The sequence below is a fragment of the Talpa europaea genome, assembly GCF_964194135.1.
Source record: "Talpa europaea genome assembly, chromosome: 8".
Classification (NCBI taxonomy): Eukaryota; Metazoa; Chordata; class Mammalia; order Eulipotyphla; family Talpidae; genus Talpa; species Talpa europaea.
The window spans coordinates 107,034,915-107,179,093 of NC_140075.1; the positions used below are offsets into that span (position 1 = coordinate 107,034,915).

The window sequence follows — 144,179 nt, forward strand, 5'->3', positions numbered from 1 at the left end:
TAATTAACTGTTTCAACCTGTATTTCAATTGTAAAGCTTAACCATTAAGAGGCAGTCTGATAGGTAAAAGGAGAATGCCAAAGTCTAGATTTTTGTGAACCAACAAAGAAGTGGGGTTTTTTATACTGTATCATTTTTATTGAGGTAACATGGGTTTACAACACTGTATGTGATTCAGAGGTACAGGTTCACACCTTTTCAAATGTTACTGCTCAGAGATGCTTGATTTTAACAACCACAGAGAGAAGGTTGGTTTGGTCAGGAAGTGTTCAGACTGGATTTTGATCCTCCTTTGGGGACACCAAAGCTGACCTGTGAGACTTTCACCCTCGTACAGAAGGTGCTCTGGACTTCACCCACACGGAACAGACTTTCACATGGCTCTAGAAAGTACTCATATGGAATTATATATCTAAGAAAGTAAGATAATCTGGAAACTAACAACTCCATAGTTATAGTTATTAGAAGTGCTAGGTTAGAACTTACTCTGGGAAGTGCAAGTCTTCTGAGAGAAACAGCTCCCTGATTTGGGGTGCCTATTCATTTTGTCCCTTCCCACTTAGGAAGGTCTCCGACAACTTCCAGAAGACATCTGTGAAGTAGCAACAGTCTGGGCCATTATCATGCATGAACAGAGTAACCTATTAAAAGACTAAGGAAGCTGGACCTTCTGGTGGTGCAGGGGTTAAAGTCTCAGCACTATCAAGCCATCTCCAGTCACTGCAACCAGAATTTGATCCCCAGCCAGGGAGCTAACCTACATGGCTCAGCAGAATTCTCCTGTCTCACCCTGGTGAATCCTCTTACCCGCTCCCCACACACACACCTCTGGCCTACACCCCAGTTCTATACCCCAGTTCTTGTATGCATAAATAAAAATCTTTTTTAAAAAAGACAGGAAACTTTCTCAAAGAGGGATAAAAATGAACAAATCCTGAACGAGAAGTTATTTCTACTTGCAATGTTATCAATGCATCAATACTATAAACATTTGCTGATTATCTGCTAGGTTCAAGACAAGATCTAGAGACCCAAAGATGAGTAATTGCGATTTTTTTTCCCCCTTTAAAGGAAGAAAGTAATGATTCAAATAAGAAATTATAGCCATTTTAAATAAGGGCTTTGGTGCTGCGACACAAAGGTAAATGCTTTGATTAGTCTACTTCTTCAGAGATATAAATTATTTAATGAGATCTCTGGAGAATTGATAACTTCAGACTTGCAGCATTTTGTGTATTTGTTGTTTTAATTGTTTTTCTGGATGACTGCTTAATTAGTCACTTGTAGGGAGCAGCCAGAAAGCACACCCATGCTGAGCTTTTTAAGTGGTGGTTTTGGCAGCACCTCTATTTCAGGAAGAGACTCATTTTTGTAAGAATAAGAAAATCTAATTAACAGTGGCTTAAACATATCAGGTATTTGTCTTGCATAACAAGACGATTGAAAGTACTTCCAGGGCTGCCAAAGAAACCCAAAATTGCCATCAGATATCAATTTTCCATCTTTTTCTATGTCATCCTCAGCACGTGGGCCTCATCCTCATGCCAACTACCACCTGGTTGCCCGATGACCTGCCATATTACTGGGCATTGAGTTTTTTTTTTTTTTATTCTTGCATACAAGAACTGGGGTGTAGGACAGAGGTGTGGGGGGGGGCGGTGGTAAGAGGATTCACCAGAGACAGAGTGGGGAGCAGAATAGGGGGATCCACTGAAATATACTGCTGAGGGGAGCAGCGGGTGAGACGAAAGATCTGCTGTGCTATGTGGGTCAGCTCCGTGGCCGGAGATGCAACTCAGGCCTTAGGGGTGATAGCACTGAGACTTAACCCCTGGGCCACCAAGGAGGCCCCCAATCATCAGGTCTGAGTTCCAGAAAGGGCTATGGAAGATGGGGAAGAGGAGATGCTAGCAGATTTCTATTTCTACATCATTGGCAATGCCATCACACCACCACTGCTGACTCCAAGGAAGACTAGAAAATCAATGTCTGGTTTTTGTTGTTTAAACAGTCTTTCTCAGATGACAGAAAAGAGAAAGTGATTAGAAATGAAAGGTTATGTTAGCATGTGGCCCCCAAACTTGTGTGCTCTAAGAAGTTCCTGCCATCCACTGCATAAAGGCAGAGGAAATAGACTTTTAGTGTAATGGATCTTAAATAGGATTAGTGTGTGTAGAAAAACATGAAAGAATAATAGCTTCCTGATGAAACACCCAAAATTACCCATCCCCTTGTGGGCAAATGCCCAGCCAAAAGGTATGGTCCAAAGCAGGACCCATGAGGGCTGAAAGTTATCACAATCTAAGCTGTCTTCTAGTGGGGAATTATAGGAAAGGGGTTCTGAAGCAGGTTCCAGAAAACTAGAACAATAGGAGACACCACATCAAGATAATTACGCTGTCAGCCTCTCCACATGTGTTCTTCCATGTGTCCTTCCCAGCAATACCAGGATGTAAGTTGGGACCCAGAAGCAAGAGCACTCCCCAAGCCCACCTGCCTTCCTTGTCACATAGCTTCACCTGTCTGCTTAGCTTCACTCACAGTTCCCAGTAGCCAAGGCAGCTCCATGTAAGTGGGAAGGGGGCACTTGGTATCTCCCCTAACAATTAGTCAATCAAGAATATCTGCCTCTCCTCTCAACTAGAGAAACTTAGCCCATTCTTTGTCACATTTTTCTTTTTTAAGGAAGCAATGCAAAAAAGGAAGTTGCAAGTAGCATACTGTTAATCTGTATATTTTTTCCATGATCTAATAAACTTTCTGTTAAAGATTTATTTATGCATACAAGAACTGGGGTACAGGTCAGAGGTGTGGGAGGTGAGAGGATCCACCAGAGACAGAGCAGGGAACAGAATAGGCAGATAGACCAAAGTACACTGCTGAGGGGAGCAGCAGGCAAGCCAGGAGAGTCTGCTGTGCCATGTAGGTAGCTCCCTGGCTGGGGATCAAACTCGCGCTACCGAGGCTGCAGACAACTTCACAGTGCTGTGCTCAATCCCTTGCGCCAACAGGGAGGCCCCACAAACTTTTTTTTTAATGCAGTAGCTACAGGTAGAACTTCACTCGGAAATACCAACCTGTGAGAGACTAGGCTAAATGGTGCTCCTGCCCTCCCTTTGCTCACCAAAAACCTCCATGGTAAGCCCTGATATAAACAATGATGATGGTGGTTCTGGAGGTCTTCCCTTATCAGTGTTGTTAGGAAAAAATTCACCAAGAGTCTTTTCCACAAAAACCAGAAGAAAGGAATCTAAAATCAAAGGACAGTGGAAGTTCCTGAAAGAAGAAAGAAATGCACACGTTATAAAGGAATATCATTTAATGTTTACAAAGTTAGAAAGTATGGCCCTAAAATATTTGGGAAGATTATGACATAACTGTTGTTTTTTTTAAAGAGTTATTTATTTATGCATGCAAGAACTGGGGTATAGGCCAGAAGTGTGGGGGGGTGAGAGGATTCACCAGAGACAGAGTGGGGAACAGAACAGGCAGATTGACTGAAATACACTGCTGAGGGGAGCAGCAGGCGAGACAGGAGAGGTCTGCTGTGCCACGTGGATAGCTCTTTGGCCGGGGATGGAACTTGTGCTGCAGAGGCTGCGGATAGCTTCACAGTGCTGAGACTTAACCCCTTGAGCCACCAGGGAGGCCCGACAAAACCGTTGTTTTAAAGAAAGTCACATTTTGTTTTATGCTGTTCCCAACGAGTGTCTTTATTGTATTCATCTTGAACTGTGTGGCCTCGTCCAATACCCATGAACTACATGTGGCCACTGAGGTCTTGCTATGTCTCTGGTCCCAGTTCATGTATGTTATAAGGGTAAAATACATGTTAAATTCAAAGACTTAGTAAGCAACAAAAATGTAAGATAGCTCATTATTAATTTTTTTAAATTTAATATGTATTGGAAAGATAATATTTTGAACGTAGGGAGTTGCATAAGACATATTACAATTATTCTCATGTTCCTTTTTAAGTTTTTTATGTGACTACTAGAAATTTTTAAATTATGTGGTTTATACAATAAACCACAATTAGCCACCTTCTATAATAAACCTTCTATAATAAACCTTCTATAATATTTCTATTATAGAAGGATGACATTGTATGAAAATTTTTCTGTGACAGATGTTGCTGATGCCCCACCCCAGATCTCCTTAGCTTAGTTCTGAGTTTACCAGCAGCCTCCAAGGACAGTTAGCAAGCCTGTCAACAGTTCCAATTCCCTCCTGGAGGAGAAGTCTCTCTTCTACTCTGCCTAAGATCCTTCTCTGCTACCAGAGGACCTTGGTCAGGGCAGCTTAGAAATACCCAAGATGCAATGCTCCCAGGAGCAAGCCTCACCCCATCAAAGAAAGGGAACATATGCCCTCCAAAGGACCATCTTGAAGTATGTTCTACAACATCTCTTATTAGGGTCTCCAGCAGGACTGAGGCCAGCTGCTCATTATCACAGATTTTACTGACTCTTCTTCCTTTCTTTCCTTACCTACCCTCACTCAGCTTTCCTTGATCACCTTCCAGGTAAATTTCCTGTCCCAGGGTGTCTCAGAGCTGCTTCAGGGGGCCCAAACAGAGAGCACACCTCAAACATTTCAGTCCTTCTTTTCAGGACCCACACCAAGTGTCCTTTGACTTTATAACTCATGTTCAGTTTTTCTTCCTGGGCTATTATCAGACAAATGTCTTTAATTACTATTGCTTTCCATCAATTCCTTTACAATTCTATTGTCAATGGCTTTAAGAAACAACAAAAAAGGTTCCGTTCTAATTAAACAAAGAGTGGATCATTTGAAAGAGTTTGTGGATTCTTTTCCACTCCAAGTAATTTGCTTACATTTAAACTGTGCTTATGTGGTGTTGTTTTAATTATCAAGTCATCAAGGACATCGATGTGGCCCTTTGAAACATTTTCCTCCACTTTGGTTCAGTGACAGTTTCTCTTATCCGACAGAAGACTCCACAGGACTGTTCAATACATTTCTCATCTTTGAGTAAAAGGCACATGCAGCAGAGGCAGCAAAGTTGGGGTGGGAGGAGACATCCTCTATTCCCTGGACTCTATAAACAAGGATCAGACAGTAAGTGCAGCTACAGGGTTCTCTGGATGCCCTGTGTAGGAAAAGTAAATATCAGGCTTTTCTGCCCTCCCACCATTAGGACTGATGATGGAACCCTGCGGTCCTGAATGCACACCTGATGGCGGGCACCTGGAGTGGGGTGTGGGCATACGTAGGTGGGTTCACCTGAGCTGAGATACTGGGCTCATAAGGATGGCATCACAGGGGTGCCAGCAGAGCGAGATAGCAGAATGAAAGAGCAAAAGAGAGACAGGACCAGAACAAGCCAAAGGCCATGAGAGAACGTTGGAAAGCCCAGAAAGAGTGAGGACTCGCCGGGGGCTAGGAGGCCTGCCAGCATCCTGGCCCCCTGGTGCCCCTACCTGCCGTATACCTGGTAAATCCCAATAAAAGCCTGCAAAAGCCACCAAGGGCTCCAGGACTCCTCCTTACCCCATCTGCTCAATCACAGAAAACCTGCCCTGTGCCATCCTGCCATTATACCTGACATGCAGCACAGCCTTTAATGTCTGATCCTAAGCCTGCCTTGACAATGTGTGTGGCTAAAATAAATAAATAAATACATTTTAAAAGTCTTTAGAGTTAAAGGGTAGGTCTCCCTAACATGTACAGAATAGGTTGTCCCAAGACATGTCTGGCATTGGGATTATTTTGAGCTAAGTCAATCAAGGCCCTGCAAGGTCAAGAGCAGACATCCCCTCAACTACCTAGAAGAAATCAAAATTGAGGGTATTATCTAGATTAAGGATATCTCCAAGAATGAACTTTCTTTCCGAGAAATCTGTCTGCATGGCTGAGCCTCTGGTCCTGTCCTCATGAGAGTCTTTCTCTCTCCTTGAAGCCCCAGGCTCAAGTCCACACCTTAGCTCAGAATAAAAGCCCTCACCTTGATCCCATTTACTTTAGCATTGACATCCTGGTAGAATCTTCATGTGTAATTAAAATTCTTCTTTTCTCCTGCTAACCGTCTGATGTTAACTTGATTGCTCAATCAGCCCTAGAAGGACCCAAGAGATAAATTTCATCTCTTGTCCTATAGCCTCCAACAGATCCAAGTTAAAATCCTGTCTTCCAGTGACTGATGTTGGACAAGCAGATGGATAGGAGCCACCAATACAAGACTGTTTAAAATTCAGACTTTGGTGACAAAGAGTCTTACCTGTGAAATAAATAAATTCTGTCTCTACCACTTACTACCATTCAAATCACTCATTTTTTCTGAGCCTCAATTTCCCTACGTGTAGACTGAGCCTGGGGATTAGCAGAGTGAGCAAAAGGGACAGGTTTAGATGCTTACATTGTTTTCAGATAAAATGTGTGTGTGTACACTATATATTGGCTTTAAAAAAATCTACATTTTTAATATACTTTTCTTTATTCTTCAGTCTTTTGTGTGCTAGCAGCCTTCATAGATCCTGGACCTCTCTTACCCCAGACCACAATGAAAATAAAAATTCCTACATGTCCAGCAGTTCTTTTCATCAATTCCAGGAGCATTAGAAAACATAAGACTTCTTTTAAGCCAACCATCTTTTCTTCTGTTAATTTCTTTGTTAAAAAAGATTTATTTTATTTATGCATACAAGAGCTGGGGTATAGGCCAGAGGTGTGGGGGGTGAGAGGATTCACCAGAGACAGATTGGGGAGCAGAACAGGTGGACTGACTGAAATACACTTGCTGTGGGGAGCAGCGGGCAAGACAGGAGAGGTCTGCTGTTCGATCCTTGGCCAGGGATTGAACTCGTGCTCCAGTGGCAGCAAATAGCTTCATGGTGCTGAGACTTAACCTCTTGACACCACCAGGGAGGCTCTCCTCTGTTAATTTCATCTGAGAAGCTCCACATTCAATTCTCCCTTGGCCTTTCCCTTTGCAAATATCTCTGTGGAAGGTCCTGACATTCCCTTCCAAAGGATCAGACCCCAGACTCTCCAGCCTTGTTGGATAATGTATCTAGCAAAGTCGCCAACTTAGAGAACTCAGTTATTGCTAGGTTTTCACCTCTTCTACCTTATATGTTTCTTCTGGTCTGCAATCTCACAAAGCCAGGACTTTATTCAGTGTTTAATTCGAAATAATAATTGAGGGGCCTCCCCTGGTGGCACAGTGGTTGAGCACTGGGCTGCGAAGCTTCCCACAGCCTCTGCAGCGCCGGTTCAATCCCCGGCCGCCAGCGAGGGTCCCACATGGTGCGCAGACCTCTCCTGCCGCCCGCTGCTCTCCCCTCAGCAGTGTACTTCGGTCCTTCTGTCTGCTCTGCTCCCCGCTCTGGCTCTGGTGAATTCTCTCACCCTCCCGTGCTTCTGACTGTACCCAGTGCTTGTATAAATAAATAAATAAATCTTTAAAAGGAAAAAAAAAAAAATAATAATTGAGTTCCTATGAAGTACAGAGCACTTGATAAATTCTAAAATAAGGAAGGAGGAGAGCTACAATCAAGTTTAAAACGTAGCCTGTCTTACAGGAATTTACCATCTAGTTGAATCTAGTGCAATGAAATGTATTAGGGCCTCAGTGAAAAATGTGTTAAATGAATAAAAGAACTGGGATACAGGCCAGAGGCATGGGAGGGTGAGAGGATTCACCAGAGACAGAGCGGGGAGAAGAAAAGGCAGATGGACCGAAAACACTGCTGAGGGGAGCAGTGGGCGTGATAGGAAAGGTCTGCCACACCACATGGGTATCTCCCTGGCCGGCCAGGAATTGCATCTGTGCTGGAGAGGCTGTGGACAGCTTCACGGCACTGCGCTCAACCCATTGAACCCCCAGGGAGGCCCTAAAAGATTATTGTCAGAGTTTTGATGAGGTTTAAGATGCTATTGTCAGGGGCACCTAGGAGTGCTCAAGTTCCCCCTTAGTCAGCCTCCCAAGGGGACAATGACAAATAGGAAATGAAGAGCTGTGTTAGTGTTAATTACCTGAAATTATGTTTTAAACTCATGTGAAGGGTAGGTTGATAACCTAGTGGGTACATATGTTCTACTTGAAACTACCTTGGCTATCTTCCTAAATCCAAACTCACATTTGGGGACTGTACCAGCCTCAGGGTACAAGCCTTGTAAATGCTCACTGAGCCCTCCAGGAGAGGAGGAAGAGAGCGTGAGAAGAGCTGGCTGCCTGTTCAAGTACTTATGTTCCTGATTTCACCAGCAGAGGCCATACTATATGTGAGAACATTTTTTTTTTCATTTTTTTATTTTATATATTTTTTACATCATTTTTCATTTTGGCACAATGTATGCATTTTCATCTTGGTTATAGTCCCCAAACAATTCCCACCCCCCTTGTTTTGATCCCACTCCCTCCTCCCCCCCTGTAGTGTGTCTCTGGTTTACAGTTGCTTGTTGATTTTGATTTTTACTTTATTATAATTAGTCTTTATCCTGGTCCCTTATTTAGGTTTTCTGAATTCCTGCTATGAGCGAGACCATCTGGTATTTTTCTTTTTCTTTCTGGCTTATTTAGCTTATAGCAGCACTGTTTACAATAGCTAAGCTATGGAAACAACCCAAATGCCCAAAAATAGATGACTGGATCAAGAAGATGTGGTACATATACACAATGGAATATTACTCAGCAATCAAAAAATATATATGTGAGAACTTCCAACACAGTTGTACTAACCACTAGTAAAGATGGCCTATTAATGCTGGTAAGTTTACTTTTCCACTGCCTACACTGATATGAAGCAGTGTCTTATTAATTGATAAAAATGGCATACAGAAAAAGCTATAAAGTTCAAGGAAGTGTGAATTCACTTTGGGCCAGAATAATGAAAGCTGTAACAGGGTATTATATGACAGAGTTGTTCTTGCCTTAAACATAGAAAAATCCTTCCTCATCAAGTGAGACCAGAGACAAATGTTCTTCCTTTCCTTCCCCTGAACCTCCTAGGTATTCTCACAAGAGAGCTTGTTGTGTATTGCTTCTCAGCCCCTACAATCCTAAGAGAAGCTTGCTCGATGAACAACTCAATTCTGCAGTCAATTACCAGCAAGTTCATGAGCCAATCCTCTTTAAAACATACATAGGAGAGAAGATCTACTTGTTTAATGCTATTCCTTCCACAACTTCTTTCTGGGTATTTTCCATAATTGAATTGTCTACAAACAAAACGAGGATTACTGCATCTAATAGTATATGGCATTTCGTAGACACTTTTGAATGAAACGTAACAAAGCACTTTGAACAAATGTTCATTAACTATGTGGGTCTGTCGGAGGGCAGCACACTCAGCATTTATTAAAGGAAAGGATTCGTACAATTTAGACATGTCCAAGTGTTAAGAAACTCTTGCTTACAAAGTGTTTGAAAAGTGTCATCTTTTGACAAAAATTTTTTTTAATTTTTCTCTTTCTGTTTCACGTATATAATGTATGCATATAAAAAACGTTATATTTTACATTAGCTAGAGGAAATATTTTTAAAATCCTGAGACACCAACCTTTTTTTCTCTCCCATTCTATCACCTCTGCACCTTTCTGCTCCTTAACCGAGGTCTGTGGACCTGACATGCTTTATTCTTTCATGGACTGGAAACAAAGATAATTGTAATTCAAGCTGTGGACCTATTTTTTTCCAGTCGTTCTGTTTTTCTTTTTATACCTAAGTCACACCATCAAGAGTCCTTCGACTTGAAAATCTGGCCAGAGTGGCAACAGTAAAGTCATGAAATCAAAAAAGAAAAATTATCTGTATTTAGCATGTATTTGCATCTGTTGCTATTTTCTGCTGTCCTATTATATTGTCCCTTGATTCCAAAAGAAATATGGTATACATAAGAAATGGAGAGAAGGGGCATTGAGTCATCAGAAAACTCTGTTGCTCCAGATGGCTCCAGATGGTTCCAACATTCAATTCCCACCTATGGAATTTGGAAAATTACCCAGAGCATATTTATTGCTCTGTATTTTTTTATATTCAAAAGGACCTTGAAGAGTTTTGGTCTTTGGATATCTAAAGCATTATATTTTTATGGTCCTCAAGGCTGACCTACCAATAGTAGGAAACCTTTTGCCAGGAATATATTGAATAAGATTTTACTATAGGAAAGCATCTTAAGCTAGCAATTGACAAATATGGGGACTCGAGACTTCTAAATGTTTGCCCCAATATTTGATTTATCAGCTGGTACAGTGTAACTCCACAGTAGACACTTAAAGTGGGCAGCTTGAGCAGCTACCCACATGATTTAAGAAAAATAATCTAGTGTGTATGGAAGTGGGGGAGGGGGCCAAGCTGTTTAACCTCAATAATCCAGATCATTTATAGAGAGCAGTCTGCTAGGGGATAACGCAACCCCCTTATTTAGTTACTGCCATGATATGCCAAATAGACAGAAAAAATCAAAAGGCCATGAGATGCTAGATTCTAAGAGTCAGAGACAAATGAACTAAGGCACCTATTCTCCACAAAACTAGAATCTAATGGACAATCTGAAGAGGCAGGAACGGAGGGAGGGCGGGAAGAAGTAGAGAGAGTAATGAAAAAGGGAGTAGCAGGGAGAAGAGATAGGTTCTGTCTAGGGTTTCAGAAAATGACAGATGATATTTAAGCAGGCTCTAGAAAGCTGTGTCAGCTTTCATACAAGGTGATAAGTACATCTCAGTTATGAGAACACTTGGGCAAGATATTCGCATTTTCTGTCCTATAAAATAGAGTTTGCAGTCTGAATCTACTTTTGGAGTAATAAGATGAAAGACTGCTTCTTGAAAACAAAGGAAATGCATTTTATCAATTGCCTTTTTAAAATAATCTTGATCAGTTGTTCTCAAAATGTGATTTCTATACTAGCAATATGAACATCATATTGAGAGCTCATCAAATATGAGAATTTGTTAGAAATTCAGATTCTTACCCCACCCCTGCACTGGCTCAGAAACTCTGGGGCTCAGGCAGAGTTTTAAGATACTCTATAGGGGGTGTTCATGCTTTTAGGGGTGCAGGATACACAGAGCAAGAAGCTTCAAATCATCTTGTGATCCGCATCTTGCCAGGGGAAATAATTAAAACTTTCCTAAATGTCTAAACACATACAGCATCAAGGACAGTCTTGAAAGAAAATTTTTTCAGTGAATAAATGAAAGAGATAAATGAAAATAACCAAGATTTTTTTCATGAAGCTAATTTTTATTATTTATTGGATAATTTTAAAGGCCCTTATTAAAATTTTATTGTTACATCTTTATTCTTTTTATGAAACAATAGTAAACAGATTTTTTTTTCATGTAAACTCAATTGGAAAAATAGATTACAATCCTGTGTTGGCCCTCAAAAAGAATTTTTAAGGTGTTCGTCCAAAAATTCAGACATCTGTAAACTACTAAAAATTAACAGGATATGCAGATACTCGTGAGAAAACAGCCACTGTTACGTATTTTTTTGAGTCAATAGTGTTTTACTAAGAGTTTTGTGCATCTGCGCTCCAAAAATGTCCAAATTAAGTCTGAGGCCCAAAAGTATATAAATATAATAAATGTCCACCATCTCTAATGTTTTTTATTCTAGGATCACCATTTTCATTATGAACTGTCATTTGGAAGATTTCTTGTTTGTGATGATATATATGTGATGATATATATATATATATATATGTATTTGTTTGGTAGCTTTTTAAGATCCCCAAGCACCTTACTTGGAGAATAGAAAGGGTGAGTAGAGACAGTATCATAAATAAACTATTATTATTTTTAATGTACATTCGTCATCCTCATGCACTAATGCACAATATTATTTATTAGTTTAATCACTGTTGTGAGAATTGTTATTACTATTTTATAGTGTAAAACTGAAAATGGAAAATGAAAACAGGAAAGAGAAAAATACATTCTATCTTGGGGACATGTAAGATTTACTATACCTAATCTCTACATAGACAAACTATATTTATTTCTATTACAATACCTTATTCATCGATGTATTAAATTGCCTCATACCCCAGTAACTAGTGGAGCATTAGTGACCACTGAAACACAAACCTCATTTCTTCCCATCATGTCCCACATCCTTCCCTTCATTACCATCTTACTATAACCATTCAAGACCCAGGTTTCAAAAGCTCAAGCCTCAGATTACCACAGGGCAGAGCAGACCATTTCTGCAGGCCTGGCTGGTTCCAGAGTATCTGGAGATTAAAAATTGCTGAGTGCATCCACTCATATCCCCAGCCAAGATCTTGATCTGTTGAGATGCGCCAGCTGGGTTGTGAATTCAACCTTCTCTGGAAATCAACAGTTCTTACAATTAAAAACAGAGTCTGATCTTTAGCTTGTCCTATTCCCCTCATTGCGAGAGAAAAGAATACTTATATCTACCAAGGAGAATGTCTAGCTTTCACTAGTCAATGACCCTGAATTGGCCATTGATCATCCTCAGTCATTCCATGGTGCATCAATGGCCCCTGCTAGAGATTTACAGTTAGGAGAACTTAAAATTAACACATCCCCTACATCATCCCTATGCTGGAGCTATTGACTCTGTGTGTCTCCTCTCCCTGACTTCTCAATTCCACTCACCACTGGTGAAAGTTCTAGTGATTGTGTAACACATATCAAGGGCTAGCCTTACCCCACCTGGCACCAGCAATGGCATTTTCATTGCCAGCAGCTTTCTCAGAATCAGCTTCTTAGAACCGCTTCTGTCTCACCTGGCTAGGTCAGTTTCCCTAGGAAACAGGTGCTGAGACAATAGATTTCCAAGCAGAAAGGACACTGGGGAGTGTTCTCCCAAAGCATGCAAGCAAGGGAAAGTGTCCCTAAACTGGGACAGAGAGCTTGGCCCATCGCATGAAAACTCCAACCAACGCTGGGGTGGCTTTTAAGAGTTGTCCCACCATGAAGCAGGAGGATCAGTCCTTTGTAGCCCAACATCAACCAGTCATTGAGCAGGGGCACACACAACACCAGGCAGCTCCCTTCCCAGGGAGGACTCACCTATGAGCTCTCAGCAGGCAGCCTTCCTGTGGCTGGGAGGACAGGTGCTAGTTTCTAAAGGGGGTATCTGAGGATGGAGAACCAGGATGATGCAAACGATGATACAAATTAATTCTGGCCTGTGCTTCCCAGCCTGCATCTGTTGATGTATCCAGCCTCACCTGCCACAGCACCTCTACGTAGGCTTCTTCAGCCAAATGGTCTCCCAGGTGTGCCCTAAACAACTCACACACCTTATAGCTGCTCAGCCTTGGGTCACAGTGTGCTGCCTGTCAGGGGTACCTTGCTCCCCCCGCCTTTCTCAATGTTTCTCATCTGACCCAAACCCCAATTTCCAGGAAGTCTCATCAGTGATTCCACCCAACATTGTGCTCCTCCTGTGATCCTGCACTGATCACATGACAGAGAGAGTACCCTGAGGGGTCACTACTTTATATGCATTTTCCCTGACTTCAACCAGACCTCAGGTCCTTGCTAGGATGCAAATGTGAACAGTCAGTAAGTAGGTCTCTGAGCCTCAGTTTCCCCACTTGGATTAAACCTAGAACGTATCTGCTTATGTGAATGAATATCTGAGAACCTACTATGTGACAGCCCTCACAACTGTTCCTTTTTCAAGACCTAAGAGGTACAGAGTCACATCATATATGAAGTCCTTAGCTTAGCATATAAAAACCAGAGGCAGCCAGGACAAATGCTACAGCTTCACCGGATGGAAAAGGAAGAAGGTGATGGAGAGGAAGATTGGGGAGGAATCGGTCTGGAGGTAAGACAAGTGTGACCCCCCCACTTCCATACATGCCTTCCTGCCCTGTGACTCACTTGCCTTTAACAGTGATACCATATGTCTGTGGTTACTAGTGTTGGGTAAAGAAAATATCAGGCTTTTCTGCCCTTCCGCCATCAGGATAGATGATGGATCCTTGTCCTGAATGCATGCCTGATGGCGGACACCTGGAATAGGGTGTGGGCATAGGTAGATGGGATTCAGCTGAGCTAAGACTGTGCCTTTAAGGGCGGCGTCACGGGGGGACGCCAGCAGCCCCAGCCAGCAGCAGTAGAAGCCGAAGCCAAAGCAGAAGCCGAGAAGCAGCAGAACGAACGCCAGAGAGTCCAGATAGAGTGAAGACTTGCTGGGGGCTGGGAGGCTGGTAGGCCTCCCAGCCCCCCAGCCAGCACCCCTGCCTGCCATATGCCTGGTGAACCCCAAATAAAAAACCTGCAAAACTACTGAGGACTCTGACTCCTCCTTTACCCGGTCTGCATGGGATCAGAAAACCTGCACTGTGCCCAGTCCTGCCCCTTATACTAGTTTCTACCCAATTCTCCTGAATCCCCAAGAATGCTCTTATCCCTCTCTCCAAATACAAAAAGAAATTTTGGCAAAAGAGCAAAAATAGCCCCCCCAAAAAAAAAATCTAAATCAGTAGGAGGGGAAAAAGTAACTTTGAGAGTTTGCCTTTAAACCTGTGTCAATTCCTTTAAGAGTTTAGGACCTCGAAGCAATGACCAGTCTTTATTCCTAATTGACTTTAAACATCCAGCAGCTTCACAGGTGTCTGTCTCCTCGACTTAAAGATTCTGCCCTGAGAATGAACTTCTGCAGGGCTGGGATAAATAAACTTCCCTCTTCTATGAGATCATGTCTCCTTTTCGTGAAGTATCTTTGTTCCATGCTCCTGGAATTTCTAAATGTGTGCTTTCTCGATTTTGTAAATGGGAAGACCATAGAGAAAGAAAAAGAAGGGAAGGGCTGAAGATAAAAACGTGGCCAACCATGTATGTCTCCTGCTGCTGTCAGCAGCTTGGCCAGGGGCTCATATCCAAAGAAAGCACAAACTTCCTAGACACAAGCCTTAATCCCTATATAAAGGGGTCATGGGGGGCCAGCCAGATCTGTCTGACTTCAGGCTAAAACCTGGTCTAAGAAGGTGGACCTCACTGCTTGGAACTCTGCACTATTCATCACCGAGCCTCTGATTTGCAGGGTTTTGTAATGAACTGCTTTAAGTCAAACCTCCCAAGCAAACACACAGACTCACCTTTGTTGCTGATGCCTCCAGCTACCCTGATCTCGCCTGGCCTGTAGCCCCTCACTTCTGTGTCCAGGGGCACCCCAGACACCAACTCTGGCTCTGTTCCCCAATATGATGCTCTCTGGAGCCCATGGACACATCCTAGTGAATGATGATGCTTCTGAAACAGGACAATGTGCTGAAAGATAGCAACACTTCACCACGAGGACACACAGGCTCCTGGAATTATAGTATCCTCATGTATGAGCCATGGGCTATGCCAGGGGGGGTTCAGGACCTACTCTTTCCCCCCAGTTTGTTTCTGAACTTCTGCACTCTCCATAAACCAACCCTCCATTCAGACTCCCCTGTCACAGCATCCCTACTGACAAGTGATATGTGCCCAAGCAAGCCTTCATCTCTCTGGGTCTCAGTGTCTTTACCTATAAGGTGAGGATACTGGACGATCAGCTCTGAGTCCACAAAACAGCAATGGGCCTCAAACATGTTGTAGGGTAAGTGATGGGCAGGCTTTTCTGCCCTCCCGCCATTGGGATTAATGATGGATCCCAGTGGTCCTGAATGCATGCCTATGGCAGGCACCTGGAGTGGGGTGTGGGCATATGTAAGTGGGTACCCTGGACTGAGAGGCTGGCCTTTAAGGGCGTCATCATGGGGAACCAGAGGAATAGAATGGAAGAGCAACAGAATGAGAGAATCGGAGAGCCCGGAAAGAGTAAAGATTCAACGGAGGTTAGAGAGCCTGCCAGCCTCACGGCCCCCCCGGCACCCCTGCCTGCTGGTGTACCTGGCAAAATCCCAATAAAAGCCTGAAAAAACACTGAGGACACTAGGACCCCCCTTTATCCACCTGCATAGGATCATAGAGATCCTGCTCTGTGCCTGCCTGCTGCTACACACATGCTCTTCTCTTCCATCCTAGTGGGCTGTCATCTAGAGCATTCCACTCTCTCTTAGAATAGTTTGATTTGTGTTGAATTTTTAGGGCCACCAGTGAACTCCATGTGGGGGTTGCTAATTGGTCAAGTTCGAAATAAAGAGAGGTCTTAAGAGGAAGGCACACTCCTTTCAGGTAATAGTTAATCATTGGTCATTCCAGAGAAGAGGAAGGCATTTGCCTGCTCACCAACATCTCCAGTAGAAATGATCTTCATGGAACCATTCACTGCTCTTTATACATATACTATCCAACTAAGTTGACACTGGAGTCTCTTTCCTAGAGAAGACTGCAGGTAGAAGAGTACTTCATACTTCTTAGATTTTTCTCATGGCTTTGTGTTGGAACACCACTGTCTTGGAGACCCACACAGGGTCAGACCAGTGTGGTTAGGGCTTAGCCATACTCGTTTTTAGTTTGACCTATTATTGTTTGGGCATCATCTTTTCCTATTCACATAGCAAAATCTGCTCTTGTTTCTGGTATAAAACTTCCATTGTTTCGCAAGTTTTCATCGACATATTTCCCTCAGTGCAAATGCTTAATAAGTAGAAAAAAATTCCATTACAAGGTCAATGAAAAAATTAACACCTATGTGATTTCCCAGACTTTACTAGGTGTTATGCTTCAAGGGGAAAATTGAGTCATGGCATAATTGAGTATATGCAATGATGAATAGGTCTGACTGTTCTCTTGAAAGTTCTGTGATTCTCCAAGTGCCTCAAAAGAGACTTACAGTGGCCAGACACTGTCACTTTTCTCCTCGACCACCCAAGAGTGGCTGTGTGCCATGCAAATCCCATCATCCTACAGCTTATTATGACAGACATTGCAGCCCATTCTGACTGGCCAGTCCTTCTATCAACCTGTCCTTGAATTTCTTAGGCAGCCCATAAATGAGAACTGCGTGATTGCTATTCAATTGGCATAAAGTTGAGATATTCTCCACTTACCTTCATTTTTTTCCTCTCTACAACTTTTTTGAAAATTAAAAAGAAATACAGAAAAGTACAAAGAAAAAAATCTAATAGTCATCCATTTTCCACCTAGCCAAAATTAACCATTCTTATTCTGTTCTGTCATGTGGATTTCCACTATTTTTTTTTTAATTATTGAGGTAACATTGCCTTACAACCCTCTATATGACTCAGGACACCTTGTCAGATGTACATCACCCACACCACACCCACCACCAGAGCACCTGTATCTCTTTATCATAGACCATCAGGCCCTCTTCCTGCTTTATTCCCTACCTTCCCCTCAAGTAACCACATTTATGAAGTCATTTTTCTAGACTGTGTTTTGATTCAGTTTTGTCATCTCCTTGTTTTGTTTTTCTATATTCCACATGAGTAAAATCATCTCAGATTTGTCCTTTGCCCTCTGGCTTATATCACCCTTAGTGTAATCCCCCTCCAGTTCCATCCATGTTGTCACAAATGACAAGAGTTTATCTTTTTTGTAGTTGAATAGAGTCCATTGTGTATATATACCACATCTTCTTAATTCACTCCTCTGTTCTTGGGCACTTAGGTTTAGTCCCCATAACTTGGTTATTGTAAATAGTGCTGCAATTAACATTCTTCTCTTTGTTTTTTTTTAATTACTCAGTTTGCTAAAAATGGTATAGGCCTATGATAAAAATGTAGAAAATCACAAAGCCAAGTTGAAAAAAAGAAGTAATTATCTCACAGCCTGTAATAGCTGTTCATATTAAGTTCTAATGATGACACATCTTTCTATGCAGAAAGAAGAAAAAATAAACAGAAAGAGGTGGGGAAAATCATTTATTAAAATGAGATTATTTTTATATATGCATTTGCCATTAAAAAGACTTCATTTCAAATTTACTTTTATGAAATAAAAGAAACTACAGTGAAATAGAAGAACAGCAAGTAAGTGCTTCCTTGCTTTTTAAAAAGATATTTTTAAAGATGCCTCTGAAGTTAAGAAATGAGTTTATTAAAACATCAGAAGATCAGTCTTCAAAGCTACTATTGAACATTTGAAAGCTGCTATTGAACGTTTCCTCTTCATTCTCTGCTACCTGCTATAAAAGAGTAAGATTTTCATATCTGCTTCATTCCCTCTTTTTCTCTCCCTACTTTTCAGATGGTTGTTATCTTATTTTTACATCATACGTGTTAATAGCATTCATATTTTGCTCTTCACCCTTAATTTTAGAGTTGTTTAATATTAATTCTACATTTATAGGAATTTAGCATTCACCACCAGTACTTACTGGGACTTTTACATCCTGTTATTCTATATTTTGATTCATACCTCAAGTGTCTGACTTTTACTTGTAACAAACAACTTGTAATTGTTTTCCAGAAAGTTCTTACTTTTGGAACTTTACAAAGTTCTTAAGTTCTTTCATGCCTCAAACTCCCTTTATGCCTGAATATCTTTGTAGATTTAAAAAAGGCCAAGGTTAAATGTTTCCCTATAGGGATTCTAGAGCTCTGGTGCCATTGCCTTCTGCTGCCTTTTTTTTTTTAATAAAGATTTATTTATTTATGCACACAAGAACTGGGGTGTAGACCAGAGGTGCTGGGGGGGGACAGTGAGAGGATCCACCAGAGACAGAGTGGGAAACAGAACAGGCAGATCTACTAAAAAACACTGTTGAGGGAAGTAGCAGGGAGACAGGAGAGATATGCTGTGCCTTGTGGATTGCTCCTTGGCCAGCCGAGAATCGAACTCTTGCTGCAGTGGTTGAGGATAGCTTGATAGCTTTCTTTAACCCCTGGGCCACCGGGGAGGCTCTGCTTTCTGCTTTTAATTATTGTTCTGGAGAGTCCGAGAGCACCATGGGTTTTTCTTTTCTTGTAGAAGACTTGCTTTTTCTCTCTTGATTTCTAAGGAATTATTTGAAGCTCAGCATTCTAACTAAAACATATCTTAATGCTGAGCTTGCTGCTTCTGATCTTCCTAGAACATAGTATTGCCTTTGGATTTACAGAATTAGTTTTATCTTTCCTTCAGAAAACAGTTTTTCATGATTTCCTTCAATAATTCTTTTGAGACACCCCATACTTTCATGTTGAAATTTTCTGCATTTTTACAGCAATTAGCTTCAATTCAACTGCTTTAATTTTTGTGTTTTAATTACTTTTACCAAGGTAGTTTCAAGACTTTCTTCTATGTAAAAAATTCAAATTTTAACCATGTCTAAATTTTGTTCTTGGTTAGCAACAAAAGTTCTTTGCTAAAATCATTACCATTTTTTAGGTGACATCGTTTCTATAGTGATATCATTTCTTTCTTGAATTTAATTCCATAGCACTTCCATAACTCTGATTTCACTCTAGATTTCTATTATTTTTGGGTTCTTGACTAATCATATTTGTTCTCTTAAAAAGTGAAATTTTTCTTTGACATAAAGCTGTTGCAAGGAATTTGTTCAAGTTATGTTTTCTTCTAAAATATAGTTCTTGCCTGCTCACTTTGATTTGCAGTAGATTTATTGTTTCTCTTGCTGTCGTGTGAGCATTGCTGCCATGTGTTTTGCTGCCATGTGCTTTCGATACTTTGCTATTGTTAAACAGCACTGAGTCCATCTGGTCTGGTTCAGCAGGCTGAGTTCTTGGTTCTCTTCCCTCGTATCTAAAACCAGTTTAAAATCCTGTCCAAGTTGAGGATTTTTGCGTCAGTGTTCATTAGAGAGATTGGCCTGTCGTTTTCTCTTTTTGTGTTGTCCTTGTTTGGTTTTGGTATTAGTGTAATGCTGGCTTCAAAAAACATATTTGGTAGTTTTCCTTCCTAATCTTTTGAAAGACTTTATGTAAGCTGGGGACTAGTTCATTTCTGAATGTTTGGTAGAATTCATTTGTGAATTGTTTTTGCAATGATATAAAAGATACAAATTAAAAATATATGTTTAAAAAGACAAAATCCTGTCCAAGTTACCAATGGGAGAACTCACCTGAGATGCTGGATAAGGCAGATTTGGCTGGAAAGCCTTTTCTTGCTCACTCCTCTGCTACTTTGACATCTGCTTTCTGCAAAGGGTCAGCCTTACCTATTGCAAATAGTGATGGGGGTGTCCCATTACCATTGCTCAGTGACCTTGAACTTCCACTGGTTTATCCAATCCCATGCCCAACCATTAAGCTCCCTTGTCTCACCTCTTTCTTTCAGTATCCATTCTACTATCCCTCAGACAAACAATAAATAAATAAATAAATATATTTTTATTATATATATATATATATATGGTCATTTTGTGTAATTTTCTTCCTTTCAAATTGGGACAATTGAGAATTTTCAGAATTTTATTTTCTCATCAGTCTGGCATTTGGAAAGTGCCGCTGAGGCTGGGTTCTACTCTGTTCCAGTATCTTCTGTGTTTTTCCATAGAAGCAAATTTTTAAAACTTATTATACATTAAGTTTCTCCTTCCATTGCTGTTTATGAATTTTTAGGGGTTTTTGCAATGTTTCCTTATTTCATCAGATTTTGGGGAGAAGGGTGCAGTCTGATTCTGCCAAGTGAATCTCCATTTTCTCTAGATGATGTTAAATTGTACTACATGTTCCCACACGTGGTGGGAAGATAAGGTGCCACATGAGGTGGCAAGAAACTTCAGCACAGTAGTCCTTCCCACACAGGAGTGCACATGAGGGAAGTAAGGGATAGCCCCCACTCACATGGTAACCACTGGCTGAGCAGCTGCTCTGTGGCGTGCCCCATGCCAGACGCTGCAACATAGGCATGAGGAGAACCAGGCGGCCTCTGCATCCTCTCAGAATGTACAGCTTTGTGAGGCAGACAAACATGAATCCAGAAAGCGCACAGATAACACTGCATTTAACTGCCCTCAGCTTTGTGGGAAAACTTTTGCTACACGTAAAAGAATGAAACAAGACTACCACCACACACCAAACACAAAGATCAACTCAAAATGGATAAAAGACCTGCATGTAAGATCTGAAACCATACAATATATAGAAGGAAACAGGCAAAACACTCCATGTTGTACGCCTCAGAAACATCTTTGAGGACTCAGTCCCAAAAACAAAGAAAATAAAGGAAAAGATAAACAACTGGTATTATATCAAACTAAAAAGCTTCTGTAAAGCAAAAGAGACAGTAAGCAAGATGAAGAGACACCCCAAGATTGGAGAGAAAATATTTGCACTCCACACGATGGATAAGGGACTAATATCAAAGATCTAAAAAGAGCTTACACAACTCAACAAAAGCAAAATAAAGAATCCAGTCAAAAAGTGGGCAGGAAAGCTAAAAAGACATTTCTCCAAAGAGGAAATGTAGTTGGCCAACATGCACATGAAAAAATGCTCAACTCTTATAATCGGGGAAATGCAAATCAAAAACCACAATGAGATAACACCTCACACCAATAAGAATGACTAACATTAAAAAACTAACAACAACAAATGCTGGTGAGGATGTGGAGAAAAGGGAATACTTTTACATTGCTGGTGGAAGTGCAAATTGGTCCAACCACTATGGAAAGCTGTGTGGAGGACACTCAAATTGTTATAGGACAGGGAGAGGGGCAGCCCAAACTCCACAAACCTGCCTGTTCTAAATGGGTTCTACCATCCTCCGCATCAACACAAAACATATGAGACTTTAAGGGAACCTGGAACCTCCCCCTTTCCTGGGGACCACCCTGTTACAAAATTACTAAAAAATGGATCTACCATATTATCCAGCAATTTCACTCCTAGGAGTCTTTCCAAAGGACAAAAAACATTAATTCACTCCTATGTTCATTGCAACACTATTTACAATAGGTAAGATATGGAAACAACTCCAATGCCCAAAAATAGATGACTGCATCAAGAAGATGTGGTACATATACACAATGGAATACTATTCAGTAATCAGAAAAGATAAATTTTGCCATTTGCAGCAACATGGATAGAGCTGGAAAGGATTATGCTCAGTGAGATAAATCAGAAGAAAAAAGAAAAATATCGCAGTTTCACTTATAGGAGGAACATAGGAAACCATACAAGGAATCAGAAAAAAGAAAAAAGCAAACCTAACAGTCAATCTATAAATCAGAGACATTTAGCAGGGGTCAGGGAGGAAGAGGGATCAAAACAGGAGGGAAGAGCACATGAGTCTATGGTGACGGTTCACAGGTGCCTTGGTGGTGGCAACTTTATGGGAACAACACCAGAGGAAAAATCAAACATTGCACAAAAATGAACAATGATGTCATAATACATAAGTAAAAATTAAAAAAAAATAAATGATCTCAGCTTTGTAAGATGAAAAGCATACTGTGGACTGGATGATGGAAACAGTAGCACAAATATGTGGATGTCCTTGAAGCTCCTAACTCTGTGCTTAAACATAGTAAAGAAGTAGGACAAGAAAATACACTAGGCCCTGTGGTAAATGAATGCTACCTCAGTTAAAAAAAAAATAGTTAAAAGGGCAAATTTTATGTTAGGTGCATTTTACCACAATTTTTAAAAATGAGCGCAAGTCATATGAGAGGGAGATGACTAAGTGCTGGGAAAGTGTAGATGAGGATAGGTCAGAAGACCCTTCCCTGAGGAAGAAATGATTGAGCTGACATCCAAAGGAACTATAGGAGGGAAGTTATTATAGGGATAACCTTGAAACCACTGCAATTTATAAAAAAGATAAATCATTCATAAATGTTGGTACTTTATTATTGGTATGGCAGGATAATATATTTGAAATATTAGCTGATATTTCCCCTGTTTTACTTTCACCTTTCCACCCTTCTCCTTACACCTCCCCTCACCCTACCCCAGGGCTCCAGGCAGCTAAGTTTGCTGGTGCTAGTTTTGTAGGAATAGGGGAGCGGAGAGACACAGCAAGGAGAAAAACCAAACAAACTTTATGATTCATTCTGGATGTTGATGTTACCAAAAGACTAGAAATTTAGGTGAAACAAAGAGATGTTCAGGTTTCTGGAGAAAAAATATGAATGAAAGAACCAGCCTCCCACCCACTCTGATGTAAAAGAATTTCCCAATCATGGGATAGAAAGCCTCTGGGCAAACAATGAGATCAAAGGAGTAAGGAATGCTGAGGAAAAGGCAGTTTGGGGTCAAGTGCAGAAAGGCATTCAACCCACAGGCAGGTGTGGGATGAAGCAGCTGAAAGCAGGAGAGCCTTCCTGTTCTTGGGGAAGAGCCTTGGAATGAGGCAGCGATATGCAGATAGGAAGTGCTGCCTGGTGTTTGGGGGCAGCTAGAAGGTCCAGGGCAGTCTCATAGAGTGTGACAGAGCAATCACTGTCCCCTAAAGGCCCAGGAGGTAGTTGAGCCTGCTGATGAATCTGAAATTGTTGGGAGAGTGATGGTGTCTCCTTGGCAACCTGAGTGAACTGATAACCAAGGACCAGATGAGTAATGGGCTTCTCAGCAGATATCTATGGCCTAGATGACATCAAGGGCTCAAAGGCATTCCCCTGCAGGATTCCAGCACCTCCACCTCACCCTCTGTCCCTGCTGCAGCACCCATCTCAGATTAGACCATGAATCAACTAAGATGAAGTTTCTGCCATCTTCACAAAGGGAGGGATCAAATAAAATAAAAATTGGAATGACTCATAGGAAGATAAAGTAACTAGTTTTTTTTTTTTTCAAAGATTTATTTATACATATGAGAACTGGGGTACAGGACAGAGGTGCGGGGGTGGGGGTGGGGTGAGAGGATTCACCCAAAGACAGAGTGGGAAACAGAACAAGCCAACTGACTGAACTACACTGCTGAGGGAAGCAGCTCAGTGGGCAAGGCAGGAGAGGTCTGCTGCACCATGTGGGTTGCTCCCTGGCTGGCCAGGGATTGAACTCGTGCTGCAGAGGTTGCTGCAGAGGTTGCAGATAGCTTCGCAGTGCTGTGCTTAACCCCTTGTGCTGTTATAGGACAGGGAGAGGGGCAGCCCAAACCCCGCAAACCTGCCTATTCTAAATGGGTTCTACCATCCACCGCATTGACACAAAACATATGAGACTTTAATGGGAAGGAACTTTAATACAATTAGGAAACAATACAGGAAAGGCAAATAATCTAGTTTCTAAATCAAGCACCCAAAGCTACCCATCCCCTCGTAGGTAAAAGTCCATCCATATGGGATTGGCCCAGAATAAGGCCCCAAAGCCTGCCACAAGTCCAAAGCATCTCCCAGTGGGGACCCACAGAAAAGGGTCAGAAACAACCAGACAAGCCCGGAAAGAAAAGAGCAAAATCAACATCAAGATAAAAGCTGCCATGGTCCCCTCCCCACGGGTCTCACCCACATCTGTGTTACCCAGTCCACGACCAAAAGACAAGTGCAGTTTCTTCACATGTCTCTAGGCTCCACGTGCCTCCTCCTGCTTCCTTCCTGCTTTATCCTGCTTCCTTCCTTCCTCAGTCTCTTCTGCAGCTTCTCTTCCTGCTCAGCTCCACCCTTCCTTGGGTGGGGCAGGGAACTTGGAACCCCCCCTTTCCTGGGGACCACCCTGTTACAGTGCCACCAGGAAGGCCCTAAAATAACTAATTTTTGCTCCCTGATTTCCAGAGTGAGGTTTGTAATAATAGCAAATTCTCCTTACATACTCTTTCTACAGGTCATATCACTGGGGGGTTGGGGGAGCTATGAAGGCTTAGATTTTTCCCTGCTGGGACATCACATTGGCAAGTCCAGCCCATCTACTATGGCTGAACCACTCTAGAATGGGGCTTTACAACAGTGCCAGGCCCTGCCCTATTTTTTCAGCAAAGCTGCTTCTTTTCTGTTACTTCCCATTTAGGAACTTGATAAATCTAATATATGGCTTAATGACAGTGATGATTTCTTCATGTGTCTATTTTTTAACCTCCTGCCGAATGCTCAGCTCCTAGAATAGTGCCTGCTACCTAGCAGATTCTCAACAAATATTTGTGGAATGAAAGATTGTATCTTTGTTCCTCTATCTAGTTGAATGTCTTCTACAGTGCAAAGAATTTACACCAACTTCAAATGGCTGCCGGGAGACCTAAGTTGAACAGATTGGCCAACTTGCCATGCGATTCTGGATGTACCCAAAGACAGCTTGATGCTTTTAGATAACTTAGTCTAATTTTTAAAACTCAAAAATGCACACCCAGCTGAGTCCTAATTGCAAAAATATTTTCAACATCTGGAATGTAGAATACTTAATGGATTGTTCCTATCCATACCCAGTTGAAGAGAAGCCTGGAGGTTAGAACCTGCCACAGTTAAAATATTATACTAAGCTGTTTAGGCCTTTCAATGTTGCGTTAAACTCACAGTTCCAGGGTAACGCTGTGCTGAATGCTGAGAGCCATCTGTGTCAGGAGAAGGGCAGGCTCTGCACAGTGTGGTTATACTTCCCTCTCGTGGTGAAAAGCCACCCACAGCCTCTGACACATTCCAGAGAAAAACCTCCAATCCTACCACTAATGATAAATGTGCAGGGACCACATTCTGTGACAGCAGTTTGACAGATTTTCTTTCTGTTACTCTTCACAGCAACCTTACTTCCAAGGATGTAACTCATATCTCCCATCGTAACAGATGGGGAAACTCAGTCTCAGAGAAGTGAGCCTGCCCAGATTCACTCTAAAGGTAGTAAGTAAAAGAACTGGTGCAAAGCCAGGTAGCTGTGTCTGATTGCAAAGTCCATACACTCTCCCCTCTGCTGTATAGATTATTATTAACAATAGTGACTTGTTCATATCTGTGTCACCAGTGTCCTGCACACAGTAGATACTAAGTGTGGATTCCCCAGCACCCCCTTGTACTCAGATGTAGTCTTTTTTTTTTTTTTATATATTTTTTTTTAATAGAGGCATGCTTTATTTATTTATTTATTTATTTGTTTGTTTGTTTTGTTTATACATGCACTGGGTACAGTCAGAAGCGCGGGAGGGTGAGAGAATTCACCAGAGCCAGAGCAGGGTGCAGAGCAGGCAGAAGGACCGAAGTACACTGCTGAGGGGAGCAGCGGGCGGCAGGAGAGGCCCGCGCGCCATGTGGGACCCTCCTCCAGTGGCCGGGGAGCAGCCGGGGATCGAACCAGCGCCGCAGAGGCTGCGGGCAGCTTCGCAACCCAGCGCTCAACCGCTGCGCCACCGGGGAGGCCCTCAGATGTAGTCTTGATGCCCAGAGTTGCTGCTGGTCAAGCTAAAATGTAGAGTCAGGCAGGGGGCCTCTCACCAGTACAAAAGTCTTGGTATGAGGATATCTGCTGAAAACAGCAGGCAGACATTCTGGTCAGATTAGCATAAGCAGCTAGACCATCTTGACAGGAAATTAAGTGTAAACAGGGACTAGAGATTGGATGTTTTGATCAGCCACAACAATGGAGACCCCCAGGCACAGCCCCTATTCACTTCCCCCCTAGCTTGTGCCAGACAATTATGCATCCCCAATCCACATCCCCATCATGCACATTCTTCCATGCATTCCTCCAAGTACTTGCCTACCTTCTCTGAATCTGATACCAAATAAATGTGATACTGGCTGGGGGTAGGGGGATAGGGAATGGCACCACGTCTCCAAAGATGTGAGGCCCTTTTGGTCTCTCTCTCTCTCTCTCTCTCTCTCTCTCTCTCTCTCTCTCTCTCTCTCTCTCTCTCTCTCTCTCTCTCCTTGGTCTTTGAGTTATTGCTTCTCCATCCCACACCACTCCCAAAGCTGTCACTCCTCAAGGTGACAACTAAGTATTTGTTGAATGAATGAATGACAAGAGTAGCAGTTGTAGCTTTGCAACAGCAGCTTATTTATATATGCTGTATTGACATATATACAGTAATGCAGCATTTACACATGGGGATACTTTACCTCCTTCAGAGGATGTGTGATTAGGTGATGTCATCCTGGTGCAAACGTCATAGAGTGTGATTACTCAAACATGTAATTACACACCTAGGCTGTGTGCTAACCTACCGGGACCACTGGCACATATGTGGTCCACCTTGACCAAAACTCCTCAAGCAATAATCACTGCATCTCATGAGATAAACGCTTGCCATGCATACCTACCATCTGATTATGCCTAGTCTCATGAAGGTAAGCCTGATTCTAATACATGTTTTAGCCTGTTATTTAAACAACCTTTAAGCACCCTCTTTTTATGGAGCTGCACGCACTCATCATCAACATGATTTATGATGACCTACTATGTGTTGAACACAGTTCACACTCCCACGAGGCTTGCGCCGAGTCAGCTTGCTGCTTTTCCCTCCACTTCTTTAAAAGCAAGACCTGGCGCACATTCCTGCATCTATTTGCTGTATGGTGTTTGAGAGTGTGGTTGATTTTAGCATTCTAGATTACCTCAGTTACTTAGTAGCATGTGGGTAATAGCTTAAAAAACAGGAAGAAAGGGCAGAAGTGGGAGCATTGTGTTGTGTGTTTTAACTGCACTCATTAAAAACAGCCCTGGAAAATTATGTTTGTAAATCTGAACCTCAGGTCATTTTTGTAACTGTCAAGGGACCCTCCTTCCTAAGTCATGAGCCTGTGGCATGACTCAGGATTAAAGCATGAAGACCCCAAAGTCATCACTATTTCCCAGCTGGATGAGCCACTCCACATTCAAACATGAGCAAGGAGAGGGAAAGTTAAGGGAAGAGCAGTTTGGGTATCTACCCAAAAGATATTCTATTAATTCAGAAATGAAAATATTTGAGTATATGTTATTGAATCAAGGTTCGCATGGTGAGCAATGCAAGTCATTAAATTTCTATTTGTAAATCAACAAGGAAACTGAATAATCCCTAAGATCCCTTTCATCTCCAAAACACCCTGATTAAAATGAGAGGAAAATTGCCTTTCTGTTTTATTATCAAGATCAAAGAACGAAGGTTAAACATACCCCACTGTGTTCTGAAATCTCTATCTTCTCGTTGTTACTGCAAATGTATTCACTCAATCAGCAAATATCTGCTGGATAATACATGGGTTCCAACTTAAACTAGCTTTGGGCTTGGGTTTGAAATGGAAGGAAAACTTGCTTCACAGCCTCCTGTCAGCCCCAGACTTTTGATGATGTCCCTGTCTTTCTCTGGCTGAGGGCGTCACAGTGTTATAGGGCAGCCCCGATATTGAACGGGTTGCCTGGCTGTGGGTCCTCACCCACACACTTAAAAGGACTTATTAATACTCCACTACAGGCACACACAAAAGGTTAATAAAAGGTTTATTTACAAGGGAAAAGGAAATAAAGAAAATGTACAACTCAGGGAGAAAATAGGGAAATAAAGTCTTTAATGCGTCCTACCCGATCCGATGACCTGGAAACCCAAAGGCACTCTCAGAGCTGGCCGGATGCTGGGAGCTGGCGGAGAGCCAAAATGGGGGACCCCTCCAAAGCCCACGTATCTAGCTTTATACCAACCTGGCTGCTTAACCCCACCCTCAGGTCCCAGCCACCTTCCCTTTGGTGGTGATGGGATTTGGAGTTCCCAGTGTCTTTGGCTTTGGCATGGGGTGGGGGTGGAGTCCACAAAGCCTGTATGGAATTAGCTTTAGGACATCCTTTTCCCCCTAATAACAGTAAATAAGCTGCCCTCCAGGGACTAAAGGCTCCCAAAGTGTGGCAGACTGAGAATGAAGAGTAAGCTTAGGTGGTGAGTTAAGCCCTAACGGGGACATTGCTGCCTGAGAAGTGACCTTGAGAATGGAACCAGCAGGGCCATCACCTGCAGCCTCAGCTGATCAATTCCAGGATGCACTGACCTTCCCCTTTCAAAGATGAGGACTCTAAAGTCAAACCCTCCCTTTCCGCATTGTCACCACAGATAGCAAATGATACTGAATGCTGGCCTCCGTTTCGCTCAGCCTATAAAAGGAAACAGTTTGAGGGAAAGGAAAGTGGTTTAATTTGTCGACAAATGAGGAGGGCAGCAGACCTGCATCTGAAAGACAACCGTCCTGCTCTTCGGCAGAGGGCAGGGGTGTTTATACAAAGAAGTAAAACGAAAGGGAGATGGAAGGAGTCCAGGCAAGGCCTTTTGATGCAAGCATATGGAGATTGCAGGTGGATGCCAGCTTGCTTTGTTAACACTGATGTTTAACTTCCTTAGATGTTTGACTTCCTTATTATCCTCTTAGGGATGTCCTTCCTTTTCCTTAGAATGCAAGAAGACAAACCTGTCAAACAAGGGGCTAATTGCAAGAAATGCGGGAAAAACAAACTTGTTAATGCTTATCAGGGAAACTGGTCATAAAGAAGGCAAACTTGTCAAATAAGGGGGAAATTGCAAGAGATGGAGAAAGACAAACTTGTTAATTCTTATCTGAGAAACCAGTCATTTGTAACTGTATCACAAAGACCAAGAGAGCCTGTGGTGGTGGGAAGCAGGAACACACCAAACAAACTGATCAGCCTAGGAAGGTCCAAAGTCATCCCCATGGGTGTCAGGGGAACTGGAGATTCACTTTTCCCCGCCAATGGGTACAAGTGGGTAGGGGGAGTTGAGGGCACCCTTAGGAGTTACTGTTGTCCAGCATGTCACACATACAGATCTTCACTTACCATGCAGGTACAGCCTGATAAACCTGTGGTGAATTGAAGACATTTAACACACCTAATCTACTGAACATTATAGCGTAGTGTGCTATACTGAACATTCTCAGAACACTTCCATTAGCCTACTGTGGGGTCAGCCTCCCCAAAAGTGTCAGCTAGGTTTTTCTCAATAGGTCCTCCCTGTACCTTGGTGTGGGAACTGAGCCTTGGAAGATCTGTTACCTTTACTTTAATAATACAAATTGCTGGGGGCCTCCCTGGTGGCACAGGGGTTAAAGTCTCAGCTCTATCAAGCTGTTGCTAGCCACTGCAGCATGAGTTTGATCCACAGCCAGGGAGGTGACCCACATGGCACAGCAGACCTCTCCTGGATCACCTGCTGCTCCCCTCAGTAGTGTATTTCAGTCAGTTTGTTCTGTTCTCCACTCTGTCTCTGGTGAATCTGTAACAGGGTGGTCCCCAGGAAAGGGGGAGTTTCCCTGCCCCTCCCAAGGAAGGGTGGAGCTGAGCAGAAAGAGGAAAAGCTGAAGAAGAGACTGAGGAAGGAAGCAGGATGGAGCCAGGAGACCTGGAGGAGGCGCATGGAGCCTAGAGACACGTGAAGAAACTGCACTTGTCTTTCGGTCGTGGACTGGGTGACACAGATGTGGGTGAGACCCGTGGAGAGGTGACCATGGCAGCTTTTATCTTGATGTTGATTTTGCTCTTTTCCTTCCGGGCTTGTTTGGTTGTTTGTGATCCTTTTCTGTGGGTCCCCACTGGAAGATGCTTTAGACTTGTGGCAGGCCTTGGGGCCTTGCTCTGGGCCAATCCCATATGGATGGACTTTTACCCACGAGGGGACGGATAACTTTGGGTGCTTCATTTAGAAACTAGACTCTTTGCCTTACCTGTATTGTTTCCTAGTTTTATTAAAGTTCCTTCCCATTAAAGTCTCATATGTTTTGTGTTGATGCGGCAGATGGCAGAACCCATTTAAAATAGGCAGGTTTGCGGGGTTTGGGCTGACCCTCTCCCTGCCCTATAACAAATCCTCTCCCCACCCCCACCACCCCCCCCCCCCCCGCTGCCCACCTCTGGCCTATACCCCAGTTCTTGTATGTATAAATTAAAAAACCTTGAAAAAATAATAATAATACAGATTGCTTTTGTAGTGATAACAGTGAGGACCCTGCCGCTTAGGAAAAATCTTCTGTTCTTCTGTCCTAAATCTTTCACCCCTGTCTAATCAAAGAAGAAATTGCTGTTCTCCTTTTATGACCTAGAAGAATGTAGTTTTGGGGGGTCTCATCCAGGTGTAGGTTTATCAGTGTCCCTTCTATCTAGGAATCTCACCTTAATGCTCAGAGTTAGGATGAGGTCACCCCCTCCTTGTCTATCTTGTGAAGCTGCCCCCTCTCTGTCCTTGACACCCCCAGCCCCAAAACACAGGATGAATATTCCTGCTTCATTGTTCTTTAGAATTTACAACCATGAAAGTTCTCCATATGTGTGTTATTATGTTGATGGTTTTTCCTTCCCTCACAGTTGGACAAAAATCATCAAAAAAAAAAAGGCTATTTTGTCATCAAGTGTTGCCCATCTCATGTGATGCATTGAACACTGTGCTGACAGCGGAAGACAGAAGCACTGCTAACTCTCGCAGTGGCTGGGTGACAGGGGATGGGGCTTGCTGCCTTTGCCCAGCGCCATGAGAGCGAGGTGCCGCTCACAGCTCGGCTGGGAAAAGACAGCATTCAAAACTGAAGTTCAAAAAAGTGTAAGTGAGGGACTGTCTGCGCCACGTAGAATATAGAGATTCCATATCTTGGTGTCTCCAGAGCTCACGCTGGAATCTCAGACGCTGTGGTTAGATGCTGGCTGCATGTTACAGCATCAGCAGAGTGTGAGTCCCGGCAGGGGTGCCCCTTTTCTAAAACAAGGGGATGAGATTAGATGATAAAGGACCAATCTTACTATACACTTTCCTTTTAAAAAGTGCATATAAACTGCCCTTCTAGTTCTCCCCTGGGTGTTCAAAATCAAATGCTTGAGAAGCTGCAGATGTGCAAACACGTTTCCACCTTCCTGCCAAATGGCCCATAAAATTGCGCAAGATGCATGAAGTTTACTTAGCTATCACCTACATCTTCAAGGATCACTCTGTCCCTATGGTTGTATTTATTAGTTCTACTATTATTATTCTTTGTAAAAATGGAATGAAAGATAAACTAGATAGAGGCAGGACTGATTGGGATCCCCGTGTGGACAAAAGAACCCACTTGACAGCCTGAGCCCCCTTAACACACCTGCCTCATGAGAGACATTTTGGGTTTCAGGCCTAGATATCTTTTTTTAAAAAAAGATTTATTTATCTATATAAGAACCGGGGTACAGGCCAGATGTGCGGGAGGGTGAGAGGATTCACCAGAGACAGAGTGGGGAACAGAACAGGCAGACTGACGAAATACACTGCTGAGGGGAACAGCGGGCGAGACAGGAGAGGTCTGCCTCGCCTCGTGGGATTCTCGCCTGCTGGCAGGGATTGAACCAGCGCTGCAGAGGCTACAGACAGCTTCACAGCATGGCGCTCACCACCTGCGCCATGAGGGAGGCCCTGGAGACATCTTCTTTTAAAGTAAACCCTACTAAGCGTCCATGCCAAGCTCCACATAGCCTGGAATTCTAACCCCTGTTTCTTAAGATTCAAACACATAAAATGCTCTCCTGCAGGCAGCTGGTCTTCAGGCCTAACTGGTAAATCTTTGTTTACATTCTTTCTAGCGAAGGCTATTTACTCGACTCCCAAGATGTGAGTTTGCTCTGCTAGCAGAAGCACTAAGGTGTGTTACCCCAATTTCATTAGAGGTAATGGTGCTCTTATTTTTTTGCCTTGTACCATATGCCAGTCAGGCCTCCTCACATCTCCCAAGACTTCCTCCCTCTAATTACCTTCCACAGACAGGACTGGCTGGTTCACCTCCACCTGTTTCCTCTGGGCCAGCCACGTTGTCCCTTCCCAGCTTAGTCTCTAACTCACTCAGCGCATTACTCTGCTTTGTTGACTTAGCTCCAATATTAAGTTTCCACTCTGAACATTCATTCTGCGCTATCCCCATTTATTTCAGATTCTTATCCTTCTCTCAGTTCAAGCCCACAGCAACCTCACCTAACTCCCAAAATCTCCTGCTGCCAACTGATTGGGTTCTTTAACCCATTCAACACGAAGTCCAGGAACCACACTTCAGTCAAAGTTTAAACGTCAGAAGAATTTTCTTTCTTGGCCAAGAAATGGGGAAGAGAGCGCACACTGTAAAGCTCTCTGCCCCCTGCCCCAAGGGACTTACATGGTATAATGCTAAGGAGTGGGGAGACTAAGTGTCTGCATCAGCAGGATTTCAGAGAAATCGAGAGAGCTTTCCAGCGGAACTATATTCACCCCCAGTTTTTCTTCAAAGTTTGGTCTTGACTGGATCTGTCATGGTTCTAGTGGCTGTGCTTTTTACTTTGGTGATGAGGCTGTGGCCTAACCTTTGTCTTACTTCCACCTCCACATTGGTGTGAACCAATCTCACCTGGTTTCCTTGGTTTAGTTTACAAAAAGATAAGCAGTAACTAAGCAGGGATAAGCAGAGCAAGGGGTTGGTGAAACTTTAAAAAAAGAGTGAAAATTAGGGTCTCCATTAAAGCAGAGATTCTAGCATGCCTACTTGTCGATGTCAGAGGTAAATGCTGATTTAGAAAGAGACAAAAAGTTAATTTTTCCTCTTAAAGAGCTTAAATGGAGCAGATTCTACAATGGTATCAATATTCCCCCAAATTCACGTGTTCAAATCCTAACCCATAACTTGATGGTATTAGATGTGGGTGGTTACATCACAAGAGCAGGGTCCCCATGATGGGATGAACACCCTTATCCAAGAGGCCCAAGGAGGCTCCCTGTCCCGTTCTGCCACATGAGGACACAAGGAGTCTGCAACCTACAAAGCAGACGATTCTCACCAGAATACAAGTGCTGGAAGCCTGATCTTGAACTTGCAGCCTCCAGACATGTGAGCAGTAAATATCTGATGTTTATAAGCCACCCAACCCTATTGTATTTTGTTGTAGCAAAACAGAGGAAGGCAGATTCATGCCCCCCAAAAAGCATCACTTCCCAGCAGTGCCAGCCAGCCGTTGCTCTTTAGTCTCTTCCTATTCCAATTCACAACTCTGAAGAGTCTCACAAAGTTCATGTTTACAGAAGGTGCACTAATGGTGAAAAGGCTTTTTGCCTTGTTAAGCTGCTCACACTGCTCTTAAACGCATAGCAGGCATTAAGCTTGATACTGATTCTTCACGTTGACAACCTGGTAGATGTTGAATACTGGACTGCAGGTTGTTTTACTTTTACAAAATCTTTAATATACTTTAATTAAATTTTCAGAAAAAAATAAAAAGGTTTCGACTCATTTTTTAAATGTTATATTCATAATTGTAATTTATAGCTGCCTTTAATTTTAATATATGCTTTTGAATATTTCAAAAGAAAAATAACTTGGAAATACATATTAAGATTTCATATAATTTTAAAATTTACTTTCACTTATATTTGGGATGTATATCTTAATTATATAACTTGAATTCCATTGTTTGTTACTTTAGATCATTAAGATCACAATAGAGGGCCTTCCCGGTGGTGCAGCTGATTGGGCACAGGGCTGAGAAGCTGTCCGCAGCCTCTGCAGCACTGGTTCAATTCCCAGCCGGCAAGGGAGATACCCACATGGCAATGCAGACCGCTCCTGTCTCGTCTGCTGCTCCCCTCAGTAGTGTTTTCGGTCTGTCTGCCTGTTTTGCTCCCCGCTCTGTCTCTGGTGCATTCTCTCACCCTCTGGTGCCCCTGGCCTGTACCCCAGTTCTTGTATAAAAAAATAAATCTTGGGCCTCCCCGGTGGCGCAGTGTTTGAGCGCTGGGCTTCAAAGCTGCCCGCAGCCTCTGCAGAGCCAATTCGATCCCTGGCCGTGGGTGAAGGTCCCACACGGCGCACAGACCTCTCCTGCCATGCCCGCTGCTCCCCTCAGCAGTGTACTTTGTCAGTCTGCCTGTTCTGTTCCATGCTCTGGCTCTGGTGAATTCTCTCACCCTCCTGACTTCTGACTATATCCAGTGCAACTTCTGACTGTACCCAGTGCTTGTATAAATAAATAAATAAATATAATAAATAAATAAATAAATAAATAAATAAATCTTTAAAAAAAAAATATATCTTAAAAAAAATCACAATAAAAATAAAACATATGAAAGTGGGTCTCTAAAAGAAAATTAGTCCTTCTAAGAAGCACATGACTTAAATATTTTAAACTAGAAACAAAGAAAAAGGGCAAATTCCTGTCAAGGATGATACATATGCAATCCCTGACCAAGATATTATATATTCTCTATTTAATGAAGATTTAATTGCTATTTAAAAATGAAAATTAGCCAATTATTCTTATCAATTTACAATCTGGACAAGTCAGATAAATTCCTGCAACCTCATCTTCTTTGCCAAATGAAAATACAATTATACATCACAAAACATAATTTGCTCACTGAAAAAGCATGAATGCAATTACTAAAGCTCAAAAAAAATGAGTAAAAAGCAACCAATGGTATTCAACAAAAATGAGTAAATGCCAATTGAGACCCTGTTATGTTCTTAAAAGGATGACATCATGTATCTAAAATTTGCCAAGCATAACGATGCCTCTTTTTGTATCACTAAAAGCACAGTATTTATAGGCAATAATGAAAAATGACTAGGTCTACTACAAATGACTTCAAATTTTGATGTTAAAATGTACACAAACATAACCCAAATAAACAATGAAACAAATGGTCACTCTCAACATTAGAAAATTCAAAATGGGCCTCCCTGGTGGAGCAACAGCACAGCACCGTGAAGCTTTCCGCAGCCTCTACAGCATGAGTTCAATCCCTGGCCGGCCAGGGAGCTATCCACAGGACGCAGCAGACATCTCCTGTCTTGCCCGCTGCTCCCCTCAACAGTGTATTTCGGTAGATCTGCCCCACTCTATCTCCGGTGAATCCTCTCAACCCCTGCACCTCTGGCCTGCACCCCCATTCTTGTATGCATAAATAAATCAATCTTTAAAAAAAAAAAGAAATTTCAAAATGAAGTCACAAATTTCTTGAATAACAAGATGACGAAAGAAAACACCATAAAATTTACTAAGTTATTATTGTGCCATGCGACTAGATTAACCGGGGTCAAAATTTACATTAAAAAAACGTTCACAGCTCACTGCTCACCTGTGTCTATGCAGGTGTCTCTCTTTCCTTTTTCTCTTTGACTTAATATACTTGCACATATTGTAAATGAACATAAAATTAAATTATGTTCATTGCATGCATTGTTGGACTATCAGGATAGTAAAACAAATCAAAAATCATTGGTACTTCACTGGCTTTTCATCAATGGTTAAAAGATGTGAAATATTTCCATTTTTGGCATTGACTAAAGAGATTGATGAGAATGATTAATTATGTGCCTCATCTCATTAATATGGTTGGTCAACAGAAAGGTGGTTAAACCAGAATTTTAACCAAAAATTCAGCATCATGTTTTTGTGCTCAAGGTTGGACTTTATTGTTGGAAAAAATAGGCTCAATTTCATCAGTGGTGATGCTGTTCTTTGAAACAACTTGGAGATGAAAAACAGTATTTTCTGGATGTGCCAAGAAAGGTGAACAATTGTGAATGAAACATGAAATTTAACCCTTCATCACAATTAGACACACAATGAAATTCAAAGTACAAAAATTGGATACCATTTAGACAAGAGCTGAGAAGCACTAGGAAAGTTCAGCAAAATGATATTGCCCAAATTAAGAGTAGCCAGTCATCAAAAAAGAAATTAATTTTGAATTTGAGCTATGTATACTTGAGATGATTCATTGATTACTATTTTTTTTAAAGATATATTTATTTATTTATACAGGCACTGGGTACAGACAGAAGCGCGGGAGGGTGAGAGAATTCACCAGAGCCAGAGGGGAGAGCAGAGCAGGCAGACTGATGAAGTAACACTGCTGAGGGGCACAGCGGGCGGCCAGAGAGGTCTGCGCGCCATGTGGGACCCTCGCCCAACGGCCAGGGATAGAACCGGCACTGCAGAGGCTGCTGGCAGCTTCGCAACCCAGGGCTCAACTGCTGAGCCACAGGGGAGGCCCTCAGTGATTACTATTAATATTTAAGTAATAACAAAATGAAAACGTTCTGAGTTTGATTTTTCACTTTAAAAGCTGTAAACTGCATATATTTTTTTATTCTAGGAAATTTTTTCTGAATTGTAAGAATATGCAGCAAACATAATGTTCTCATAAAATAAAAAGAAATTAGAAAAAGGAAATAAAGTTTTGATTACTGTGAAAGAAAATTGGTGTATAAATATTTCCAAAACAAATATTAGGAAAGCCATATTATGGCAAATCATAGATCAAGATGTATTCTTAATTGAAAGAGAATGATTATCCAACTGCTGTTTCTAAGTTCTTTTTATAATATCTCAGCATTGAAAAATTTGAAAGACTATCCATGAATGACTAGATATTGCTTCAAGAAACAATTTAAGCTCATTTTAAAAAGAGCAATTTTATGATGAATTAAAATGTGTAATAAATTCTAATAAAAATAATTTGTCACATGGAACCCTATTATTATGTCAGAACATATTACATAATATTTGTTATATAATATTTGGTTTCCTGTTTTGAGAATTTTATTGGCCATTCACACTATTGTAGCTTCAGTAAAGTATTTCCCAAATTGAAATTAAAAATCATCTAATTCCAATGACTCAAGAAAACATAACTTGACACCACTGTCAATGGAACAGAAATTTTGTGAAATATCTTGCTTCAACAACACAATTAGAAATACTGCTGAAATTAAGGCAAGAAAAATAAAAATTTGGGAATAAATGTGTAATTTGTAAATTAAATACCTACTGATTGACCCAAGCATGACCATCAACAGAGCACCCAGGCATATGTAATAGTAGTTAAATTTAGCTGTCTTTAATATTAGCCAAATTGTAGTTACAGGAGACTGTAGCTTCGCACTTTTTTTTTTTATAAAAATGCATTTGCTTTGGCAGAAGGATGGAACATAATTCGAAGTTTGTTTGCTTCAGTCATAACTTTTTGTTTGTTAGAAACATGGCAGAGCCTCCCTGGTGGTGCAAGGGGTTAAGACACAACCTATGAAACTATCAGCAGCCTCTGCAGCAAGAGTTTGATCCCCAGCCAAGGAACAACAGACCTGTCTTGCCTGCTGCTCCCTTCAGCAGTGTATTTCAGACTATCTGCCTGTTCTCTTCCCTGTTGTCTCTAGTGAATCCTCTCACCCTCCAGCACCTCTGGTCTACATCCCAGTTCTTGTATGCAAAATAAATAAATCTTTAAAAAAAAGAAAAAATGGCCTCCCTGGTGGCGCAGGCAACAGCGCCACACTGTGAAGATTTCCGCAGCCTCTGCAGCGTAGGTTCGATCCCAGCCAGCCAGCGAGAATCCCACATGGTGGGGCAGACCGCTCCTGTCTCACCTGCTGCTCCCCTCAGCAGTGTATTTCATCAGTCTGCCTGTTCTGTTCCCCACTCTGTCTCTGGTGAATCCTCTCACCTTCCCGTGCATCTGGTCTGTACCCCAGCACTTGTATAAATAAAAAATGAATCTTTAAAAAGAAAAGAAAGAGAAAAAAGAAACATGACATATTGGTTTCCATTGTCCTCAGGCCCTGAGACCTGAAATACTAGGGAGGGGCCCTTGCAAGGCAATATTCTCAGATGCATGAAAACAAGTACAAAAAATTTTGGGAGATTTAATTGGCTTCATTAAATGACTCATGAGTTGATCTCATCCAATTTAGCAAATGCAAAGGGCCTACAGAGTGACACAAAATAGGTTTTTTTTTAAATATTTTATTTTATTTTATATATTTTTTACATCATTTTTCTTTTTTGCACAATATATGCATTTTCATCTTGGTTATAGTCCCCACACAATTCCCACCCCCTTATTTTGACTCTAATCCCTCTTCCCCTCCCACCCCGCCAAGTAGGTTTTTATGTGCATGTCACTAAGAACCATAAAACCTGGGAACCTCAAGCCTATTTCCCTGGGAGTGATTCTGACTCACCCAGGGAAGGAGGGGAGTCCCTCCACCCTCGGCCGCCACCAGGGGGCGCATGAGGCCAGCAAGAGCAGCCGGCAGAGCCTTCTGCAGTTTGAGGAGGCTCCTGGGAGGGCGCTGGCTGCCTCACAGAGGACAGACACTTAGTTTAGTCTTCTAGGGGTTAAGTTTTCTTCACAGCTGTACCAGGGGACATTTCACATACACGAAAAGTTAAAATTACATATGGCATTCCTGGTTCCTGACCTCTGCTGCAGCTCAGCAATAGCCCTGACCTCCCCCTGCAGACCTGTCTCCCACAGTGGTTCTGTGACCCAGAAGATTCTATGACTTCAGCCAAGTACTTTTATGGCTGCCCACCCTCCCAGTTCCCAGCAAAACCAGCTCCACTTTCTCTCTTTGGATACATAAGAGTATTCAGGGGACCCCATGTGGCCGCTCCTGTGATTAGACAAGCCATGGCTGCATTTCCACAGCTTCCCTGTGCCTGGGGAAAGGAGGACAATCCATGGGGTCAACATCTGTTGCAGGCTGAATGTTGATGGCCCCCTTGAAATCCATGTGCTGAAACCCTTGGGAGGCAGTTAGGATTAGATGAAGTCATGAGGGTGGAGTTCTCCCTCACCGGAACCCTGGCCTCAGGCTCTCAGCCGCCAGGACTGTGAGAAATAAGTTTCTGTTGAAGCCACCCAGCTTAGAGCTATTTTGTTAGAGCAGCTCAAACAGATTAAGACAATGTCTCAAAAGGCCCAGGCAGAAGGTGAGGCACAAAATTTCTTTATTCACAAACCCTGCAGTTTAAGGAGGAAAGTTCCCTCCTGTCCTGGATATGCTTCATGTCTGCTCCCAGAACACACACACGCACACACACACACACACACTTCCCAGAACACACACACACACACACACACACTTCCCAGGACACACACACACACACACTTCCCAGGACACACACACTTGCCAGGACACACACACACACATCAGGACACACACCCCCAACACACACACAGCAGGACACACATACACACACACACTTACCAGGACACACACACACACCAGGACAAGTCACTTCCTCCCTTCTTCTCCTCCTTGTAGTTCATCAACTGCTCTGTAGATCAGGGATCCTTTTACCTATTTCTCTCCTTGCTGTTCCTGGGATAGGAAAACACATTCTTTTCTCTTTGTGCCACATCGAAATTCATCACCGCCCCACTTTAGAGTGATACAGATCAGGAACCCAGCATCTTTGTGGCACACTGTCAATTGTCCCATAGCGGTACTCTGTCCTTTGGCCACAAAGACTGGGGAGGAGGACGGCTACTCCTGGCAGCTGGGCTGCAGCACATCAATCAATGCTGTAAAAGACTATCCCCACCACGCTGACTTTGAAGAAAAAAAGATAGAAAAAGAAAATGGCTTTATGCTAATGAGGCATGGTAAGAGCTGAGAGTCGCCATACTTTATTTTTTATTTATATATATTTTACATCACTGTTCGTTTTTAAACAATTTTTTCTTCCCCCCCTCAGGTGTAGTCCCCACAGAGTTCTTTCCCCAAGGCACCCGTGCACCATCACCTCAGTCCCTTGGGCTCCTCCCTCCCTCCCTCTGATCCCTCTCCCTCCTCCTCCCCTGCAGGATGTCTCTGATTTATGATTGTCTGTTTTTGTTTTGTTGTGTTTTGTACTGTTATTATTTTTTTTACACTGATGTCTTATTTGGTTCCCCTATATTCCTGCTGTAAGTCGGATATTTTTCTTTTTCTTTCTGGCTTATTTCCCTGAGCATCATCCCTTCCAGCGCCATCCATGTTGCTGCAAATTGCATGTGTTTATCTTTTTTGAATGCTGAGTAATATTCCATGGTGTATATGTATCACATCTTCTTGATCCGGTCATCTATTTTTGGGCATTTGGGTTGTTTCCATAGCTTAGCTATTATAAACAGTGCTGCTATAAACATAGGGGTGCAGGTGGTCTTTTGAATCAATGTTTTTGTGACCTTTGGGTAATAGCTGAAGGCACAGTTTCTTAAATGTTTCAAGTATGGCAACTCCACAGCAATTCCACTCCTAGGGAGTCGCCATACTTGAAACATTTAAGACTCTGTGCCTTCAGTTATAGATCTGAGGCTTGTGACAGGGGAGGGGAAAGGAGAGAGGCCAAAGCAGGGGAGGGAAACGCACAAGGCACTATGGTAACGGTTCATGAGTGATGTGTGGGTGGGAGATTTATGGGTACTACACCTGAGGGGAGAAATCAAATATTGTACAAAAATGAACAACAATGTAAGAAGAGAAAATTTTTAAAAAGAAACTGTGCCTTATTTTATACTCAGATACTGGTTTGTGTCAAGTGGCAGGGTAGAATTGTTGTGAGTTGAGGGCTGTCATGGAGCTGACTTTTTGGATGCAAGGACAAAGAGGTTCAAATATAGGCCCGCAAGGGAAGGTGATATTTACAAGATATAGAGGCTCTCTCTTCAGCGGGCTGCGGGCTTGTATGTAGCTGGGTCCGAAGGGGCAAGACCTATGCTACTCAGTGCTGCTCTACAACCCATGGAAAATAAGGAGGTGACTGGTGTAAAGCAATGACTAGACTCCAGCCCGGTACAGCAGTCACAGAGGTTCACTATGCAAAACTCCCTTCAAAAGAACTTGTCAGAAGAGGCTCCCCTAGACCACCTTGAATTCATATGGAAATTGCTCCCAGCCTAGTCCCAGCACTGGCTGAGCACATGGGTGACATGACTCAGCCATTCTGTTCAACCAGGAACCCATCAGCCTTTGCTCCAGACACCCCTCAGCTGAGACTTTTTCTAGGCCCTCTGCAGTCCTACCTAATCCCTCCGCACTGCTCTCCCCTCACAGCTGTCAGACCTGTATCATAGTCTGAGAGTTCCCCCATGGCCCCAGTAAATCTCTGGTATATCGAATTCCATCTACATCTGCTTCTCAAAGACACTAATTGCCACACTCAGTGATTATAATTCTCAATTCAAAATAAGCAATAAACCAAATAAAATCCATCAAAGCCCTATTTATAACTTGAGGGAGTTGTGGGGAGAAATGAAAACAGCTTAATTCCGCAACCTCAAGATAGTAGCTAAAAATAGAACCACTCAATAGCAAACCATAGAGTCATTAAAATTATTTATGCATTTATTTGTATAAACAAAGTCACAGGTGGTAAGCCATACTCACAAATTTCTCTAGCTCCTCCCCTTCCAATTTTATCTCCTGATGAACTGTGAGCTCCCTCCCAAGCTCCTTCCTGGCATGAAGGTGACAGAGAAGTTCGGATGGGCATTTAAGTCCTTCTATCCTCCCTGACTTGGATCCTAACATCCTGGTGTTCTGGTTTTACCCTGCTGTGTGAATCAGCACTCAATCAGGGAGGCAGATATCAAATATGGATGCATATACAGATGCATATATCTATATACTTGTATATATTACATATATTTGTTATGGAGATTTGATCTTACAGAATTGTGGGAGTTGATGAAATGCTGTCTCTGCATCTGGTATTAGAACTTGGAGTCCATAAGGCAGACAGGCAGCAAGAGAAGATGTAAAGCAGGAGGGAAGGACTTGCTGGAAGCCACCAGAATGAGCTGAAGTTATGAGGACTGACTAAACCCATGTTAGTCCTTGTAACCTCTGACCTTGACCATTGTTAATGGGCTGTTTTTCTTCAAATTCACATCCTGAAGTCCTAACCCCCATGTGATAGTTAATTTTAGGAATCCACTTGATTGGGTCATGGGGTGCCCAGTGTAAACAATATTTCTGGGTGTGTCTGTGAGGGTGTTTCTGCATGAGATTAGTACTTTAATTCATGCATTGAACCCAGGCTTCACCCCCGAATGAAATTTGGATACTAAGAGATAAGGTAAAAAAATGTTCACCACCTTGTTACAAACATGAGTACTAGGCGGGAAGGCTACTGTGTTTGTTGTCCCAAGTTCACACAGCGACTTGGACCAGCTGTGTGGCAGCTGGGGCAGAGCTGAGTGACCAGATGCAGTTGTATCACAAGAAGGCAGGTGGGCTCAGGTAGGGCCTTGTTTCTCCAGCCTTGACTTGGAGGCTGACAATGGCCACCATTATCTTGATGTGACATCTCCTTTTGTGCCAGCTCTTTGGGACCTGCATTTCCCTTTTCACTCTATCCCCCACCCCCCGGAGGTGTCTTAGACTTGTCACAAGCTTTTGAGCCTCAGCAGCCCTGTTTCAGACTGACCCTGTTTGACTAGGCATCTGCCCACAAGGGAATGGCAATTTGAGGTGTTTTATTGGAAAACTATTATTTGGAATATCCTTTCTTCTCACTGTATATACGCACACTAATCTATTAAACATCCTTCATAAAAGAGTCTGTTTCCTGGACCTCTCTGGTGAAGCAAGGGGTTGTAAGTCTCAGCACTATCAAGCTATCAGCAGGCACTGCAACACAAGTTTGATCCCTGGCCAGGGAGCTGACCCACATGGCACAGCAGACCTCTCCTGTCTCCCCAGCCGCTCCCCTCAGCAGTGTACTTCAATAGATCTGCCTGTTCTGTTCCCCACTCTATCACCCCCCACACCTCTGGCCTACACCCCAGTTCTTGTAGGTATAAATAAATTTTTTTAAAAAATTTAAATAAAGAGTCTGCTTCCTTTTTCTTTACGTGATGGGTGAGTGGATAGTAGGGCCCTATTTTAGAGGCTGCACCCTTTAAGTTTGGGTGTGCTTTGGTAGTACACTAACATGAATACACTTATAGATGCATACTGAAAAAAATGGAAGCACATAACTTAAAATTTTATTAGGCCTTTGTTCTGAATATTACAATTTGATTTGCTTTCCTTTTTTGTTTGCATTTTCTACTCTTTTTTTCCCCACTGAAAGACATTTTTAATAAAGAAAAAATGTCTTTAAGGGGGATAAATAAGATATAAAACTGAGCCTCCTGGTGGCGCAGCGGTTGAGCTCTGGGCTGCAAACTTGCCTGCAGCCTCGGCAGTGCCAGTTCGATCCCCGGCCAGCCGGAGAGGGTCCCACATGGTGCGCAGACCTCTCCTGCTGTGCCTGATGCTCCCCTCAGCAGTGTCCTCCATCTGTCTGGCTGTTCTCCCTGCTCTGGCTCTGGTGAATTCTCTCGCCCTCCCGTGCTTTTGACTATACCCAGTGCTTGTATAAATAAATAAATCTTTAAAAAAAAAAAAAGACATAAAACCCCTTACAAAATAATGCCAAATGAATTTAAAAATCAAACTTACTTGTAGATGCTATATGACTCTATTTTTAAAGTTAAAAAAAAAATAAACAACCCAAAGGCATAGGGAGCTGCAATAACAACAAAAAGCCAGGAAGAAATATGCAATATGATGTTTCATTCAGGAAATCAAACAAGAGGCTCTCCCCTGTTGATGCTTTTCCTAATTTTTCAAGATGAACACAAGGTACAAGCCATGAGCAAGCCCATGGCCTAGAGCATGGCAAAGACCTTGGAATCAGATGGATGTCACTCCCATGATTAGGTTACTTTCTAAGGCAAAGTGAAGAGATTTTTACAAAGATAAGGCCTCTGACTTTGAGTTCTCCCAAAAGGAGATTATCCTATGAGGACCTGACCCTCTCAAGCAAACCCTTTCTTTTCTTTTTCTTTTTCTTTTTAAGATTTATTTATTTATGCATACAAGAGCTGGGGTGTAGGCAAGAGACATTGGCAGGGGCTTAGGCAGTGGTGAGAGGATTCACCAGAGACAGAGTGGGGAACAGAACAGGCAGATCAACTGAAATATACTGCTGAGGGGAGCAGTAGGAGAGACAGGAGAGGTCTGCTGAGACATGTGGGTAGCTCCCTGACTAGGAATCGAACTCATGCTGCTGCAGTGGCTGTGAATAGCTTCATAGTGCTGAGACTTAACCCCTTGTGCCATGAGGGAGGCCCTCAGACAAGCCCTTCCAAAGGAGGTTTACAGTCCAAAGATTTGAAGCAGCAGATGCTCCTGCTGGCCTTAACGAAGCAATATGTCTACTACCAGGAGTTTTATCATTGCAAGGACTTGAATTCTGCCAATGTCTACATGAGCATGGAAGAGAACGTGGGTCTCTGGGATACCTATATTGCAGCCTATGGAGACCCTGAGCAGGGGACCCAGTTAAGGCAGCCAGGACTCCTGACCCCTCAAAACTATGAGGTGATAAATATAGTTTCTAGCTCTTAAATATTAGCAAACTAGGAAATTAATAACACCTACTAGGTTTACACTATGGGAAAAGAATTTTGATAAGATAAGTAAACTTTAGACTGGAAACCAACACATCTGAGTCACCACCATTAACCAGCTAAATAATATTAAACAAGTGACTCCTTAAGTCGGGAGGTTTTTTAATTATGTAATATGAGAAATAAATGCTTAAAATTCTATGATTCTAAACGTTGCCACAATAAACTCCCAGTTACTGTGTTTTTCCTCCCCTTCTTATAATGGAGCCTTATGTTGCCAAAGATAAGTAGCCCATTAGTTAGGTTGTCAAAATCTTTTCATAATAAAGAGGTTCTGTTTATAGCAGTGTTTATTGTGCAAGACACGGCACTTGCCTTTCGACAACCCAATTATAATTTTGGAGTAAAATATGTAGCAAAGTGCTTAAGATCAAACACACACAAACTAAAATAGCACAAAGGGATATTTTGTGAAAAGGGATAAAGTCCAACAAAAGAAGGATTAAAATGGATGTTTGCTTCTTTAAATTTAGAATTGGGTCTCAAAGAGGGAGATTCTCAAAACATAAGGCCAAGCAGTGAAGTTAGAGGAAAGATACAGGAAAGCATCCACAGCAGGAGGGATGTGATGTGGACCTTGTGTCCACCCACAGATTCACACATGTGATGTGGACCTTGTGTCCACCCACAGATTCACCCCTGGTGTATTTGGAGAAAGAGTCATTGGGAGGTGAAGAGGTTTAGATGAGGTCAGGGAAATGAGAGCTTTTTTGAGAAGAGATACCAGAACCAGGGAGCTCACTTGCTCTCTTCTCCTGCCACGTGAGGACACGGCAAGAAGCAGCCATCTGCCAGGGACTACCAACCACAGCCAGGCCGTGCTGGCAGCCTGATCTCAGACTTCCAGTCTTCAGAACCGTGGAAATACATTTCTGTTGTTTAAGCAGCCCAGTCTGCAGTATTTTCTTAGGCAGCCTCAGGGGACTGATACATGTGCACTAGGAAGAAAAAATATGATTGGAGTTGTAGAGAGGAGGGGGGTTAGATGCTGGGTGCCAGGACCTCCCTAGTGGCTGAGGGGTTAAGTCTAAGCACTACCACAGCAACGGCCTCTCCACAGTAGCCTGAATTTGATCCTTGGCCAGGGAACTGGCCTACATAGTGCAGCAGATCTCCCCTGTCTCACCCACTGCTCCCCTCAGCAGTGTATTTCAGTGGATCTGCCTGTTCTGCATCCCATTCTGTCTCTGGTGAATCCTCTTACCCCCCCACACCTCTGGCCTACACCCCATTTCTTCTATGCAAAAATAACTAAATACTTTTTAAAAATAAATTTAAAAAGTCAACAAGGACAACCAAAGAAGTTCTCCCTGTGACATGTGCCCCTCTACTCTAATTATCTTACACACATGGAATGGAAATCAAACTGCCCCACCCCACCTGGCCGTTTATGCGTTTATGCTGGGTAAAGTTTGCCATAATGAAAAAGTCCTAATTTTTGGACTTCTGCTGTCAGCAGGCTTTCCTATTTTATTGTTTTTCTTTTTCATGACAGGTCTGAGAGGTAAGCCAAGGTTAATGATCCTGCTTTTGTGGATTAAGAAATTGAGCCTCAATATGTTACACAACTTGCCAAAGTTTCCATGGCTGAGCTGGCAGGTAGCATACTTGCCAATGGGACCGAGGCCTATTCTCTAACATGACTTCCTTCCTTCCTTTCTTATTTGGTAACATGTGAAACTACTCATTTAAGAAGTATATTTTAAATATATTTTTCAAATAAGGTCTATATTAGTTTTTTACTGATGTTATAGAATTACCTCAAAGTGTAGTGCTTTAAAACGACATTCTTACAGTACTGGATGTCAGAAGTCCAAAAATGAGCCTTATAAGGCTAAAATCAAGATTTTAGCAGAGCTGTACTCCTTCTAGAAGCTCTAGGGAATGCATTCCTTATCTTTTCCATCTCTGAGAGGCTGTCTGTATTGCTTGGCTCCTGATTCCTTTCAGCAATGGCATCACTCCAACCTCTGCTCCACCATCACCTCTTCTCTTTCTTGACTTTGGCTCCTGCATCACTCTTAGGGACACCATGATGACATTTGGGACCCATATGGATAATCAAAAAAAAAATTTCCCCATCTCTGGTTCCCAACTTAATCACATCAGCAAATTCCCTTTGGCCAAGTCAGGTAACATATCCATAGGTTTGGAAGTTAGGACATGAATACCTTATGAGGGGAAGACATTATCTGGCCTGCAAGGTATCATTTACATACAAAAGAATCAGATATTGGGCCTCCCTGGTGGCACAAGTGGTTAAGATGCAACCTATGAAGATGTTTGCAGCCTCTGCAGCTCAAGTTCAATCCCCGGCCAGAGAGCTACCCACATGGCGCAGCAGACCTCTCCTTTTTTGCTCACTGCTCCCCTCAGCAGTGTGCTTGTCAATCTGCCTATTCTGTTCCCCACTCTGTCTCTGGTGAATCCTCTCACCTACCACACCTCTGGCTTGTACCCCAGATCTTGTATGCATAAATAAATAAATCTTTAAAATAAAAATCAGATATCCCAAGGGCACAGTTGAGAGTTTTGTCACATGTGTATACTCATGTGGCCCACATGCTCATCAGACTACAGAAGATGTCCATTACCCAAAAGTTCCCTTTTGGCCCTTTCCAGTCAATTTTCCCTCTGCCCAATCTAACCCCAAGCAACTGCTGTTCTGAAATTTACTTCTTGGACTCCACCTGAATGGAATCATAATGTACATTATCTTTTTGCCTGGTTTCTTTCATTTAGCATAATATTTTTAAGGTTCATCTGTGAGGTGCACAGTTACTACTCTTTTTACTCCTTTTTACTACTGAGTAAGATTCCATTACATGAACATACAACAGTTGTTTATTTGTCCACCAGAAGGTGGACATTTTAAGTTGTTTCAATTTTTTTGTTATTATCAACATAGCTGCTATGTACATTTTTGCATAGGACATTTTGTGGACAGGATACTTTGTGGGAGAGTTCATCTCTCCTAAGTGAATACTTAATAATAAAAATGTTTGGTTATGGGGTAAAAAATATGTTTAAATGTATCAGAGATACTGTGAAACAATTGTACTCAGTTGTTGGATACTTCTGCAGTCCAATCTGTTGTATATGAGAGTTCAAATTGTTCCACATCCTCATCAACATATGATAATGTCAGACTTTTCCATTTTAGCCATTCTACTGGGACTAAGTGATATTTCCTTGAGATTTTAATGCATATTTTCTTGATAACTATTGATACTGAACACCTTTTCATGTGCTTGCTTTATACTTGTGTATTTTCTTTGTGAGGGTCTATTAAAATCTGTCTCATTTTTGGCATGTTTATTATTGAGGATTTTATATGTTATACAATATATATTATATTTATATTATTCACATTTAATTTATATTTATTTTATATTTATGTATATATTATATAGTTTTGATTTTAATAATATATTCATTATATTTTTATTGTTAAGTTCTTCACACAGTTTTGACACAAGTTCTCTATATACTGCAAATATTTTCTCTGTGGCTCATTCTTTCATTTCCTCAGAGCATTTATTGTATAGAAAGAGATATAAATGAATATAGAAATGGTTATAGATGTGCATTGTAAGTGTGATTATGCACACACACGTATATCCACAGATGCATATATATATGTATATATATATATATATATATATATATATATATGCATACACACATTTCCCAGCTCTATCTGCTAAGAGATTTTAGAAGCATTAGCACCCCAGTAAAAATAAGTACTTCTAGAACTAAATACCATTCTCCACTGAAAGGAAGCAGAGCTCCTTGGAAAAATGGATGGCCAGGGAAAGTAAAAAAAAAAAGTAATAGTACAAAAGTGTAAAGATGTACTGAAAGAATGATGGTGGGACACATCGGAAAGATACAGGAATCAGGACAAATCTGGGATAATCTGAACATCAAAATAATAATAATAATAATAAAGATTATAACCTCTTGAATAAAGACTATATAAGTCTACCCCAGTGTAAATCAATCCATTAAATTAATAAATACATAAGAAGAGAAGAGTGCCTACACTAAAAAGCTAATAATAAATGTAGAAGGAATGATAGAATTAGAAAACCACCATTTGGCAACTATCATAGTTGTTAAAAACTGATTCAGACAAGAATCATTAACATACATGATAAAACGAGTGGGTGAATGTTTGAGGACTAGTGAGGTATTTACATAATCTCAAACTATCCTCCACATGATGCATATTAATAGCAAAGGTAAACACAGTGGGAACACTTCCTTAACATTGTGATCAAAAATATTGCCAGGATTTAGACTAACCAACAGGAGCTCCTGTCAGGAGCTAAATGCACAGAGAAGAATTCAACATAACATCTTTAAATGTATATAACCTGAATCTAACATGAATCACAACTGAAATTAGTACATATTCTATGAAATAACTGGCTTATACAACGTTAACTAAATTACTGAAAAGCACCAATGTCAAGAGATCCAGGAAAACACACACACACACACTCCAGGAACCAGGAACTGCCCCAGGTTATTGGGCTGTAAAAAACTACATATGCTTCATAATCTTGGATTTTCTATTGTTAGAAAGAACATCTTTGTGGCAAATGGGTGCAATCTGACCGAAGATTAAATGATAACATTAAGTTTATGACTTTGATTGTAATTCTGTGGTTATGCTTAAGAATTTCTTGTTTTAGGAAACGCATGCTAACATAATTAGGGATAAAGGGACATCATGTCTGTGATTTTTCTCAATTTTTTAAATCACATACACGTGTACCTATGTGTACATAATTTTTCATGTACCAATGAAATATGTATTTATTTATATATGTGTGTAACACATTTATTCTTTGTCAATACATTCCTTTAAAATGTGCTTACATAAAGTCAACGTGGCATAAACGGGAGCCCATGGAAGATCAGGAAGTTGTTAAAATTTCTATTTTTTATGATAAATGTGCTAAGCTTATTTCTACGTGATTGCATTTACACAAAATATTATCTGAATTTTTAAGGTCCTTTTTTGAAGATCCTTCTCTTGATAATGGCTGTTTTGCACTAGTATATGAAATTCCTCTAAATCAAACTTTGGAGTACAACAATTTTAGTTGGTGCTCCAAGCTGTTTATCTCTACCTTATACAGTTCACTTGATCAATTTCTTCTTGAAATTTAGTTTTAATCTAGGCTTTCTCCAAACTGGCATTTAACAAATCCATGAAAAAAACTGGGTCAAAATATGTCTGTCCATTTAACTGGGGTATAAAGTATAAAGGTGGCCTGACTTTTCCTTTATCTGATATGAATCAATACTGCTCAGAAAGAATATATACTGCCAAAGAAACATCACTTCAAGATGAAACTTGGTAGGGTCTCCCTGTTGGCGCAAGGGGTTAAGACACAACCTATAAAGCTCTCCGCAGCCTCTGCAGCATGAGGAGTTCATCCCCCAGCCGGCCACAGAGCACCCACATGGTGCAGCAGACCTCTCCTGACTCGCCCGCTGCTCCCCTCAGCAGTGTACTTCGGTCAATCTGCCTGTTCTGTTCCCCACTGTCTCTGGTGAATCCTCTCACCCCTCAACCCACATCTCTGGCCTGTATCCCAGATCTTGTATAAATAAATAAATAACTCTTTAAAGAAAAAAGATGAAACTTGGTAAATAGAGAATGCACACACACACACACACACACACCCTATCACCTCCCCACTCATTCTATGAGCTCCAAAGTTTAGATACATCAAATACACTAAGTCTCCATCTGAGATGTATAATCTAACCTTTATGAGACTCATTATCATCATGGAAAGTGACATGAACACTAAAATTTATTTATTGGAATTATTATGTACCTACCATTATATAAGTGAAATTATAAGGGATACAATTGAAAGGAAGTCACGAAATGACTATAGGTGGTCAGTTAGGAACAGGGTGCCCCAAGTCCCTAAGTCCAGTTATTAGCCTAATTGAGAAACATTTGGTTGGAACAAAAAGGGCACCCCCCCATACCCCAAAGCACTAGGTCCATTTATCAGTCTGATTGGAGAACAATTGCAGACCAGGAGTGTGCCCCTCTCTGACCCAGTAAAGAATGGAATGCTCAGAACACCAACACAATAACACAATGCTAAAGCAATGGATCAAGCTAGTTTCGGGAAGGTAGGCCAGGTAACGCGGGCAAACTCAATGAGCCTCTGTAGCCTTGGAGATCCCTGGAGGCTCAGCCAATCAGCAAGAGACACAATGCAGAGCTACCCAACAACCAAGTCCCCACTCTTTGTACACTGTACCTATATAAGCATCCACTTTTCACCACCTTAATGACCACCCACTTGGGACCCCTCTCCACTTGAAGAGCTTGCCCATCCTTCCTCTTGTCTATCAATTGGCTACCCATTCAGAACTCCTCTCAATTCAGAGAGCTTTCCTATCCTTCTTCCTAACAATAAATCTCTTGCTTTTCTGTTACTTTGGTCTGGACATTGAATTCTTTCCTCACTGAAGAGAACTGAGAAAGAGCCCACCTGGGGTCCTCAGGCTCCAGATCTGCTCCCAAAACCCCAATTCACAGTGAGGTATAAAGTCACTCTCCCCTTTCTCACAGAACTCAGAACGTACATGAGTTGATGCCATGTACATTTTTTTAAAGATTTATTTATTGGGTCTCCCTGGTGGCGCAGGCGGTTGAGCTCTGCACTGTGAAGCTGTCCGCAGCCTCTCAGCGTGGGTTCAATCCCTGCCAGTGGGCGAGAATCCCACATGGTGAAACAGACCTCTCCTGTCTCGCTCGCTGCTCCCCAATAAATAAATAAGATTTATTTATTTATATAAGAACTGGGTACAGGCCAGATGCGTGGGAGGGTGAAAGGATTCACCAGAGACAGAGCAGGGAACAAAACAGGCAGACCAACCGAAATACACTGCTGAGGGGAGCAGTGGGCAAGACAGAAGAGGTCTGCCGTGCCATGTGGGTATCTCCCTGGCTGGCCAGGATTGATCCTGTGCTTCAGAAGCTGCAGACAGCTTCACAGAGCTGCGCTCAACCACCTGCACCGCCAGGGAGGCCCTGATGCCAGGTTTTATCTTACCTATGGTGCAAGGATCTATGTTCTTATTTAATCATGAAAAAGAATCAGAAGAATAAAGGTTTTAATATACCACATTTACATCAAAGAAGGTATATTCTTCCCTAAGCCCTGAGGGAGAAATATCAGGCTTCTTGCCGCTCCCTAATCCTGCCCTGGCAGACACACTGACGCAGGGCTGGCAGCTTGTGCACATGCCAACTCAAATACATATGGAAGAAAAGCACAGAAAAGATATACTTGACTAAAGTTAGTGACAATCCCTCCATTCTCAGAGTTATTATCTTACCATCCTTAAGAGAAAAGAAAAGTAAATCTAGGTTTTCAATACATTCTGGAGGTTCTCAGTATTTACTGATTGCTTGATGAATTTCAATACAATAAGTTCACATCAATGTCATCTGTATAAAAAAGTACTTATTATCTACTTCCTTTGGGTCCTATGCTGTGTTGTGATGCAGAGCAAACACATTTTCTGCAACTTGGAAACTATGACAATGACCTAGAACACTGATAAGGACTAAATGGACAGAGTACAAACAGCTGAATAAATATTAAAGCAGTCTGTGAATTAATTAATAATAGTAGTATCTCGTACAGGTGGAGTGAGTACATAATTTAACAGGGCAGTTGGCAGGAAACCCTGAGGAATGTATGCTCAAGCAGGATAAGGCCACAGAGAATTCACAAACTTTTCACTTATTAATCCTCAAGCAATGTAGCAAGTAGATAAAATAAACCTGACTTTCCTATACCATATTCTAGACCTGCTTTGGATTGGCATTTCCTAAGAAAGTCAAGGTCCTGTGAGCATTCTCACATAAAGTACTCATTGCTGGCTAAAGATAATAATTTTAGCATCTCTAAACCCTTTTCAAATTAAGGCGAAAAATTAATTTTATTAGTTTCAATAAAAAACTAAATTTTTAGTTTGCTTTGCCCCAAGCAAGTAATCAAGAAGAAATAATAATGTTTGTAGATCATTCTGTAATAAAGACAACGTTCCCCTGATTATCTGTTTTGAATTTCCGAACAGATTTGGTGAAGACAGTATTGTTAATATACCCATTTTACAGATGATGTACAGAGGAGTGAAGTAAATTTCCTATATAATAGATTTGTAAATACTTCTTAATATTTCTCTGTAAGATACTTTAATATTAAACCTATAGTAGATAGCAAGTTTGTTGAAAATGTAGGTATTTAGTATCTATGAAGCAATAAATAATTATGTATTGCTGATAAGTGGCAAGCCTAATGTATATACTGACACATTCTATCATTGTCTCTGACCTCAGCAAGTTTACAATCTATTTAGAAGGCAAGACTATGAACGTTTTATAGATACCTAATATCATGCAGACTAATAAGGATTGATCTGATCAGAAAAGATGAAATGCAAGTAAAATGGGGAAAGATGGGCCTCCCCGGTGGCGCAGCGGTTGAGCGCTGGGTTGCGAAGCTGCCCGCAGCCTCTGCAGCGCCGGTTCGATCCCCAGCTGCTCCCCGGCCACCGGAGGAGGGTCCCACATGGCGTGCAGACCTCTCCTGCCGCCCGCTGCTCCCCTCAGCAGTGTACTTCGGTCCTTCTGCCTGCTCTGCTCCCCGCTCTGGCTCTGGTGAATTCTCTCACCCTCCCGAGCTTCTGACTGTATCCAGTGCTTGTATAAATAAATAAATAAATAAATATTTTTTTAAAAATGAGGAAAGATGCCAGCACTAGGATGTTGGTCTGCTAATCCTAAGCAGCTTTTTTGGTCACCATTTTTGTTACTTACAGTTCTGCATTCCTTCACAAGGTCAGAACTGCCTGGTCACTCAATTATAGGAGCCTAACCCTAAAAGATGCCTTTCAGATCAATCAAGAGCGGAAAGCTTGATCACCCTCTAAAGGGTATGCATCAAGAGGTATGACCCGGAACAAGGGGGAAGGGGAGGCAGTTGACTGATGTATAACAAGAGACCCCAGAAACTGATCAGTGGAATGCCTTGTTGATAAGATTGAAATCATGGCTGGGGATCTAAGGCTTGATTTCAATCACAACACTGAGTCATCAGCAGATGAGAAGTGCCTGGGGGGCAGACTCATGACCCCTGAAACTACAGATGACATGCACATTTTCTAGTTTCACCCCTCCCTTTTATCTTTGTCCTCCTTTACCACATAACTGAGGCTGTATGATTATTCTAAGAATAAAAAGGCCAGGATCTTGCTCTTTCAGCAACACCATGCATTGCACAGCTTGCTCCACGATCCCCATTTGTCAGCGCGGTGTTGTCAATGCAACACTGGGGCTAAAAAGAAGCTGTGGCAGTGAAAAGAGAGCACAGGGACCCAGGAGAAGGCAAGATTGTGCTAATGTGGAGAACAGGAAAGCAATGAAAAAGAAGTGGGAATTTGTCCATGTAGCACCTGGCACAGGACATTAAATATAAACATCACTATGTAAAGAAAAGGATGGAAAAAAGAGCCTTCGCTAAGCAGTGAACTTTCTTCAAGTTTATCAATTAGACAATCACTGCTCCTTCTGTGGGAGGCTGAAGTTTCTTCTCCAGCACTTCCCCAAGTAAGTAGAACTGCCAGGACAAGTTTCTATATTGTCAGATGTCTAATATTTTTTGATTCAATGAAAAAGACAGTCACTGAAGATTTTTGAGTAAGTATGGGGAAGCAATGGTTAAGAAAAATTAATCTTGTCCTGATATTTTGCCTAAAGTTAGAGGGAAAAGAGGGTGAGGTTGGTGGATGTGGCTAATTCTCAGGTGCATCTGCCAGGTAAGAGAAAACGAAGGTCAGTAGGGAAGTTTCCAGTGAGAAAGAGAACACCGGTCACATAAAAGAGTAAATATGGTTCAAATTATTAGGCTCTTATGCTCAACATGGACAGAAGAACTTACTAAAAACAGAACATACCAGATTTTGCCCTATGATTTAAAATCAGAGGAACTCCAAGGAAACATTGTGCATGACAGAAATAGAGATGAGTACCAAGGAGGCAGTATTAATAGTTGACAAAATATACCTTTTGTGTGTGTGTGAACATGAGTTTTCCTTTATCTCCTCCAGTGTGAATGGGGAACAGTAGGTTTTTAAATCCTCTTTCTGAAAGTGAAGACTCTCTATGAAAGAAGAAGGAAAACAAATGTGCAGATGGATCAAGATATACAGCCAATGCAGACTTTTCCAAAATCCTGAATTTAGGCTGTCTCAGTCCCAGATCTAAGACTTGACTGTGGGTGGGAAAGCAAACAACACACTTTGATGAAAAGGCAGGATAACAGCCACTGCCCTGTTATCCAGACGGAGCCGGCTTCCCTGGTACTTAATGCACAAGACTAGCCCATTTCTGCAAGGCAATGACTGTCACCTTTACCTCCAAACACACAAACTTGGACTCCTGAACCTAGTTAACAAAGACAACAATGGAACTTACAAAAATAGAAGGATGAGGACAAGGGTTTGAAAGAGTTTCTGCAAAGGCTGTTGGCACATTTTCCAGCAGATAATTATCTGGTGGCCCTAGAGAAAAAGAATCCTGGCATTGAAATGATCTGCACTGGGTGGAGTTTATTGTCTTCTGTATTGTCGGGAAAGGAGCACAGGTAGTGAGTTGCATCCTGGTTTCATTATGCAAGGTACTGTTTTATGAACGTTAAAAAAAAAATCTCAAATCGGTCTAGCTGTTGTCGATTTCTCAGTGTTCATATCACTATATCCAATTCAAATTGCCTAAATAAGACTACGAGGACTAGGAGCTGACACATGACAAGCTCTTAACCTTATGTGTTTCTTAATATTTATTTTAGCTCAAAAACAAAACAAAAAAAAAAAAACCTTGTGGCTACGTGGCCTCGAGCCCAGGTGTTCACTGAGTTATTTTAACTTCACCAACCAGCAGCTCTTGTAAATCTCGCCTCCCAAGAGGACACGCCCAGCGAGGGCCCGTGAAGTGCATTATGGGAATTGTAGTCCGGGGGTGACTTTGTAGTCTCCGAGTCCCTCACGCTCTGATTCCGGAATGGTTGAACTTCGGAGCTACCAATTAGCTGGGGCCATGTCGGTGAGGCCGTGGTCCAACCGGAAAAGCCAGTGTGTGAATCTCGCGTAATGATTGGCCAATAGTTGACCTCGGGGGCGGAGCAACAAGGTGGGCGGGAAGACGACGGCGATTGGGCGAGGGGCGCACGGCGGCGGCTGGGGATTGGCTGCGCGCTGGGGCAGGGAGGCCTGGGAAGGGGCGGAGGCCGGAGACCAGAGCAGGAAGAGCTGTGGCGAGGCGGCGTCGGCGGCTGAGTCGGTGGCGGCACCGGCTAAAGCGGCAGCTTAGGGGGTGGCGGCGGCGGGGAGAGCAGGATGCTGGACCGGGTCGGGCTGCTGCTGCTGCTCTGTGTGGTGCTGCTGGGCTCGCCCTTGGCGTCCTCTGGTCAGTATCCACCCCTTGGGCTGGAGGCCCGGAACCACCGCCCCCCACGGCCTCTGTCGCTGGGCAGGGCCGGGGGTGGGGCGCGATCGGGGACCCCGCGGAGTGCGGCCCCCCCAGGCACTGGCCTGTCGCTCGCTGGCAGTCTTGGGGCTGCGGCCGGCCTGCTCCGGAGGGGCGCTTGGGAAGGAGAGAGGGAGGAAAAGGAGGAGCGGTCGCCCCGCCGACACCTCTCCCCGCTTAGCAAACTTTCCAGGACTCCCCTCGAATAAGGAGCTGACCCCTTGGGAACGTGACCCCAGAGCTGGAGTGGACCCACCGTGACACAGGAGCCCTCTCGGAGCTTCCTCGACTCGCAGCTTGCGTGCTGCCTGGGTCTGAACCCTGCAGTGGGAATTTGTAAGTTAAGATCTTGACAGCCCTGGACCGTCCCTGGCCCGTCACGACCTGGATGTTGACAGGGGTTTGAGGGGTTCGCGTGGCCCCTGAGCTAAACCCTGGCCTCTGCCGGTTTAAAAAAAATGAAGATTTGTGATGTGATGGCACCCACTTCTTACCTTCCTTTTAAGAAATACTTGAGAAAGTCACGTTTACCTTTGTCACTTTTTTTTAAGATTTGTTTATACGCACAAGAACTGGGGTACAGGCCAGAGTTTTGGGGGGGTGAGGAGACTCACCAGAAACAGAGTGGGGAACAAAACAGGTAGATCGACAGAAATACACTGCTGAGGGGAGCCACGGGCGAGGCAGGAGAGGTCTGCTGCTCCATGTGGGTCACCTCCCTGGCCTGGGATCGAACTTGTGCTGCAGTGGCTGCGGTGAGCCTCATAGGTTGTGTCTTAATCCCTTGTGCCACGTTTGTTGACGATTTGATAATTTTTGCGAAGACCTTCTTGCCTATAAATTTAAACCGAATAGCACCTACTTTGAACTTTGTATTTAGATGAAGGAAACCCTGTGCCTCTGAATTGATTTTCTGATTAGTGGCTCTATACACTGGTTCTGAAAATTGTTTTTCTTTATGTCTGAAAGCTTCTATTTTGAGAGTGTTTCTAAGTGTTGGTAAAAAAAAAAAACAATTGGTCCAATAAAGGTTTTGGATTTTAATCAATTTCAGTTACAAGACAGCTGTCTGTGGCTTTAAATTTTTTTGGAACAAGGCAGAGTATAAATGTCAACTCTCTTTTCCAGCAGAAAATTTCCCAGATGGTTATTTAAATCCCCAAATTATCTGTCCTAGTTGTAAGTCAATGCCATAACGTCATACTGCTTCTAAATTAGGAGATCTGAACCTAAAATTCTTTCCATAATGTGGTTTGAGATATCTTTTCAAAAGCAACAAGCATATGTGTCTTACTTTGATGCCAACATTATGCTTTTAGGTCTGCAGTTCCCCCCACCCCCACCCCTTTTAGTGAATGGTTTGTTCTCATGATCAGACTTTAAATGGCCAGACTTTAAATTTCTATGTAATTCTTGAAGAACTCTTTGCAGTTATTTGATCAAAAGAGGTGAGTACTTGGTGGACCTTTGCATCAGGACCTGCCTCAGAATTCCTCTTGAAGATTTGATTAAAATGCAGTTTTAAGTCCTGAACAGGTTGGGGTAGCTCTAGTTTGAGAGGCTCCACAAGTGAGTCTTAACACTAACGTTTGAGATTTATTAAGAACATGGAACCTACCCCTCTGAATTCAGTTTTCAAAATTTAAAGAAAATTAAAGTTCGCAAACATTTTTAGCATCTTCCTTTGACTAGATTTTAGGTATTTTGATTTCCACGTCAGTGGAGATGATACTTGGAGATGTCTTTTAATCAGAAGTTGAGATTCTGAGGATGTTGTAATAGAAGACTATCGCTGCTAAAGTGATAAATCTTAGGGTCATATGGATGTAAACAAAGGATTAGGTACAAGAAATAACTGCTCTGATACCCATCATAGTTAAACTATGTCCAAACATTTTCTCTGGTGGAGGCGAAACCCTTACTTAGCTAGAACTAAAACTATATAGATATATGTGCTAACAGGTAGTGAAAGTAGTACTGTGCTCACATGAAGTTCAGATATAACTTGACATTTATGTGAGATAAAATTTTATAAACTAAGTACGTGAATTTTCAGTTGGCTCTTTTCTTCATTAAATTGCTTCATTAATGTGCTGTCAGACTCATTTTTAAAGCTTAGACTTAAAGATTTGCTCTTATTACAAATATTTTATTATAACTTTGTGTTAGTGGAAGCTTGAATATTAGCAGTTACCGGGTTGAGTTTCATTGGCAAAGAGACTACAATAAGCCAATAAAGAGAATTTTGACCTGGTAGTAGTTATAATCTAGTATCTGGTTGTAGAGACATGTAAAATATACTTTTATTAGAAATGTGGTTTTTTTCCTGTGACTAAAGAAAGATTTTTAAAGGATTTCTCCTTTTTCTCAACATAACTAAGTGCAAAAAAGACTAACTTTTTCACTTAGAAATACTTGTTTTCTTATTTTGGTGTAAGAATAGGCAGATGATTTACTTTTTTCCCTTTGTGCCAAACAATGTTGCAGAGTCTTTTAAATTAGGTCCACTGCTAGGTATTTCAGGTAATAATTATATTAATACCATATATTCAAAAAGTACATTTCAGACTGTAGGGGATGTTTGATTTCATTGTTCTTTTGTTCCCAAAACGGTATTGTGAGTCAACAGCAGATGGTATTATCCTCTTTTGACAAATTGAGAAAATGGAGGGTGAGCAAGCTTGTGATAATGGATGTTGTGTATAAAATTAGTATGTCATGAAGCCAGGCTTGGGATCTGGTTCTCCACGCCTCAGGCTTGGAGCAGTTAGAATCAAGAGTATCATAGGATCTGCACACGTTCGATGGCAAAGCAGAAGACAGAATGTCTGGCCTTTCTTCACCAAACTTTTTAGACTTTTTCTTGGAACATAGATCAGTCTGTTTAATTTGTATAAGAATTGGGAAAATGAGAGTAATGATGACTTTTCCCAGAAAAGATGGTTCTTTTCCGTTTTTTTAGCGGATACTGTAAAAATAAAAACTGGTCTTTTCAAAGGAAGGTGCTTGATTACTGAAGTAATAGAAGCCATTATGTTTCAGAAGTGATATTCTTGAGAAGTCTGTAACTCTTCATGAAATCCCTTTGTGTTTTTTTCTTGTTTGATAGCTGTGTTCTGATAAAATCATTAGTCTTTGCTTTTTACTAGTCATTGCTTTTTACTTATGCATCACTTTAACGTCTTTAGTCCTTACCTGACTACTTCTTTAAAAGTATTATATGAATGGATATATCAGTTTGGAAAAGAAAATAGCTGTGCTTTAAAGACTAACATACACAGCAGGCTTTCCCAGTTTAGTAAATGAGAAAGAATTCTCTTATCAGTAACCTTGTACAGGTGCCTAGTTTGTGAAGATAGGATTGAGAAAGCAAGCATGATGCAATTCACATGAAATAACTCTGATGTCACAAGTTCTCCTGTCTCTTGGAGTTTAGAAACACTTTTTGCTACTCTGATGCCTAACAGCTTGTGGTAATCTCAAAGCTGCATATTTTAAAATTTATTTATAGTTGTCTGTTATTTACCATATCAGCTAATCTTAAATTTCAACATTTGTATACATATACAGTACACATTCACTCATTTATTATCAGCTCTTGATATATAACCTAGTTAAGATTTGTGATTAAATATATTTACACATACAATTTTTATATAAAATAGAGATGAATATTTTCCATTATCCAAAGATTTGCTGAGAATGGTATTTCAACCATATATTAGAAGTTGGGTTTTGGGTGGTACTTGTGAAGAGGTTAGTAGGAAGAGTTGTAAATTGACATCACTACCTAAATGTTTAGTTCGGGCACTGGTATACACTCTACCTTCCTTATGCCCACTCAGGAGACATAACCCCTATTTGGAAGATCATCTGAAAGTAGTAAATGTGAATAACACTTCAATTCAAATTTTATTTGAATTGACAGCACTTTCATATATGGCAAACCTCACTTAGCAGACTGATTGTTTCAAATATTCCAAAGGAATTAATACTGTAAACTAGAGTTCTGTGCATGATGATTTGGTCATACTTCTTAAGGTTAGCTGGATACTTTGATAATATAAGTTGTTATACTTTGAGAACTGCAAGTTATGAATAATGTTAAGAATATAACCATATGAAGTAAACACGATTGGCAACTATTACACTAAATTTTCTAGTAAAAAGCCACACGGTTTTATAGCATTTTGTCTACTGGTTAATTTCTCACATAGCTTATGGGACATGGAATAATTAAGCTCACTCTTGAATAAAATAAGGTAATTTTAAGAGTAAGAAGGAAACAGAGAGATTATTGAACAGTTTTTCTTTAAAACTGGCCAGATCACAAAGCTCAAACATGTTTGGTCAGTGGGTTGTTGAATGTGTTAATAGTAAAAGCAGGAAAAAGAATACCTAATAGCCGGAAGAGAATAGCTAGAAAACAAAAAGAATAACATAAGGAAAATTAAATAGGACAGAATCAAAGAAGCTGAAAGGAATTGGCAGAAAGGTATAAGTAGTTGGTGAAATCATGGTTTATTGAATTACAAAGCTGTTGATTTCTTAATAAATACATTTCACGTGAATGATTATGTGCTAGTACAATGCTGCCTTTTACCTGTATCTGGTTATCTCTTCAGTAAAGTAGAACACAGAGCCTACATAACTTCATCTGGCAACTTTGTCAAATAATAATCCTTCGCTTCCATCTTTAGTAGTCTTGATGAACAATGAAATGCTAACCAGTACTAAAATAAACTAGTATAATTCCAGATTCTGAGCAGAGAGAAAGAATAGGTTGGATCCTGAACCAGAGAAGCAGAGATGTAATTTTATAAATTTAGTAACTCTTCCTCAGTTGTGGACTAAATATATACAGAGGAATTGGATGCTGTAGGGCAGGACAGGCCACGGAGCAGGTTTTCTATGATCCCATGCAGACCGGGTAAAGGAGGAGAGAGTCCTAGAGACCTCGGTGGATTTTCAGGCTTTTATTGGGATTTACCCGGTACATGGCAGGTAGGGATGCTGGGGGGCAAGTCCACTTTTTCTGGTCTCTCCGGCGTTCTCTCTGTTTCTCTGCTTTTGGCTTCTCTGCTTCTCGGCTTCTGCTGGCGTCACCGTGATGCTGCCCTTATAAACTCAGTCTCTCAGCCCAGGTGTACCCACTTCAGGTGCCCGCCATCAGGCATGCATTCAGGACCACAGGGTTTCCTCATCTATCCTAATGGCGGGAGGGCAGAAAAGCCTGATACTTTTACCTTACCCTACAGATGCTCTCTGAAGAAGTATCATTTTTACTGTTGGTGGTGATGGGTCTTCTTCCTACTTGTGTAACACGTGAGGCTAATGTATTTCCTGGAGAAAGAGAAAAACTATCCTCAAACCCCTATTCTTCCTTGACTTAACCTTTTCTGAACAGCGGCTAAATACAACCAATTTTTTTTTTTTTAGGTAATTCTAGTTTTTTTAATCCAGTGTCTAATTATTATTTGTTGTACTTACCGAATGCTTTATTTAATAATAACTGTGATTTCCCAACAAAAAAGATAACTAAATTGTCTCAAAATTCCTTTATAGATGAAGAAAGCAGCCAGGATGAATCCTTAGATTCCAAGGTGTGTACTGAAATTTGCATTGACCAGTATTTAATGCCCAGTTTAAAAGCATGAGTTATGTATCTTGGAAAGCATATGAAATTTACATCCTTTGAGCAACAGAATTGGATTTTAAAAAGATAGCTACTATCAATATTAGTTCTAGTTCTTCTGGGGAAAAAAAAATCACTATCTACGGGGAGAGAGAATAGTAAGTATTTTCATCATAATTGTTATTTATTAGATTTGATTTCAACTTGAATGTGCTGTCTGAACTATGTGTGTATTTGTATGTGTGTAAGAACCTCAGGAGGTGACATTTGTACTGCCTGATGAGAGATTGACTTCATTTTTAGTTTTGAAAACATAACCCCTGCTCTTTGTTTCCACTTATATCAGTTTCTAAAACAAAACAAAGATATGTGGAGTTCATCCACTTAAACTAGTTGATAGATTGAATAAGGCTGATTATTGGTATCCAAGGAGACCAAGCTGTGTTGATCCCCTGATCCCTAGATTAGAGGAAATATAGATAAGAAACAGGAAGTTAGAGACAGGGCTGTCATAAGAGAAATAGAAGAGGTTGGGAGCATGTAGACCCTAAGCCAGACTTTGGGCATGAAGGGAGATTTCCTAGAGGAAATTACATTTCAGGTGAAATTCAAAGAAACAGTCAGGATTGGGCAGGTAATGGAGGCATGTGATGAATGTGTTCCAATGTCTGTGGAGTTGAGCAAGTATGGTACAGCTAAAAGAGATATTCTAGATTAGTAAAAGAAATGATGAAATTATGTTGGAGGGAGTCTTGGTACTATTGAATATGAAATGCTTTTTATTCTCAGACCGCTTTGCCATCTGATGAATCGGTAAAGGATCACAGCACAGCAGGCAGAGTAGTTGCTGGTCAGATATTCCTTGATTCAGAAGAATCAGAATTGGAATCACCTATTCAAGAAGAAGAGGACAGCCTCAGGAATCAAGAAGAGCAGAGTGTCCCAGAAGAAATTAGCTTTCTAGAATCTCCAAACCCTGAAAATAAGGACTATGAAGAACCAACGAAAGTACGGAAATCAGGTAGTCTAAACGTTTTCTTTGCTTTTGCTTGTTTTAGGATGCAAATGACTGAAATTTTAAAACAAACATAGAAAGATGTTCAAATTGTCCAGTTTTATTAATTATTGACCATGTATAGAGTTTAGTTCAAAGGATTTTCTAGATTTTAATGTACCAGGGTTACTCGTTTAACAAATTTGACCCAAATTATGTAAGTGGAATTCAAAAGCAAAATAGAATTTGGATTATATTAATATCTTAACATTCTTAGCATTATATTAATATCTTATAGATACTGAACTTCAGTATCTAATAATCTGTCAGAGTATTACACAGAATAGAAACTCATGGGAGGAATTGTCTAACATGCTTCTTTGGTTCTTTTTAGAATTGTATTAGGATTTTCACTACAATAGCCTTTTTAGTCCTCCTAGGTAATTTGATTCAGCTATTTATCCCTCTCCAATTGAAACTTAGCTAACCTTTAATCCTCTGCTAACTTAACCTTCTTACCAACCTGTACTTTTAAATTTAAAATTTGATCTCACAATAGAGTGCTAAATACCTGTGCTTTAAAAAATTAATTATTCATGTGTCACCAGGTACTGGCCTTTATTATTACAAAGGAATAATGTTAAAAATTGTGTTATTAAACCACTCTTGGGAATTGATCAGGTTTGAACTTTTAAAAATATAATTTTTATTATAAATACTTTGTCCTCATAATAGAAAATCCTATTTTTAAATTTCTTTAATCTTAGCTAGAAATAACAGCTGTTTATATAATGAAGATACAATTAGGCTTTTTTCTAGGTGTATGAATACTTTTAAGAAGATTGAATTAAATCAAAATGTACATACTATTTTATAGCCTGCATTTTGCACAGAACAGTTTATCATGAACATTTTTCCATATAATTAATGGCTTTAAGCAATTTTGTATGTGAATGTGACATAGAAATGGTTTGTTTAGTGTTTTGTTCTAGATTTAGTGTTTTGTTCAGAGATTTCATTGTGCACATCTGTGAAAATTTCCTTAGAATTCTTATAAATAAATGTAAAATTTTAAGACTTTTTAAAATGAATGTAAAATTTTAAGACATTTGATACATACTTCTAAATTGTTTTTCAGAAAAATTCACTTTACTTCTTTTGAAACTACTCCTTTTATGTATATCAGCCAATTATATATTACCACTTTCAAATTTTGCCCAAATAATGTGATTTACTCCTGTTTGTTTTCGATTAGGGAGATTTCCAAAACCACACAAAAGAACATTACTTCGGCCCCAACCTACCATCACCAGCTTCAAAACGATCAGCCTTCTTGTTTTAGCTTTATCATCACATACACATTTACTCCTTATTTTCCTTTTCCAGAATATTTCAAATCAAATTCCACATTGCTTTGCCTATGTGTATGCTATCTCTAAAAGTAAGAATTTATTGCAGCAAAACCAGGTTATACAGTTTTCCTAATTCTTTCAAATCTCTTTTTTAGATTGGGTTGTTTGAATTTGTATCTAAACTAAGATCTTATGTTTCTCTTCATCCGTAACATTTCCCCTCCTTAGTTTTTACGTGTCATTTATTTGTTAATGAAATAATGTCCTTTTTGCTATACAATTTCCCACATTCTGTATCTGCTAGTCATATCCTTGTAATGTTGTTTAAATTGTTTTGCTCTTTGCTGTACATTCTATAAACTGGAAGTTAGTACTAGAGGGGGTAGATTTAGTTCTGTTTGAGAATATTTTATATATTACATTACATTGGAAGGCATATTTTGCCTGATTGTTCTACTCTCGTGATTGATCAGTGAGGCTGGGTGGTGACAGCCTGACCCAGCCCTTTGAAAGATCCTCATTGGCCTTTTGTTTAGAAATTGTGGCAACCATTTTGTTTGTTGTCTGGATCCATTATTTCATTAGGCATTAATTACAAAGTGGTGACTTTGTAATTTATCAATGCCCTTGCATTTGTTATCTGGATTCTTTTATAAAGAGCTTTTCTGCATCAACTATTTGATTACTGAAGTATCATCCATACAGGGAGAGGATGATAAATGCTAGATTCTTTCCTTGAAATATTTTCAAGTGATGATGTGGTGCCCTAGCAACCTCCAGAGAAGACTGATGAGTATGTTTTGTTTGCTTGTTTCTTTGCTTTGCTTTTTGCTTTTGAGCATCATTACAAATCCATGGGTTTTCATATATTTATGCTTCACTCTTTTGTAATTACTCTTTTTTCATTACTCACATTAACCCATTTTGGCCATTAAGTTTATTCCTTTGTTCTTTTAACTAACCATAGCTGACTTTTAAACCTTTTTAGGTTTATATAATATATATACCTATATCTCATATATATATATATATATATATATGAGATATAGGTATATGTTAGATAGATATATAAATATATATAACTTTTTTTCTTTTAAGGCAGGATAGTATGTCCCAAACTCATGTTAGCATTTCCTGAAATGAATCTCAGCTATTTCTCCAAGAAACCTAGATTCCTTTTAGTGGGAAATTTTATATAGATACCATAGTCTAGGCACCAGGGATATGCATTGCAACTGTGTTGTCATTACTAATAGGTCTTTTTGATGAATAAGGTTAGGAAATGTTTCATTCAAACTGATATTTCTAGTTCAAATTAAATATTAAATGAGATAACACAAAGGTGAGATAACACAGAGGTGAGATAACACAAAGAATAGGATTGGCAAGTTGAACGCCCAAGAATCAGAGATCTTACCCAGTGTCAAGCTTGACTAATATATTCAAGACACAATTAGCACAAGACACAGTCTGTGGAGAAGTCCTTAACTGTCAAAGCTGCTCCCAGATCCTTTCTTGCCTCCTAGCATGTGCTCTGACCCAGAATTTAACATACGAGGCCACTAAGTGATGTATATGGATTGTCACTTCCACTAAAAGGAGCCATTTTAAATATGAAATGTCTTCAGTTTATTCTGTGATAGCTACATACCTTGTATGATACTGAAAGTCACGCCTCATAAATATACTGCACACTACGGTTAGCAGTCTAGACATACCAAGTCTGTCCTGATACAGGATTCCATAAGTAGGTGCTCTCTGGGTAGTAAAGCCTTTAGATGCCAGACAGGTTCTTGTTATGTTTCTCTTATCGCTTTTCTATTTCCTGGGCAGCAAAAAGGGCCCGTGTTGCAGTTCTGTTGCTCGCCCTTTTCACCCACCAAAATCTTTATTTCTTTTCCTTTTATATTTGTGTCTCCTTTCCCCAAGTCTGAAAAACTTGATACCTAATGATATTGTTTATATTCCTTTATTCTATTGGGTTGTCTGCAAAGTCATGACTCATCTTTCCATAAATACATCATGACTTTTCTGACAACCCAATGTATGTATATATAATATATGCATATATTATGCATTAGTTGCAAAATAACATTACCAACCTTAACTACTAACAATGGGATGGCTGAATCCAGTTTAAGATTTCTTTTTTTTTTTAATTTATTTATTTATTTATGCATACAAGAGCTAGGGTACAGGCCAGAGATGTGGGAAATGAAAGGATTTCACCAGAGACAGAGCAGGGATCATAACAGGCAGACTGATGAAATATACTGCTGAGGGGAGCAGCAGGCAGCAGGAGAGGTCTGCATGCCATGTGGTTTCTCCCTGGCCAGCCGGGGATCGAACTCATGCTGCAGAGGCTGTGGATTGCTTCATAGTGTGGTGCTTAACCCCCTGCGCCACCAGGGAGGCCCAGTTTAAGATTTCTTTATGGTTCTTTTGTTCTTAATATAGATTTTACTAGGGATTTATAATAATATGGTGTTTTAAAATCACATGTATAATTCTCTGTGGCTACTCCAACAAATTTTATAAAAATTTGAATTCATTTGCTTGGGTTTATTTTCTTTTTTAAAAAAAGATTTTTATTTATACAAGAGCCGAGGTACAGGCCAGTTGCGTGGCAGGGTGAGAGGATTCACCAGAGAGAGAGCGGGGAACAGAACAGGCAGACTGATGAAATACACTGCTGAGGGGAGCAGTGGGCGAGACAGGAGAGGTCTGTTCGCCATGTGGGTTGCTCCAAGGCTGGTGGGGATCGAACCGGTGCTGCAGAGGCTGCAGACAGCTTCACAGCGCTGCACTCAACTGCCTGCGCCACCAGGGAGGCCCCAGTTTATTTTCATTTTTTAATAATTACTTCGTTTTTTCCTTTTCATTTATACTTTTTAATATTAATACTTGAAAAGGCTTACATGCTTATATAAAATGTAGCATAAATTACATATAAATTACTTTGCATATGTGGTTCCAACTACATTGTAACCATTACTTCTATATTTTATCAACTTCTCATTCATATCAGCAGCACCATGTTGATCTTCCTAAAACCCACACTTAGTCTTATAACTCCCCTATTTATAATCCTTCATTATCTCCCTGTTTGTCTGCAAGATGAAGTTCACAGCCCTTTAATATGATGCACATATGATGTCCCATATGCCTGCTGGTTTCTATAACTTCATCTTCCCCAGTTCCCCACCAAAGCACCCTTTTTTTTTGGCATCTCTTAACCCATAATGGTTCTTCAAATACATCATGCAGTTTATGCCTCTGGATCTTTGCACAAACTCTCCTCACTCGGAGTATCATCCTTACCTCCTTTGCCCAAAACCATCTATCAAATATAAATACTTAAAGATAAGTTTCTCTTTTCTGAGCAGTTTCTAAACTACCCAAGAATAGTTGAAGAGTCTTAGAACTAAGACCTTCCTCTCTGGGCTTCCTGCTTACCCTTGACCCCCTATGGTCAGTTTCCTAACAGCAGCCAGACTGATCCTCCTTCCTGTTTAGAAGACTCCAATGGCTTCCTGTCACAGTAAAATCAAAACAACCTTCATGATCAAGATCCTCGTGTCTCTGATTTTATCTTTTGGCACTCTCATTTACGTGATTCCAGCCACTCTCACCTTCTTGGCTGTCTCTTGAGCATTTCACCCTTATTGTGTTAGGGATCCCCAAGACCACCACCCCAGGCTTGATGATCCCCTAGGGAGACTGACAGGGCTCAGCATATAATTTTACTTACAGCTGTGATTTGTTGCAGCAAAAGAATATAAAGTAAAATCAATGAAGGAAAAGATATATGCTTATGAAGTCTGGTAGAAACCAGGTACAAAGCTTGCAAGGGTCCTGTCCCCAGGGAATCAGTCTCTCCCGCATGTACGTACTCCCTCCCTCTCCCCCTCCCCCCACACACACACTTACACACTCTCGCTTCTGCTCCTTCATGCTCTCTCACTCAGACATTTCACACACACGCTTAATATGCTTAATTCCCCCAGCAACAAGTCGCAGCAACACACATGAAATGTTGTCCACTAGGGAAACTCATTAGAGAACTAATCCCTGGAGTTCTTAATGGAGGCTAGTGGTATAGCCATAGGCACTCTGTGCTTAGCACATGCCAAAATTTCAGACTCTTAGAAAGAAAGCAGGTGTTCAGCATAAACCATGTTGTTTTTACAGTTGGGTTGAGCCACTCTGAATGGTTAAGGTGTATCCTCCCAAAATCTCAGTTCGCAGGTATGGGCTGACTTTGTAAGCAGGTCTTCTCAAGGATAGAAGTTCAGGCCTATTGTATTAATTCTCCTTGTACAGTCTGTACAATCTGTACCTGGTCATTCAGTTATCTTTACAACAGAGTTATTATTAATAAAACCCAGACAGAGGGAGACCAACCTCCAGTATTGATTTCAGTTATGCTCTTCACAGGTTCTGGGCTTAGTCAGTTAACAAATCCTATTAATCTTAAAGGTCTTAGAAAGCCAGGCTTCCTCCTTAAGTTTCCGTATTAATCTTTTTTTTATCTGACCTGAAGTATTCATGCAGGCTCGGCACAGCTCTCGCCAGTAAGTTGAAGCTGATTTGAAAGCCTTCCAGTGCTGAGGCAGTGCAGTGATAGCAAGGGCCCACCTGGCAACCTAGAAACAGTTTTCAGTCATTGAGGTGCCCCAAGCAAGACACCCGCTAGTCAGATGGTGTGATGTGGCTTCTCATCATGAGAGTCTGGTTATAGTCTTTGGTTTCAGAGGGATTTGCAGTCAATTCCAGTGGTTTTGTTGTCTCTTACCTCGCAAGTGTGGACAACATCTGGAAGTTTCTAACATAGAAAGTGCAGGGACTTGACTACTTCTGCTTCCTCAGTTAGTCCTATCAGGTATGATTATGGGCTCAGCCGTCTGAATTCAAAGCACTCTCGACAACTTGCCAAAGTTTGTCAAGAGTTCTTCAGGAAGAGAGAGAAGCTTCTAGAAATAGCATTGGCAAAGTAAAGATCATTAATGCCCTCTCTCCTTCATTGCACTTCCCATCCTCTATCTAGACCTTTTGTCTGGGAGGGTTGTGTGCAAGAGGGGTAAAACGTCTTCACAAAATAACATTTTTACACAACCAAACCAGAAAGGTATCATGTTCAGGAATTAGGAGAAAATCCTGAATTTTCAAAAATTGTAATTGGTTTGCATTACCTCACACCCATTTCACCCTGATTTGTATACAGTGAGCAACTTAGAAAAGTTACCCCCTTTCTGAAGATGGCTGCACTGAATAGTCACATTGTCCTGAGGTGTGTGCAGCAGAGGAAAGGTGAAGGACACAGTCAGGTGACCCGCTGTCGTTACTAATCAGGAGAGACAGATACACGGAGTCAGCAGCAGTGAGAGACCTCCAGAAAGGCTGGAGGTGAGCCCACCTGACCATTAGAGTGAGAAGGTCATAGTCCCTTTGATGCCTGCTCTCCCGAGTTGGAGCTTCAAGCAATCATCACAGATTAAGAATGCAGTTGGCTCTATCAGAAATATGTCGCCCTTTAACAGCTTGATTTGTGATGGTCCCATCAAAAAACAAGCCCTTTCCTGTGGACATTTGCCCAACACAGTGCAGCAAGGCATCCATTACTTCTTTGTAGTTGAGCGTGTCCCACGTACCGAGCTTGCAGAGTCTGAATTCTGTTTATCACACCTGTGGCTGCTTTTGGTGGCGTGCAGCTGATGCTGCAAGCCTGTACTAGACAGCCTAGAATCAAGTCCAGGCAGCCTAGAATCAAGTTCTGTGGATTCAGAATTTTTAAAAACCAGAGACTTCCTCAGCAGCAAAGGTGAGATCGGACAGGACCAAAGTCCAGCTATCCTGAGCCCTTTTTGTCTTGTCAGTCAAGTTCACATCACAACCCCCTCGCAAACACACAGCACATATCAGGCTGAAAATCTCCATCTGTGGAACACCTCTCTTACTGTCTCCTTATTTCCAGAGACTCCAATAAGGAAAAATCCATATCTTTCATAGCAAAAAATTATCAGTTACAGAGACTTGTTCAGTTTCCAGTACTAGAATTTAAATTTCAACACACTAACTGGCTACATAGAGCAAGGAAGCTATGTCCCATTAACATTTCTTTTTTTTTTTTTTTAGGTTTTTTTTTTTTTTAAATAATAAATTTTATTTTTATATTCCCCATACAATTGCAGCCCCCCCCATTCTGACCCCAATCCCTCCCCTCCCACCCCCGCCCCCCTAAAAGTGTCTCTGGTTCATAGTTTTTTGTTGATTTTGATTTTCACTTTCTTATAGTTATTCATTTTTGTCCCATTAACATTTCTTTTTTACTGCAGTTCCCCTGATCAGCGTGATTCCTTTGACATGATGGGATAAGAAATCTCACATATTGTATCAGTATTTACCATCTATCCATATGAAATAGCCACCTAATACAAAGCCACTTTAAAATTTTTTCATTTTTTTCTTTCTCATTGCAAATTCCCTCAGACTCCTAGTGGTCAGTTCAGTGGCACTGTTAACATCACACCTGCCGGGTAAGGTGCAGGCTGGAATGCTGGGGAAGAGAGGAGCATGGGCGAGGAAAAATAATGCTGGAGTCTCTCCTCCCTCCTTTTTTACCTCCGGCTTATCTAAAATTTTGCTCCATTCTTGGCACCTGGTTTAACCTCTCCTTCTACTCTGACTCAGGGAAGAGAGCAGTGAAAACTTTTTAATATTTTGGAGCTACTCATCTTGGAAATTCAGGGCTCTTTCTTCTCTCATGTAGAGAGAGAATAAAAACCAAAGGCTAGCATGGCCAAAAGCAGCTGGTGAATCTATCAAGCCCACTCTCCTGGTTTTGGAGCTAGGATCTTCAAATTCCGCAAGTAACTTTGACTTCTCACAATAAAAAGCAGCTCAGTGGCTGCCACATACCATGTGTAATTCCATACCCATCTGGTTACCAAAGGTTCATAATACCCTTTTCCCAAACAATGCTCTCACCATAATTTAGTGCATCAGGGTTGTTCTGTTGAATTCCATTAGTGAATTCTAATGCCAGCTGATGGCTAAGACCTTTCCCAGGTTTGATGGCTTGCTAGGAGGATGACAGTAATCAGCATATATTATATCAGCATATAATTGAACTCACAGCTATGATTTATTACAGCAAAAAGATACAAAGTGAAATTGGCAGGGGCAAAGTCCGAAGGAAACAAGGTACAAGTTTTCACGGGCCCAGGGGAATCAGGCAGGACCACTTAATTCCCCAGCAACAAATTGGTATGACACATGTGCAATATTACCTACAGGGGGAGCTCAGTTGAGACCTAGTGTCTGGAATTTTTCTGGGATAGTAGTCATGTAATCACTCTGCTTAGCATGGGTATATCAAAATTATATACTCCTAGAAGGAAAGGAGATGTTCCACATAAACCACATTTTTTGTACAAATAGTTACAGCACAGTGAGTCACTTTTATTGGTTGAGGGAGTCACTTTTATTGGTATGCACCCTCCCCAAATCCAAGTTTCCATATGCCAGCCAAAGGCCCACCTTTTAGAAGCAAACAGTCGTGCCTGTTGCATTAACTGTTTCCTGTTTATTATTTTTTGAAAATGAATAATTAAATAGCCACCAGGAAGAAAATGATTTCATAGTAGTATTTCCTATTATAGACTACTCAGTCATTTTATTTACTTATTTTTAGATTTATTTTTTATATAAACAATAGCTGGGGTACAGGCCAGAGGTGTGGGAGGTTGAAAGGATTCACCAGAGACAGAGTGGGGAGCAGAACAGTCAGATTGACCAAAGTACACTGCTGAGGGGAGCAGTGGGTGAGATAGGAGAGGTCTGCTTCTTCATGTGGGTTGCTCCCTGGTTGGCCAGGAATCGAGCCCTCGCTGCAGAGGCTGTGGACAGCTTCACAGCATTGCTCTCAATATGCTGCGCCACCGGGGAGGCCCTACTCAGTCATTTTAAAAGGAGCATGTTTTGCTGCAAATAACAGAAAATCCATCAAACAGTGCCAGAAGTAAATGTTCACATAACCTGATCTCCATGATTAGGCAATTCAGGGTTTAAACCATCAAGGGTGCTGACTTCTCTTCTGTTCAGCCTCTTTAGTAAATTGACTTTATCCTCATGTTTTGTTCCATGTGGTCAAACCTGTTAGTGATTGCAACCCAGGTCCTAGGTCTTCAGGAAGCAGTGGTGCCTGCACCAGAAGAGCAGGAGTCTCCCCAGAAGTCACTAGTAGAATTACTAAAACTATCATTTGGTCACCCCTAGCTCTAGAGAAAGGGAAGAGGATAAGAATGAATAGTAAGCCAATTGCCACCTAGAAGAATGTCAATGCTAAGTGAAAATATCACATTGGGCCTCCCCGGTGGCGCAGCGGTTGAGCTCTGGGTTGCGAAGCTGCCCGCAGCCTCTGCGGCGCCAGTTCGATCCCCGGTTGCTCCCCAGCTACCAGAGGAGGGTCCCACATGGTGCGCAGACCTCTCCTGCCGCCCGCTGCTCCCCTCAGCAGTGTACTTCGGTCCTTCTGCCTGCTCTGCTTCCCGCTCTGGCTCTGGTGAATTCTCTCACCCTCCCGCGCTTCTGACTATCCCCAGTGCATGTATAAACAAAACAAACAAACAAATAAATAAATAAATAAAACATGCCTCTATTAAAAAAAAAGAAAATATCACATTGTAAATCATTCACTTAGTACAATCCTGTATTTGTTAGAATTCTCTAGAGAAACAGAACCAAAGGCTGTGTGGCAGGAGAATTCCTTTAGCTCTTGGGAGGAGAGGGGGTGTCAATCTTTGTTCTACTAAGATCTTCAGCTGATTAGATGAGGCCCACCTATATTATGGAGAGTAATCTCCTTTACTCAAAATCCGTTCATTTAAATATTAGTCTCATTAGTCTCTGGTTTTCTTGAGGTGATAACTTTTCAGGCAGTTAACTTTTTTGGTCTTGTTTTGGTTTTCTTATTAAAAATGATGGGGAAGTGTGAGTGTTTGTCTTCCCAGGGTATCTCATTCAGCCTAAAGCAACTTCTAGTCCCTTTTACATTTTTCTGTCTTCCATTCTTTTCATCACTGTTCAAACATGTTATAATATCTTACATTTTAAGAACTAAAGCCTCCCAGCCTCAAATCAGTCTCCAGCAACCAACCATGTCTCTCTTCCTTTATTCTTGGGAAGAGTTGGCTGTATTCATTCACTTTTCACTTCTTATCAATTCTCTAATCCAGCTCCAGAGAGGCCCCACCTCCTCTAACTCTAAATACTCTGCTCCATTCACGTTCTAATTGCTGGATACCTGCTCAGTTCTTGGTCCTCATCTTTCTGACCCCTCACCAGTACTGTTTCCATTTTACATAAATGTTTTCTTCACTTGGCTGCTGGTTCCTTAGAATCTGCCTGATACTGAAACAGAAGCTTGCACCAGAACTCAACCTTTGCTCCTGTGCTCTGTCTACATTACTGTCTCGTGACCTTTGATTCCAGCCATGTTGATGCCTGGACTTTCCCTATTATGAATTCATCAGAGTTGATAAAGCCAGTTTCCTATTAATAGACCTTTGATTTTTTTGGTTCCAAGTTTTTAATATTATAATCTGTGTAGATACTCTCTCGTATATATCATTTCTGTAAGTATCCTACAAGTGAAAAAAATGGGATCTAATGATAGGATCTTTCGAATTCTAGTAGATATTACTTAAATGACCTCCTTTAAGACGTTTTATGAATATATCTTCTTCCCATCGATCCCTATTTACTAGTACTCTGGCCAGCACTGAATGATTTCAGACTTGGGCTTGTTCCTGTTGTTTTGTTTATCTTTTCTAGTTTTCTTGAATGATTTAAATGAACTTTGCAAGAGCAATTTTCTACTAGATTAAATATAAAGCAGGCGATTCATTATTTTACACTCTTATATACCATATGTTAAATATCTTACTCTCAAGGTGTAAATAGATTATAATCCTGTGTTATTATTGTGGAGTCAAAATAGTATTCCTTATCCAGGAAATGGGAGTTTTTACATATAGTTGCACAGTTGATTTATTTCCCCTTTCATTTAAATGTCAGGTTTGATTCCTGGTTATCATTAACTTATATTGCATAATCAAATCAGCTTTATTATGCCAGAGCCATGATTACCATTGCTTTAAAACTGGTGATTGGTTTTGTGACTGACTTTTTTCAAATGATATCTTTGAAATTCTTGTAGAATTTCTCCATGGGAAAAAGATTAACTGAAGTTAACACTATTGTGAGGAATTTTTACTTGCGATAATTGCCTTTAAACTAGAAAGTCCCAGTCAGTAACTTTTGGAAGACTTTAAAACAAGTTTAAAAGGCAGTAGCAGTTTCCATATTGTGATTTTGCTTGGAAAAAATAATTGATAGAGGTTTTTCTAGTTACTTAATAATAACTGGAAAACTGATCAAAATTCAGTTTTCACTAGCTTAATGAAAATGGGTTCTTCCTGCTTAAGTTAGTGCTCAATCAGGTTTTTGTTTTCAAAAACCTTGTGATTCATTCTAATTTTTCTTCTCCATGGTTCCAGCTCATGAAAGAGAATTCATTCATAAATTTGAACCACTTACAAAGTTTGTTTCAGCAAATTAAAACTCTTAATGATAAGCTTTGTTTTATAAATAAAAATCTCTATGATAGGAAATATTGATTCTTTTAAACCATTGTATATTATTTAATTTGAAATTCAAGTTTACACACGGCAGATAATGTATTATTAATTTACAGATAATTTATCTCTAAAGCCAGTTTGTATGTAGCAGCAATGATAGGAGTGCCTCTTTCAAATCCTTGTCAAAATGACCCCTCTGAGGTTGTTGCTAAAAGTTGCTTTGCTGGTACAGTGCATTAAAGGTCATTTTTAAAAAACATGGACAGATATTTGCCTCTGTTCAGTATTGACCAAGGTAATGAATGATGTTTACCTAGTAGTAAACCTACTGAAAATATTTTTAGGAAAATGTTCTTAGGAAATAGGATATCTTAGGGTGTATTCTTTTTTGCACTGGAAAGGAGCATATACTTATTAGCCTTTCAGAGCAGGCGTGCCATTAATAGTAATAGCATTTCCCATCTCTTGAATTCTTTATTTCCTTACATAGCAATTATATGTGTTATTTCGGTTCAATTTGTGAATAATTCTAAGCAACAGGAACTGGTGGATTTGAATCAGATGTTCTGATTCCAGTACCTGTTAAGCTCTGATGTCTAATTAAATTCTCCATGTAAAAGCAACCAGTGCACATGAACATGTATTCACACTGAAACCATGAATGGTTCTAGGTTCAGCCCTGGGCCTGTGGGCCTCTAATGTACTTCTTACTCATTCTTGCTTGTACTTCTTGGCTTCAAGTATGTCAGTAAACTGGAGAAATTTCTCTTTGGCTATAACTAAAGAGATGTTTTGTTTTTAATAGCTACTTTGTAGCAGGATCAAAGCTTAATTTGTCTCTCTCCTGATCTGTTTCATCCCTACCCAGAAATCTACTCCTCTTTCTTAGTAAGGGCAGCCATCTACTCATTTACAGAAGCCTAATACCTTGGAAACTTTCTTGACTCTTCTCTCATCTGCACATCTAGTCAGTCAGTAAGTAGTATCATACCTACTTTCTTAGCAGCACTTGAGTACATCTACTTCTTGCACACCATTGTTCCCTCCAGGCCATCGCTACCTCTTAAATAGACTACCATCACAACTTTTAAACTAGTCACCTGACATCCTGACTGCTTCCTTCCATTCCATTGTCCATTCTCACTAAAATGTAAGTTTAGCTCCGGCTTAAAACTCTTAAGTGAGTTTCCATTATTCTCAGGATAAAGTCCAAACTCTAATGACATGTGGCAAGACCTCCCTAGTCTGGATTCTTTGTGCTTCTTTATCCTCTTTTCCACTTTATCATTAGTGCTACATGTTCTGCTTTGCTGAACTCCTTTTTAATTTTCTTTATTGTGCCATATTCTTTTATTTGATTCTTTACACAAATACTTCTCCCCACCCCACCCTGCAACCTTTCATCCACTCCTCTTTCTGCATATGCTCAAGGTTTAGTTTGAATCTCAGTTTCTGACAGGGGATACTTTCCATAGCATGGATCATACTTCTGTTTAACTCTAACACATAAGGCAGTGATTTCTGTATATCAGAGACCACCATTCCATCTCACTTCCAGTATCTGGCATAATTTTAGCCCTGAAGAGATACTTGAAACGAAGAAAAATTAAAGATAAGTTCTCTACCCTTAACAAGCTCAAAGTCTAGTGGGAGCTAGAGGATGGTAAAGAAAAGACCTTAGTACGTTTGATAAGTAAGCTGTTGTGCTGTAGGATCGCAGAGGAGCAAGTGAGTGATTAACTTTTCCTGGGGGAAAAGTGCTATATAACTTTTCCCTGTATTTTATTAAGGAAATTGACTTTCATCAATTAAATAGGAAAAAGTAGTGCTGAGCAATGAAACTGATTCAGATGCATTTGCCTCATTTTTTACTCACTAGCCAGGCAGGAGTTTTACAGTAGACTTAACATTATAAAGTTATTATATCTCAAGACTCTTAGAAATTCTTACCTAGTTACAGATGGTGGCCAGTCTTGCCATGTTGATTCATCCTCAAATCAGCCTTCAAAAAATCATTCCTAGCCCTTTTATATTCCCCATTGAAAATTATTTAATCTTCATCTTCACAGTTTAATAGTTGATATTGATAGTGTTATATCCATAAATACTAACTACAGCTGCTCGTGTTTAGATTTTTTTTTTTAATCTTTCAAGCTTTGACCGCCATTGAAGGCACAGCACATGGGGAGCCTTGCCACTTCCCTTTTCTCTTCCTGGATAAGGAATATGATGAATGTACATCCGATGGGCGAGAAGATGGCAGACTGTGGTGTGCTACAACCTATGACTACAAGACAGATGAAAAGTGGGGCTTTTGCGAAAGTAAGTATAGGTCAGTGGGGGCCTGTCGTCATTGCTTTCTGTCTGGGGCATAATTTTTAAAACCTTTTTCTGGCCATTCTTTTCTCACCGAGGTCAGAAATGGTGAATGTTGAAAACTGGTTATGGTTTTAATGAATGCACTTATTAAGAGCAGGAAGCATGGCATTTACTTACTTAATTTCAGGCTGTGACTCAGGCAGCTTACACATTCATGCCTCATTTAGAGATGGTTTTCCATTGGTATGCACAGATTGTTCTGTAAACCCTCAGGCAGGCTGCTAAATTAATTAAAACATTGGCAATCAAAGAAACAGAACAGTATAGTGAAAATTAATAGTGGCTAGAAGAAAAATGGTACTTTATTAAAACACTGAGTGAAATATGCTATGGTAATGTAACATTTGGCCAATATAATATACTTAGCAGCTCCAAATGTTAATGTTAGTATAATGGGGCAGACCTCAAGAGGCAAGTTATGTTTTCAGGAAAAACTTTCTAGCTATAAAAGAACAACAGAAAATCTTGACTATATCTCCTCCTTGAGCATACCAAATACTTTTTTTAGAATGTCTTTGATAGAATATTAGGGTATTCCTAGGAAATAACAACAAATATAGTCCATTTTGAATGTACTCCAGTTTAGTAATCAGACTTTGTTTTTATATTACAAGAAGACTCACTTCTGTGAGTCCTAACAAAACATTCAAAAACCTTTTGAGTTCTAGATTTCTGATAAAATGCTATATTATAGTACCAAAATACTGCTTGAGAAACCTATAGTAATTGTATGATCTCTAATATAATGTCAATGCATAGAGGGAAAAAAGTAGAGAATTTGAATATTAAATCTCTATTTAATAATTTTTTTTTTTTTTTTACTAATTTGTGTATAGTTAATCAAATATTGCCTCCTTACAGAAATCTATAGCATTTCAAATGCAGCTCTGGTGTTCTTTGGCTACAACACTGTTTTTTCTGACTGTTACTTTATAATGTCCTTCTGATTTTAATTGACCTTAGCATATAGTCAAAAGCTCCCTCAGAAATTTTGCTAGAATTATATAAAAAGTTTTAGAATTACTAGCTCAAAAGTATCCTTGATATTGCTTCTTCTAAAAGAAAATTATTTTAATGTCTTTTTTTTTTTTTTTTTTGAAGTGTTAGCTTTTGTCAGATAAAAACTACAATTAAATCATGGGTCTTTAGGATCAGATTTGGAAATAGTGAAAGATCATTAATTATGTTTAGATGACTAACCAAAAGAAAGTATACATACTGATGTTTGATAAATAATTGGTGTGGAATTAAAACACACTTAAATGTATCTGATATTTTGGTTTTAGCTGAAGAAGAGGCTGCAAAAAGACGGCAAATGCAGGAAGCAGAAATGATGTTCCAGACTGGCATGAAAATCCTCAATGGAAGCAATAAGAAAAGCCAAAAAAGAGAGTAGGTGGCACTGCCAGGACCATTCTTCCCCCAAGAGAGGTCATTTCTGAGATAAATAGCGAAAGACTTTTTCCAAATGTGCTGTGAAATCTAGGATTTCTTAAGTTACAAGAAAACTTAATATGAAGTGATGTAGACATTTTGTGGCATTGCTTTGATCAGATTTGAGCCTATAGGGATAAAAAAGCTACAAGTACTGATCACAAGAATGGACAATGAACAAAATGGAAATAATTGACAAAATTATAATAGTTTCTAAGAACTTAGAATACATGTTTCATTCAGAATTCAAAATGACATTTAAAAAAAGAATTTTTACTTGTCATGCTTTTGCTCTGTAATTTTCTTGTAAAGATTAAAATTGCAGAATCTGCACTTGGAAAGAATGTAAAACAAATTACTGTCTTCTAAAATTTTATGCCCTTTAATCTTAGCTGATTTTTATTAATATGTGCAAAGGTTTAAAAAGAAAACTTTAATAATTATTCGAATTACTTGCTAGACATTATGTTACTAAATTCTCTCATTGCAAATCTAGTTAACTCTTTTAATAGACATTTTAGAGTTAGTATTAGCACAATTAGACAATTCTAAGATATTCAGACAACAAAGAGAACTGGTATCTTATGTAAAACCAAAGTAGCTAGAATGTTTCCTATGTATAAAAGTAACATTAATTAATAGAAATAATATATCAGGGATTCTATAGAATAAGAAAATTATTTATGCCGCATTTTTAGTAATCTTGAAAAAAATACTTAATGGCATTTCCAAAATATTGCTCATTTGTTTTTTAATTATTTATATTTGAAGAGCATATCGGTATCTTCAGAAGGCAGCAGGCATGAACCATACTAAGGCCCTCGAGAGAGTGTCCTATGCTCTTTTGTTTGGTGACTACCTGACACAGAATATCCAGGCAGCTAAAGAGATGTTTGAGAAACTGACAGAGGAAGGCTCTCCCAAGGGACAAACTGTAAGTATACTCTCAATGGAGAGTCTCCTACGTACCACTTGTTTATTTCTACAGCCATCCATTCTCCATGCCCTGACTTCTTTTGACAAGTAAGATTCGAAGGCAAAATAATCATTAAATGCTAATTTTGTGGTGGATCATTTTACCAATCTTCTTGGACATCTTTTTCCTTAGTCTGAGAATTTTTATCTTCTCATATTACTTTGCATTATTAAGTGATACTACCTAAGATATTTTTGCAGCTGCACCTTGCCACAATTATATTTATTGTTTTCCAGATTAGATCTGTAGAGAATGAAATATGAAAATAATTATTCACCATTGCATTTTTTCCCCCAAAATTTCAGTGCTCCAGCTCTTGTTAATCTTAGCCCAATATGTCCATTATAGGAAGCTAGAAACAAACTAAAAAAAAGAGAGAAAGTAAAAAACAAAAAAAAAAACAAGAAAGTAAACATCGTATGTGTGCCTGCAAGACATGAGTATGTTAGTATGTTGGTGCCTGCATACCCTTTCTCTCTGTGTATATACACATACGGATTTTTTATTAAAATGAAATATCACTGCTTGCTCTTTCTAGTCACAATCCACAATCCACAGCTTGCTTTTTCTAGTCAACAACCTTCACCTTTCCATTACAGTAAATATTTATGTCATATAATACTCACACCATATTCATAAAGTATTGAACCAGAACATTTTCGTTATACTTGCTTATGCTTGTTATACATGTTTTGTCTAAACCTGTAGCCAGTCTAGAATTAGACCTTATATAGTTGTATTTCCAGCCTAGCCTCTATCCCTTCCCTTTTTTTTTTTTCTGTGTTAAAAATAGGGCCAGTTTTTCTGCAGATTGTTCTACCTCAGCTTGCTCTTTGCTTCTTCAAAATGTCTTTTAGTTTGTTCCCTCATTGTAAAATGTATATCATCAGAATTCAGGTAAGCTATTTTTGACTCATCTGCATTCCATAATGCATGGCACCACTCGATATATTTCTGCTTGATTCCCCAGTAGTCATGCTTAACAGCTAAGTTTGGGGTGCCACCATGTTTATTTAAAATGCCTCCAGTAATTCAGCTTATTGAAGGTGTGGGCCTTGCCTAAATAGTAAATAAATTTCTAACCACTGAGGAAGTCTGTTTTCATATTAATTATTTATTTTTATTTTTACTTTTTTTTTTTAAAGATTTATTTATTTATGCTTACAAGAGCTGGGGTACAGGCCAGAGATGCGGGAGTGAGAGGATTCACCAGAGACAGAGTGGGGAACAGAACAGGCAGTCTGACCAAAGCACACTACTGAGGGGAGCAGTGGGCAAGATAGGAGAGGTCTGCTGCGCCATGTGGGTTGTTCCCTGGCCAGCCAGAGATGGAGTTTGTGCTGCAGAGGCTGGGGACCACCTCACAGTGCAGTGCCACCCCATGCGCCATCAGGGAGGCCCAGTTTTCATATTATTTAAACAATTGCAACAGTTGTGACCTTTGTTTTCTATAGGACTGAATACTTAACTAGCCTACATCTCATAGGTGATCTAAGCTTTAGTTAATAGGAAAGGTTATATCTTAATTGCCCCCACTTTGTTTTCAAAGTTTGTTTTCCTTTTCATAAATGAATTTATATAAAACTAACGTGAGTCACCTTTCTCCCTTGATCCTTTCAACTTGACCCCTTGCTGCCTCTTTTTATTCCAGGAGTAATCTTTTATCCATTTTCATTGTGCATTCCCTTTTGTATAGATAGATAGTATGTTGGTGTTATATAGATAATAATTTAGACGTCATTTTGCTCTCATATAGCCACTCATCAAGGTAAATCATGTTTTAGTGTGCTCAGCTTTGTTTCTCTAGTTAATACTTGAATAAATTGTCTTTAATGTTCAAGCTAAACTTTATGACATGTTTAAAGTTGTATGTCATTGTGTAATTTGTAAAACTCAATGCATTTCTGAGGCTCTCTGCACATTTATGCATATTTTGAACAATTCAGATCTTTTAGAATTAAAAGATACCTGCATCTTTTCATAACTCATTAAACTGTCTAGCTTGGATAAACTTCCATCAAAGAAACAGCTCTTAACTTTTATCATTTTATTTCAGGCTCTTGGCTTTCTCTATGCCTCTGGACTTGGAGTTAATTCAAGTCAGGCAAAGGTAATACTTCACTACAACTTACAGACTACAATTTGAATTGGGTAAATATGTGTCTATGTTTATTTGAGCATCTTTTGTTCTTTCACAGGCCCTTGTATATTATACTTTTGGAGCCCTTGGAGGCAACCTAATAGCCCACATGGTTTTGGTAAGTAAGACTTAAGTGGAAGACTAACAGCATTGAGTAGCAGAAGCATTTTTGTTACACAAGTAGCCACAACTTTTTTAGCCTTCATGTGTGAAATTTACTTAGATTTGTTATGACCAAATATTCTGATAGACGTCCTTCAAAGCCATGTTAATGGATACAATAATTGAATCTATATATGAGTGAAAATTATTAGAGTCCACAACTTTCCTGCACAATAATTAGTTTGATTGATGCCCTTAAAATAAAGATCCAGTAAATGGCTCTTTGTAACTTCTGTAAGTTGGAATTGTTTCTCAGAATCACTTTTTAGATTGGATTATCAAAGATTTTATGATTAAATTGATGAAGGGCTGACTATACACGAACCTTCTCTGAAGCTCATTCCACAGTATCTCTTATCTGATAGCATTGATCACTTTAAAGGGTTAGTGGCAGATATAGAACCTTTCCATTAAATTCTTGTCTGGTAAGATGTTTAACCTGCTTTCTCCTTTATAAACTGACTTTAGGTAAGTTACATGACCTCTGAACCACTTTACTATGTTTTAGTGAATATAAAAGATAAATGAGTGGAAATCAGAATAAAAACAAAGAAACCAGTCCTAAATCTGGAAAGGATGGGATATGAGACTTAACAAAGGAAAATGTAATGGGTCTTAGGTTATTTTACCAACATGTATTCAAAAGATTTTTATTGAGTACTTGTCCCTAGAAAAACAAGATGAGTAAGTTCATTACTGACACTGATTAATGACACTCAGTACGGAGACCACTAAAACCCAGTATAAGAATTCAAGGGGCCACCTAGAAGGACTTCAGCATCCTGCGATTGGAAGGAGGGAAATTTAAGCATATAGTTCTGAGGAAAAAAGGAAATAAAAGGAGCAGAAGGGAGTGCAGACAGCCAGAGCAGTATATGCACAGAGACAGCAGTAAGTGGGAATGTGGTGTTGTCAGGAAACTGTGACTCGAGAGTAAGTGCCAGTAGTTATCACAAGGCAGGTGGACACAAATCATGTCCACAGCCAGCACTGGTGCCAAGGTGTTTGGCTAGTTTCCTGTCACAGGGCCGAGCTGCCGAAGGAGTTTAGAGCAAAGGTGTTGGCTGACTTTCTGAAAAACAACTTGCTAATTTCAATGTTCTTTTTTCATTTGTCTGTTTAATCTACATAACATTTATTCCCCAAACAGTGATTGAAAAGTTCCTTTTCAATAAATTTTCAAAAAATATCAAACTTACTTTTTTCTGTGGAAAAAATATGTGAATTTTTTTTAAAATAAATTTTATTTTTATATTCCCCGTACAATATGTGAAATTTTTTTGACAGGAATTTCTCATTATTTACCATTCTTCGTAAATGGTGGCTACACACTAAAAACATTAGCTATTATACTCCATATTATACAGTAATGCCCTGAAGATTGTTAGTTTATAAAGTTACTTAAATCTGTGCTAAATCACTGCAGAGAGCTCTGCTATCTGTTTTATTATGCTTTTTATAATTACCTGTCTCCTCATTTCTGAAGTCATAAATTGCTGGTATTACTATATCTAATTCTAGTAGTCGCTTGTCTTCCCTATTTTACTAAATTGTTACTACTTATTTGCCTATGGAAGATTAATCTGTTTTTGTTAAAATTCTTTCCAAAATAAGATTAAAGTCTATTCTATAGATGAGTCTGTTTTTTTCTTATAGGTAAAATATGCACACTTCATATACAAAGTTTGTGGCATCTGTTTTGATTCTTCTAGGAACCTTATTATTTCTTAGTTCTTAGCTAGTGTCTGATTATTGAAGTTGCTGACTAAATTTTTTCTGAACCTAAAATTCAGGACAAATGAGGTGGATGGTGTACTTGAACCAAAAGACAGCAAAATTACATGCTGAATATAGTTAGCTTTGTTTGCTCCAATGAGAATGTCACTAAGCATGTGAAACTGCCGTCTTTACAGCTGAAGTTGTTTTACAGGGTTACCGATACTGGGCCGGCATCGGAGTCCTCCAGAGCTGTGAATCTGCTCTGACTCATTATCGTCTTGTTGCCAATCATGGTATCTATTTTTTGACTTTCACTTTACCCCCCCCAAAAAAAATATATACATATATTTAATATATATTATATATATAAAATAAAGTTTAAATATATTTGTTTTATTGTACTACTTGAAACATTATGAATGGCTTTTTTCAGTGGCATCATCTTTACACTAGTTGATTAAGAAGTACTTTTAAAAACTTTTTGCTTTGGTTTCCACTTAATTTTTTTTTTTTTAAAGATTTATTCATTATGCATACAAGAGCTGGGGTACAGGCCAGAGGTGTGGGGTGGTGAGAGGATTCACCAGAGACAGAGTGAGGAACAGAAAAGGCAGATTGACCAAAGTACACTGCTGAGGGGAGCAGTGGGCGAGTCAGGAAAGGTCTGCTGCGCCACTTGGGTTGCTCCCTGGCCAGCAGGGAATCGAACTCGTGCTGCAGTGGCTGTGGACAGCTTCATAGGTTACATCTTAACCCTTGCGCCACCAGGGAGGCCCTCCACTTAAATATTATGAATAAAAACTGAATTTAGTTTAGATCTATAGACTGCCATAGAAACAGTTTCTTTTAACAATGTCTACCAACAAACATTTGGCAGCTGCAATCATACTTCTTTCTGTGGGACAATCTTCTGACTTCCTTCCATGTTATTACTCTGTCCTGTTCCAGTTGCTAGTGATATCTCACTGACAGGAGGCTCAGTAGTACAGAGAATACGGCTGCCTGATGAGGTGGAGAATCCAGGAATGAACAGTGGAATGCTGGAAGAAGACTTGATTCAGTATTACCAGTTCCTAGCTGAGAAAGGTGATGTACAAGCACAGGTACGTGTTTAAACATTTCATGGGCTGTCTTACTGCTAAAGTGCGTGTTGTTTATACTACTGTCTTGGAGGCAAGCACTTACATTTTTAAGTAACATTTTCATTGCTCTGAACAAATACTAGCTACATAGTAGAATCACCTGAGAAACATTAAGAAAAATGCTAACAAAGAGTCTCACACTCTCAAGATAACTGGCATTTGGATTTATCTGGGCTATGGCCCAGTTCCTCAAAATTGGTAACTATTGTGCACCACAGTTGAAAACCACTACTACCTTCTCAGAACAGTCTTAGGATAGCAGAGGACAGCCCTGCTGAAAGGTGGCCAGGCTACTTCCCCAGCCAGGGGTGCCATGCCACTACTTTGCCTTGAACTCAAAACAGTCAGTCTTGGAAATGTTTGTTATTTCATATGCTCCTCAGAGTTATTTTCTTTCATGTTTCCTTAGCTAACCTTAGACCGTAATTTCCCACAGGGTTAGGGACAGAACTAGGCTTATTTAATGTAAACTTTGTGATGCCCATCAAATTACCATAATTTGTTGTTTCATGGGATATTTTTATATTAAAATATAAAGAACTTCAGCATCAGTCTTTCTTTTTTTACCATTTTTGCTGATTTAAAAGTATATAGAAATGATCAATAGATACTTTTTTTAATTTTGAGATTAACAGAAGGGAGTCTTAAATTAAAATATAAAGAAAAAATATGTTTTAATTCTATGTATTTTTGAACCTTACAAGATTCAAATATATATGTAGTCTATAGAATTTAGATTTACCTTTCCATTGCACTTTATTTCTTACTGTATCTCCAGGCTTCCCAGGATTATCTTCCTTCTTCCTAAAGGATAACCAGCTTAATAAACATAGTTGGATAAATTGGAAAAAAGAAAAGAATACTGCTTCCTTTAAAATAGGGTATTGGTGACAAATTCAGTTTTAGTTTGTTTGCAAACACCCTTATTTCACAGCCCTTTCGGAAGAATATCTTATAATTAAAAGCAGACATTTAAAATTTTGTAAACATGTAGGTTAGGTAAAGTAAGATCAATACCTTCTGGAGTTAAGACTAATCTTTAAGTTTCTGAGCTATGAACAGAAATCTTTTGTGACCAAATGGTTTCTTGTTAAACTAATTTAATTATATGATAGGTAGTATCATTGACTTTTATCTCACTTTGTTAATTTTCAGGTTGGTCTGGGACAACTGCATCTGCACGGAGGGCGTGGAGTCGAACAAAATCACCAGGTACCATTGCTCTTCCAAGGATTTTATGCTTCATGTCGTAGCAAGAAACGAGTGTCCAGAGGTATTTCTTGCAAAGTCAATGGCAGTCATCACAATTGGGTCTTCACAAATGCACCTTCACGATCTAGTTAACTCCTGAGGAAAACTGAGAAAAAAATGTGATTTTTTTTTTACCTTATAGTGTTGGGAAAGGTTTTATTCTAAAACCTAATTTTCAGCACTGCAAAAATACATATGCAGTGTGTTAGCTTTCTAGAGGTATGTCATAAAAGTATGTCTTTAAAACTCCTCTTAGAAAGTATTTCATAGAACTGAGAAAATTTGATGTTGAGTATGAGAAATTAGGAATAAACAAGTATAGCATTCAAATCTGTATCCATTCACAACTTCGGTCTGCTGTGTCTTAAATAACTCTTATCTCATCCCTTCCTATCAGTACACTTATCACTTAAGTGAATCATTTACTGCTTGCATTTCCTATCTCTGTAAATAGCACATCTCATCATGTGTTCCCTTGTTTAGAACTTTTAGGTGATCTGTGATTTCTAGTAGCTAAACACCAAAACCGTTAACATGGCCTCCAAGGACTTATGCCAGTCTTTGTTTATACACTCTAAGAAGAAGTCATGTAGCAAAGCTATAATTTTGCAAAATCAGTCTTTCTTGAGGCCCTATCCATTGTCAAGTAGTTAATTATGTAAAGTTGTTTTCTGCTACTTCAAAAGATCCAGAGGAGCACAGACTATTATTGCGTTGTTTGCCACTTTATTCCTAGCCCACAGTAAATTCTCTTTAAGTGTCTATCAGACTAATAAAACTGGTTTTCTACTTCGCCAGATAAATATTCTAAGTAAGGTTATTCATATGCCTTATCCCATCTTTAAGAATTAGATCATAACAAAATATGATTATCACTAAAACTATACCAAATCTCTATGCATTATTATTACTACTACTACTGACTACTATTTATTCAGATAGCATTTGACAACTTTCATTGTCTCCAAGTCCTTAAATGTATGTCATTAGAACAGCGATGCTTCGGATGAACTGGTTAATAAAAATGTCAAGCAAGAGAACACAATTCTAGATAAGCGTTGCTCCGTATCTTCTACACCCTTTTGGAATATTGGTGGTGTATGCTGCCTACTTGTGAAGCGGCAACACAAAGATCATTGATTTTACCAGCTGCATAGGGAAAGAAAGGAGTTCCTAGTATGCAACTGAATTAATTCAACAAACATTTGGGTGCTACTGTATCATTCATTGGTAGCTCTTCAGGGTAGAATGTCAGATAAACAACTTTGGACTTTGTTCTTAAAGTTTCAAGTTTAATAGAAGCATTAGACTTTTTAAAAATGATCACACCAATAATATATGGCAGGTTGTGATTGTTGTGACCAAGGAGCATTAAAGGGAGGTGGAGTTGTCAGGTACAACTTCTCTGTAAAGTGAATAACATGTAAGTTCAACCTGCAGGTTAAGATTCTGGCTTTTAAAGAATAGCATGTGCAAAGGCCTTGAGGGCAGGAGGAACAAAGCTGGTCCACCCACAGGCAGAGAGCAAGATGCTGAGGTCACACTGCAGCACTTCAGAGGGCTTATAAACACCAGCATGTTGAGATTTACCAACAGTTGCTTCGGTTAAGCCAAAAAATAAAAGGAGGGAGATCAGGACGGGGAGTATTCCAGAAGGCGGATGAGAGATAACATAGCCTAAACTAGAGTTGTGGTAATGGAGTACAGTAGATGGATTCAAGATATGTTTCATAGTGCTTATGTACTTAGGACTTAGTGATCCATTGTATATGAGAGTGAACAGAGGCTTGAGCAACTAATAGATGGTATTGCCATTTATTTAACTGAGATACTGCAATTTAACAAGATTTTTTTTAATGTTTCTGAAATAATTTTGGATGAAAGGCATATTCTACTAAAAACTTACTATTTGAATATGTTATTTTTTTCATAGCGAGCATTTGACTACTTCAACTTAGCAGCTAATGCTGGCAATTCACATGCTATGGCCTTCTTGGGAAAGGTATTGTATCTCCTGTGCTTGTAGTATGTAATTTACATAGTAAGCATATATTGTATTCAGGATCTACAATTCACCAAAAATAAACTGGAGAAAAAATTTCCAGTGCAAGGAACTTTAAGGTAAGTGCTATGATGAACCATTTTCTTCAGTAACTTAAAAATAACATCCATGCATCAGAGTGTTAATCCTCCACTGAAATTATCTGTCACTGCCTGAGGGCCTACTTTTTGTGGATCATGCATAATAATGAGGAATTTATTCTTTATGTTACCTGGCTTTTGCTAAGTCTCTCATAATTGCCTGTTTGCTTCCATACTGAATAGAGGCAATTAGACTTTGCTGGAATTTGTCTGTCAACCTTTTAATTATCTTAAATATAACTATCACTCACCTCTTAGTACCATTCTTTTCTCAAGTAAGGAATGATTTCATGTTATAGTACAATCTGAGAACTTCATTTTGCATTATTTTGAAACCGAATAAAATATAAACCATATAAAGTATACTTCCATCTGTCATCAGATTCTAAGGTTAGGAGGCTCCAATAGAATATATCAAATGTTTTGGGCCTCCCCTGTGGCGCAGCGGTTGAGCGCTGGGTTGTGAAGCTGCCCGTAGTCTCTGCAACACCGGTTTGATCCCCGGCTGCTCCCCGGCCACCGGAGGAGGGTCCCACATGGCGCGCAGACCTATCCTGCTGCCCACTGCTCCCCTCAGCAGTGTGCTTCGGTCCTTCTGCCTGCTCTGCTCCCCGCTCTGACTTTGGTGAATTCTCTCACCCTCCCGCGCTTCTGAATGTACCCAGTGCTTGTATAAATAAATAAATAAACAAACAAACAAATAAATAAATAAATAAAGCTTTAAAAAAAAGAATATATCAAATGTTTTTTACATGGGAAAAAATATAATCTGTATTTGCCACATGATCACAACTAGTTAATTGGGGCCTGAGAACTTTACATTTAGACATTCCAACTATTACATGATAAAAATTAGTGTTCTCAGGCCTCCCTGGTGGTGCAGGCGGTTGAGTGCAGCCTCTGCAGCGCTGGTTTGATCCCGGCTGGCTGGCGAGAATCCCACATGGCAAAGCAGACCTCTCCTGTCTTGCCTGCTGCTCCCCTCAGCAGTGTATTTCTTCAGTCTGCCTGTTCTGTTCCCCGCTCTGTCTCTGTTGAATCCTCTCACCCTCCTGCCCATCTGGCCTGTACCCCAGTTCTTGTATAAAAAAATAAATAAATCTTTAAAAATAAAATTGGTGTTCTCCATCTGTTTTCCTTAAGCATTTAAGAATTGCATTCCAGCCCTTTAGATTCTTGCTCTAAGTTACCACTATATCCTTATCTCAAAAAGCTATTTTCTTAATTTGTCATTTCCTTAATATGTATCTAGATTAAACAACAAACAAGCAAAAAAGCTATTTGTCATTCTCTTCCTTTCTCAGGCCCCTTTATCATATTCCATACCTTCTAGTTAGTCAGTACTTCACAACTTTATCGTCCTGAACCTAAGACCTATCCTTTTCCCCCTGGTGGAGGAGAAAGGAAAGTCGACATTGCTCACAGCTCTTCTTTTCTTCATTTAATCACTGTGCCCACCATTTGGCCTTCCTGGGATAGAGGGAGAAAAAAGATTCACCTTGGGATTAAAGATTTTTCTCCCAAGAAATTCATCTATGAACTGATTTTATAGACTCATGTTTATAGATACATATATGTGTGTGTATGGTCATAAGTTTGATGACATAGAATATATTGACATATAAGGTTATTTCTAAGGCTTGCTTTTAATTCTAAAAAGATGATATGGGGAATTTTAAACTTTGTTGAAAGATTTCAGGAGTTACAGCAAAAACCAGAATAAGAGAAAAATGTAATTGGAGAGAAGTTACAACTCTTAATGAAATTGGGCCTGTTTTCCAGATGTATTCAGAGGGAAGTGACATTGTACCTCAGAGTAATGAGACAGCTCTTCACTACTTTAAGAAAGCTGCTGACATGGTAAGGCTGCATGACCTCAGTATATTAGGAACCATTTGAGTGTATGGTATACTCAAGTGTCCCATATTGCTATTATTTTTAAATAAGTTTACTGAAGGAATAATCATAACCAATTCATGCTGAAATTATTGAAAACACTAAATATGATTCATGCAAATGGATTGACTAGAAAGTCTTTCCAATTAAAACCAAATTTGTTTTAGGGATCAGATCATTGAGGTTTTAGCCTCTGTTCAAGTTCATCGAGGTTTCCTGATCAGGGAAATACTGATTTTAATGATAGAATTGGGAATTATATAATTTACTCTATTTGTATTGCAACTTGAGGTTACATAATTTACTACTTTTGATAATCATACTACATAAGTTAGGCTTTTGTGGCCCAGAAAAAACTACCTATATTGTATCCAGTGTGTACACTTATCTCTTCGCCAGCCAACTTGATATTACTGTAGTTCCAAGTATCAGTTGCCAAAGGCGCACACTTGACACTTTTTTTCAAAGTGCCTTCTATCTCTTATTTTAGGTGAATTCTAGATTTTTTCCCTTCTTGTTCTCAAATGACTCACAATCATTAGTCTGTCTGACTTCAGTAATTTTACACATATCTTTTCTACCTAATCCCAGTGTTGCTTTTATTATGTGGCTGTTGACTCTACCCCACAGCATCTCCCTTCTTTCTTGGGATAGGAGGTTACCAATGAGAAATTACCAAAAACAAAAATCACCTGCTTTTAATTTTAAAAATATGAAATTAATCATTTATAACAAATTCATGCAACAAATGGTCATAAGGTTAATCACCAACATTTAATTCAAAATGAATTTAGTGTTTATTCTTTTTCAGAAAATCATTGAAAGCCCCCAAAATGTCTAAAAGTTAGTATTATATTTTGTCTGATGAGAAGGAAAATGTTTTGTTATGAATTGAGAAGTACTAAGACATGTTTTGAACATGCTTGTAAATTATTTCTTAAGCAGTCATTTATCCGTGCCTATTTTTAACGAATCCTTTCATTCTTTTGTCTCTGGTTTGCAGGGCAACCCAGTTGGTCAGAGTGGACTTGGAATGGCCTATCTCTATGGGAGAGGAGTTCAAGTGGTAGGTTTTCAGTCAAATATTCTGACTTTAGCAAGTAGTCAGCTCGTGAGGTAGAGAGTGTTCTGTAACTAACTCCCAATTATTATCCCAGGTGAGGCTGTTTCCTTATAACCAAAACTCAGCCTTTTCCTGTTGTTTCAGGAACCATACCAGCTTCCTTCTTAGAATGGCTCTGTCTCTGGCACCTTCTCCTGAAGATCTGAAGCTGCTTCTCATTATTCCATGAATACTCTCTACCCTACATACCTTTCCAAATGTTTTCCGTGCTACATCTTCATGTCAGCCTAAGAAATGCTTAAGTCCTCTCATTTACAAGGAGGAAAGCTTGATGGTCTACCCTGGGCCCTTCTAGCTATCACCTCTCTTCTCTTCAGTCCTTCACTGCAAAGCCGAGTTTCTTCAAAGAATGATTAGCTGTTTTCACTCTTTAGCTCTTAGCAGTCAGACTTCTACCTGGTAATTGGTCTATATGGGTTACCAGCGACCTCTTAAATGTCAGTTCCAGTTGACATTTTTTGCTTCTACTTCCCTTGACCTCTCTTCCTGGGGTGCCGTGACTACAAGTGCTCTTCGTTTTCCTGAACCATTGCTTCTTACTCTCCTCTGCTGCATCTTCATGGGTTTTCATTGGTATCCTCTTCTCTTTATTTAATTTCTCCAAGCACTGTGGTTCTTTTAATTTGAGCCTGAAACTGAGAGCTAGGTTTAGGATTCTAATCTGTAAGTATTCCCTTGCTTCCGTCTAGTCATTTTTGGATACTAAAATCTAGTAGTGATCTTGATTTTAATTTTCTCATGCATAGTTATGATATATGAAATCTAATGATCATTTCATGTTTTATAAACATTATCTCTCCAGGGAAGAGACAAATAAGGAGAGATGTGTTTTCCTTATTTGATAGCAGGAAAAAAATGAGGCTTAATGGAGGATTAGTTGGTTAGTAGAGAAGATACAACTGCTTCTGAATTCCTGGCCTGGTGTTCTACTAGTGTGATTTATGCTTTTTGAGAGTGAAAAATTCTCTTTGCTTTTCTTCATGGTATTAAATATCTACCCCTTTATTACTTAAAGTATATTATTAAAAAAAAGAGAAGGCTGCCCTTTTAATGATTCTTTGAGAATATTTTTTTGTGTGCTTTGTTAATTTTTCCTGATGAATGACTCCCCTGGCTTCTGCGTATATCAACTATTTGAGTTTTCTCATCATGTGATCGCCTCTTCTACAGAATTACGATCTGGCACTGAAATATTTCCAGAAAGCTGCTGAACAAGGCTGGGTGGATGGGCAGCTACAGCTTGGCTCTATGTACTATAGTAAGTAACACTGGCGTCGGTGAATATACCATGATCTACATTTACCTGTTTTCTGCCAGCTAGTTCTTTGCCGCTGTGATAGGGAAGTAGGAGTGTTATGTAACCGTCCCATGCCAGGCAGGTTCGCTGTTGATTTGGGCGAATGAAAAAAGAATCTCGAAGCCTTAGGTATATCTGACATGCCTTTAATGCTGAAGTAGGTCACTGAATACACAGACAGACCAGCAAGCAGGGAGCCAGGCAGATAGCAACTGTGCCTCCTAGTCCCCGTGATCTCCGACTTCTTGGCCTGGGTGTCTGTACTTATAGGTGCTTGTGCCCTGTGCTCCTGCTTCTAAACACTTTCTTACAATAACGCAGTGTCTCATGTAGATAATGAAACCTGGGAGGAAAACAAAGCCATAGGTGGTGGCTGCAGAGTGGAAGACAAGAAAGAGCCTGAGTTGCTCCATGTTCCCTGCAGGGAGCTACTGAATTCTGGCTCATTTAATGATTTGTGTATCTTGTTTTTTAATTATAAATTATATTAGTCTATATTAATTTATGAATCTGTATTAATTAAGTTCACATTTTTGCTGAGTAAGAATTCTAAATTTCATTTAGTGTTCCTCCTCCTATATAAGGCTTCTTTGAGGCTTCAATTAAATCTTATTTAAGACTATTACTGACCTTTTATGTAATTTTCCTTACAGATGGCATTGGAGTCAAAAGAGATTATAAACAGGCCTTGAAATATTTTAACTTAGCTTCTCAGGGAGGCCATATCTTGGCTTTCTACAACCTAGCACAGATGCATGCCAGTGGCACAGGTGTGATGCGCTCATGTCACACTGCTGTGGAGGTAAGGCTTTCCTGCCAACTTGCGTACAGAAAATTGATTTCCCCAGTAGGAAAGTCTACCCTTTTAATTCTAGTTTTCTTTGCACGATTTCTTCTAGTGTAGAAACAGACTCCGCCTGCTAGCCTTGCTATACTGAGGAAAGGCTGAGGGTCTGTGTGTTAGTGTCATGCTTATTTCCTTTGTTTTTGCTTTCTATAATCAGTATTTGTAAGAGCAGATACTATAATCTCTGTAGCACCTAAAACAGTATCTGAGACATAGTTTGAAAAAAAGTGTGTGTTGCAATGGGGAATGATAATACTTCCTAATTGGAACATTTCCTCTTTTGCTCTGTCATAACTGATACTTTGCAGTGGCATGATAAATGCCTACCAGATTTCTAAATCTCTTTATGCTTCACTTATAAAATGGAGCTCTTAATAGGACTTAACCTCATAGGGTGGTTCCTTATGGTATAATTAAGTGAATAAATGTCCATAATACCCAATAATCACAGGAGTCATGTCTGGTCATAGTAAATGGTATATAATTACTGTTACTTTTATAAACCTGTATTAAAGACTAAGTGAATGCTTCAAATAAATATTCCAAACTTTTACCTGCATTTAGTAAAACTGCCATAGATTCAGAAAGTTTAATCACTTGTAGTCAAAGTGCAAAAATTATTTTCTAGCATATCTTTCTTAATTTTTAACTGAGTTTCTTTTCTGTTCTCACAGTTGTTTAAGAATGTATGTGAACGAGGCCGTTGGTCAGAGAGGCTTATGACTGCCTATAACAGCTATAAAGATGGCGACTACAATGCCGCCGTCATCCAGTACCTCCTGCTGGCCGAGCAAGGCTATGAAGTGGCACAGAGCAATGCAGCCTTCATTCTCGATCAGAGTGAGCTTCCTTTCAGTCCTGCCTTTGGTTTAGAACACAGGTGTTCACAATAAGTAAACCAATAAAAAGAAAACCACAAAGAAATTTCTTTGGCTATAAGCAGAACTTAACAGAGCATTAACCTAAATTATTTAACCTCAGATCTCTCTAAGCCAGAGATCCAAAGTTAGTTGCATAATTAGACAGTAGAAACAGATTTTATGTTCTTTTTAAGATTAACTGCTTTTAATATTTTTTTTTCAAGATACAGCAGATGCAGTAACACATCAGAGATATGTAAATTCCTAGAAATGACTTAGTAAAGTGGTTTCATTATCAGGTCTTCAGATACAGCATGGTTCAGGAAGTAATGTCCTGAAAGTAGTGGTTCCTTTGAACTCAGCACTTCATTTACATACTTCATTTCATAATTGGTATATCCCAATTCTTGTTAAATTATGCCCCACATTTACATTCTACTTTGTAAAAGAAAGCCTAAAAAATGAGTGTCTTTCTTTAAATCATTTTGTCTTTTGTCTGTAGGAGAAGCAACCATTGTAGGTGAGAACGAAACTTACCCCAGAGCTCTGCTACACTGGAACAGGGCTGCCTCTCAAGGTGATTCACTCGTTAATTCTGGGTCTCAACCAGAGACTTTCCTTTACTGCTTTTCTAAAAATCTTTTACCGACTGAATCATGTCACTCATCACCTTAAAATTAAGCAGAAATTTTAATTGTTACTCTACTCATTTGCCTAATGATTGGTATTTACTCTTCAAATGAGCGTTACAGACCCAAGCTTTCTAAATTAAATTGCAAAATCTTAGTATCGGGCATTTTTATCATGCTGTAGTTTGCTCTGGTTTTCAATTTGAGACCAGTGATTTGAATTGAGTAGAGTGTATACTAGAATATCAGCCTAAAGCCTGAGACTCTCACCTTTTCCTGCTCTTTTTCACTTGAGTTTTTCCCTCTACATGCTCCTGCCTAATTGTAGAACACTTCTCCAAGCCTGTGTCAGTGGTCAAGCTGAACTATCCTAAAATGTAAATGTAAAGATAGACTAGAGCATTTGAAGAGTACATTAGTGGAATAGGTGGTACCCCCCACCTTGTTTTACCTCTTCCTGACTGTTCAAAGCCTTCAGAAGAGCTCTGCTTCCATTTTAAATTTTTGCTGAATTTGCAGTTTAGCTGAAGAATTTGTATAAAGTTTGTGTATTTTGGTATAATGCTTTGTTTTATGTAAATAATGTTAATAGAAAATAGCAGTTTGGTCTGTTTTAAACACACTGTTTATCGGCAGTTCTGCATTTAATTTTTGTTAAAGGCTATACTGTGGCTAGAATTAAGCTTGGAGACTACCACTTCTATGGATTTGGCACTGACGTAGATTATGAGACGGCGTTCATTCATTATCGTCTGGCATCTGAGCAGCAGCACAGTGCACAAGCCATGTTTAATCTGGGGTATATGCATGAGAAAGGACTAGGCATTAAACAGGTAAGTGTGATTTTAACTGTTCGAGTAATATAATTGAGATTTGAGCAAATATTTGCATTTTTCTCGAAAATGGGCTTTCTTTGTAATGTGCTCAGATTTTAGGTAGTAAGTTATGAGACAGTTTTGTATTATTTCAAGACTGCCCTTGCACCTCTCTCATCTGCCAGTACACACACTTACTGATATCTACACTGTTATATCTAAGATATCGAAACAAAGATTTGTAAAAGTAGAAAGGCGTTTGCTACGCTGTTGATAGCTCCTCATTTGAGGAATTGTTCACTTTCTGCCAAATTCTGTTCCTAAATTATTTTGAAATTAAGATGTTTGCTATTGATGAGCTTGTTTCTTATGCTGTGTCTTCCTAATGAAGTCTAACATTCTTTAGCACCATAGTCTTAAGTCTACTATGTGTCCTGAAAGAAAAACTGTATCCTCTTTTTTTAAAAAGATTGATTTATTGGGGGTCTCCCTTGTGGCACAGGGGTTAAAGACAATGCTATCAAGCTACTGCCAGCCACTTTAGCATGAGTTTAATCCCTGGCTGGCCAGAGAGCAGCCCACATGGTGCAGCAGACCTCTCCTGTCTCGCCTGCTGCTCCCCTCAGCAGTGTATTTCAGTAGATCCGCCTGTTCTATTCCCCACTCTGTCTCTGGTGAATCCTCTCACTCCCCGCACCTCTGGCCTGCACCCCAGTTCTATGCATAAATCAGTTGATCTTATACTTCCCTCCCCTCTTGGGAACCTGAGCTAAATCTTAAAATTTTGTAGTTAAATTTTTCAAAGTTAAGCAATTAGATAAATTTTACCCAATTAAGGCTTGGGTTTTTTCTTTAAGTAAGAGGAAATTTTAAATGAAAACTTCAAAGGCAAAGTAAAATTTTCTATTATATAAAGTAAGTAGTACTTATTTTTCCCTACTTTAACAAGAAATTAATTTTGGTTTATTACCTGCATTATAGGATATTCACCTGGCAAAGCGTTTTTATGACATGGCTGCCGAAGCCAGCCCAGATGCACAAGTACCAGTCTTCCTAGCACTCTGCAAATTAGGCGTCGTGTATTTCTTACAATACATACGGGAAACAAATGTAAGTGGGCGATGCTTTTTTAAATTAAAATGCAAACAATGTAACCTTCTCAATCTGGAGGTTTGTATTTAAAAAATTGGGGGAAGAGGAGAGGGGTGTCCTCAAAGTGTCAGTCTTTACCCTTCCTCTACCAGGTGAAGGGTGAGGGGTGGGAGTGGCCACAAAGCAGTTACAGTGTTCAGGTAGCCTTTGACAGTGGTCCTGACTGCTAAAGCATTTTTCATTGATGCAGATGTTTTCTGGTTTAGGGAAAACTGAGACTAAAGCTTGGAGATGTGAAACAGTCGTCGACTAAATTCAGCGATCCTTTAATCAGATGACTGCCTAGCAACAACTCAGGCCAATTCCTGAAAAAGAGAAGAAGGGGTGGGTGGAGAGGGAGAACCTGAGACCCTGCCCAGTGTCTAGGACTTCATTTTCTTCTGACAGTGAGACATAAGTAAAATACCACCAGGATTTTGTTTTTGAAAAAGATCTTTAAATAAGCTCATGGTGGACTGTAAATAGAAGAGTTACCCATTCTCTTCAACATGACCCACTGAGTTGCCAGTAGGTGCTTTCAGGTTCTCTAGTTTTGCATTTTGTTTATAGTATCTGGTTACTTATAATAGATTAAATGGCACAGCATTTGATTAAAAAGCTAACAGTGTGGCAGCCTATTCTTCCATTCTCAGGATTATTTCAGGTCTTGTCTCACGGGTTTTATCACTGATAAACTGTTGAGTGCTGTTGAGTTATGGCCATACAAGGTACCATACCAAGTGTATTGTATTTGCTATTTTTTTAGTACAGAAATATAAAGAAGATAATAAAATACCCCATAATCCTACCCCTAGATATTCCAACTTAAAAAAAAAATAAACCACACAGAATCTCCCATTATAGGTCCCTGCCAGAGAACATGGTTTCTTACAATTTTTTTTTTTCATAAAAATTTAGCACCTATACTTACAAGTATATATGATGGAAACCATTTAAATGTGTTTTTATTGTAACATAAAGGACTGTGCCCCATGTTTACTCGCTTTGTGGGTGAGTAGAATTCAGAAAACACTAGGAATAATTCAAGTAGCACTTAAAACAATGAAAATATCAATACAGAAAAACCTAACTTTTAAGCTAAACTTCAACTGTTAAATATCTTGGTTTTCAGTTCAATCCTAATGAAAAAGGCATTATTCATTCAGCTATTAAGCATGTGAACTCCTGCCATCTTCAAATAGATGAGAGAAACAGTAACAGAGCCCAGCTGTCACTAATACAGTTCCCAGAGTGCACCCTCGTGTTTCGTCGCTGCAGAGAGCTGGCGGGTGTGCCGAGACACACTCCCTCCGTTCCTCCATTGTACCCGCTGTTCCTTTCAGTTATTTTCTGTGAAAAATGGTTGAAAATTAACGTGTTAGATTACTGACAGAAAAGAACTCTGCTAGATACTTTATATAGTCAGTTGTTAAAATAACTCAGTTCCTAAGACACGTTGTTTCAGCTGCAAACTTTTAAAACCATTTTAAAAACACATTGCAGAATGTTTCTAAATCCAATGATTTCAGTAAGTTCTGTATATTTCTCTAATTGGCCATGTGATTTTTTAGTTCCTTCTATAATATTTTAGTCATCATAATGATTTTCATATTCTTCTCACTAAGATTCGAGATTTGTTCACCCAACTTGATATGGACCAGCTTTTGGGACCTGAATGGGACCTTTACCTCATGACCATCATCGCATTGCTGCTGGGAACAGTCATAGCTTACAGGCAGAGGCAGCACCAAGACATGCCTGTACCCAGGCCTCCAGGCCCACGGCCAGCGCCACCACAGCAGGAAGGGCCGCCAGAGCAGCAGCCACCACAGTAAAAGCCACCGTGTCCAGCCTTGATCAGTGACAGCCCAGGAAATTGTTTGCTGAGAACATTTGCATTTGATTTAGGACTTGGATCAGTGGCCATCTCCTGGAAGAGGCACAAGGAAGCGTGAATTCCTAAAGCTGCTTAGAATCTGATGCCTTTATTTTCAGGGATACGTAACTCTTACCTAAACTGAGTTGAATGTTTGTTTCCGTGCTGAATGGAATAACAACTCTCAATGACTTTCCTTTTTTTATTTTTTTGGTCTGGAAACATGTGAGACACTCAAAGTAATGTCTGCTGTATCCGGCTGTCTTTCTTGGGTTCTTCAGTCATGCTCTCAACCCTTGCTCATTCTCAGTGTGTGTACATTCTTCTGTCAGCATTTTAAGGTCTTGTGCATCAACACTAAAAACTGATCAGTGTGAAAAGGAAAATGCAGTTAGTTCTAAGTTTAAGCTTAACATGTTTGAAAGTCTGAAAACAGAGCTTGCCTTTTGAGTTAAAAAAAGAGTCTTCAAAGTGTTTCAGAACTGCAATAACTAAGAAGCTTTTACCAGTCCACGTGCAGATATACACATTCAGCATACTTGTTGTTTTAACAGGGAAGGTTGGGAGTTTTCTTATCGTTGGTGATTGTCACACTTTATACCAAACTTCTCTCCTTCAAAGACTGAAAGGCCTTGTCAAAGGGTTTTATGTGAACTTCACTACTTTGGTATGGAATCTCTATAAGTCTGAACTGACTCCTTGAGCTAACATGTGAATTTGCCCCACCTACTCACTGTAATGTGCTTGTTTGTTTTGAGTATTCAGAACCTTGATCCAGAAGCCAGAGGATGGACTGCATAGAAGATACTAGAAAACAGCACTAAAGAACTCTGGATGGGATACCACGATCATAGTCCTACTTTCCCAAAGTTGAAGTATTTATTCCAGGGATTTATTTTCCTTTGCATTTCTTCTTGCAAAAGAACAGATCACCCTCCTGAATTTCTATATTTATGAAATACCATGGCCATTATCCAGCATACAGTAATTACCATTATAATATTAAAACACAGAGAATAAAAGATGTATTAAACTTAGTGGTTGAGGAAAGCCGAAGCCTGTTTATGCTGTTCTGTATTTTCAGGTAGATTTTTGTATCTGCAGTTTTCTATTACAGTAGAAAGGTAACTGCCTGTTTAGTTATTATATCCATCATACACTTTCAGCATTAGGAAAATCAGGGCTATTGTACTTCAGACTTGTTTGGAAAACAACAACAAAGACATCTGAGGATTTCATATACCATACAAATGAAAACTTAAACAGAATTTGTAGTTCTTTTTATCTGCAGGAGGTAGTTTTCCCCTGCCTATATTGGTATCTGAGCAGACTTTTTATGCCTGCCGACCTCAGTCTGTTTCTAGTAACCTTTATACCTTCCCCCCCCCCCCATAGTCACTCATCTGCCAGAAAACTTGAAAAGTTTATTACCTGTAGAGTTGTAAGACTTTGGTTTTTGAAGTTAGGACTGTGCTTTAGGACTAGATGTAGTTTATAATTTAACATGAAGGCTTTAAATGTGAAGTTGTAGAGTTTGTTTAGTGTTCACAGTATTATGAGAAACGGGGTAAGCAAACTTTCCTCCCAGATCGTTGCTTCCAAATTGAAAGAGGTGGTCACGAAAAGAACCACACAGATAAAAGCACATGAAAGGTAGGACATTTTTCTCCCCAAAATGCGATGTCACTTTAGGCAGCTCTTGTAAATATTAAGATCTGTTTGATCTCTTCCCCTTAGAGACTCAGTGAAGTTGGTACAGTTTGTGGGTGTCTTCATCACTGCCTCTTCTCCCGACCCTTCAAAACAAATACAGTCCACAGTAGCAGCCGCACTTCATTTCAAAGGAACCATTTTAATTTATTTAAAAGTTTGAAAACCCCCTAAGATGACTAAACTTCCATTTCCTCCTTCTATCATTCCTCAATTTCTCCTTTAGCAGCATTTTTACCTCTATCTTAACTTCTTCCTCAAAAAAAAAAAAATTCTTAAAACTGTGCACTACCTTAAAGATAGTCGTGTTCTTCATGCAATAACGACTTCCTGTTTGCCACTTGTCATAAACTTTTCATTATTAACAGTCCATATGCCCTTTTCTTTTTTTCCCACCCCCTCTTTTAACCTGGGTCACTTGCTTCTGGAAATCTGAATGGTATATTTAAAATAATTTAGTTCCTATGGTTTTGTGAAAAGACCATCTCAAAATATTCTGCTCCTTTTTTTTCTTTTCGTTCCTAGGACAAGATACCTAAGCAAATAGGAATTTGGTTTGGTGTTTCTCCTAAAATAATGTTCAATACTTAACCTAATCAAATGGCATCCATTTGAATAAAATGACAGTAACTAAAGCTAGTTAATGTCAGTGACATTAAACTAACTCCAGGATTCAGGAGTTTTAATGTTAGAATTTAGAGTTAAATAGAAAGTGGCTTCGTTTCGCCATGGTAGCCTGCCTCTCCTGATCCCTGTTACAGTCCGTCTTCCAGCCTCGATGGTGATGACAGTAGTGCTCCGCTTAGCTTATACTCACTTGTGCACTTGATTTGTTAATTAATCAACTCTTTGAGCCTTGAGACTCTCCATTTTGCTTCTATTTTGTGTTATGAAGATAGCAGTGCTGCGTGGGGGCATTTTGTGTGAGTGGGTGTGTGTTTGAAGTTCTTGTTTCTAGTTTCTATTTTCTGAGTAAGGCTTCTCTCATTTTTGGTTATTCTTCAGTGGCACAGAAGAAATACAAGCCTTTTTTTTCAAAATTCATTACTTGGCACTTAAATGAGATTAACTTGTGAATCAGTAATCTTAATACTCTTGAGGATTGGTTACCCTTCTGCTTATAAGGTTAATTTGTAAGAGTTTCACTGCTAAGCTATTTTATTTCTGTACCGTTGGGAAGTTTTAGAAACTTCTACCTGTGATCTGGCAGTGATCTGATGCTTTATTTAATTAAGGGGCTGCTGTTGCCCCCAGGAAACTTAAGTATTTTGTATAGGATTTTTTTTGTTGTTGTTTTGATATTTTTCCCTTCTTTCTTTGCTTCACATGTTCTTAAAACCAGTGTTCTGGAAGTATGCATGCAAGCCTATAAATGAAGACCACAACTCTTCATGTGTGTAGCATGTGTATCATTGTCTAGCTACAGCTGCAAAAAACTTCCTTTACAGAGGTTTGGACTGAACATTTCACATGCACATTTCAAAACAAAATGCTTAGCATCTGCCACAGCCCATTTACCTGTCACAAAGAGCAACGTGGGCTCAACGTGACGGTTGGTATTTGTTTTGAGATTATAATACATGTTACACAATGTTATGACTAGAAGTACTTAAGAAATAAAGCAAAAGAATTTTATACTTTCATGAAAATATTTTTCATCAGTCATTATTCTCAAATATAACTGAAAATATAAAATTTCTGAATGCCACACTGGTGCATGATCTGATTTTTACATGTGCAGTAGTTCTGGCAAAGAAACTAAACTTCTGCTTGGTATTTGAAGAAAACTTAAAGGAATCCCAAGTAAAAATGATATGTATTTTAAAGTGACAACTTGCACAAGTGAAAATCTGATTCCCTGGGCCCGAGAAGGACACCTTTTTTTATGTGCAAAAAATCATCTCACATGCACCATTTTTCCCATTTGGAATGACAGGCTGACACTATTCCCTTTGACAAAATATCTCTATTGGTACGATCAAGTATAACCACTATCAATATTTGTGAGAAGTTTTAAAAGACCATAAGCTGGCATTTGAAGGAACACCATTCCATGACAGACTTTTTTGTACATTTATTTTGTATTTAATTAAATACAATATGAAGGCTGGTGAAGTGTAATATAATTGTGTAAACAAATCCTGTTAATAGAGAGATGTACAGATTCGTTTTGTACTGTATCTTGAAACTTGTGAAATAAAGCTCCCACCTCTGGTTAACCTGTATGCTATAATGTGCGTGACCCAGCACCTTCCAGTCAGACTTTTTGAAACCTGAATGATTCCTTTTAAAGAGCCATTTTGAAATTCCAAAAGCTACTGGAAAACATTCATTTGGGGCAATTTGAATCCTTATTTGATTTACTTTTAAGTTAACACACTTTCTATACATTGAATTCTGTCCTGGAGAGGATGTGAATTGCTAAGAAATGTTACCATCTCTTAAATCTCTGACATTTTGACCTGATCAGCCTTTGATGTATAGAAAACATACTTTATTCTGATTATAAAATTTTTCTAGTTTGTTTATGCTTTGTCCTGTCCCAGAAAATCTTTAAAAGGACTTACAGAACCGTAAGCAAATGTGTTCAGTATAAAATATATGTAGACTAAGAAGATCTAAGTAAAGGGGAAAGGAAGAAGAAAACAATATTAACCAGCAGTGAGCTTTGTACATAAAAATGCATGTTGAGAAGTGACCTACAAATTTGGCCCTCGCTTCTCAGCAACCAACTCAAAAAGGAAATTGAGCTTAAATGTCCCAGCTTAGAAGCATCCAATCCTCAGACAAAAAGTCTGGATGATTCAGATGGGGCAAGTGAGAAATTGGATTTCAGTTTTTATTGCTGGGAGCACCATCAGCCACCCCAGATGACCTTGACTGACCTTGGCTAAACGAAAAGTTGTGGGAATGTCAGGCATTCAGAGCTGTCACTTCAGCAGGTGATCATTCAACTTGAGTTGGGTGTGATGCCTATTTATCATTTCGCCACTTCCTGACAAGTAATTAAATGAGTCCTCAGTCTTCATGGGCAATAATCTCTCTCATTTAACTTTCTTATGACCCCAATTTTGATCAAATAGACTAAACTTGAAATTTGCTGGTACTGTGTTACATGAAAATATACATGTAAAAAATCAGAAACTTCCTTAGAAACTATGGGGGGGAAGAGAGGGTGAAAAAGGAAGTCTTTACTTTTTGGATACTTTCCAAATAGTTGATAGCCTAATAAAAATTAAAGCAACTTTGCAATCTACCAGTTCACTAGGAGGTACTGCTGTTTTATGGGTCATATATTTCTTCCCATGTCATGTGTGCCACTATAGAAAACCATCAGATTAAAACAACTTAATGATTGGACCCTGAAAATCCTACCAACCTTGTCATTTATTGTTAGTATTATTGATGCATTTTGGCCAAAACGCTGCTTTTCCTACTGGCTACATATTTTTGGCCTAGATTAATTTCATTTTAAAGAAATTAAATATGACCTAGTGTTAATACTGAATTAAATCCCACTTCTAAAACTCCCACGTGATTTTTTGTCATGTAAGTCGAGTAGAATGTGGTCAGTTAATTGACTTCAGAACATTCATATAAATATTTTTGCTGCTCAATCCATTTTCCTTTCACCATCTTATTGGATGAGAAGTATAGAGAAGATTTTCTCTTAAGTCTTATATCAGAAGTGAGATTCAAGTATCCTAAACCAGGATTCTAACTTTGAAAATAAAGATAGTAAGTTCGTGATTTAAATATGAAAACAGAAACCTCCATTCTTGGAAACATTTATTTCAAGATGTGAAAGCACAGCTGTGGGTTTCAGAGTTTGAACATCTGGGTTTCTCCACTCTTCCCCCCATAGTCTTGCCTATAATTTTTTTCATAGGAAAAGTTGGATTAATTGAATCTTTTCACTCAAAAATATGTTGAAACAAACTAGTCCTGGTTGTGCGAGGGCACCAGGGGAGGCAGGCATCCATATCCCTTATGCAGAGTAAAAATTTCACTTGAATCCTTCCAACCTACACATTATCTTCTGCATACTATCTGGACAGTGTTCTCTGGCTGGTAGCCTCTTACAACATAGCGCTAAAATTGACTGCCAGGACAGGGAAGTGAGAACAGCATGCCATTTTCCTATCGTCCTGATTTATTTATTTATTTATTTAATTTATACAAGCACTGGGTACAGTCAGAAGCACAGGAGGGTGAGAGAATTCACCAGAGCCAGAGCGGGGAACAGAACAGGCAGACTGACGAAACACACTGCTGAGGGGAGCAGCAGGTATGGCAGGAGAGGTCTGCGCGCTGTGTGGGACCCTCGCCGGTGGCTGGGGATCAAACCGGTGCTGCAGAGGCCGCGGGCAGCTTTGCAGCCCAGCACTCAACCACTATGCCACCAGGTGAGGCCCTGTCCTGATTTTTGACTCTATAAAAGGAGTGTGAGCAAACGTGATTATTTCAAAGGCAAGAAAACAAAGAATTGAAGTCTTCAGTTGTTTAACTGGTATCTATATTTCATCACTCCTTTGAGGCTAAAAGTAATTCAAGCTGCGTGACTAACCTAATTGATATTTTGTATACTCAGGTTTGCTAAACCAAAGAAGGGATAATTAGGTCTCACCAAATGCAGTAAAGTAAGTTAGGAACAGGACTTTTACGCCTTAAGAGCAGTGAAAGAGAAGAAAGGCCTTGTGTATGGAATAAAACCTAATCTCAACTACAGGAAACTAAATTACATCCCAATAGAACTATTACCATTAATGAAAGGTGCTTTTTCAGCATGACCATTTCAGCGCCAGGGTCATGACAAGAAATAGAGCATCACATGATAGGTTTCCACACACATCCGATGTGTCCCACGGTTGGTCTTGCACAACCAGTGGAAACTCTCCTGAGTTTGCCTAACCCCTTCATAAAAGAGATTAGTGCAGGCCTCCCTGGTGGCACAAGGGGTTAAGACTCAGCACCATGAAGCAATCCTCAGCCTCTGCAGCATGAGTTCGATCCCTGGTCAGGGAGCTACCCATGTGACGCAGCAGACCTCTCCTGTCTCGCCCACTGCTCCCCTCAGCAGTGTATTTCAGTCAATGGGCCTGTTCTGCCCCCCACTCTGTCTCTGGTGAATCCTCAGCGTCCCTGCCCCCACACCTCTGGCCTGTAACCCAGTTCTTGTATGCATAAATAAATAAACCTTAAAAAAAAAAAGAGAGAGATTAGTGAGCAATCCTAACCATACTTAATGGCCCTGAAGTGCAAAGGGAAAAAGCAGTAGGAAAGGATCCATAATAAAGAGGAAAGAACTCTGGATTAGGTTCTAGTTCCCTCCTGGTGGGCAGATAGCTTTGGGCAAGCCACTCGCCTCTTATCAAGACTGGCAGCATTGCAGTAAGAGCCTGTCCAGAACTTTGGAGGACTTAATGCCAAAAGCAGTTGAACTGACTTATTTTTCCATTGACACCCAATTCTACTCCATGGTAGAAATAACACAACCCACTGTCCTAAAACACCTGGCTCCAAATAATTTACAGCCAAAGTTGCCCTTGATATTAAAGATCCATCTTAGTGTTTGTAACATGGTGTTTTACTGTGGCATTCACTCAGCCTTTATGAACTACCTACTATGTACCAGACACTGAAATGTCATTTCCACTACATCGTTCCAGTAAGACTGTTAGGGGGAAAGGATGTCCCAGAGCTAATTTCATACAGGCTTTGTGGACTCCACCCCCACCCCAGACCAAAGCCAAAGACACTGGGAACTCCAAATCCCATCACCACCAAAGGGAAGGTGGCTGGGACCTGAGGGTGGGGTTAAGCAGCCAGGTGGATATAAAAGGCAGACACGTGGGCTTTGGGGATCCCCATTTTTGGCTCTCCGCCAGCTCGCAGCGTCAGGCCAGTTCTGAGAGTGACTTTGGGTTTCCGGGTCGGCGGATCAGGTAGGACGCATTAAAGACTTTATTTCCCTATTTTCTCCCTGAGTTGTACATTTTCCTTATTTTCTTTTCTCTTGTAAATAAACCTTTTATTAACCCTTTTGTGTGTGCTGTAGTAGAGTATTCGTAAGTCCCTTTAAAGCGCGCGGGTGAGTTCCCACAGCCAGGAACCCGTTTAATATCAGGGTTGCTCTATAACAGCTTGGCGCCCAACGTGCTTTGCAAGTTTTACCCGTGGTTGACCAGCCCAAAGTAATTTTTCTTGCGTTGGTCACCATAAAAGCGCATTAGGTCTGCAAGACTTGCAGTGAAACTCTTTTTTTCACGTCTTGGGTTGCTCTATAACAAGACCAGCCCAGATTCAAGGGACAGAGGAACTGACCCCCGCTGCCCAGTGGTGATAGGGAGGGAAGGCATCAAAGGTGACCACCTTGGAGACAGACACAGTGAACACCCACACAGCAGGCCCCCCTCCCCTTCACACCACCCCCAAGCCCCATGCCCTGTGCTGTCCAGCGAACCCCCACTCCAAGAGTTCCCTTCTTTCCTGGCACAAGGAATGAACATAACAAGCATCCAGGTGGTACCAAGTGGAGCGTTGCCATCAGAGGTTGTCCTGGTTTCCTTTCAGGTTCATTTCCTTCATGGCATGGGCATTCTTTGTAGTTCCTAACAGTTATGGAAATCATTAGAATTTGACTTGTTTGTAGTAACTTCTGTGCTCAATTTTTCTGCTATTAACTATGGGAAACAAGGTGACAATAAATCAGACATCAGCCTCGTCAAGGACTTCCCCAAAAAGTTATCTCCAGGAGCAGTTCACTGATTTCTAAACTGCCCCTGATTTCAATTTTTAAGAACTTCTCGCTTAACTACCCGCCCAGTCTGCCTACAAGTTTAGAACTAGACCTCCCATTCCTGGCTTTCCTAAAACAGCTGATCTAGGGGAAAGATGATCAGAGTGAGGGGGAGTGTGTGCATTTGTAGTGCAAATCACACCTGACCTTTGATTCTTCAACTGCCTCCCTCTGGCTGCCCTTTGGCCAGGCTCACTGCCCTCCTGCAGTCTCTGCTCAGCCTACCCCACATTAGAGCAGGCCCCCCAATGCACCCCTCTTTACTTTTCCTTTACACTTCCTCTCTCTGTTTATTCACATTTGCTTAATCTTGGTCTCCCTGTGGACAGATCCCAAGAGAAAAGGCACCATTTCTGTGGACAAATCAGTTAATGGTGGGGTTTGTGGATGGACTTAGAAACATTAAAAGGATGGTTAAGATCCAGGGTCGCTTCTTGAGAAAAACTGACCCTGCAGATGTACTGAAAGGGTTTGTTATTATGTGGTTCACTCAACTTAGTATTTTTGCGGTCTCCGGGCCTTGTCCTCCCTGCCTTGGCACTGGGAGAAGCGTCTGCTGGAAAACAGCCCTTAGGGGAAGGAGAGGGAAGTGAGTGCACCCGGCATTGGCTTTCAAGACCTGCAGGGGGCCCAGGAGTACCCCCAAGAATGGCGGCTCTGCTCCAGAAATGGGCTGGCAAGCGCTACAGCAGGAGCCGACCCACTGAAGCAACAAAAGCCCTTTGCAAGCTGAAGAGCAGAAAAAACTACGCAAGCAGCCCCTGAAAGGAAACCAGGACAACCTTTGGTGGCAACGCTCCATTCGGTACCGCCTGGATGTTTGTTATGTTCATTCCTTGTGCCAGGAAAGAAGGGAACTCTTGGAGGGGGTGTTCGCTGGACAGCACAGGCCATGGAGCTCCGTGGGGGGGGTGCAGAGGGGAGGGACATCTGCTATGTGGGTGTTCACTGTGTATGCAGATCTCTGGCAAGTGGGCCTTTCCACACATGTCTTTCTTCATCCAGTCAATTGATATTGTCGTGACATGATGAAGCTAACAAGGAATCTATTGATAGTTAGGAGATTAGCTTAGTTTTGTCGAAAGTCTCACCATGTAATGTTATTCTCAGGAGTTTTGACAACTCAGGAGTTTTACTACTCTTCATTTCTGAAAGCACCTCATCTGGGATTTCTGTGAGTGGGGAGATACCTCCTCCCTTCCCACCAAGTCCCTCCCAGATGTCGGATGTCAGAAGTCGCCCCTTGGAGTTGTTTGTGTAAGGGAGGGGGGTGTGCAGAGAGAAGAACATAATGGAGGCAGCCTCCTCTTAGTCCGCCTGGCACCTCTTCTCTCAATGATGAACAGTAAATTGCCCTGAGTTATAACATAGACACTACAGGTTCTTCTTCTTGTTTAATTTCTATCATATATAAGTATATTACATAATTTTTCATTTTTGCACAATGAATGCATTTTCATCTTGATTATATTCCCCATACAATTCCCACCCCCCCTTATTTTGACCCTAATCCCTCCTCCCCCACCCCCCCCCGTTGTGTGTCTCTGGTTTATAGTTGCTTGTTGATTTTTATTTTTACTTTTATTATAATTAGTCTTTTTCCTAGTCCCTTATTTAGGTTTTCTAAATTCCTGCTATGAGTGACCATCTTGTACTTTTCTTTTTCTTTATGGCTTATTTCGCTGAGCATGAAATGCAAATGGCCAACAGAACACAGAAACATTAATTCAAAAGGGCACCTGCACCCCTATGTTTATAGCAGCACTATTTACAATAGCTAAGCTTTGGAAACAGCCCAAATGCCCAAAAATAGATGACTGGATCAAGAAGATGTGGTACATATACACCATGGAATATTACTCAGCATTCAAAAAAGATAAACACATGCAATTTGCAGCAACATAGATGGCGCTGGAAGGGATAATTGCTATCTTAAGTCTCACAAAGCTGAGTTTTAAGTCTATGAAGCCTTTGAAAATCCAGACTTCTTAGTAACCAAAAGTTCCACTAGAGGGCGTCGAAGGGCTACATGTGAGGGAAGGCAGGGGAGGAAAATTTGTAGGATAGAGGAATTCTGAGGGGGCTCCACTCACGACTTCCCGCAATAAAATCATTGTAACTGCAGGGAGCATCAAATAACTTGAATAAGTATAGTGCATCAGCAGTGCTCGTTGTGAAATACACACAAAGCTTTCTCGTTTGTGTCACTGAAGAGTGATTACTTCCACCGTGGGCGAGTGATGTCTCCTGCCTCCCCAAACGTTTGTCATTGTAGTGGGTTCAGTGTTTGGTTCCCCAAAAAGATACTTTCATGTCTTGACCTCTGGAACCTGTGAATGCAGCCTTGGAGGGTAGCAGTAAAGGATCTCGAGCTGAGATAGTCTATATTATCAGGGTGGCCCCTACATCCAGGGGCAGATGTCTTTCTAAGAAACATGGAGGGAGATTTGACATCCACAAGAGAGGAGACACAGAAGACAGCTTGTGTGAAAACAGAGGCAGTGATAGAAGCAGAGGCCACTAGTGACTGGAGTGCAGCCACCTGCAGTCGGTGAGCACCTGGAGTCGGGAGCCTCTAGGGGATGCACGTCCCCCAGCACACCTTCCTGGAGGACTTCTTGGCCTCAGAAGTTGAGAGGATAAATGTGTTGTTTTAAGCCACCATGTTTGTGGCAATTTGCATTCTCAATGGGGATGATGTGCCCTCCAGGGAGTAGAAAACTGGTTCTTTGGGAGTGAAGTGGGTGGAAAAGCCTTAGATAAAATGGTTTGTTGTTGTTTCAAGGACACAGAACATAATAGGGAAAAAGCATGTGTGTGGTGTGGGGAGCTGGGAGAGAAAGGATGATGGGGGGAATCTTTAAAAGGCTCCTTGGGGTTGAGAACCACCACCCTATATACAGGCACGCAGACACCAGCATGAATTTGAATTTTTAAGATGGCATGAGCAAACAGGTAAACAATAGCTGGGACCTATCATTTTTTTCCTCAGAAAAAAAGGCATTTTAGACTCCTCTCTCTTTTTTGGCCTCATGAGTACAAATAACATGTATGTTGGGCACGTGATATGCAAATGAAAAGTCAGGTTTATTCTCCTTAAGAGACACACAGTCTAGAGGAGGGTAGACCAGACTATACTTTCAACCCATTTATTTGTGGGGGGGCACATGATGGACCCCACCCCTCCTGGCTGGTGAAGGGAGGTGGAAATCCAGGCAGACTTCCTGAAAGAAAAGCTGGTGGGTAGAGGAATGGGGGAGGCAGGGCCTGGAGGCAGAGGGGATAGGCCCCACCGGAGAGCAGTGGCATCCTCTATGCTGTCTCAGCTCCTCCATCCTCGTCATTCCTACTGTTACCACCTTGGTTAAATTCTCCCAGTCCCACACCTATGTCTCCATGTCTCCTCTGCTGCCTCCCCTTCTGATTTTCCTGTGTACCAGACTAATCTGCTTCAACAGTTTATAACAAACACACTCTCTCCACTCAAGAACCCTCCCTAGGGCCTCCCCGGTGGCGCAGCGGTTGAGCGCTGGGTTGCAAAGCAGCTCGCAGCCTCTGCAGTGCCGGTTTGATCCCCGGCTGCTCCCCGGCCACCGAAGGAGGGTCCCACATGGCACGCAGACCTCTCCTGCCGCCCGCTGCTCCCCTCAGCAGTGTACTTCGGTCCTTCTGCCTGCTCTGCTCCCCGCTCTGTCTCTGGTGAATTCTCTCACCCTCCCGTGCTTTTGACTGTACCCAGTGCTTGTATTAATAAATAAAATAAATAAATAAATAAATAAATAAGTCTTAAAAAAAAAAAGAACCCTCCCTAGCTCACCATATAGCACGCCCCCCCCCCCGCCCCCAAGCTTGCTGCACAGGATGCAAGCAACTGGCCCTTCCCTCTCTACCCAGCTCCCATCTCCAGTTCTGCCTTGTCCCAGACACTGTCACTCTGCAGGTAAAAAAATATCATCATGCAGACAGTAACAAAAAGGCAATTACTTTGACTCCAGCTCCACCCTCTTTGTGGGAACTCTGGACGCATCTCAAATTCCTTCCAGTTTTTACTGAGCAAATAGGCATGTTACCTGACAAGCATGGACCAGATATGACTCCAGGGTTTTTGAGACAAGATTGCAAATCAATTGCCAAGGATAAAGATGAACTAAAATCTATTACCCCAATTAAAAAAGGGAATGTGCTTATATAGGTTTTAGAGACCAGGGTTAAGAATAAAGGAGTAAATTTTATAGGCTGAAAAGCAGGTAAGGGGCAAAGAAATGTGGACTTGGCTGAAGTTCTTTGGCTTATTACTGGGAAGCTCATACACGAAGTTTGAAGATGATTTTTTTTTTCTCCAGATAATTGGAGGTTTGAATTTCTGTTGGTGAACCCTCAGCTCTGGACACACCCCCTTCTCTGTATATGTGTCTCCTAACTTCAACTGGCCTAGGAGCTCAGCTCATAGTTAGTGAATAAGCCTCCAGGCTCTGCTCTGTCTGTAAAAGCAAGCCTCAGAGGAAAGGGGAGGTAAGTTACTTGCTGTCCTGTGCCCTTAGGGTCAGCGAGTAAGCATTTAGGCATTTGGCTTCAGTAACATAGTTATTAGAGTCCTCCAGCAGGCTCAGACTTGGTCTTAGAATCTCCTGCAAACTAGAGTCATCTCCTGTCTTCTCCAGTGGGTGATAGCTCTTGTGTGTGATATGGGCCCCTGTGTGTTTGGGGGAACCCTGAGGGGACATGTCCCTTGGCACCATGATGCCCTCCAGTCATTGGCTCCAAAGCAGCATCCCTGAGCAATCCCACTGGAGAAATATTTATGAAGTAGCTTCTTCACTTTTATTCACTTTTATTGCCCCAGGAAGCAGGGAAGTTCTAGACTGAGGTCCAGAACCCACGCTGTGCTTACGTTTGTCCCCTCATTGTCCTAGGAGCCTGTAATATTTTGAGTGCTAACCTGCAGTGAATATTTTTCCCATGAAAATCCTGAGGCAAGCCTGGGTGCTGAACAAGCACAGCTAAGGCTCTCAAGCCAGGGTCCCCATCCCTAACCAGATCTCCCTAGACTTATAGTGAGGTTACCTCCCCCAAACCCCAACTTTTTCATCAAAAGTTGAAAATATCGTAAGTCAAAAATGCATTTAATACACCTACCCTACTAAGCATCATAGTTTAGGCTGATCCATCTTAAATGTGTCAGAACACCCACGTTAGCCTTTAGCTGAGCAAAATCATCTGCCACAAAACTTGCTTTATAATAAAGTGCTGAATATCTTGTGTAATTTATCGAAATACTGTGCTAATGTGAAAACACATTAGCTTCAGAGAACCGAGTGTTGACCCATTACATGGCTGAACAGGGGGCCTGTGTCTCCCTGCCACTTTCTAGCCTCACAACAGATACTAGAAGTGTAGTTTCTACTAAATGCATATTGCTTTTGCACCATAGCAGTTGAAAACTTCTAAGTGAAACCGTCGTAATTTGGGGACGACCTGTATCTGGCCCCAGAGGCACACCAAAAGTGTCCCCTGGCCTTCCAATCCAATCCACGTCACTTAGCCACCCTCCAAGCCAATTGCTCTGATCATCTGGCCTCGTTCATACTTTCGCTCCTCCCATCCTGTACTTTGTCTCATTTTCCAAAGCACTGGAGTAGCAGACGGCAGGGCCTGGCATCTGGTGGACATGGTCCTGTGTGCAGTGACAGGGGAAGCAGACACTGGCTATGGGTGTCTCCACAGGCCATTTCCCAGACCTCCTTATCTTCCACCGTCCTATCCTGTGCCTTCCACATTCAGGAGAAGCTCATGCAAACACACCGTGAAGTGTTCTGGGAACACCCCCACGCCCAGGCTAGTGGGCCAGATAGCAAAGCCAGCTGCAGAGACTTGAAGTCTATGGAGCAGGTGTGCAAAATCTGCTGCCTGTGGGTAAACCAGCCTTTCAACCCCACGAATGACCAAGGGACCAGATAGAGATGTAACAGCCTGTGCATCAGGAAGTGATTAAACCTGCGGATTTGCCTTCTTCGGTGCATTGAAAGCATCAACATAGCTTTAGGTCAAAATAATTTGGACTAGAAGCCTGCCCATTTTGACATCAAAGACTCACTGCTGTGTGTATATACACACACACATATATATGTATATGTACATAATAGTGATTAGTGGAATAACTCTCTCAGAGTAAGATCTATGGGACTGCTGCCTGGATTCAAATCTTGATGATCAAATAAACTCCTTATCTAATCATCACTGAGATTTTTATTAATCATCACTGAGATTTTTATTTCAGTCAACACTGAGAAGAGGCCCAACTGGGGAGCCACAGCGTACACGGGGAGTACAGCGTACACAGGGAGTGTCTCTTCAGGTGACAGGGAATGGCCCTGTGGGGTCCCGTTTTCCCAGGAGGAACCGCCAACTGCTGAAGTCTGCATTTCTCCCCTAAGCAAGGCTAATCCCCACATCCTAGAAGTCCTCATTCTTTTGTTGATGTTATTTGCTTGCTTTCCCTCTGAGATTCTTGGTCCTTATTGATTTCTTTTTTTTTTCTTTTTTTTTTTTTTAGAGGCATGTTTTATTTATTTATTTGTTTGTTTGTTTATACAAGCCCTGGGTACAGTCAGAAGCACGGGAGGGTGAGAGAATTCACCAGAGCCAGAGCGGGGAGCAGAGCAGGCAGAAGGACCGAAGTACACTGCTGAGGGGAGCAGCGGGCGGCAGGAGAGGTCTGCGCGCCATGCGGGACCCTCCTCCGGTGGCCGGGGAGCAGCCGGGGATCGAACCGGCGCCGCAGAGGCCGCGGGCAGCTTCGCAACCCAACGCTCAACCGCTGCGCCACCGGGGAGGCCCGGTCCTTATTGATTTCGATGAGCTTTTATGCTTGAAGGAAATTAACCTGTTGATGTGGAGTGAACTGTTGTGTTGTCCCAGTTTGATTTTTTTTTTTTTTAAGATTTATTTACAGGCCAGAGGTGTGGGGGTGAGAGGATTCACCAGAGACAGAGTGGGGAACACAGCAGGGGGATCGACCAAAATACACTGCTGAGGGGCACAGCACCGACAAGACAGGAGAGGTCTGCTGTGCCATGAGGGTCAGCTCCCTGGCGATGGAACTGAGTGGTTGCGGATTGCTTCGTAGTGCTGCGTCTTAACCCTTTGTGCTACCAGGGAGGCCCCTGATGTTTATTTTTTAACTGTGATGCGTGGTTTGGGTCACTCCTATTTTTTTTGTTATGTAGTCAAATATATCAATCTTTTTCTTGGATGGTTTCTGGGACTTGAGTGACAATGAGAAGATTTGTTTCCTTTAAAAAATATGTTTCAGCACCTGCTGCTCCCCTCAGCAGTGTATTTCGTCAGTCTGTCTGTTCTGCTCCCTGCTCTGGCTCTGGTGAATTCTCTCACCCTCCCGCGCTTCTGACTGTACCCAGTGCTTGCATAAATAAATAAATAAATCTTTAAAAAAAAAAAGAAAGAAACTAAATCTCTAAAATAAATAAATAAATAAAAATAAAAAATAAAAATAAAAATATGTTCCCAACAAACCTAGGAAGGATATCTGAGAAAAAAAGGAAACTGACCAGGACTGGACAGAGCCTTCGGGGCCCTGGAGACACACATAATTGAGACCATACTTCAACCTGTGAATCTTTGGAGAGTTGTTTAAAGTCAGTTCCAGATCTCGGTGGCCTGCGGAGGAGGGTGACAGTGGGCAGCAGCAATAGCTTTCCCCACTGTCAGAGCATCTTCCCCCAAATGCCTTCTCCCAAATGCACCTGAAGCAGCCCTTCTGGAGACGCGGTGGACCCCGCTGGCAGGTGTTCTTGGAAAGGCCGTGTCCTCCACTGGGCTGTATTTCAAGGGTGGTTTTAGCACATTGGTCGCGCCCTGTGGTATCCACCCGGCTGGCCAGGCCTGCCCGTGGCCCGGCTCCTGGTCACACAGAGACCGGTTTCTCCTGTCAGACGCAGGAAGCAGTTGGCCTTGGGCAGGGCTGCTTCAGTTTGGGAAGAAAACAAGCGTGATGGGCAGTGAGCGGAAGCGCCGGGTGTGGCCAGGGAAGTGGCTTCCTCATCTCCGAGGCTCCGGAAAGGCTTCCGAAGGGACCCGTGCCAGCCTGACCCCAGGTTGTTTTGTGGGAACTCCAGCCCTCACAGAGGGGAGGACCCGCGTTGTTTTTTTCCAACATGAGTAGTAGTTTTTTTTTTGACATGGTAGTGAGGCCATAGCTGTTAGTGGTCAACAATAGTGACATTGTGTGTTGGCATTGCTGTTATTTCTCCTTGAATTCATCAATATTCAAGTTTTTACAAATTGCTTACAAATACGATGTTCAAAAATAAGTCGGTGCTGCCATCAGCTTTAGTGGAGAGACCCAGGGCTCCCTCTGGTCCTGGCTGTGAGTGAGGGCACTGTCTGAGATCTGTGGGTGGAGGATGGACTTTGGGACTTCCTTGGGGGTGTTGAGGTAATTGGGGTTGTGGGGGGTTAGGAATCTTAGGCTGGTAAACAGGGGTGACATTGGGAGTAGATAGGGGCTACAGAGTTAGAGGGGCAGCTGACCTCTGTGAGTCTCTTTTGGGTGTAGGAGACTCAGCCCCCCAAGTCAGTCCTCTGCAGCCATGGTTAATGACTAAAGAGCCTGCAGAAGGGGGGGCTGGTCCCAATATTTCAACTTCTATAAACCCCAGTTTGAAACTGTTTCACTCTCTTCATGGAGTGCCTCTCTTTGTCCCAACCTACCACTTTCTGGTGCCCCAACACTTAGAGATTAATTGCAGTATGACATTTTTAAAAGATAATTTCTATCAAATTAGTTATTGGTTGTCATTCTGCCTTTTAGTTATACACTTAGAAATGAATTCCATTCCTTTGATGCTTATGAGAACTTGCTCGAATTTCCAAACTGAAGCAGAATCAAATTAAAATGCAATACATTATATTTGAGACTTTTTCTGGAAATAGTGAAATAGAAATTCATCACTAGGCTGTCTGGTGGGTCTCAGAATCACACAAAGCAGATAATTTCACTGTCAAGTGAATTGAAATTGTTAGCCCAGCTGTTGAAAATGAAGCAGTGACACCCCCTACACACACACACACACACACACACACACACACACACACACCCTACAAAGATCCAAATCTCCAAGATCACCCTTAGCCAAAGAAGGGCAGAGCCTTGATTGACACCCTCTCTGAGGCTGTGTGGGTAGGGGGAGAAAAAGAAAAATACTCTCAGAAGGCCAAATCAATAGGTAGCCTTATAAACACCAGATTTGTTTTGTGCTCATAAATCTTTTTTCCTTCAGAAATCAAAAATACTGTTCAAGTACCCAGAATGTCCAGAGCCTTAAATTCAATGATCAGATCTCTTCCCTTGAGGAGTTGACAACCTAGCTGGAGAACAGACACACTAACACACCAGCTAGTAACTAAGAAACTGAGATATAACCAAGCACGATTATATACACTTAGAAAAAGATCTGAAACAGAAACTGCCACTGGAAAATGCTTGTGACTCTGACAGTCCAAAGAGAAAGAATCTACTGCAGTGATTCTTAGATTTTCCCATTGTGAGATATATATACAATTTTTTTTTTTACACTTCAAGGACCTGCATGTAACAGGTGATATTTTTTTGTATATTCGGTTAGTGAACTAGGAAAGCCCACCAATGCATTTACCAGGGGTTTGCAATAACTCCCTCTGCCTCCAGGGGACGGTAGTGCACATGTTTTTAACCACCAGGCTACAGGAAGTCACACCATTTAGGTACATTGAGGAATTGCCTTTTAATAATTCATTTCATTTGTTGGCTGCTTTCCCCAAAGCACTAATGTATGGATAGATTTTAAATAACAGTTTTGGAGAGGTAAAAGGAAAACGTAAACTCTAGATCTGAAAGCACGATTCCAGTTCTGCCTCTGCTGGTTGTGTGAGCACCACAAATTGCCAGCCTCAAGTTGAAGCAAAGCGCATCATCATAGCCATGCCCTGGCCCCTCGTAGAGTTGTTCTGAAGGAAAAATGTCTTTAACCTACAATATAAGCTGAGTCCCCTGCAAAAATCTCATCTTTCCCCACCTCCCTGGAGCTTTTTGGGGAGTAGTTCACAATGAAAGATGCTAAATGCCCCTTAACTTACATTAGGTTGTAGCTGCTCCACAATCTTTTTCCCTTGCCCCCTATAAATATCGCCCACGTAAAAATAAAATCTCTACATGGTGCTGTCCAATACTGTAGCCACCTGCCCACACATAACTAATGAGCGCTTCAGTCCCCCCTCCACCCGGTTGAGGGTGTGCTGTCAAATCCACACTTGTGTTCAAAGATTTAACTTACAAATGTTAAGATGTAAAATACAGCATTGATAATTTTTATTTCATGATATGTTAAGGTCATATTTTTGACATAGCAGGTTAAACAAAACATATTATTAAAATTAATGTGGCTACTGAGCATTTAAAATGTGGCTGTGACTCAGGTTGCATATCCATCGTACAAGAATGATCTTGACTGGGCGGGTTTGCACCTCCTGTCCTGCTGTGAGTTTCCATGATTCAAATATGAACACTAAGGGAAAATAAGTTTCAGGTAAGCCTGGACTTAGCCGCCCAACTCCTTGGAAACCATCCACGGGATTGCACCCCTGAGTAGCCGGCCACAGTGCATGTGTTGGTGAGTCGGTTCATAGCACAAAGAGCGAAACTGGAAACAACCTAAATGTTCGACCACTGGGACCCGGATGGGCTGATATCAGTAAGACATCTTTATGTTGGCCATGTGCATCCAATAAAAAGGCAAGTCATTATTCACAAGAACCACGTGGGATGAACACACCTAAAACTACTACGATGCTACATGTCAATTAGGCCTCAGTTTAAAAAGATTTAAAAATGGAAAAAAGAACACCTGAGACACTTAATAAAAATACAATTGCAACATCTCAGGCCTCTCTCTGAGTAATTCTGATTCAGAGGTCTGGGGTGAGACCTGATGATCTGCTTAAAAAATACCCTCAAGAAATTCTGAGTTCCAGACAAGCTTGAGACACCCTGAAATCACTTGTAAGTACATGAATTACCTGGAAAAGATATTCAAAAGATAGTGTTCAGAATAATACCATATGATGATTTTGGTGTATGAGCAATGTTACATATGTGTGTGTATAAACACACATAGTTGTGCACAGAAAAAGGTGAGGCTGTTTGCTGCCCATGCTTGCCTCTGGGAAGTATAAGAGGAAAGAGACAGACTTTTCATTTTTACCTATATACTTCGATGTTTGTTTACACATCATTTAAAGGGGCGAGGAGGAGGAGAATCCCAGTGATTCATCAGTTCCCAAGTGTTAGGGAGGAGGAGCAAGGGAGGGGAGGAAGGGAGGAGGGTGACTGTCAGCTGTGCTCACCCTGGAGACCAGGCAGCTGGGGGGAGGGGGAAGGAGCCCATCGTGGAAGCTCCCCAAGTGGGGCCAGGTGCTTCCTAGGAGCCCCAGCCTGGCCATCAGCTCCTTCTGCACTAGACTCCTCCTTCTGCTGCCCCTATGTGTAGGGGAGCCCCAAACCCTCTTGACTAAGTGGCTTGGGAAGAGGACTTTCCAGATAGCTTGGCCCGGACCACAGCCAGGCGGTGAGGTCACCCAGCACAGCTGCAAACTATTTCAAGGAAACAGGTGGTGTCTCTGGCCTCTCGCTAGGCTGGGAGTTTGCTGAGAGAGGCCTCTTCCAGGGTGACCTCAAAACCCAGCCGTAGACACAGCCTCAGTGGTTGATACAGGGTACCCTGAGTCCTTAGGGTCCTACAGACAGTACCTCCCTCAACAACAGTGCTCTCAGCCCTGGTGGTCTGTTTCTTCACTTAGGAGCTTTCAAGTCCTGCTCATGGACAGCTTCCCAGGCCTACAAAATCAATATCTCTCCATGGGGTTGAGGCATTAGCATTTTGAAAGCTCTCAAGAGATTCCACTAGCCAACCAATTTGGAGATCTCTTGTCCCTCGTCACCAAAGTCCTAGGGTCAGCAGCAGTCCCTAGAAGCTTATTAGAAATGCAGAATCTCAGGCCCTACACCAAACTAGTAAACAGAATCAGAATCTGCTTATTTTACAATTTATTTTTATTTTTTTTATGCATATAAGAACTGGGGTACAGGCCAGAGGTGCGGGAAGTGAAAGGATTCAACAGAGACAGATTGTGGAGCAGAATAGGCAGACTGACTGGAATACACTGCTGTGGGGAGCAGCGGGTGAGACAGTAGAGGTCTGCTGTGTCATGTGGGTAGCTCCCTGGCTGGGGATCAAACTCATGCCAGGGAGGCTGGTGATAGCTTAATAGTGCTGAGTTTAAAACCTGTCCCACCAGGGAGGCCCAGAATCTGCATTTTCATAAGATCCCAGGAGATCTGTGTACACTAGAGGGTTTAGAAACACTGCTGTAGGCATGGGCAGCATGATGGATACACAGCTTTGGGGGTTGCAAGAGGGGTGTAATGCTAACAAAGCCCCTGACTCCTGCATGCTCCCAAGAGAGCTCTTAACCTCTCTGGATCTCAGAATGAAGACTTCTGGGTCTCATTTTCTCTTGGATCATTGAAAAGGATAATGCCTGGTGCCAGCACTCTACAAATCTGAGCTCCTGTTTTGTTAGGATTGTTATTGTTTTGAGCTCCGAAATGCAACCTGCTCAGTTGGCCAGCCTGGGATGAGCATGTGCTGGCTGTGCTTCCCCTCAGCTCACCCCCTATCCCACCAGCATCCAGTGTCTTTTTTCTCCAGGGGCTCAGCCACAGGGACCAGAAAATCCGTGGCTCAATCCAGATGCTCTCTGATCCCAGAGTTGTTTTTCCTGTTGAAATCATGTGATTGCTCATTGCTAGGGAAAGCAAAACAATAAAAGGGAGTAGGTTCTGGTAATTGCCATGGAAGCTGCAAATGTGGAGCATTTCTGGGCCAGCTGGAGAGGAGAAGGGTTTGGGGAGGGGGGTTGCCAAATTCCCATTTGCCTGGGCTTCTTGGTTGAATATTAAGCCCAGATGGAGAGTCTGAGAAGCGGTGTGCAGACTGCTGGGAAGACTGGGCGCCATTAGGCAATCTCTGCCTTCACGGATGGGGGGCTTCCTCCAACAGTGGGGCAGTGTTTTAGAAGCTCTCTTCATTCACCTAAAAAATATTCATGGAAGATTCTTAAGTGCCAGGTATTGCACTATTATTTCATTGTCAGAATTACACTCAAGGCTGGTATGACTCATTTTATAGGTGAGAAAATAGGTTCTAAAATGATGGTTCCAAGCTCAAACAGTCTGACTGAGAGAATTAGGGTCTCCGTGGAGGCTGTCCAGTCCACAGCTCTCTGGGTCACTCCATCACACTGTCCCTCCCCACCCAGGAGGCTGCAGCTCTGGGGCTGAGCTCTTTGTAGTTCAAGACTGGACTGATTGTTTGTGCTCTTGTGTAGTTTTCCTCCTGGCCTTGAGAGGCACCGTCTCCTGGAGTCCTCTGCCAATCCCCTTGCCTCCAAGAGAACAAATGTTCTTCCAGCAGAAACTACATATTTGTCTGCAGACCCTAAGAGTTTAAAATCCTCCCTCTAATACTCACCTTTCCATCAAAGTAAGATGCATTGAGGGCGTGCAGATGAGTCAGAGGATGGAGTAAGCAGTGGGTGGAAAGCAGAGGAGTGCTGTCTGAGAGAGGGGGACAGAGGAGCAGGGGTCCCAACCCTGGGGTGTGAGTGGAGACACAGTGGTCTTTGGATCAAATTGGATTTTCAGGCAAAGGGACTGGCACAGGTAAAGTCACAAAGACATGGAGTATATTTGTGTTTTGTTTTTTCCTTTCATTTCACTAAAATGTAGGGCCCTTGAAATGGAAACTTTTGGGACTTTTAAGAACAAATTTATTTTTAAATTTAAGTGATTTCAAAATAATATTAATAATGCTAGTAATTCCTAATACTATGTGCCGGGCACTGTCTAAACAGTGAATGTGCATTAAACTTTTCTCTACTTGCAAGAAACCATTTTAGAGATGAAGAAACAGAGGCACTGGCCGAGGGTCTCACCACTATTTCTTTTTAAAGATTTTATTTATTTTTGCATGGAAGAATTGGGGTGTAGGCCAGAGGCGCGGGGGGTGAGAGGGTTCACCAGAGACAGAGTGGGGAGCAGAATAGGCACATCTACTGAAATACACTGCTGAGGGGAGCAGCGGGCGAGACAGGAGAGGTCTGCTGTGCCATGTGGGTCACCTTCCTGGCCAGGGATCAAACTCAGGCCTGTGATGTTAGCCCTGAGACTTAACCCCTAGGCACCAGGATCTGGGGGGGTGGGTGTCTTACCACTAGTAAGGGACTGACCAGGATTCAAACCCAAGTCACATGGCTCCCCAATCTGTGCTCATACACATCTACTGGATTGTCTGCAAGGGCCAAACACTCAAAAACTTACTGCCACCTGGCAATCTGACTTGGAAAATGTTTTCTCATAACTGATTGCTGGTGCAGAGCAGGGCCAAGACCCAGATTCCTGGGACTCTGCTACAAACATTTGTGCAGTAAAATAATACTAAGAGTTAACATTTATCCCCACCTACTACACTCCAGGCACAAAGCTGAGCTCTTCATTGGCCCTTTTCCTTCAAGTTCACTCACTAAACCCTCTGACGTGGCTTGGTTACTATTCCCACTTTATAAATATGAAAGGGCACCCAGAAGCTGGCCCAGGATCACATAGAGGGGAGGTGCCCTGAGCGTGTGGATCCCAGGCCTCCTGAAATCAGAGTCTTCCCTCTGAACACATTTCCACAGAGCCCCTCTGTCTTATTGGGTCCTTTAATTTCCCTTTCTTAATTGTTCTTAATTTTCAAGTGGAACTTATGAAAATAATGTGTGTGAACAGTTATGTAGTTTACACAGGATTCTGCTCCCCCTCATTTGAATCTCTGTGGAAAAACCCCATCAAGGTAGACATCTTCCATCCTGTATTCTGGACTCTGAAGTTTCTAACACTGTGTTCCTAGAATATGATCTTTTTTTTGGCGTTGCCCACATCCCTGCTTGCCACACGCTGCCACTGTGGGGAGGGCGGCATGTGGGAGAAGAGCTGTCTCATTGACACAGGGAATGTCCTCCCTGTCTACACAGCTTAATACTGACCAGAGCCTGAGGTCACCACACTGATCAGAGGTGGAGGATGTCAGCAGAAGGCATCAAAGAGGGGCACCCTTTTCAGCTAGGGAGAGTTGGGGAAGGCCTCACAGAGTAGAGATCTGTTGGGACTTCAAGGATGATCAGAAACATGTTAGGACACTTGTTTTCAAGTGACAGAAACCCAAAGGATGCTGGAGTCTCATTCACAAAATAAAAGGAAAAGCTGAATGACTTGAAAGAAGGACAAGATACAGCTGGTCAGCAGACAAACAGAGTGGGGCATCTCCGCTTTGACTGTCTTTGTTTCTTTCTGGTTCTTAAAACAGAGAAACAGTAGCTCCAATTTTCTGCCCCAGTAGGAAGTTCCTACAAACTCTGACCGGGTCACTTTGGTTCAGTTGTCCATGTATCAGCCAATCAGCTGTGATCAGGGGCGTGGAGTTGAGTGAGAACTTGCTGCTTCCTGCCAGAAGCACATGACTGAGGCAGTGGAGGAAGATTTTCCAGAAAAGAGAGGCAGGTGTTTCCAGAAAGAACGCATTTTAAAATTAAAATGCATACATTGTGCAAAGATGAAAAATGATATAAGAATTTTATAAAATAAAATTAAAAAAAGAATGCATTCTAGTTGCGGGCCAGGGGGTGTGAATGAGTGTGTGTGAATATGAGACAGTGTGTTTGTGGCACTGGGCAGATAAGGAAAATGGAAGATGATAAGTTGGGGGTGAGGTAGTTGGGGAACAGCCTATGAGGTAGAGGGGAAAACAGTGTCAAAGTCACAAAAACATGAGTGTACACGAGCCATACTGGGAATTATAGCTCAGTAATCTTGGGATATAAATTTATAAAGGAGGCTGCTCCCCTCAGCAGTGTATTTCATCAGTCTGCCTGTTCTGTTCCCTGCTCTGTCTCTGGTGACTCCTCTCACCCTCCCACACATCTGGCCTGTACCCTGGTTCTTGTATAATTAAATAAATAAATCTTAAAAAAGAAAAAAGAAACTTAAAAAAAAATTAGGTAACAGAGTTTTTTCATCATATTGTTTTTGGGGCTAAAGTTCTATTTATGACAAGTGATACTGGCTTGTGATTGAGGATAGTGATATAAAAATTCATTTCCAGTGAAGTTGAACAAAATGAGAGCTTAATTGTTTAAAGAAAGAAGTACATAGTAGGGCAGATGCTATAGGTATGTGGTAGAAAGGAAATGATGGAACAGAGTTACTGAAATTTAGGGTATATTGGAATAGAAGGAATGAAGATTAAACACAAGACAAATAAGGATGGCATTGAAGTAGTGCAGGTGAGAGATTTTAAATTCCTTGAAATCAGAGAGCATCATATTTTACATATTATATTTACATTTATGTTGTATCCATTTTGTTTTGCTCTTAGGAATAAGCCTTGAGGGTGGCGAGACTGACTGTCCAGTTAGTACCCTCAATAACAATGCACCCCATTGTCACAGATGTTCAACTGGCTCTTGATGTTAATGCATTCTTTTAGGAATTGTTCTCCCAGATGTCTCCTGACATGCCATTTCAGATCTAATTTTGGAAGGTGGACAGTATAAATGAATTAAAAATTTTAAATAGTTTTAAAACTCTTACTCATCCTTCAAGTTCCTTTAGCTCAAATATCCCCTTTGGGAAGGGGTCCCTGATTTCTCCATGCACAATCAGTTGTTCCTTGCTTTGCGCTTTCAGTGACCTTTCTATAAATCTAAGACAAACTCTGTAGAACAATTCCTTTGGGTGCCACCTCACAAACCTCTCAGCTGCCCATTGACTCATGCCTTTTGTCCACAGTACCTAGGACTGCTCTGGTACAAAACAGGCAGTTCAATAAACAGTTGTGCAATAAATGAATCTTACTGTGGGGACACCATATTCCAGAGGAACCCTTAGAAAGTCATTATGTTTTATCAATTTCAAATGCAGTAAAGTTCTAGAAGGGAAAGAACAACCTGACCTGGAGGATGCATTGAAGGAGTTAAGGACTTTACAAGGTTTAAGTTGGAAGTAGGAAATACAAATAAAATTTCTTCCATGATGCTTCAGCATCTTAATAGCAAGATTTCCCACTTGGAAGAATATGTGTGTGTATGAGTGGGGGATGCTGGAGAGAAGGAGAAAAGGAACCAGGAAGGTCCTTGTCAGGGATTTCTCTTGTCCCTTCTTCCTCTTCATTTTGTCAAGACCAACCCTTTGGAATTTGGCTGACATTGTCTACGGTCCTTCCTCTTTCCAGAATTCCACATAGTACTTGGTCCATAAATATGTGTGGAATGAAAGTACCTTGGCATAAATATGAAACACTAATATTGACTGAAGTTCACTAAGAGTTCATAGACAGGACAAGGGTAGGAACAGTGAGATCTTACCGAAGGACTGCTAGTGAAACGGGGTTGAGCTGAGCTGTGGACTTAAAGTCTCTCCCATGGCAGTGCCCTCTGGCATTCCTCAAAACTGCATGTTAAGATGGTTCTAGCTCTCTAAAGCAGGAGAAGCTACACTACAGGTATAGCTAAACAATGTCGCTATTTAAATACAATTTAAGGCCTCCCTGGTGGCACAAGGGATTAAGAGGCAGTCTATGATGCTATCCGCAGCCTCTGCAACATGAGTTCAATGCCTGGCCAGGGAATAACCCCCATGGTGCAGCAGACCTCTCCTGACTCGCCCGCTGCTCCCCTCAGCAGTGTATTTCAGTCTGTGTGTCTGTTCTGCTCCCCATTCTCTCTCTGGTGAATCCTCTCACCCCCGACACCTCTGGCCTGTACTCCAGTTCTTATATGCATAAATAAATAAATCTTTAAAAAAATAAATAAATACAATTTAAAATTCAGTCCTTCAGTTGCACCAACCACACTCCAAGTGTCCAGGAGCCATGTCTGCCTAATGGCTTCCATATTGAAGAGCTCAGATAAGAAATATTTCCATTATCACAGAATGTTCAACTGGACCAAGCAGATGTAAGGAGTATCTCCCCTCTTGGTTGCTGAAGGGACATGTATAGAGGAGTGTTTTAACTTTTTTATAGACTTTCTTGTTCCTCCATACTTTTAACACATTTAACCATGGCACTTTAGGATTTAACTAATATTTCCTTCATTAATGGCTTTTATACAGACTCTATATGTGTGCGTATTTACCATTCATTAGGTGTTAGCATGTTCAGAGTTGTGCAACGCACTATCTAATTCCAGAATACTTTCTTCACATCTAAAGGAAACTCCATATCCACTGCACAGTCATTCCTCATTTCTCCTTCCTTCACCCCTTGGCAACCGCTGATCTGCTCCCTGTCTTTGTAGCTTTGGCCATTCTAGATAGTTCAACTAAATGGAATCATACAGTATGTGGCCAATATGTGTCCTTTGTGTCTGCTTTTTTTCAGTTAGCATAATGTTTCCAAGGTTCATCCATATTGTAGTATGTATCAATATCTGCCTTTTTTATGCCTGAATATTCCACTGAATGGCCATGATTATCAGTTGTTGGACTTTCGAGCAGTTTGCATTTTTCAGTCATTATGAATAATGCAACTGTGAACATACATGTGCCAGTTTTTGTATGTGCACATGCTTTCAATTCTCTTGAGATTAGACCTAAGAGTGGGATTGCTGGGTCATATGGTACTCTGTGTTTAGCTCTGCAGAACTGCCAAACCACTGTGTATTTCAGCTACATTATTTTATTCTGTATACATTTAAGAGATTTTCCTTCTCTTTACCCACCAGTTGTGACATACAGAAACTATTTACTGTTGGAAGTCATTGACTTGGATGGGTGACCCACATCAAATGTCAGGATACCATGTTGACCAGGACAATGGTATGTCCCCTGTCTCCTTAATGCCATCCCACTAGCCTGTCTGGGGGCTTTATTGAGTATCTACAATGTTCTACTTACTAAGGCAGGCAATGGGGATAATTATTTGGAGGGATGGGCATGTAAAGTAGTCACTAGAATGTTGTTGCTTAATGCTGTAATGAGGATATAACGCGGGCAAAGAGCTCACTACCTTTTTGCAGAGTGTTCATGAAGGTCTCATGGAAAAAGGGATATTCTCTTTGAATCTTGAAGGCAAAGAAGAATTCCAAGAGAGAAAAGAAAATCAATGGGGGTGGCAGAACTAAGCAAAGCCTTTTGCTAGATGAGGCAGGGGGTAGATAGATACACAAACAGTTCCTGCCTGCAAGAAAATTCCAGGCTGGATATTGTGGTTCCAGATTCTTCTTTCACTTCTCATCCTGCTGGAGGTCTGAGTTTAGTGGGATGTGACCAGGATTTATCAATTTAGCAAATCATGTTGGGTCAGCTGAGTTCTCTGGCTGAAATAGCTTTCTTTGGAGACATAGCATGAAGTTCCAAAGGGAACTTCTGATTTGGCAAAAGCCACCGTTATGAAAAATGAGCAACTGGAATGATGGGCTGATGCCTCCATGTGCTTCTGATGTGTGAGCAAATCATCCCCTCTGTCTTGTGCTCTGGGATTCTTCAGGGGTCAGTCTCTACCCTTGGCCAGCACATCTTTTCAATCCAAAATAAATAGTGTGTCCATTGTTGATGTAAACTGGAGAAAACAGAACTAATTTCCTCCTAGAATCATTGACTCCTCAAAGTATTGATACATGACTTTAAACTCAATCTAGGGTGAAAATCAAGGCTCTCAGAGTGGGTCAAACTGGTTTTCTCTAGGGTTTTTACCCTAGAGTTCCCTTTACTATTTCTCTACCAAGCCAAATATCCTCCTCCAGGGTCCTGTCAACATAGAAGAATAGGATTAGGGAGAAGTTCCTATAGAAAAAACGTTCCATATTTCCTTTTAAGATATTAGTGCAACCATTCCAATGATCCTAAATTATAAATTGTGCTACTTAGTTATCTCTAGGTACTTGAAAGGGGAGCAGTTCCTTTTATGAGTGATAGAACAAAGTTCTGATGGGTCCCTGATTTATAGTGATTGTTTTAATTCTTTAAAAAGATTCAGTGCAGGGCCTCCCTGGTGGCACAAGAGTTAAGACGCAAACTATGGAGCAATCCGCAGCCACTGCAGCACAAGTTCCATCCCAGCCAGCCAGGGAACCACCCACATGGCGCAGCAGACCTCTCCTGTCTCACCTGCTGCTCCCCTCAGCAGTGTATTTCAGTCAGTCTGCCTGTTCTGTTCCCCATTCTGAGTCTGGTGAATCCTCTTCCACCCCATCCCCACCTCTGGCCTGTCCCCCAGCTCTTGTATGCATAGATAAATAAATCTTAAAAAAAAAAAAACCACTATTAAAAAAAAGATTCAGTGCAGGTAGAGGGAAAAGTTGAGAGGGCTAAAGGACCATGGGAGGAGAAAAGAAAGATGGGAACAATTTTAATTCCCCACACTGTCTCCATTCTATCTTGTGCTTCTCTACTGCAAAGGGAAGTCACTGCCGTGCGTTTCCCAAATGAAAATTTTTCAAATGTCAAAATTGAGATCACTGTCCCACGAGTTCCATGGGACTTATGAGAGCTGTTTGCTGTATTTCTGAATTTATAGCTGCAAAGCACTTGGGAAAATGCCAACAAATAATATGGAAATGGCACAACGATGATGGTACCTCATCTCTCTTGCTAGGTATTAAGTTCCTTCTAAATTAAGATCGAGCCGTCTTTCTTACACTTAATAATTTAAATCTCCTTCCCTTTGGGAGTTCCAGCCCGCAGAGAAATTGTGCGTAAAGTTGAACCACAATTTGGCGCCTACTGTTTACAAGTCACTGCCCTACGCCAAACGCCCCTTTTTATAGTACGTTTCAAAATGAACATGAAGTCAAAACCCCTGTAAAAGCGAGACCACAGAAGCAACGATCCCCGCCGTCAGCCGGGGCACCCGACAGCCTCTAAGGCGATCCCCAATTGCCGCACCCCTACTTTTCGCAGCCACTCTTTGGGCTCCCCGGGTGTTTGGACCGCGGGGCCCACTCAGCGCAGAGGCGTAGGATCCGGGCGTCAGCCTCTGGATCCGCACCCCGGGGTGCAGCGGGGGCGCAAAGCTGCGGCACTGGGGGTGCCCCGGGCGGTCCCGCCTGCTCGGCCCCCCGCGCCCCCGCCCCGCTCCCGGCTGTCCAATCAGAGCGCCGCTCCGGCGGGCGCCGCGGCCAATCAGGAGCGGCGGGAGCGCGGCGGGGCGCCGGCGGGCGCCGGGCGAGCCCGCAGTCGGGAGCTGGCGGCGGCGCGGGGCCCGAGGGCGCGCGGCGGGCGGGATCCCCGGGCCAGCCGGGCCAGCCGAGCCGCCTTCGCCGCGGCGACCTTCCGGCCGGCGTTTGGACCCAGCAGGCGGCGTCGCAGGTAGCCGTACCCCGCGCGGGAGCGCGATCGGGGCCCGCGAGAGGGCTCCGCAGGTGGAGAGGGCGGGGGGCGGGCTCGCCGCGAGGTCCCAGCGCCCCGGGGCTGCCCGGAGCCCGGGGCGCCCCCCTCCCGCGCCGGCCTCGGCCGCGGCTCCGGGGCGCCGGGCATCTCCCCCGCCCCGGGCGCCCAGGAGTGGGAGGGGTGAGGAGAGTTCGCCGAAGGCGGGCGGGGGTGGATGGGTGACACCTGCACCCCGCACCCACACGTGGACACTGTTTTGCCCAACGCGCGCCCTCCCTGAGATGCGGGTTCCCGGGGCGTCTTCATTGGCCGGAGTAGGGCGGCCTCAACAGGTGTCCCTGGAGACGGTTTCTCCCCCGCCCTCCACCCCCGGCGTCTGAAATCTCAGCCTTGGCGCTCAGTCCCCCCTTTGGGGTGTCGTGAGACAGGACCCCAGCCTGGCCTCTCAGGCGCGCTGCCCGCTGGACAGCGCCCAGCGGCGCCCGGACCCCGCGGACTCGGGCTTTGGATGGAGTTTCCTCTGTGCGTTGCCAAGCAATTTGCCTGGATGAAGAGTTGGAGAGAAAGAGGAGCGTGTATGTGTGTGTGTGTGTGTGTGTGTGCGCGCGCGCGCATGCATGTATGTTTCTTGGTGCAACCTCTGCTGAAAGGAGCAGCCTGCATGTATGTGTGTGTGTGTGTGCGCGCGCATGCATGTGTGTTCTTGGTGCAACCTCTGCTGAAAGGAGCAGCCTGCGTGTGTGTGTGTGTGTGTGTGCGCGCGTGTGCGTGCAATCCCTCCTGAAAGGACAGCCTGAGGGCGGTGAGTGAATCATTAACTGTGGTCTTACAGCTACTGGCCTCTGCTTGTCTCTCCTATTAGGCAGGTCCTTGCTGCTCTCGGGCCTCGCTCTCCCCATCTATCAAGTGGCGATAGTGACCGCTCCTGCCCCTTAGCCTTGGTTTGAGGACTCAGTGAGCCAGTGCCCCACAGGACGCAGCACTGAGCACTCAGCAAACGCCGGCTCTATTGTGTATTATACCCCGTGGATGGTCTTTTAAAGAATAAATCAGACGTGTGCAAACAGGTCCAGCGCCATTTGGAGCTCTGAATAGCTTTCTACATTTGGAGGGAAAATGCTCTTATTAACGTTAGGGAGGGTTTCTTTTTTAGGTATTACATCCTTTGAGCTTAAAAACAAACAAGCAAAAAGTGCTCCATTAGAATAGTGAGAGAGATCAGTGGGTTCCTGCTAGTAGCTGAGAAAATCTTTATGACCCTTGAAAAAATTGATATGAATGTTGTGTGAAAAGAATACCACGATACTTTGTTGAATGCTTGTCTTTCATTAGTGTGGCTGATGGGGGGAGGGGTGGTATTTAAAGATTCTTTTGCTTTGTAGTATTGCCATAAAAAACAGATTTTTTTTTTTAAAGGCAGACAAAGAAAAAGAAACACAAACAAAACCCCTAATCATCCAGCAACGTGCTAGTGGCTCATAGAACGTGAATTTGGAGTTGTCACTTCAGGTGTTTGTTCCCTGTCTGATCTGGGTGTTCTGGTTTGGTTCTTTGCCACCGGATCACTTTTCTTTCCTGGTTTAATCTGAGGAGTCAGATAATCATTTGAGCGCATTCACTTTTGTGTTAAAGCCTAAAAGTCAGTGTGGAGCCTGCTTGCTTGGAGTTCTGAACCCTCTGCCACTGGTCTTCTACCCCGTGACAGATGAAGGAACCTTCCCAGAGGTTCTCTAGGGCGATGTCAGTGCAATCTTGCCTGTCTTATTGCACCACACTTACTCCATAGACTGTGACCTGAGCACAAAAAGACCCCGGTTCTCCTAGCGTTTCCAGTGCTTTTGCCAGGGAGCCTTCCAATAAAACGTACCCACTTAGAGAAATTGATTATCTTTTCAAGGAGTAAGCAGCCCACTTGCAGATGCAAATCTTCAAATCCCTTTCAGTTGCTGATAAGGAGACTTGACTCCCCTCCAGAATGGGAGATCTGGAAGCTTGCTGCTGGAAGAGGAGACAGCATGGGGTGGGGGCAGGGCAAAGATTGCTGGTTTCCCCAGCCAGACCCGCACCTGGTGAGAGCTCTGGCTCTATGACTAATGACTGGGAAATTCGGACAAGTTGCTTCACTTTTCTGTGCCAAAGTCTCCCTATTCTGAAAAATGAAGCCTCGTTGTTTTTCTCTTTAAGAGTTGTTCTGAGGATGGGACTATGAATGGAGAGCCCCTTGCGCAGTTCCAGCGACATGGTGACTGGTCTGTAGATTCCAGATACTCTCCCAAAGTTGAGAGTGATCAGCTGTACCTGGCAAAGGAAAAAGAACTGATTGAGGGGATAACACTTGATTTGAGTTTAGAATGATGAGCAAGTCTCTTATGCTTATAGGGGTGAGATTGCACTATAATTAGACTAAATCACAAGTAACCCCCAAGTCTCAATAGCTAACATTCACCACCAAGGTTTCATTCTCTGGGCTGCTACGGTCCAGTGTAGGTCTCTTTTGGTTTTGCTCCGTATCCGCCTTCATTCTTGGACCCACTGAAGCGTACAACCAGCCTCTTTCTGTGACAGTACTGATCTGATTTACTGGGGAAGGAAAACAGAATAAAACCTAAGGCATTTAACATCTCCTTAGAAGTAGCAGACATAACCTGAACACTCTTGCTGTTAGCCAAGAGAAGTTGCACGGCCAAATCTGATGTCACCAGTGTAGAGAAGTTTAAGCTTCCTGAAGACAGTGAGCTATGACCCAGGGGGAAGCAAAGTGCAGGCAGAACCAGGCCGGGGAGTTCACCAGAGGCAGACAGTGAAGGGCCCTAGGTCTGGTGATAGGGGTTTAGAACTTTATCCTGTGGGTGGGGAACTGCCACAGGGAAGATTTTAAGCTGGAGTTTGACATGATCAGATTTTCAGGCTGAGCACATACTTCTAGTGGCGACATGACAGAAGATTGAGATCAGTGAGTCTAAGACAAGAGGATGAGGGCCTGAATATAGCAACCTCAAATCTCTTATTTTTATAGATGGTCCTTGACTTACTGTGGCTTGACTTAATGATTTTTCAACTTTACAGAGGTGCAAAAGTAATACACAGCCATTAGAACCCATACTTTGAATTTTGATATATTCCTCTGCTAGTGAAACGTGAACACTATTCTCTAGTGATTCTGGGTAGTGGCTGCCCTCAGTCAACCTGCTGTCACAAGGGTAAACAACCGACAGTTGGCAGATTCTTTTCACTATTTAGTAGAGTATACAATAAATTACATCAATGTTCAACATTTATTAAATAGCCTTTGTTTAGATGGTTTTGCCCATCTGGAGGCTAATGTATATGTTCTGAGCACATTCAAGCTAGGTGGCTAGCCTAAGCTATGATGTTCAGTAGGTTGTGGGTTTTTTTGAAATATTTATTTATGTATAGAACTGGGGTATAAGCCAGAGGTGCAGGGGGTAAGAGGATTCACCAGAGAGAGTGGGGAGCAGAACACGCAGATCCACTGAAATACACTGCTGAGGGGAGCAGAGGGCAAGACAGGAGAGGTCTGCTGCGCCAAGTGGGTCAGCTCCCTGGCTGGCTGGGGTATCAAACTGGTGCTGCAGTGGCTGGAGATAGGTTGTTAGCACTGTCTCTTTAACCCCTGTGCCACCAGGGAGGCCCCCCAGTAGGTTGTGTTATTAAATACATGTTCCACTTATGATATTTTCAGCTTCAGGTGGATATATCAGGATGTAAGCCTATCATGAGTTGAGGAAGAGTTGACTTGTGATTACACTACTGGGAAATGATTCATGTGGCACTTGAGTGACTTGTCTTTTTTACAAGTCTTCTCCTAAAATACATATGCTCTCATCTTAAAGTCATTATTTTATAATATCATCTAAAGCAACAGCTCTCAGACCTTTAGTGTGCTTCAGAATCATCTGGAGGGCTTCAGAAAACACACATTTCTCTCCCCACCTGCATTAGTGGGGGCTGGGCGGGCCTGGGAACCAGCATTTGGGAAGTGCTCAGGTAATGGTGACGTTGCTGATTCAAAGATCACACTTTGAAAACCCCAAACTAGGGCCTCCCCGGTGGCACAGCGGTTGAGCGCTGGGTTGCGAAACTGCCCGCAGCCTCTGCAGCGCCGGTTCGATCCCCGGCTGCTCCCCAGCCACCGGAGGAGGGTCCCACATGGGGTGCAGACCTCTCCTGCCGCCTGCTGCTCCCGTCAGCAGTGTGCTTTGGTCCTTCTGCCTGCTCTGCTCCCTGCTCTGGCTCTGGTGAATTCTCTCACCCTCCCGTGCTTCTGACTGTACCCAGTGTTTGTATAAATAAATAAATAAAAATAAAATAAATCTTAAAAAAAAAAAGCAGTCAGAAAATTGAAAAATAATTAAAAAAAAAAGAAAACCCCAAACTAAAGGAAGCAGCTAAAACATGGTTAGAGAAAGATCTGGATAAAGGATCTTATGGGAGGAGGAAAAATTCTGGAGTGTCCCAGCATTCTCCATGTGACAGTTCTGCTGAAGCGTAATTCTGGCTATGAGCAGTGGGTTTTGTAAGAGTGACTGAGTGTCTGGGTTTATATTAAATTGCAAATGCAATTCTCATTGTAAGGAAATGAAAAAGCTGGGATTCAGAGAAGCAAGAAGCACACAAGTGCCGCTTTATCCCTTCCCTTTGTAATTCTGCCCAGACTCCCCATCCTGTCATTGAGCACACACCCTTTTGTCTGGCTCCAGATCTCTCATTCAAGCCTGTCAATGTATTCCAATCTTGACCCATCACACTCTGGTCACCCACTTTTAATTTCTTGTGGAACTGGGTTTGCCCTCTGGGTGGACACTTGGCTGAATTTTAATACCATCAGACCAAGAAATTGCTTGCTTTACTTTGAGATCACCTTCATGAATAAACATCTGTACCCAATGATGATGTTAATTGTGATCAAATTCATCCTCTCTGCCCCCCCCCAATAAATAACCCCCTGAGAATCCAAGATTGTCCATGGTTTGGCTCGTCCTAATGGGTGGAGCAAGTCCAACAGTTCCCTTAACTGTGACTCACCACCACTCCTGTAATAAGAGAAGGTTCCAAGAATGGACGTTTAGAAGAAAATATGTTGGCATGTACAACATGACAAAGAAGTAAAACATAATGAGGGTTTGTTTTCTTTTCACTTATTTTTCTCAGTCCTGGATATGTGAAAAGTTTGAAACCCTCCCAGGGTCAGTGACACGCCTGCTTAAGACACTGTATGATGCAGGAAATACAGGCAACATTTTGATTGATGGCTAGCAGGTTACAGCATTTGTTTTAAGGTGGAGTGAATATAAAATGGTCCATTGGCAGTGTAGACAAAATATACTAGAGATACGAAGTATACAAGCTTTGTATAAAATAGGAAGTGCTATGTGTATGTGGGCCCAAGCTATAAAATGAAGTGTTATTAAAAACGACCCATTTTGTCATTAAGATTTGACAAACAAATTATATCTAAAAGGTGTGCTTTTTGAGACAGGACAGTTCCCTGGGATTCTATGTTCCCCTCCCCAAAGGTGCATAGGAAAGCTTAGAACCCCATAATCTCTGTCCAGGATGCCCCAGGCCAACTCCATTGGTTAGTTCTGCCTATTTCTCTCTCCAGGTGACCTTGGGAAGCCAGCTGTTTGCCCTCCTACAGCCAGCTTGGCTTACTACCACTTTTCTTGGTTAACTATACAATGAACTACCACAATTCCTTCAATCTCAGGTCTCCAGAAAATGCGATGCAAAGTTTCAAAAGATGGCACAAATAAAACCATAGACATGAGTGAGAACTATGGAGGGAATGTGAAGTGTTGAATGAATTCACTGGAAACTGTTACTCCCTTTTAGATAGCGTTTACCCAGCAGTTTGATTTTTTTTTTTTTTAGATTTATTTATTTATTTATTTATGCAAGCACTGGGTACAGTCAGAAACACGGGAGGGTAAGAGAATTCACCAGAGCAAAGAGCAGAGCAGGCAGAAGGACCGAAATACACTGCTGAGGGGAACAGCGGGCAGCAGGAGAGGCCTGTGCGCCTTGTGGGACCCTCACCGGCAGCTGGGGATCGAACCGGCACTACAGAGGCTGCGGGCACTTCCCACCCCAGGGCTCAACCGCTGCGCCACCAGGGAGGCCCAGTTTGATATTTTTTAAATGTATGTATCCATTCATTTGATAAAGAGTATCCTCTATGTTTGTACTGAAGAAATGCTATCATTTTTTCTCTAGCAATTTCATAACATGTTTCTAATGTCTTTCTGAAATGTGATCATTAAGAAAAAAGCTGTCCAAAACTCTGCAGACAGATAATAGAAAAACAGGATTAAAAACTTAAAGTCCCTTGAATTTTTTGATCATGGTGTAGTAGAACCTGCCACAACAACAGACCCCATACTAACTGGACCAGTGCTCTGAGGTGTCCTCACTCACAGGCAAGAAGTGGTCAGTGTTCTTTATGATACTCATACCAAGAAGGGTGAAGGCACTTTGCAGATTGCTAATGGCTCAGTAAAATCTTTGGAAAGTGACTTCATGCACATAGCATTGAGCATCTTTTGTGTGCAAGGCTCCAAGGAAGCTGTTAAGAGGAATTCAGAAGAATACAATGCTTGGTCTTCCAATACAACCTTTCAGTGAGAAAGAGAGGGGAGGGCAGTGTTATTTATGTAAAATTATAGTTAAGTAGCAGCAAGGCCAACTATAGGCAGATAGTCAAAGGGACTGTGAATTCAGAAATAAAAAATCCTTCTAAGGTTGTACAGGGCTGTGAAGCTCCTGGAAGGACAGTTGCTCTGGATGGGAGGGCGAAGTAAGAGTTTGGGGAAGCATCAGGTTTAGGGAGTGGACCTAAGTGAGCTGTGGCTCTGAGGGCCAGCGCTGGCTTGTTCAGGCCTGTGACTGACTTGGTACCTTGAATGAAGGCGAGGAGAGGGAAGACTGAGCTTGATTGCATTTTAAAATCTTCCTTTCTTGACTGCCATCTGACCATCTAATCCAATATTCCAACAATATTGCATCATCTCCTAACAAATGAAGCCATTGGGTGATTCGTAGCAAATGAGTAACACTGGACTCTAATTCGACCTTCTTAACGTGCTTGTTTTATTAATAGGCAAGCACTTTGCAGCTAAGGATATCAAACCTCTTTATAAATAAAATCAAATTTAATCCTATCATAAACTGGGTCACATTGGCAGGCGGTTGGTCTCTCTCCACTTGCAAAATGACCCTGGGGAAGGTCACGTGACTGATTTAAAGTCATGCAGGAATCGCCTGGTGCTCATCTGTTCTCTGATCCCACTGGCAGTTGGTAGTGCTGCTTAAGTTGCTTCCATGGGGATGGTGGCACTTGGAGCTCAGCGCCCCTAATGTCTAGTTACGATTTTCTTCATCTTCTGTTTTATCCCGTGGAGGCCTTCAACTGTAATCCCCAATGGTCCTCGTTAATTTTAATTTGGGGTTGCCCTTCTCGTCCAGGTTTAACCTTGGCTCATTGAAGGAAGTGCATGCTAGGGTTGAGGGTCTGTGCAAACACACCATCTGAGTGAAACAGCCTTCTCAGCACTTTGCACGCCAACCAGTACAGCAAGGCATCAGTGCCTTTCAATCTGCCTGAACTTTGAAAAGGAGACAACAGCCCCTTAATACTTTATGGAATCACTCCACTGGCTGCCTTCCGAAGGTAGCAAATTGCTTTAAAAAAAAAAAAAAAAGAAATATGTTCAAACAAAAACATTTTATTTCTCTTTTTGTTTTAGAAACTGAATTTGTCTTTGCTTGCTTGTGTTTTAAAAGAGAAAAATTATAATGTCAAGGTTAAGTGGATAAGTTGGACAGATGCTTAGATGATGAGCTTATTCAGTTACCCATTGTTTAAATGGTGTCCATTGTGTGAGCCCAGCAATAAAACAAAAATACAGTTTTGCTTGTGTGTGTTCCTGTCCTGGCCAAAGTATTTTTTTTCTGTAGCAATCTTTGTCCTGAAATTTCCTTCCACTTTATTTTTATTTTATTTTTTAAAAGATTTATTTATTTATGCACACAAGAGCTGGGGCACAGGCCAGAGGTGTGGGGGGTGAGCGGATTCACCAGAGACAGAGTGGGGAACAGAACAGGAAGACTGACTGAAATACACTGCTGAGGGGAGCAGCAGGCGAGACAGGAGAGGTCTGCTGCACCATGTGGGTTGCTCCATGGCAGGCTGGGGATCGAATTTGTGCTGCAGAGGCCTTGGACTGCCTCATGGTGTGGTGCTCAACCCCTTGTACCACCAGGGAGGCCCATTTCCTTCCACTTTAGGCTCAACATTTGAAGGGTGTGAAGAACGTTTGTTCCTGAAATTATCAAAATCACTATAAATAGCTGTCATTTGTTGAGTTTTTCTATGCCCTGGTCCTCTAAACTACCAGCAGTTGACACCACATGACCTCGTGTAATTGGAGTGCTATCTCTTTATACAGAGGAGGCAAGCAAGCTGAGCTGAAGCAATTTGTCAGAGTCTGGTGTAGTTTGACTGAGAACCGCCTCCTTCAATCTCTTTGCTCTAAAAGCTGTGCCTTATAGTATCTGGAAACAAAAGGAAAAGTGCAGAGAAGTTCCAGGATCTCTGTGCACCATCCAGCTCCAGCCCCAGCCTCCAGGAGGGGGGCACTGCCCCTTGCTTGCTCTCTCACTTCACACCATCAGTGGGGCTGGCAAACACACTCCTCTTCTTGTCCCTGTCTCTTCCTCCTCACCATCAGCCTAATTGGCACAGTGGGTGGTACCCCCTGCAGTAGCTCCTCCAGCTGTGGCATCCTTCACGCTCCTGGGGCTTCAGCATTCTCGGGCTCTACTGGGGGTTGGATGGCAGCTCTTGAGCCCTGAGCTGGCCTTGGGGAGGCAGTTCTGAGGAGTCAGTTATTTGCTGTCATGTGTTAGATTCAGCTGGGTTATGGGACTTGTCACGGCATAGTGCACACGGGATCAGGGACTCTGATCCCCTGTCATTTGGTTGCCTATTTTGGTGGAGGAAAGAGAATATGTCCTGGCAGTTGGCCAAGGTGGGCCCTGGCCTTAAGAAAGCCAAAGAAGAGTGTAGTTTCATTTACCACTTAGAGGGGGTAAATACGTCTCATGGACAGAACACAGACTCGAGCCAGGCTGCCTGGATTTGAATTGTGTGGTCTTGGGCAGGTGATGCAGTCTCTCTGTGCCTCCACTTTTGTACTCTAAGGGGGTAGTCATGTTAGCTCCCTCATAGGTATTCTTAGGAGGATTGCATGAGACATGAGTTCAGTGGGTGTTAAAACACCTTGAGATCCTGTCTGGGAGATCAGAGGGTTACGCAGTGGTTATCAAGTAGTGTATCATATACAGAGGTTGAGGAATATCATTTGTGCAGGTGGCAGTGCTGAGAGACTTAGCTAGCAAAGGTGCTTGTCATGAAGTACAGACAAAAGAAATCTTATCGTGTGCATAAATGGAGCTTGCCTCCCAAATCATGAGAGATGCGTTTGTTAACTGCTTTTTTGTACAATGAACATGAGTGTAACGTTGTAAAGAGAGAGATGTTAAAGATAACTTGGTGTTTTTAACCAGGAAAGATGGAGGAAGTTGTCTTCATCTGGGTGGGAATCCCTTTAGGGGAGGGAGGGTAGTTCAGTGTTGCATTTGCTAAGCTGGAGAGGCCTGCTAAACAATGAGTCCATCAGTGGACTCAGAAGAGAGGTGAGGGCTAGAAGGAGGGTTTCCTAGTTACTGACGTCATAAAGGAAAGAAAAGTAGATCGAGACCAAAAAGGGACTTAGAGCTAAACCAGGGAACATTCCATCTCCTGTGGAAAAGTCAAGCCAAGTCTAGTTTTCTTTGTTTGGCTAGTGTAAAAGGAAGGGTAGACCTGTTTGGTGCTGGCTTCCCTTTGGCTCATTTGTCATTTGAGCTCTATAAGGCTTGGACTTGAGAAGCAGCAACAACTAGGTTCTTCTTATCTTGTGCCCTTGGGGAAGCTACTTATTCTCTGAGACTCAGTTTCCTTATCTTGAGGTGGGAACTGGTGGTAAAAATGCCCATCCTAATTTTAAGGGCTCACTGAGTGCAGTTATATTAATGCTCCAAAGCTGTTAATCACTTTATCACTGTTAAATTCTCACTGTTCATGCCAAAATGTTAGAAGTGAGAAGCCGTGACAGCTCATACATTTTTAAAGCCCTTTGAATTTTCCCTTAACTGAAAACCACATCTCCATTTAACCCCTCAACTACTTTCCCCCCCCCCACTTCCTTTTATTAAAAATACAAGAGGTCAAAAGAGAGGGTGCAGTAAACTCTACACACGTCACCCACTTATGCTTCCCCTGTCACTGAAACACTGCATCCAAAGACGAAGTCTGGTCTGTGTGTGGCAATTGGCGCATGAATCACAGATGCAGGCACTTTCGGAGACCTAAAGACTAAACCATAGGAAACAGGGATGTCTCAGGCAGCGACAGTGCTGTGGTATTTTCTACACTGACCTTATATGTGTTCTTTACCTATGTGAGACAGGTGAAGGAAGGAAGGTGTGAGAAGGTTCTCTGTTCAAATAGACTAGCTGATCCTCAATTACTGTTTAAAAGCTAGTTTTCTACATGGTTGAAAAATGCATCTAAAACACTTGATGTTAGCAGCAGATAATATGATTCTGAATCTTATTTTAAAAGTCTCATTCTCCCATCCAAGTACTAACCAGGCCCGACCCTGCTTAGCTTCTGAGATCAGACGAGATTGGGAGCTTTCAGGGTGGTATGGCTCAATAAGAAACCAGAAATGCAGAGAACCAAATTCTGAAGAGTTGCCTCTCCATTCTCAGTTAGTGTGTCTGCTGTGTGTGCATTTGTGGTTTTTGTGCTTTGAATTTGTGGCTTTTCTGTTTTGCAAGAGTAACTGTCAATGACTTCTACCAAAAGAAATACTACTGTTAGTGGTGACAGGACCAAATCTATGTAACGGTGTGGTTGGTTTTTAAACCCCTACTAGAATTTTTGAGAAGACTCCAGATGGAGGTGGGTGGTGTGAAGACTGAAAGAAAACATTAGAAATACCAAAGCAGAAAAATTAATAGGAAAGAACTTCCAGTAATTACATTTTTCTTTCTGGCCTTTCAGGTGGAGAAAGTAAAGAGAATAAGCACAGGTTGTGGGAATTTTCCATTAAGTTGGAAAAAACAATACGATAAATAATCCATAGCCATGAGGGACTCACAAGGTCAAAGCATCCTCCTGTCCCATTTGTCTGTAGTGACAGCCCTGCCCCCCTAAAAGGAATGCCTTACCCTTAAACAATAGATGTGTCCCTGGGAAACTAAGGGAGCATATACAGAAAAGTGATTTTTATAAATGAAATCATTTCAGGAGTATACCAGCGGTTAGACTTTTCTATATTTTGAAAGTATTATTAGTGAGAGTGTTCTTTATAATGAAAATGTATCTATATATTAGAAAAAATAAATTTAAAAGAAGGAAGTACACTGAGAGTTTGGAGATGAGTGGATTGTCACCACTTAAAAGTGCTGAGTTGCATGCATCTTATAACCTGAGGATTATTTTGCCCCAGTGGTGACACTTGTGAACATATCTGCTCTCTGAATTGGCAAGCTATTAAAGGGCTCAGGTGCCAGTGGTGCAGGTCACCTATCAAAGCCCAAGGTCCTGCTCTTCCTAGGTAGAGCCAGCCCTCAGCACTCCCCCACTGTGCCGTGCCCACCCGGTGTGTCCCCAGGCCTCGCTGCTGTCCCTGGCAGTTGGAGACACCCACGGGCCCCTGCTTTCAGTCAGCAGCTGCAGACTCAGGCTGTTGCTTGTTTGTGAGGGGCCTGCTTCTCGAGGATAGCTTGTCACTATCAGTCCAGGCCCCCGGCAGCTGCTGCCCAGAGGACCCACTTCATCGGTCTAAGTGTCAGTGCTTGGCTGGGTTGTTTTAGTTTTATGCCTCTGTGTGTTTTGTTGGGGGAAGGGGAGGGGAGGGGTTCGTAGAAAAGGGAAGGCGATATCCTCTGCATTACTGAAAACGGAAGTAAGGAATTATCAGTTCAGGGTCAGCAGAAACCACAGGGCCTGGCTTCCTTTTGCTGTGCTCCTCTGGAATGATTTTGTTTTGTTTTGAAAGCCCTGAAAATGATGTGAGCTGGATCAGTTGTCCTTGGGTGGAGAGGGAATCTGGGGAGCCTTCTGGGATTTGTGGATGGATGTTGGGTCTGGCATCTGTGAAGCCCCTAAAATGTATATAATGTTGCACTGTATTTTCCCAGAAATGAGGGTCTCTGGCTTAAATTATATCTCAGAGAGATCCAGAGATCCATACTGTTTTTTAAAAAGGATTAAGAACCAGTTCTACAGGAGACCGGGAAGTTTGAGTTGTGTATCTTGGCTTTGGCCCTAATGGGAGAGCTCTTCCTGATGGATAAAATGTGTATGATGTGCAAGTATTGAAATAAGTGTGTAAAACACCTTAGGTTCAGACCTCCCTGGTGGTGCAAGGGGTTAAGTCTCAGCACTATGAATCCATCAGCAGCCACTGCAGCATGAGTTTGATCCCCAGCCAGGGAGCTGACCCACATGGTGCAGGAGACCTCTCCTGTCTCACCCAGTGACACTCTCAGCAGTGTATTTCACTCAGTCTACCTGTTCTGCTCCCCACCCTGTCACTCGTGAATCCTCTCACCCCCTGCACCTCTGGCCTATGCCCCAGGTCTTGTATGCATAAATAAAAAGTTCTTAAAAAAGAAAAACAAAACCTAAGTTCATGCAGAGAAGCAAATGCTGCAGAATGGTGAGGAAGGTTTCATTTCTTTGAGTGCTAGAAAGCTGAAAGCCCAGAAACCTCTACTGTCTGTCTGTCTGTCTGTCTCTCTCTCTTTCTTTCTCTCATTCTGTCACTCTGTCTCTTACACATCCTTGAGCCTATGAAAAGATCCTTTACCTGCCTGTTACCTGAAGACTTCAGTACTTGGAATGAGCACAAAGAACTCTGATCTTCTGGCTCTCAGAGAACCAGTTGCCTTTCCCTGCAATGGAAGGTTGAATTTGCCCCAGACCTCCACACTGATGACAAGACATTTATAATGAACTCAAAAGTGGCTCTTTGTCCTGTGCCCAACCTGTAAATGTTCATTCCAGGGTCCCACCATGGGTTCTTGTTTCTTCTCATATGTTCTTTCTGGTGACCTAAGCCAAAACCCTGGCTTCAGTGACCTTTCAACTGAATTATCAACACTCTCTTTTCTTCTGAACTCTTGACCTTTCTATTTAACATCTCCTGTGTTTGTCCCACAGGCCCATCAAACTCACTGGATCCAAGGCAGAACTCATCACATCCCTGCCACCTCTCAAATATTCTTCATCTTGAAGTCATTATCTTAGAGTCTGGCACAAATAATATGCCTGGTTTTCCAAAGATCTTTTTCTGATCCTTGCAATCACCACTTTGCAATCTACATGAGCCTTAAGAGACTTTATCCCGGGCCTCCCCAGTGGCACAGTGGTTGAGCGCTGGGTTGCGAAGCTCCCTGAGGCCTCTGCAGCACTGGTTCGATCCCCGGCTGCTCCCGGCCACCGGAGGAGAGTCCCACATGGCGCGCAGACCTCTCCTGCTGCCCGCTGCTCCCCTAAGAAGTGTACTACGGTCCTTCTGCCTGCTCTGCTCCCCGCTCTGGCTCTGGTGAATTCTCTCTCCCTCCCGTGCTTCTGACTGTACCCAGTGCTTGTATAAATAATAAATAAATAAATTTAAAAAAAAAAAAAGAGAGACTTTATCCCTATGTCTTCATGATCTTACATTTAAATAGCCCATGGAAAATATACCTTCTCTTTACCCCTCATATCTTAATGAGGACTATAATTACTCACTGGTCTTCCCACCTTCCAGACTGTCTTCTTCAGTGCTTCCAGAATTATCTTTCTACAATATAATTGAATCAGGTTATTTCCTCACTTACCATTATCTAATTGAACTCCATAGTTTTCTGACAAAGCCCGACCTTGGCATGTCCTCCAGGCCCCATCTGACTCAACTCCTAATTACTCTGGTCTCCTGCTCTACTCTTCTGGCTCATTCTTCAGTCAAGCTGAGCTACCACAATATGCTTTCATTCACCTCCTAGATTTTGTATGGACATATTACATTTTACTACAGCTGTTTGGAGTCAGGGCCTTTTAAAAAGTGATTATAATTTGAGGGTATAAGTCATGTATAAAACAGACCTCCACACTTTAGCTCTGATCTCTTTAGCCTTGCTTTTTGCCCAGTTTCTAACATTAACCCTAATCTCAGGCCATTCCTGAACTTGAACCTCATTTCTTAACCTTGTCTTCCCCTCATATTATGCCTTACTGCTATTTCCAGTTCTCTATGACCCCATCTCTGATGCATTCTCAGAGGTTGCGGTCAGTGAGGAGTGATGTTCAGGAATGGGATTAGTTAGAAGAGAGGTCTGGGGATGGATGTAAGAGTCAGGGATCTCTGTTGTGCACATACTTTTTGTAACAACAGTAGTTTTGCATGTTGACACAGCCATTTAAACATGACTAAGTCAAACAGCACCCTCTAATTAACCATGTTGTATTGTCCTGCTTTGTTCTTAGAGCATGCTGTACTGCGGTTTACAGTGTCCTTTTCCACTACCCTCAACTAATTTCTATTTATTCTTCCAGCCCTTTCTAGATATCACCTTCCTTAATTATTCTCCACTACCCCCAAGATAGCTGGGTGCCACCCTTCCATAAGCTCCTGGTGCTACTGGGTTCTTGTGGGTTTGACCTGCCAGCCTGTATTCTGTTGTTTATTGCCTTTCTTCCTCCCCAAGGTAGGATCTGTATGTTGGTTCTCTCTTTATCCCCAGAATTTCACTAGAAGCACCTAGCAATAGATGTTCAATAGATGTTTAGTAAGTAAATAAAGACCTGAATACATGAACAGGTGATATCCTGCGACAGAATTCTAGCAAACCGCAGAAGCTTAATGAACACAAATAAGAGAGTCCAGAAAGACCTATTATATCATCTCATCTGTTTTCTGCCTATGAGGGATTGCACACCTCCAAGGCATGACCTTCCTGTGTTGGCCCTCTCTTAGGCACCACCTTGGGTTCTCTTAACCCCACCTGTTTCTGGGTTGCCATGGTGACCTGCTTTGCCAGGCTCTACCATCCTGTCACCTAATACCACTACTGGGATTTCTCAGTTGCCTGATCTGGAAAATAGGCATTAGCAATAGCACCTTAGGTCATAGCACCTTAGGATCTGTTGTAAAAGAC

At 41.5% G+C, this 144,179-nt stretch overlaps 1 protein-coding gene across 2 annotated transcripts; it reads left to right on the forward strand.

Annotated features, from left to right (window-relative positions):
* Window positions 1–56,343: 56,343 nt before the first annotated feature.
* On the forward strand, window positions 56,344–98,872 carry SEL1L (SEL1L adaptor subunit of SYVN1 ubiquitin ligase; the record flags this gene model as incomplete). Of its 2 annotated transcripts, none has more annotated exons than XM_084239953.1 (21): window positions 56,344–56,413; window positions 62,039–62,076; window positions 62,898–63,129; window positions 77,249–77,416; window positions 78,760–78,865; window positions 79,679–79,841; window positions 81,940–81,993; window positions 82,082–82,141; window positions 84,116–84,197; window positions 84,853–85,007; window positions 86,202–86,258; window positions 88,231–88,299; window positions 90,222–90,299; window positions 91,339–91,401; window positions 92,629–92,716; window positions 93,409–93,557; window positions 94,277–94,442; window positions 94,965–95,039; window positions 95,752–95,924; window positions 96,888–97,076; window positions 98,663–98,872. In XM_084239953.1, the coding sequence occupies 21 exons, from the start codon at window positions 56,344–56,346 to the stop codon at window positions 98,870–98,872; spliced, it is 2,445 nt and encodes an 814-aa protein (XP_084096079.1). The 2 variants fall into 2 exon arrangements, with proteins under 2 accessions (XP_084096079.1, XP_084096080.1); XM_084239954.1 differs by having other exon boundaries at window positions 96,888–97,016.
* Window positions 98,873–144,179: the final 45,307 nt, after the last annotated feature.